The sequence below is a fragment of the Carassius carassius genome, chromosome 27 (assembly GCF_963082965.1).
Source record: "Carassius carassius chromosome 27, fCarCar2.1, whole genome shotgun sequence".
NCBI classification, from domain to species: Eukaryota; Metazoa; Chordata; class Actinopteri; order Cypriniformes; family Cyprinidae; genus Carassius; species Carassius carassius.
The window spans coordinates 19,561,752-19,677,757 of record NC_081781.1 but is presented as its reverse complement, the minus strand read 5'-3'; the positions used below and the strand labels follow the sequence as shown (position 1 = coordinate 19,677,757).

Genomic DNA, 116,006 nt, shown 5'->3' with positions numbered 1-116,006 from the left:
ATTTTCAATAAAAAATAACAATTTTAATATTTATACCCCTTATCTGGTCCTATGCAAATCATGCAGAGAAGTACAAATTTACAGTCCAATTTACAAAGCTAACAAGATTATTTTGTCAAGTTAACTTAATAAAAAAATATATCTATATATTTTGAATACATACATAATTTGAAATCGCGACTTAAAGTTTAAAGCATTCAATTCACACGGACTGACTATCACGCAGAGAACACGTGATCATGCTGGATAAAAATGCACATTTAACAAGATCTCAGGGCTGGATTTGACTAGGTATGGGCTGGTATGAGATTTTGATGGTATGACGACCTTAAGCAAAAATGTCACGGTTTCACGGTATTGTTGTTACAGCTCTGAAATGTGTTATTTTTAAATGACTGGGTAAAAAATATATATACATATATTATAAATAGAATTCAATCCTTTTTTTTCTCCGCTGGACACAATATAATTAGTTTTTTAGCAACATGCAGAATATTATAAACAGTAGAATTTTTTTTTCTTTGATTTGTTTCCTAAAAAAAATTAAAGACTGACATCTTTATTTAATCTAAATCTGTAATAATCTGTAATAAGTTAATTAATTAATTTTAGTTATATAATTCATATCATTTATCATACATATCAATAATCATACAAATAATTTGATTTAATAATAACCCTTTTTTGTAGCTAAAACACAATGTTCTGACAAGCTTTGTAAAATTATACCACGTAAACTTTTCAGAAGACAGTCAGCTCCCCTCAGAAACACATTCATATAAACCCCCAAATCAATATTGAGGATTTTCTTCCAATAGTTCGTGCATCATGAACAGTGAGTGATCTGCCTGCTACAGTATTTTTCTGTGTGTCCGTCTTCAGTGTCTCTGGCCTGTGTTAACAGCCGTTAACATACTTCATATTATCACATAAATGACAGTGTGCACATCCAGAACAGAGAGTTTGAAATAAGGCAAAGGCCAAAGTATTCTTTGTCCGTCCGCGCACCGTCGGGATTACGTTAAGAATCGTAATCCCGACGGTGAAGGCTCGCGCATAGCCGCGCACCCCGTGGTACTGCACATATGAGCTAATCTGTCTGTGCTCATCTGCGGTTGAGTATACTTTTGAAAGCTGTGGGGACGTAGCTGTGTGCGAGACTGAAAGGAACACTGAATGTGAAGTGTACACGAGCCTTAAGTTCGGTCATCCTACACACACATGACTGACCGCTCGCTCGCAATAACAGGAGGAGGAGGGGTCAGTGTTACTCTCGACTCTCGAGTGGTTTTGAAACCGTAACATTTTCAAACCGCGGTATACCTTGAAACCAATCTGCCCATGCCTAGATTTGACTAAATTCGCAAGGTTTGTGAAATTAAATGTTCATTAGTCATTCAAAGATTTGTTTAAATTATATTAATGTGTATTTGCTTAATGTTGACGGCAAACGAGAAAGTATTTGTGACGGAGGGGTGAAGGAAAGGCTGGAAACAAATGCGAGTTAACAGTTTTAATGAAAAGGAATAAACAAACAAACACGAGGGAACAATGAGACTGAGAAGACGATAATCCAAGGTGGTGGTGAGGAGGTGAGGAATCCGGATGATGGCGGTAAGAAGGCAGCAGGAGAAGATGGCACAGGAACTGTGGGGAATAGAGCCGAAGGTAAGTGTTTTTAGCTGAGTGGAAGTGCGTAGAGTGGATGAGGTTCTGGGAAAACACAGACATCCAACGCAGACAACACTGAAGCTGACAAACAGGGTAAACGACATGACACAACGATCTCACAAACACAAGACGTGAGACAAGCCAATATATAGGGGATGAGTAATGAGTGACAGCTGTTGCTGATGACAATTAGCGGAGACGCCCACAAACTAATCAGCGCAGACGCGAAACACACAAACTTCACCACAAAGTGCAAACACCCCGAGGTCACGGTTTACCAACCGGGACAGTATTATAATGTTTGCCTTTCTATTACTAATAGGCCTATATAAAATCAATTGTTATAATACTTTCTGTATACATTAATTCCTTTGTTTAACCATTCTATCTGATTATTAGACAGACTTCTATCTGTATTAAACAGAACTGTTAACAACGACGACAAACAAGAGAGAGAGTGTGAGCACTGTGTGCACTCAGGTGCTGCCGCTCTCAGCACCATCAAAATAAAAGTCCTGCCATATAATCACATAGGCCAAAGAGAAAAACTTATATATATATAAACTGAAATTTCAAATGCTTAAAAATCATATAATTAATAGATAAATAAAAACTCTGTTTTTTTATGAATGTAGCAGTAAGAAATTACTCGTCATCCAGTTTTTTATATCGACTATGCATTCCGTTAGTTTTTCCAATTTGTTATGTTTTGCCAGGGCACAAGGAAATATAGGGCTTCAAGTTTCATCAGCATAACAGTGAAAGCTAACACTGTTTTTTGATGATATCTCCCAAGGGTAACATGTAAAAAAGTAACGGCCCTAGTACTGAGCCTTGAGGTACTCCATACTGCACTTGTGATAGATATGATACCTCAAACTGATGGCAGTCAGATAAATACGATTTAAACCGTGCTAATGAATTTCCACTAATGCCAACAAAGTTTTCTAGTCTATTAAAAAAATTTTGTGGTCAATGGTGTCGAACATAACGCTAAGATCCAGTAGCACTAATAGAGAGATACAACCATGATGAGATAATAAGAGCAGGTAATTTGTAACTCTAATGAGAGCAGTCTAAATTCTGACTGAAAATTCTCACAGATAATATTTTTCTCTAAGGACGAATATAATTGTGAGGATACTACCTTTCCTAGTATCTTTCACAAGATTGGACTGTATTTAACTAGATCTTTGGGGTCAAGTTGTGTTTTTTTTTTTAATGAGAGGCTTAATAACAGCCAGTTTGAAAGGTTTTGTGGACATATTCTAATGACAATGACAAATTAATAACAGTCAGAGGAGGATCTATGACTTCTGGAAGCACCTCTTTTAGGAGCTTAGATGGAATAGGCTGTAACTTACATGTTTTTGGTTTAGATGATTTAACAAGTATATAAAATTCCTCCTTTACTATAGTGGAGAATGAGTGGAATTCTTCTCCAGGGGATCGATAGCGCACTAATCTGATGCTAATGTAATGATCCTAAGTGAGTGTTTTCTCCATAAATACACCCTATAAAACATCTTGCTACCAGAGAATTGTGGTTAGGCACATTTCAGTGTTGATCAGTGGCCTCTGGTCTTGTAAAATAAATATTTGATAAGAAAAGCTTGTTACTGCAGGTTTTTGATGGCTATGTAATGCTCTGCGCTGTGACTCTGAGTATGAGGTGACTAAACTGTCTTCCCCTCTGGTTCACAGAGAGTGTATTTCTGTGGGAGCCCATAAACTTACACCACAGTTCATTACTCAACATTAATCTAATAATAATGTCATAATTCTAACAATATGTCCTAATGACATCTGTCTTATTTATTTCTCATAGATATTCTATCTAGGCCAGGTGTGCTTCATTCTGAAGAAATCTAAACAGTTGCAGATAATTGTATTTGTGACGGGAAACACTCTCAGTCTGGTCCTATGCAGGGAACTACAAAATTACAATCCAATTCCCAAAGCTAACAAGATCATTTTATCAAGTTAACTTATAAAAAAAAAAAAAAAAAACATTATTTGACATTAAATGCAGTATTAAGTTAATTTATTGGTCAACATTATTATGTCAACAGAACTCATCAAAATAATGTTGCAACTTGAGGTTTAATTAAAAGTTAAAATTCTTGAATTTTAAACTTGTTATAATGCATTTATTTAAGTTGTAGTAACAGGTCCAATGAACTATTTTTTGCTGTGTATTTTCCTCGTTCATAAATGTCATTAGCTGTATATTTTGTGATTTGTGCATGTAATATTTATGAGAGAGGTTAACGTTCAAGTCTATACAGAAACCAAACAATAAAGATGCTAATATTTTTTTTATTATTATGTGCTCACTATTGCTTTGCCTGTTATTGCAGATAATTTGATATGTACTGAGTATTTACATGTTTTGTTAAAAACAAGCATTTCAAATGCTTAAAAGCATTTAATTAATAAATAAATGAAACCTGTTTTTTTTTCAGAATTTAGCAGTAAGAAAATGTGCATTCCGTTAGTTTTTCAAAGAAATATAGAGCTAAGTGTCATCAGCATAACAGTGAAAGCTTAACACCGTGTTTCTTGAAGATATCTCCCAAAGGTAACATGTAAAGTGTGAAAAGTAATGGCCCTAGTACTGAGCCTTGTGGTACTCCATTCTGCACTTTTGATAGATATGATACCTATTCATTTACTGCTACGAACTGATGGCTGTCAGATAAGTACAATTTTAACTATGCTAATGCATTTCCACTAATGCCAACAAAGTTTTCTAGTCAATTAAAAAATATGGTTAATATGTGCTAAAATCCAGTAGCACTAATAGGTCGATACAACCATGATCAGATGATAAGAGCAGGTCATTTGTAACTAATGAGAGCAGTCTCAGTACTATGATATGGTCTAAATTCTGACTGGAAATCCCCACAAATAAATTTTTTCTCCAAGAAGGAATATAATTGTGAGGATACTACCTTTTCTAGTATCTTTGGCAGAAAAATTAGATTTGAGATCGGTCTGTCATTAACTAGATCTTTAGGATTCAAGTTGTGGGTTTTTTAATGAGAGGCTTAATAACAGCCAGTTTTTAAAGGTTTTGGGGACATATTCTAATGACAATGACAAATTAATAATAGTCAAAGGATGATCTATGACTTCTGGAAGCACCTCTTTTAGGAGCTTTGATGGAATAAGGTCTAACATACATGTTGTTGGTTTAGATCAGTGTTTTCCCAACCTTTTTTGAGTTGCGGCACCCTTTGGAAATTTTAACAAATTTATGGCACCGTACAAAATTAATTTTGTCACAATATTTGAATTTCTAACTTTGATACTATACTTTGAAAAGTAAATATTTTTGGTACAGCTGGAAAGAACTGCAGAAAATAATGTTTTATTATATTATATTATAATGTTTTTTTATATAGATGTTTTTAATATTATATTATTATTTTTATTTTTTTTTGTCATGTTGGCACAAATTTTACTCACTCAGTATATTTTTTATTTTAAAGTGGGACAATTTTGTTGCAGTAGCGCTTGATTTCAAACTTTGACGTGAATAAAAAATGACAATAACCAGTCAGTAATAAAATAAGATAGCAAAAATAAAAAATAATGACAGGCCTACAAATGAAATAAATTGCGTTTTAGTTTTTCAGGTTTAAGAGTAGTAGGGCTATTAAGAGATTTAGTTGTTGTATGTTTTTTACCAATTATCCAAATAATGTTTAGTCCTAGAAAACTATTAGAAGCAGTACACGAGAGCATAACGTGGTTAACAGATTAATAAATAAGAGTGTTAACAGAGTTGCCCATATACCACACATCATGTTACAACAAATACATCGATTTTTGAGTGGAGTTTGCTATTCCGACGAGCATGAACAGCATATAAGTGGAGCGACTGAGTATTGTGCACATGCATATAGAGGGATAATACACAGAGCATCACACCACGTGAAAGTAAAACCTGAGCGGTGAACTAATATTTGTCAGTCGGAATTTCAGTGCATCTCTAATTATAGGCGACATCAGAAATGGATATTATGTAATAGATGTGTTTTTTGAACATTTTAACAATTTAAAAATATTAAAAAGGGATTTTTTTCATGGCAACACTGGTTTAGATGATTTAACAAGTTTAAAACATTCTTCCTCTTCTATAGTGGAGAATAAGTGGTATTCTTCCTCGGGGGATCGATACATCTGATGCAAATGTAATGATCCTAAGTGAGTGTTTTCCTCATAACTCCACCCTATAAAACGTCTTGCTTCCAGAGAATTGTATTTAGACACATTTCATTGTTGGTTTGTGGCCCCTGGTCTTGTAAAATAAATATTTGATCAGTTACTGCAGGCTTTTGATGGCTATGTAATGCTCTGTGCTGTGAGTCTGGGTATGAGGTGAGTAAACTGGCTTCCCCTCTGGTTCACAGAGAGTGTATTTCTGTGGGAGCCAATAAACGTACACCACAGTTCATTACTCAACATTAATCTAATAATAATGTCTTAATTCTAAGAATATGTCTTGATGACATCTGTCTAATTTATATCTCATAGATATTCTATCTAGGCCAGGTGCGCCTCATTCTGAACTCATCTAAACAGTTGAAGAGAATTTTATTTTTGATGGGAAACACGCTAAACACAAAGCATTCATCAAATATCAAATGTCAAGGTGGCACTTCTGAAGTGGTATTTAGAGTCACGGTCTGTTTAATATTGCTTGGAGGTGGTATGAATGCATTTACATAACAAATACAATTTGTATAATGGTATACACCAGCCATAATTTAGTTTTTATATGGCATTTTGCATTTACACTTAATTTTGAGCAGGCAAAGGGCAGCCTTAACTTAGCTGTGTAAAGATGACTAAATACTTAACTCCTACAAAGTTAATTGCTTGTGCTTGTTACAACAGCACTGTATGAAAGGGAAAGTGTTTTTAGTTATTGTTGTTGTTTTAATCCCAACATGCCTCTTCTTCTTTCTCTTCAAGCCCTATGATTACAACGACAATGATGGACTGTTGTAATTCTGCACACATTGCAGTTTAATGATTGTTTGTGGAACCAATACTGTGAGTTGGAGATATACAGAATATTGTAGATATGTTACAGTTTAGGCCTTGTTCTCATTTTACCTAGAAAACTGCTTGTTAGGTCAAGAAGGTTATGACCAGAAGCCCGTTTTCTTGGAAGAATAAAGCCTAAGCACAGCACAACAGAATGCCATCATTGGGGATTTTGGGAAGAAGCACAGCAGACCTGGATAGCCTGGGAAATGGGAGGAGGGAGGCAATGGGAGGTCTTATCCAAGAACTTTCTTAACAACTCAGTTTGAATCCCTAAGGGATGTTTGTGAGAAATTATCAACAGGCACTGAATCATCTCATATTGCAAAAGACCATTGATGGGTCTCATATTTGGAAATTTTGTGACTTTCAAAGTCCTTTTCTCAAGAGTTTTTATTTTAATTTGTATTACCATCAACTGCATCTATTTGTATCTTTGTATAAATTGATAAGCAAGTGGTTGCGATTAAATCTGAAAATAGCTTTGGTTCCTTCCAAAGATGCAAATTTAACTAATGCGCAAAACTGGAATATCGCATAAAACATTTGCAAATTAAGCAACGTTTCCATACAACAAGTAAGAGAGAACAAAATTGTCACTTCCTGATAAACTGGCACTAAATATCACTAGGAAAGGTATAGGAGAATGTAATAATTTTCATATACGTGTATGTCATACGTGTATGTCAGCCATACAATTGCTATTCTTTTCATTTTCCATTCATCAAAGAAAAAAAAGTGTAGCTGCCACAAAAAAAAAATATCAAGCAGCACACGATTTAAACTGATCATAATTTAAAAAAAAAAATGTTTCTTAAGAACTATATCAGCATGTTAGTATGATTTCTGTGCTTTTCCACCACTCAAATTTATTTTAAAATATATAATTTTAATATAATATAATTTCAAAATATATTCAGATACAAAGTGGTTTTATTTGTAGAAAAAGTTTACAGTATTACCATTTTTACGGTATTTTTGATTAAATAAATGCTGGAAAAATAACTATATCAATAAAGTTGCCAGTATGCAAAATCATGCTTAAAGATTCATTCAAATATCTGAGTTGCAAAGAAATCAAATGAGAGGGTAAGAGTAAAAAAAAACTAATTAATTTTTTTAGATAAACTGTTCCACCACTAAGGGAAGTTTTGCCATGGTAAGTCAAATCATGTTTGTTTGATTTAGTTTGAAGGTCATTTATATTTGTGTTTATGTCAGTATGTGTTTATGTGTATGTGCAGGAATTTTTTTGCGTTTGCTGTATTTTCAACATACCCCTCATAACTCACTGAGAAAATGACTTACTTTGTTCTTAAAGTACATGATACAGATTTGCCCTCCTGTTTGCCTTCCTTCACTATAATATAACCACATTACTGGAATATTCTTTCAAATATCGGTATGTATTTGACACAGATATTCTTAAGTCTTTGATTTTTCTCCCATTACATTACATACACACATGCTTCTGTGAACACACACGGCACCAGGGTGTGGATTGGCTGTCATGAGTCACATATTATTGTCTTTGATCTCAGGACTTTGGTCTCATCCCTTAATCAAGCCAAGAGCGAGAGAGAAGGAGAGATGGAGGAGGAGATGTGAACGGAGAGACGGCCTGCTTTTACATCTGGCTGAACACCAGGTAAGATCACCCCCATTTGTACACCCTTCCCTGCCTAAAACAAGCTGATCTTTCTGAACATCTTTCAATGATTTAAATTACAATTTCTAAAACTGTGTGTACCTATATTTTTTTTTACTTTATAATGTTGAGACATCCTTGTTTAGCATATATGATGTGGTGAGGTCTGGGACACAGGCTTCTGGTGCCGCATGTAGTTCATAAAACTTTTTTGCATAATTTTATCATAGAAGTCTCTGCAATCATGCAAACTGCACGTTATATTGGGCACTGCATGATTTATACTCTAGGGCAAATTGTTTGTATGTGTGTGTGTGTGTTTATGTGTGCCACTTTGCTCCTCACTGTTTCACATTACCTAAATCAGCAAATAAACCTGAACTTGTCAGAGGCACACAAATCAACAACATGTATGATAAAGTCATCCAACCCATAGCTGGTGAGCGGCCCTTTCTAACACAGTTTTCCTGGTAGACTTTCATTCAGCCAGACACAGTGAAACTGAACTGCGCTGGCACTGAGGCCGAAACCAGATACTCCTCAAGCCTCTCAATCCTGGCTACATGCCTGTAGTTATATATAGTATATACTATTTTTTTAACACATGAACACATTTAAGAAAGAATGTATCTTGGCCCTTATCAAAGGGGGATTAAAAGGGGATTAATCAATATTATTATAATAATTATATATAAATATATAATTATTCCAATATTTTCTTTTGAATAAGTTTTAGTTTGAAATTAAAAACGTATTTTATTTATTTACTTATTTAAATTATAACTATTTTTTTTATGAATAAGAGCACATTAGAGACAGAATTTACATCTAGACCCTTGTCATACAAAATGAAAAAAAAACGGTCTGAACATTGTCAAAATATCTACTTAATTATGAATTTATGCCGTTGTTGGCACAAAAAGGAAATGAACAGTTTAAATATTGTCATATTAGTAAATATTGTCAAATTATGTATTCATCTATATAAACGTTATCATAATTTGAAAAATAAATACATCCAATTTTAAATATTCAAATATGTTTTTAAATCTTTACATTTTTATATAAAATATAAAAAGGTCTTGGGGGTCTGAATATTGTGTCTTATTGTCTATATTTATGTATTTTTCTGTAGAAATTCTTTCATAAATTGAAAAATGCATTACATTTAATCTTAAATGTTAATTTAAACCATATATATACACACATGTATATATATATATATACATGTGTGTGTGTGTGTGTGTCTGTGTGTGTGGGTGGGTGTGTATATTAATAAAAAAAAATAGCCTGCTGCACCAGATTGTATTTTTATTATTTTCTGCCTCTTTACTGCCCGTGACAACATCAACTCTGTGATTTGACATAATCAGTATCATCAAGATCAGTGTTGGCTGTGGTAAATCAGTATTCAAGATTAAATCTAAATATTTGGATGCTCAATTGTGATTCTGGGAAATTTCAGTGTGCAGTATCCCACCAACTGTGACCTAAAGTTTATTGTAGAGGATCATGTTGTCGTATATTATTACGTATATCATATATGATTACACCGAATGCCCTGTGTTATATCAACGTTACAGTTTGCTTGACTTGCCAAGGTTTGCAGCAACAGGTTCTGTGTAAACCATCCATTGCCTGGTTAGAGAAATGACTTCCAGATGTCTTCACTGCAAAGATAAAGTACCTGCATGATGGTCAAATTAGACAGATGCTCAGGGCATTTCTAAGTATTCTCCTCTCATATGGGCTCATATGCATAAGTAAACAACGTGGGCAGTTTGTTAATGTGGGAACAGAGCAGAGTCTTAATGGGTCATTGAACAGCCATGGCTTCGTCTCTGAAGACTTGATTTACACCTCATGTAGAGAGCTGTAATGAATGAAATGTGCCCTGAGAGGGCAGCTTGTGTCTTCCCTGTGAGACGTTTGCAGTGGTGTCTATTGTGTCAGGAGATTTACAGGCAGCTCTGTGTGTGTAAGCACCACAAAACCACATAAAACACAATGAGCTCTAAATCTCTGAAGACCAGTGGAATTAACAACAGAAGCAGGCCGACCAGCTGCTCAGCTGAGGCATCTGTAGTGTAGCCATTATCAGCAATGCATTGATTACCCAATTTGCTTTTGCTAACATAATTTTGTATCATTGTACTTGACTCTGTTGACTCTCTCTTTCTCTCTCTCTAGTTTTGATGGTTGAGGATTGCATTCAAGGTAAAGGTGATTGTGGTGATGTACAGGAGTCTGATTCAGGATAATGTTTTGATTTGTCGTGTGCATGTTGCTGTATTTGGACAATGTGCATAAATGTATCCGTTATGAACTTCTTATATCATTTGGTTCTTTGGCGTCCTTTTAGAGTCTACCTAATTTACTTTTTTTAGAGAAATCTAAATTTATCTTGAAAGAAGCATGTAGAAAATACAGTTTTGTGAGAACTTTGGTAGATATAGTAAACAGTGACAAAATTAATGTATTGAACAGTATAAATGGTATATGCATAATTTTATGATAAGTGTGTGATTAATCACAGAAAAAAGGTGTGATTAATTGCAATAAATCGTTTGAAAGCACTTCACACCTTTTCATGAAATTAAGCATAGACAATTTATCTTGTTTCAAATATTTATTTTGTCATTTGCTTTATGCAGCAAACTAAACCAAATTTTAAAGTAAAATTTAAGGTAAACCAGATTGAAGAGTGATTCTGAAAAATCTTTATTTTCTGCAAGCTTTTTTCTGTCACGTTGGGTGTTACAGATAACACAGGAGAGGGAACCAATAGCAGTTAAGTTATTTATTCAAAGGGTAATCCAAAGGGGTAAACAGTCCAGGCAGGGTCAAAACCGGTATATCCAAACATAACATAAACAAGACACGAAGACAAGGTAAGGCAAGGCAAGGCAAGGCAAGGCAAGAAGCGACGGACATGAATAACTATAGGACATTAAACAAGGACTCCGTAACACAGACTCAGACAGACCGGGTATAAATACACAGAAGGATAATGAGGGAACAGGAGACAGGTGGGGAACAATCAATTACTAAACAGGAGGAAGGTGACCAAATAAGGGAACAGGAAGTGATAAGGAGACAGACACCGTGAGAAAGGAAGACACCTAGTGGAAACCCAGGGAACACAACCCAGACACTGTGACAGGACCCCCCCTCTACGGAGCGGCTCCCAGACGCTCCACGACAAGACACGACACAGACCAGGAAGGAGGCGGACAGGTGGAGACTCAGGGGGAGGGACGGAGGGCCAGACTCACTGAGGGGAACAGACAGAAACATAACAGAAACCAAGAAACACAAAACAGAAATCCATAAGGACATCATGTGGCGCCCCCCAGGGCGGAGCAGAAGACCACCACAGCCGTGTTGCCAAGGCGGAAGCCCCCCAGGGCGGAGCAGAAGACCACCACAACTGTGTGGCCACGACGGAAGCCCCCCAGGGCGGAGCAGAAGACCACCACAACCATGTGGTCAGGACGGAAGCTCCCCAGGGCGGAGCAGAGGAGCACCACGTCCTTGTGGACGAAGCCAGAGTCCTCCAGGGCGGAGCGGAAGACCCCCACAGCCGTGTGGTCAGGGCGGAAGGCCCCCAGGGCGGAGCAGAAGACCACCACAGCCATGTGGTCAGGACCAGAGCCCCCCGAGGCGGAGCAGACCTCCGTGCGGCTGGACCAACGGGACGACGAAACTCTGGTAATTCCCTGGTGTCCTTACTGGACTCCAGAAGATTCGTGCTGGCCTGACACTGCTCATGAAGATCATTGGTGACTTGCATTTGCTCATGAAGTTCAATGGTGACTTGCCTTTGTTCATGAAGATCAGAGGTGACTTGCCTTTGTTCAAGGAAGATCAGAGGTGACTTGAATCAGTCCTTGAAGATCACCGGTGATTTGACTCAGTCCTTGAAGATCACCGGTGACTTGACTCAGTCCTTGAAGATCACCGGTGACTTGACTCAGTCCTTGAAGGTCACCGGTGACTTGACTCAGTCCTTGAAGGTCACCGGTGACTTGACTCAGTCCTTGAAGGTCACCGGTGACTTGACTCAGTCCTTGAAGGTCAACGGTGACTAACCCTGACTCTGGAGGATCAGCGGTGACTAGCCCTGACTCTGGAGGATCAGCGGTGACTAGCCCAGACTCTGGAGGATCAGCGGTGACTAGCCCAGACTCTGGAGGATCAGCGGTGACTAGCCCAGACTCTGGAGGATCAGCGGTGACTAGCCCTGACTCTGGAGGATCAGCGGTGACTAGCCCTGACTCTGGAGGATCAGCGGTGACTAGCCCTGACTCTGGAGGATCAGCGGTGACTAGCCCTGACTCTGGAGGATCAGCGGTGACTAGCCCTGACTCTGGAGGATCAGCGGTGACTAGCCCTGACTCTGGAGAGTTCACTGGCACCTGACTCGACTCTGGAGAGTTCACTGGCACCTGACTCGACTCTGGAGGGTCAACTGGCACCTGACTCGAGCACCTGAATCGACTCTGGAGGGTCAACTGGCACCTGACTCAAGCACCTGAATCGACTCTGGAGGGTCAACTGGCACCTGAATCGACTCAGGAGGGTCAACTGGAACCTGACTCGACTCCGGAGGGTCAGCTGAGACTCTCATCCTGTGCAGCGGCGCTGGGCAAGCAGCCATCTTGGGCCATGACTCTGGACAGGCGGCCATCTTGTACTGTGGTGCTGGGCTGGCGGCCATCTGGGGTTGTGGCGCTGGACTGGCGGCCATCTTGTACTGTGGCGCTGGACTGACGGCCATCTTGTGCTGTGGCGCTGGACTGACGGCCATCTGGTGCTGTGGCGCTAGGCTGACGGCCATCTTGGCCTGTGGAGCTGAACCGGTGGCCAATTTGGGCATTGGCGCTGGGCTGGCGGCCATCTTGGGCTGTGGCACTGGAACGGTGGCCAATTTGGGCATTGGCGCTGGGTTAGCGGCCATCTTGTGCTGTGGTGCTTGGCTGGTAGCCATCCTGGGCAGTGGTGCTGGACTGGCGGCCATCTTGGGTTGTGGCGCTTGGCTGGTAGCCATCCTGGGCAGTGGTGCTGGGCTGACGAGCACCCCGCCGGAAGAGACAGAAGTGGCTGGGGCATCCCACCGAAGCCGATGCTGCAGGTAGCGCACGAATTCCCAGAATTCCAGTGTCTCTAACTGCGCCATCTCCTCCTGAGACACTGGATCATCCAGCCCGCCATTAAAATAGTCCTTGAGGGCCGCATCGTTGTAGCCCATGCCCTCGGCCAGGGACCAGAACACCTGAGCCAGGGCCCCCACTTCATTGCCCTCTTGGCGGAGGGCGATAAGCCGAAGGTACTTGGTTCGCTGCTCCGCCATCTTGGCTGGGGAACGGAAAAACGACATACCGCTGGTTCCTAGTGTGACGGAGTCCTTCTGTCACGTTGGGTGTTACAGATAACACAGGAGAGGGAACCAATAGCAGGTAAGTTATTTATTCAAAGGGTAATCCAAATGGGTAAACAGTCCAGGCAGGGTCAAAACCGGTATATCCAAACATAACTTAAACAAGACACGAAGACAAGGTAAGGCAAGGCAAGGCAAGAAGCGACGGACATGAAATAACTATAGGACATTAAACAAGGACTCCGTAACACAGACTCAGACAGACCGGGTATAAATACACAGAAGGATAATGAGGGAACAGGAGACAGGTGGGGAACAATCAATTACTAAACAGGAGGAAGGTGACCAAATAAGGGAACAGGAAGTGATAAGGAGACAGACACCGTGAGAAAGGAGGACACCTAGTGGAAACCCAGGGAACACAACCCAGACACTGTGACATTTTCAAGATAAATTTAAACGTCTTTTCAAAAAAGGACACTTAGAAACTCCAAAAGGACACCCAAGGACCAAATGATAAAAGGAGCCAATATATGCTCATAAGAAAGAAAAAAAAGAAGGAAAAAAATCTGAATTTTATAGTGTGTATAGTGCAACAGCAAAGAGCCTTTTTATAGTTTTGAAGAAGTTAAGTTGCTATAACGAATAGGACCAAATGGAAATGCCAAACAATGTGAAAAAAAAAAACTAAACCAACCTCGCATTGCATTGATATAACGGACTCACATGTGCTTACTGTACAACTCCTGTACACCCCCGCAACCGTCTTTACATTGATTGCAGGCTTCATCCATCAAAACTTTACCAGCGAGACTGGTTATCCAGTCAAGAAAAAATAGATTGTATCTCATCTGGCCATACAGTGGTGGGATGTGTTGGCAATCCGTTCAGTCTGTACTTCATACATCACGTGTGATGTGTGAGAGGTTGTGCTCTTCAGAGACAATCACAGAATATGACAGAACTCGTGTTTTAAAGTGAAACACACTAAAAACACAACAAGTCTCTGTTCTCTCTGCCACCTCCGATGTAATCAGCCAGGTTTTCCTTTATATTAACACTGTTTTGAATGGATTGTTTGAATGCATTTGCTTACTGGATAACTGGAGTGAAAACTTTCCCGGAGTTTAGCAGCTTAAAATGATCTGATCACAAGCAGAGTAGCAAAATTGTGTTAAATGGTTAGAATAGAGCAGATTCTTTCATAACGCTGATTCATTTAGGAGCAAAACAAGTCAGTGTCTTTTTGAGTAGGTCACTGAATCATTCATTCAACCAACTTTTCAAAACACTGAGTCCTTCTTGAACATATCAAATGATTGTCTTCATGAGTGAGTCATCCATTCATCCATTTTTTTCCCAAAAACACTGATTCTTTCAGGAATTAGACAAGTGACTGTCTTTATGACTGAATCTCTTTATGAATCATTTACTCACATTCATTCAAAATTTACTGAGGAATGTAACAAATGAATATGTCATGAGTGATTAACTGAATCATTTCAACTGATTCATTCAAAAGAGCTGATTTACTGAGGACTAAAACAAGTGACTGTCAATATGAGTGATTCATATCACTGGTTCATTTAACCAGTTCATTCAAAACATTAATTTATTCAGAAATGTAATAATGTAATTATTATTGATTAACTAAATCATTTACTAAACTGATTTGTTCAAAAAATACTGATTTTATGAGGAGTAAGACAAGTGACTCTCATTATGAGTGATTAATTGGATTGTTCATTCAATCAGTTCACTCAAAACATTAAGTTATTGTGTTTAGTATTGAATAACTAAATTAGTTTACTAAACCTATTTGTTCAAAAGTATGATTTATTCAGGCATAATAAGTTATCGTTATGAGTACTTCACATTGAAACACAATGATACATTTATGAATTAAAGGGGTCATATGATGTGATTTCAAGTTTTCCTTCCTGTTTGGAGTGTTGCAAGCTGATTGTGCATGGATAAGATCCCTAAAGTTGCAAAGACTAAAGTCTCAAAACCAAAGACATATTCCTTATCAAAGTTAAGACTCATGCAAGCCCTCCTAAAATGGCTCGTTCAAACACGCCCCCACATGTCTATGTCACTATATGGAAATATTTGCATAATGCCGCCCAAATGTTCACGCAAAGAAAGAAGGCGTGGTATCAGTATCCATAGTTAGTGTTGAAGCAGCCATGTCAGGGAGATGCTGTGTGTAACTAGGCAGAAGCAAAAGCACTTTATTTGGCCTTCCAGTAGAAGATGCATTAGTAATCTTTAAGATTACTTATAACAGATCAGCAACACATTTTATAGACAACTGTTTTGTGAACCTAGGAGAGGAGGTAATTATGACTTTGCTACGACAGTCTGGCATTTCTTAATCAGCAACTTTATGGCTTGAACTGGTGGTTATACTAAGGACATTATTAACTTCCTTCACATTTACTTTGAAAGATGAAGCTTGTGATTATGGAAAGGGGTGTTACATTTTCAACGAATGCTTGTGGTGTTCGGCCAATCACAATGCACTGGGTCAATTGGTCAATCAGAGCAGACTGTGCTTGTCAGAAGGAGGGACTTTGTAGAAAATGACGTGTTTGAGAAAGGCAGGGCATAGAGGACCTACAATAATGTATAGTATAATAATGTGTGTTTCTTTTAACATTAAAGCATGTCAACATATTCTGTTACAATACACAAAATAATGAAATAGCATCACATGACCCCTTTAAATAAGTGACAGTCAACATAAGGGAGTGACTGAAACATTCATGTAACCAATTTTAAAAGAAACACTGGAAAAAAAAAGTATTAAGGAAATAAGTGGCTGTAGTTAGTAAGTGAATAATCATTTTATTTAAAAACACTAGTGCAGGGGTTGGCAACCTACGGCACGCGTGCCAACAGTGGCACGCAGAGGGATAATCGCTGGCACGCAAGCAATAAGGAAAACTGTATAATGACGTACAGTTTGATGTAATAACTTCTCAAAGTCACACAGCCTGTTAGGAGCTACAAATACTATTAAAGTGTGAGAATTAACTTGCATGGATGCACGTGCAAACACTACACATACTAGGTGCTTCAGATCAAAGCCTCAGTCTAACAGCACTCGTCAATGTCAAAATGACTGAGATGGCCAATCAGATCAAAGTAGGCGGGGTTTACTGTTCACAGAAGCAGAGCGCGAAGCGTCAGTTTAACGTTAAAGAGAGTGAGGTAAGATGAAGCTGCAAATCAATTAACATTAGTCAACTTTGAATAATACGTTTTACCATAGAAATGTTAAATGACCTAAAGCTATATCCAGTGATGAAAAATTTTCTGAAATATGGCCATTTTGAGAGAAAGAAAGTGGGGGGGGGGGGTAAATTGTCTCTCTCTGCAGACAATGAAGCGATTTTGCCCCTTTGTTGTTGAGAAATATAATGTAGCAATTCAGTATCGATTAATAAAAGTAGCGTGACAACACTCATAGGTTTATGAGCTTCTGAATGCTACTTTTTGCACAGCACGATCTCAGATCTCTTTGTGCGAGTGGTGTGTGTTGTGTGTGTGTCTGTGTGCACGTTCATCTATTAAAGCAGTGCATTAACGTTGATTAAACGTTAAAAAAACGTTTTTTTTTATATCGTATAATAAAAAATTCTGTATGTACCGTTTAAATACAGAATTATATCGGGGTGTGGGGGGGGGGGGGGGGCTGTGTTGGCACAGTGGTTAACCATAAAAATAAAAAATGGCACGTCATGCCGAAAAGGTTGCTGATCCCTGCACTAGTGTGTACTCACTGTCAGGTAGCTTTTGTGTGTTTTTCCTCATCTTTTTTTTTTTTTTTTGCAAAACTAAATATTCCAATATTCAATAAACTAAATCATTTATGCCATAGACATTGTTAATGTTGAAATATCTCCAATCGGCAAACAGTTTATTTTGCATAGTATCAAGTAGGAGTAAGAGCTACACAATATCAGACATGACACTACTTTGGGCATTCTGAAGTATCAAGGCCAACCAAAAGAAATGTAACCATTGCCCTCTGTGTGTATGATTGCGTGTGCTGTAAGTGTGTGATCCATTTGTCTTCCTCAGTCACTATCATCCAGGAACGGGCCTGTCTGCATGTTCTGTTACCCTGCATGCTTATTCATTTATCAGTTATATGAGTTACAGGAAACCTTGAATAGTTGATATCACGTGCAAGAGACAGATGGACAAGGAGATTGAATCATATATATATAAAGCTAATAAGGCAAAAGCATAAATAATGGTTTTTCACTGTTAGGGGGATCCCAGTTAATCACAGCAGCTGTTTTTGATTACTCTGTCCTAGTGGGAGGGATGCATATGAGCTCTTGTTGATGGGGTTTACTGCAGCAGAGCGTGGAGACCGTAGCCCCAACACTGTATGTCAAATGGGAGGAGGGTAGTGTTGTTTGCGTGCTTGTGTGTGACAAGGGAAGAAAGGGGTAGTGACCAGAACTGCAGTCTGCTTCATATTAGTGTGAAGAGCATTTTGGTTCTGGTCTAAAGTATCCCAATATCCTCTCCTATAATCCTCTCTCCTGCCGAAGGGATCCAGCTGTGGGTCAGTGCTAGGGGAAGGATACTCTGAGGCCTTCCAAATTAAAAGTGGTATTTACTGCAAGAAGCTACAATGGCATTTCAGTGCTTTATCTTGTATTATGAATAGGCCTATATAAGTTTTAAATACAATTGTATGTTTTACAGAGTAATGCAAATAAATGACATGCATATTTATTGTCGTTAAAACAGAAAATTTGGTCCGTAACTCATTCTGAAGTACTGTATTTATTTATGCAAAGGACAAATTGATGAAATCACAATTTTGGCCTGGGAGGTGACAAAGGGGGTGGAAAAAACCCCATAGGCTTCTGATCATTTGAAAAACTTCATAAAGGCTAATAGATTGATAAGTTGCTGTTATTCTGTCTAGTTTGGAGGAGTTTGTCTAAAGAAAGTATCATAAATAGCCATGACTCTGAAGCAGATATCAGCACCTGAGAATGTTTGTGAGTGGTTCAAGCTACCAATCCAAAACATTCCAGTTTATCTATTAAATTCTCATTCATTGTGATTCAAAAAAGATATGAAAGAGATCTATCCAATCTTTCAGCTCTTACACATGAACACAGTTCATGCTTTCTCTCGCTCACTGACTCACTCGCAAACAAAAAAATTCCTCACAGGCTCCCATGGGAAGGACTTAGATTTATGTATGTTTATTTACTTCAGCACAAGCCGTCTCGTAGGGTTCAGGATTCCCAGAGGAAAATTTCTTTCACCACAAACTCAAACACCGACCACACAATTCCAAGGAGCTCTTTATCACTTTTTTACATCAAAGAAAGTCTATCTTGGATCTTAATTTCTGTACTTTGTTAAAGGCTGTGTGCTCTATAGACAATTTTTATTTACTCAGTCTTTTACTCAAAACTGCATTACTTTTGGAGAGGTTTTCTTTGAATTTGTGTCCTGTTCTCGGTATCAGTGATTGCTCAACTTGCTTTGAAAGCTTTTGTGAAAAAGAAGTACATATTAGCATACTTTTAAAAAGAGTACTGTTTATGGAAAAAACAGGCTATATTTTTGAAAGAACATACTAAATTATTTAAATTAGTAGATTTCCCTGTCATAATTACAGTAAATAGCTGTGCGTGTGGATTTGTTGCTGCTGTAAAGAAATCTGCTCTTTTCGCAGAATTTTGTAAAAGAAAAAAGAACATTCACCTTATAATAGCTAAGTACGTTTCCCAACAGAATGATTTTAGCAGCTGATATGTCAAGGCTAAATTTTTTTTTCTTGAAATGTAAACTATAAATACATGTTATTTGCAATTAAATAAAAAAAATGTTTAATTGTATAGCTTAATAAATGCAATTAGCTGAAATTGTTTGACCCACTTAAGTAGGCTTATGTAATTTCATAAATACATCTGTTGTCTTTGAAATCTGGTTAAAGTTAATGTTTGTGGTAAACTAAAATATACTTTAATTTGAATTTCTGTTGATATTTTTATGTATTTAAGTATATTTCTTGCAACTTAGTATATATTAACTTAAATGTAATATTACAAATTTTTAAGTGCACATTTTAATAGGATGTTTTAATAAGTGTTTTAAAAAAAAATTTAAGTCATGAAAGTAATTCTCTGTAATTCATGTATTATCTACAGCCGGTATATATATATACAGTATATATATATTAAGCACAGTTCTTTTTCACAAGGGAGTTAAAGGCTATGGCCCATGACTAAAGAATCGTTTGATGAAAGGAAGGCTAGCATATTGTTAGCATCACACTCATGTCTTAAATTAAACACAACTGTCGGATGGTGAGTCATACGCCGACAAAAGGGACCAAGTGTGTGCAAGTACACAACAACCAGAATATTTGGTTGCTTGTATTAGGAAGGCAGAAGCCATTGAGTAGTCACGGTTTGGTTGTTTTTCATGTAATAAACATCCCCCATTTTCACAGCCGTGGTCAGCTTTTGGAACATTAGTTTGTGAGTAAAGTTTTCAAAGAGGAAAAATAAAAATGAATGCCTAATGTGAAGAATGTTTACACTTTATTTTTCGCCACATCTTCTATAATGTGTCTCAGGAATACTGATTCTGAATGATTCGTGAACACCACACGACTTTACGAGCTCTGTGTTTCCTCTGAACCCATTGGTGAAAAATCTATTGAGGTTGAAGGAGTTCATGCATGTCACATTTGTGGTGCGCTAATGTGTTTTCTGTGGAAGAATCGGGCAATCAGCCATTTACAACACAGAGATCCTCTGCTTTTAGCCATAATGCCATTTTCTTTCACTGAAATACACTTAGATAGTTTAGAGACAGAATTTGGTCGAGTTGTGTTCCAAGACTGCTGATGTAACAGTCCAACAGCAACCAAGTCTTGTCTTTTCACAGTTTGTATCACTGCGCTTGCCAGTGTTTGTTTTAGACACATTAAGCTGTATAATAGTGGTTTATATTTTTTTTTAAATAAAAAAAAATTCCCCAAACTGTTCTTTGAATTCATGTTTTTGACTTCCCGAATCAATGAATGTGATTATATATTCATGCAATGTGATCCATATATTTCATTTTTCTTGATGTCGTAATTTTTCATTAACATGCCATAACTTGATCTTCCAAGTCTCTTTACAATTAACTACAAGTTTTTATTCTTATGATCTGCCTCCATCCAATCAGTAATTGGTTAAATTTTGTTGCAGGTTACATTGTTATGCCAGTAGTTGGCAGAAAGTGACTGTCCTTATAGCGATTAATTGAATATTTCAACTCACTGATTTCTTTCAGGAACGATCAAGTGAACGAATTGTGGCTGACTCAACTACATATTTCTGTATTTCTTGACTCTATCTTTTCCAAATTCAGCCAGTGTCTTTATAAGTGAATCACTGATTCTTGAACTCCAACTATAACAGCTTTATTTTAAGTGATTCATTCAAAACTCTGATCCATTGAAGTGACTGGCTATGTCCAAAATCAAATACTCTCGGAGTTGGTTCTTATTTTGAAGTAATTACTTTGTGACCATTAGAAATTATGTTCTCTATAGTATGAATGTGTGTAGTATGTACTTAATTCAGACATACTTCATCATGTCATCATTGTCATGTGACCTTCCAGTGTCAGTTATTGCAAGTCCTATTTGCCTATTTAGTAGCTTATTCAGATATAGACACTGTCTTTATTAGTGAATCATGGAATCATGAACTCAGCCGTTTCGTTCAACCACACTGATTTGAGGAACAATAAACAAGTGACTGAGTGTCATTGTTTCATTAACTTAACTGATTCATTCAGAAATGCAACCACGTTGTGTTGCTCATTTATCACCAGAAAAATATAGAGTGCCACAAGGATCTGTCCTAGGTCCTCTGCTATTCTCAATATACATGTTGCCCCTTGGTAATATTATTAGAAAATACAGGATTAGTTTCCACTGTTATGCTGATGATACTCAACAATATATATCTCAACGAGACCAGATGAAACTTCTGAATTATCTAAGCTAACAGAGTGTGTTAAAAATGTAAAAGATTGGATGACCAATAATGTTCTCCTATAAAATTCAGATAAGACAGAGATATAACTTATTGGACAAAAAAACAAAAATATCAGTACACAGAATCTAGTAGACTACAGTTTGCAACTAGACTGATGTACTGTTACTTCCTCTACAGTCAAAAATCTGGGTGTTATATTAGACAGCAACTTGTGTTTTGAAAACCATATTTTCCATGTTACAAAAACAGCATTCTTCCATCATAGAAACATTGCCAAGCTACAAAACATGTTACCTGTTTCTGATGCAGAAAAGCTATTTCATGCATTCATGACCTCTAGACTGGACTATTGTAATGCACTTCTAGGTGGTTGTCCTGCATCTTCAATAAACAAGCTACAGGTAGTCCAAAATGCAGTGGGTAGTCCAAAATGCAGCGGCTAGAGTCCTTACCAGGTCAAGGCAATATGATCATATTACCCCAATTTTACAGTCTCTTCACTGGCTACCTATTAAGTTCCGTATCAGTTACAAATTATTATTACTTACCTATAAGGCCCTAAATGGTTTAGCTCCTGCGTACCGCACTAGCCTTCTACCACGCTACAATCCATCACGCTCCCTAAGGTCACAAAACGCTGGACTTTTGGTAGTTGATAGCAAAATCCACCAAAGGGGTAGAGCTTTTTCGCATTTGGCTCCCAAACTTTGGGATAGCCTTCCTGATAATGTTTGGGGTTCAGAGACACTCTCTCTGTTTAAATCTAGATTAAAAACACATCTCTTTCGCCAAGCATGCAAATAATGCATCTCATAATTTGTGACTGCAGTTATATCTGATCAAATGTGCATTATTATTCTTTAGCTTGGGTTAAACTAATGAATTTTACTTTGCTGGAACAGCAGCTATGCTAATTATATCTCTATTTATTTCTCTGTTTTGCCACAGCATTTACATCCCGTGGTAACTAGGATTTACACAAGCTCCAGTCTGGATCCAGAACACCTGAGAAGAAATGATGCTGACCCCTCAGAGGACCCCAGATGATGCTAACCCTGAAACAACATACAGAACTAACAAATATTGCTACAAGTGTGATTGCATCATATAATAATTGCTGTTAATAGTGTTCATCGTCTGGTTGACTACGTCTTGTATAAATTTTTCTGAAAATTCCTGTCATATGCACATAAAGTCACCACTGATAATCTGCTACTACTTATTGCAGAAACTTATTTTTCTCTAAAGTTGCTTTGCAATGATTTGTATCGTAAAAAGCGCTATACAAATAAACTTGAATTGAATTGATTGTGCAAGTAACTATTTTCATTGACGGAGCAGTTGTTTGCCTAAAATGTAAGTTACTCAATATTAACTTGTTTAATGTACTGTTTTGTTAAAACAATATTACATTCGCAATTGTGCTGTTGGTCTAATCTGTCAGCAGTGTAATATATATCCTTAACAGTACAAATGCATAATTTTTGGAGCTACATCACTAAAAGTTCCTGCCTGTCATAATATATCAAATGCTAAACTATATGTATAAAACATACCATTAAAAAAAAAAAAAAAAGTAGGCCTATTAGTCAATGTGCTGGTCCTGAATAATGCCAGAAACCCAGTGTTGGCAGTAATTCAAAATGCATAGGTTAGAACAGGTTAGCGGATTTAAAAAGCCCCGGAGGCAACTAGAACATTAAGCGCCACTCAACACTAATTACCCACTCGAACAGGGGCTCATAATTAGTCTTGTCAAAAAATGTGATTAAGCACTATATCCACATGCATACAAATGGCTGTATCCATGACCTCTGCTGCTCTGCCCGGGATTTGCCCCGCAATGTTAAAACTATTTAGAAGGGTGTAGCACCCAGATCAGCCAGCAAACACAGCAACTCGTGATGAACAAAATATGACTGTAATCATAGATATATGCCAGATGTTTGTAAAAAAAAACACGCTCTGTGTTTGAAACTACGCTTGTTTTACATATAAGCACTGGAGAAACAATCCCAGAGGGTGGGGGGGAACTAACCAATGAGCATCTCTCATCACTGAAGCCCACTAACAGCAAAAATCCGGCTGTTCAAGCCCCATGGACTGGGGGAAGTGTTGATTAATGAGTCATTGTGCTCAGTTACTTTTCCTTTCAAGTAAGTGTTATAAGCAGCATTCCAGGATCTAATTACTGTAAACACAGCATACTCACAGCATAGCATTAGACATATGTGGGGCTTCCACACAAAGATTTCCACAGACCCCTCTGTCACATGCACATTTCCAGTTAACGGCTCTCTGAGGACTAGATGCATAACTTCAGACTCATAAGGAACTGATAGTAATCAGAACTGACAGGAGGCAAACTTCCTCATTGAATTACTATTAAATAAACAATTGTCTCACAATTCTAATATTTTCCTCAGAATTCTGAGTTGATACCTCACAATTCAGATAAAAAGGTCAAAACTGCAAACTTGCAATTCTCAGGGGGTAAAAATACTCTGGATTCTGAGAAAAGTCAAAAGTATGAGATGCGTATAAACTCCAAATTCTAATAAAAAGCCAAAATTATGAGGTATGAACTTGCAATTCTGAGAAAAATGTCAGTTGTGATAGAAACTCAAAAAAACTGTGAGATAAACTTGCAATTGATTGAGATTGAGATGTAAACTCAGAATTGTGAGAAAAAGATAATCACCTGCTTTAAAAAAAGAAAAACATTATTTATCCATCTGCTGCCTATACTGCATTCATCTGTGCATCATCTAAAGCAACCAAAACAAATAATTTACATAGTCTAGTTTTCAGTCATACAAACCAACAGTAGTTCTTTGACACATTTAACAGTTTCTTAGGGTTAAAACGGCAAAGCAGCACCTGTTTGTGGAAAAAGGACAGATGTGGCCAAGGGAACATCAGGACCAGCACAAAACAAAGTGCATAATTATATATATAAAGACAAAGAAAACTTGCTATCAGCGAGTAGAGACAGTCTTTATATTGGCTCAGTGTTGTTTATGTGTCAAGTGTGTTTAAGTTTAAAGAGCAAATATATCAAGGGAGTGAGAATAACATTGTGACATTATAAACAGCAAGTGTGTGTGAGGTCAAAATCAAAGTGAGAACGAGTCAAATTTGGTTTGTTCTTTTAGACCATTTCAAATGGCAAAAATATCAAATATGTCAAAGACCTACGGTGTACTGTTAAATGTTTCATATTAAATAAGACACTATAGAAGAGTAAAGTTATTAAATGAATGTGGGTCAATGCAGTAATGGTTATGGACCGTTACACTGTCTATAAAGTAAATGAAACAGCCCCACGCCGATTATTTTGGTATCCTGACATTGGAGCCTGAACATATGATACATTGGCCACTATCTCTGTGGATGAGCGCCTCACCATAGATGGCTCTGGATCTATCACTGTGGCTTACAGTCAAATTCAGGTTAAAGGTTGAGTCAGACTATGTGTGGGCTTCATATGCCCTCTGGTGGATATGGAGAGAGAGGTTTGAATCACAGCAGTTCATAAATATAAAAGAAAACATAAGAATTGCATTTGCTTGTATGACTATATCATCTAACAGCAGCTGCACAAATGCAGCGGTAAATAAAGTAATTTAAAGTGTGTTAAATATGAGGTATGTTTGTTAACCACACCATATTAAAATATGGAATAACATTCACTTCACACTTTTTTTTTTATTCTAAAAGTTCACAAAATGACATTAGTTAGGTTAGTTAAGATTTTGAAAATAAGAAAAAATACAAATTTTCAACCAAGCATTTGCTTTTTTTCAACCGCAAACAAATGAATGAAAAAAAATGAAGAAATCACTATTTAACAGACAATGTAAAAATCATCTTTAACAACACTGTATACTGTAACAAGTTATTTTAAATACACTGTACAGGTTTATCTGTATTCATGCCTTTTTGAGTCTTAAATGTGTATTTTGAAATCAGGGGTTGGTCAGAAAGCATGTCAACTCCTGCCCTTTGCAGTCGGGCATTCAATATTATGTACCTAAGGTTACTTGCTGCACAATCCATACTCCGAGACTACGACACTGCCATAGTGTACGTGTGTGATATCGGTCTGAAGACGGTTTAGTGCATAAAACAAACAAAAATCTCTGAGAGACTTCCAGATATATTTTGAGGATCACTACTGTGAAGGAGTTCCTAGTCATTTTCACCGCTTCTCCAGTTTCTTAAACTTGGCCTCTGTGAATAAACACACAAACAATTAGACAAGTGAACCACAAAATACTGAGAGTACTTCAGTTACACATCAGAGTATTATATTAATCTCACAAAATGAGCTCACTACTATAACAAAAGAGAAACCAGAGTATTTATTTGGTTTTATGGCACCATCTACTGTCCATTTAATCAACTCTTCAGTGATTCATTCAGGGGTCAGTTCTTTTTCAAGAGGGAAGTATAATAATGTGAGTATTGCTGTAACTGTGTCTACAGACCTACATATAAAAAAACCTAATGATTTCATTAAATTAGTAGGCTTAAAAAAATAAAACTCAAAATATAAGCTGACTTTGAATGATGGTCAATTTAACATTACAACAGATACAGTACTTTTCAATCAATACGTATGATTCATTATTTGATTTCAGATCAACTGCAAAAGTAAAATGGTAATAAAAGTAGCTGCACAGAACAGCAAAAATAGGAATTGTGCGTGTTGGTCATCTGAAGTGGGCGCCAACAGAGCAGACGGCTGTATTGATTATGATTAGAAATCAGCTTCTCTCTTCCAGACAGGACACAGGTGGCTCTTCAAAGAGTGCAGCAGGGATGAGGGTTTTTTTTCTTTTTGCAAAACCCAGAAATATTGCATTTTTCTGCATTTTAGCACTTCTGGTTCCGTCATCCTGAAGTAAGGTCTGTGGTGAACGTAAGCTCAAGATCTTTTCATGTTTTATTCTACCATTTAAATAACTTTAAATAAAATAACACAGCAGAAATAACTTTTTTTTTTTTTTACAGCTTGTCTTGAAAAAAACATTTGGTAACATTAGACATCAACTCGAGGAGTTAAACTCCTCTACATACTAGTCCACATTTTTGACTATATTTAGACTTCAGAACTGGTAAAAACTATGTTCGTTTGTGAAGATTATCATGATGAACAAAAAGTGCAAGAATCATAAACTTTTGTTGCTCACAGAGCTTATTTTCTGCAATAATCCAAATGCCAATGGAAAAATCCTACCCTTTTTTTTTTTTGGTCAACCTATGGTCACGGCAGTGAACTCCCCTTTGTTTTCAGTAAGTTTAGGTTAGGTTCAATCAAAATAATTCACAGATCAAACAAACCTGATGGTGTCCTTCATAATTTTTTTATTAAAGGGTTAGTTCACCCAAATAGCAAAATTATGTCATTTATAACTTACCCTCATGTTGTTCCAAACAGTTTATCTTTGGAACACAGTTTAAGATATTTTAGATTTAGTCTGAGAGCTCTCAGTCCCTCCATTGAAGCTGTGTGTACAGTATACTGTCCATGTCCAGAAAGGTAAGAAAAACATCATCAAAGTAGTCCATGTGACATCAGAGGGTCAGTTAGAATTTTTTGAAGCATCGAAAATACATTTTGGTCCAAAAATAGCAAAAACTACGACTTTATTCATCATTGTCTTCTCTTCCGTGTCTGTTGTGAGAGAGTTCAAAACAAAGCAGTTTGTGAAATCCGGTTCGTGAATGAATCATTCGATGTAACCGGATCTTCTTGAACCAGTTCACCAAACTCGTGAACAAGTCAATCTTTCGTTCGTTATCTGGCTCGGCTCTGTGTTCATCTTCAGTTCTCTCTTCACGTCAGTTCAGTCAGTGTACTGTTTGAGTACATGCATTACTCCGGGATATTGGTTTGTTTTAACTCAGAGGGAGTGTCAGCCACATTAAAAAAGTTAACAGCTTAAGTCATTTGTGGATTAATGCGTATTGGAGACGCGAACCGTTTAAAACAATTCAGTTTGATTTGGTGAACTGGTTCAAGAAGATCTGGTTACATCGAATGATTCGTTCGCAAACCGGATATCATACACTGTTGTGTTTCGAACTCTCTCACAACAGACACGGAAGAGAAGACAATGCAGAATAAAGTCGTAGTTTTTGTTATTTTTGGACCAAAATGTATTTTCGATGCTTCAAAAAATTCTAACTGACCCTCTGATGTCACATGGACTACTTTGATGATGTTTTTCTTACCTTTCTGGACATGGACAGTAGACCGTACACACAGCTTCAATGGAGGGACTGAGAGCTCTCAGACTAAATCTAAAATATCTTAAACTGTGTTCCAAAGATAAACGGAGGTCTTACTGGTTTGGAACAACATGAGGGTAAGTTATTAATGATATAATTTTGCTATTTGGGTGAACTAACTGTTTAAATTAATATGAACTATATAAAAGCAAATAATAAAACAGTACAAAAAAAAAAAACCTCAGAGTGTTCTCCACACAGAGCTGTTGGTTTTTGTACTCACCCAGTTTCTTTGAATATGTGTCTAGTTTATAAGCAGCCTGTTCCAGAGCCGTAACCTGCTCCTCGATCTGGTTAATCTGATCCAGATAAGGCTGCAAACTGGCATCTAAAGCCAAAAATAAGAACATCATTTAAGATGATCAATATATGGCTTGAATACTCACTTTTTAGCAAATCACAAGGTTAATAAAACCCTAAGATAAGATTGGCTGACTTTATATACTGCTGCCCTGTTTCTCACATTTCTGGTTGAGATCTTGTAGATTGCGGCTGATGTTGATGGATATGTCCTTCATCTCCATGTACTTCAGACTGCTGAGTTTGTTCATGTTCTCCAGGAGTTTGTAGTCCTCACAGGTTGCTGAGTAAACAGAACAAAGATTACACACAAACTTCTATAAGTTGAAAGAGAGAGAAATATATGAATTATTGCTCTTCTATTATCATTACCAGTGAGCTCTCCCTGTAAGAAAACTGCCATTTTGTCAAACATGTCTCTGCAGAGCTCATTGATCTGAGGTTGAGCGGGTTCAGTGGCCTCCTCTGCTGTCTCCACTCCTCCGTCATCTGGTACAAGACAGCAAACACCTTTAGAGTCCTGAAAACTAGTGAGCGGTCTACCTAGGCTTCATTTTTAAGCACTGACGTTAAATGTATTTGATGCCCACTAGATAGAAAGCTTACTGGATTTTGAGACACAGACAGTCTAGTTACAAATGCACACAAAAAAAAAGTAAAATACCCCGAAACAGGTTGCATTAACTCAAAAATAAGACCCAAACACAACAACACTGGAGAGCTGAGAGAATCGTAATAGATGAAGTTGCAGTTACTAGCACACAAGCTGATCTGTTTACAAAACGGCTTACTGTTATTACTGGATCTTTTGGCTTTTTGGTTGTCTGTCGCATCGTTCGCGGCCGACTCTCTCTCGTGCTCGGGTTCGGCGGTGAGGGTGAGGTCTGTCGGGGGAACCGGGGCTTTACTGATGCTCTCCATCGCCGCGGCCTCGTCACCCGTGGCTGCCATGTTCACATCCCATGATCACATGATCAACCAGTTTCACGTGACTCCTCGTTTCTGTTTTTTCTCTCTCTCTCTCTCTCTCTTATGCAAGGAAATAAAACCGAATTATTTTTAAATCTGGTGAAACGAAACTGATACAATACTTTTTTTTTTCTTTTCTTTTTTTATAAAAATGATAAAGTAGTCGGATTTGATACTCTTGCTTCTTTTGTATGTAATATACCTTTTGGCATGCATGTCAGATACAGTTCCTAAATACGAGATGTTAAATATAAAGGTGTATCACTAAGGGTTATAATTAATAAAGTATAGGTCAAAACCGGTCAAAACCCACATGTTTCATATACAGATATGGGTGGGGCTGCGTGACAACTCTGCCTATTTAAAAAGAGTGGAGCAAAGAACAATGAGCTTCTATCAAGTGTATTTCCGGTCGAGTGCATTTCAAAATAATGATTATTTCATGTATTTTCGTGTGGATTCTAAATGCTATATAAATACATACATATATATAGAGAGAAACACAGAGAGAGTCGATATAATTAATTCTAATTAAATTAAATTCAAACCCATTCACGTGATGCACAATAAGCTGATAAAATAAACGAATAAATAACTGATCAATTGATAATCTCCTTTATATCATATTTTACTAATTTTCACACAAATGTGAATTATCAGGGATATAATATACAAATAAAATGTGTGTGAAAATTATTACACATATAAATAAATATAAACACACACACACACACACATATATATATGTGTGTGCATATATATATATATATATATATATATATAATGTTTACTGTGTACAGGCATTTTACTTCCAGTGTCATTTATGTGTAGCAGTAGTTGTAGTAGTATGAATGCGTTTTTTTTATTTGACCTTTATTTTGAAAAGTGTTCCCGTCTACATCCACCTAGAGATCGATTGGCGTCGCCCGCTTCACAGGCTTGGCGTGGCCCGCTCTCAGCCCGCTGCCCTCTGCCTGTGACGGGAATCCATCGTGACAGGATACCAGCAGCACCACCGACTGTAAACATGGCGGCGTGCACAGCCGGATGCCTGTGCTATGTGCTCCCTTACTGAAGCCCGGATCATCGACACACTTCCATGATGGAGACAGAGGAGGAGCAGCATATGACCACGCTGTTATGCATGGGCTTCCCAGACCCGGTGGCCATCCGGAAAGCCCTGCGCCTGGCCAAAAACGACATCAACGAGGCTGTCGCGCTGCTCACCAACGAAAGCCCGGGACTCGGATACGGCTACGAGCCGATGGAAAGCGGCCCTTCCCCGGGCTCCGGCCTCAGCGGAGACGGCGACAGCAGCGGGCGCACGGGCACCGGAGGGTTTGATCCTCCGCCTGCGTATCACGATGTCGTGGAAAGTGAGGTATGATTATGAAACGCGTGCATTTGGTATCAACTGCCGGGGCTGTCAAAAACCGGAGGGAAAGGCGGGCGCACGCCTTTATCGCCTCTGCTTAAACATGCATTACCTGTTGTGCATGCGCTTGCAACACCTGATGAAGATGGCAAGATATTTTCTCTTAACGTTGCGTTCTTTATGCATGCATTAGAAGAATTCAGCAGAGGCATTCATTCACATGCCAGCAGAAGTTAAAGGATCTTGGGGGATGGGTGTCGTAGATTGCATTTAAACGCATGACTTGTTAGTTTACTTTGCTTTTATTTGCGTGTTGATAGGGAAGCGTTCAGCCAATGGAGTGTGTTTCCTCCTGATCAATTATTAAACTAATGTCTGTTAAGCAATAGCAGGAAACGTGTGGCTGATGATTTTCATGTCAGTGTGTTAAACCATCGAGTGTCATTAGACTGCAGCCTGTCGTCTGTTGTATTATCTCTGCAGCGAAGCTGATATTGAACAGTATTATTGGGTTAAATTGATCAGGCTTTGAGGAGCTGCTGTTTATTAACATGTGAATATGAATTCCGTTTTGTCTGCTACTGTGCTTGGGGTCTGCATTCCCACAGGTCTCAAATTATTATTTGTCTGGATTATGATGCAAGCTTTCTGCGGGTTTTAACAAGATCTTAATTCCCTTTTCCACAAATTGAGGACTTGAAAGGTCTTGAATTGAAATATTAAATCATGAAAGGATGGCATTAAATGTTGCATGTGCTTAAAAAATAATATTTTTATAATATAAAATGTAAATGTTTTTAAGTCCTGTTTTCTGAAAAAAGTAATTGCGTGTATGCTTAAAACAAGCAAATATTGCCAACGGGGTATGAAAACTTGTTTTTCTAATAAATTAAAATGATTTTTTTCTGAGTCCATTGGCAAATATTTGTTTTAATCATTAACTCTTGTCCGCCTCTATTTCTCATAAAACAATACTTTTTTTTTCATTTGTGCAATTTTGCTTCCCAAGTAAATGTGTTTTGATTTAAGAATCCGTAAAATGAGACAAAATGCTGAGAAAAAGCATTGCTTTTTTTGCAGTGTGATCAGAAGATACGTTACAGTAAAAGTCATTTCATAGGCTAGTGGATGACAAAAAGTCATTCGTTTATATATATATTTTCTTCTAATAAAATAATTAAAAAGTAATAGAGACATGTTGGAAGTTGTATTTTTAAACTTTAAAGCATTGTTATACAGCGTTTCTTAAATCTTAAAAACTCGTATATTTATTTACCTTTGTATAACCTGTAGAAACCCTGGGTTAAACAGCATTAGTTATGTGTAAAGCTTGTCTTATATGAGGCCACTGAGTCTGATATAGGCTATTGCCCAACTGTTGCAGTGTTTCTTTTGCTGTTTCCCTCGTGGATTCTTTGATCTGTTGGTCAACCGCAGTCCGAGCTGAAAACTAAGTGCTGTGATTTTAAGTGACCATGTGGGTCAGTTCAGCTAGTCTTGACTTCAGCCTGTGTGAAAAAGTCCTTTAAATATGTATCAGTGTTACTTCAACCATTGGTTTTAACAGTGCTGAAAAGCAGTTTGTTGTAGCTATTTGGGGAAATGACATTTTTAAATATACTACTAATCTGATGATATGCCTGCATGTTTGGTTCTGGTGTTTTGTCTAACCAAGAGGTTTTCAATCAAGTTGCTGAATATATTTTACAATGAATAAACTACCCAACTTTCAAGTAGGCCTGGATAATGTGGACCAAAAATCATGTCTCTTGTATTTTTAGGTTGAAAGGTGATACACATCATAATAGCACAGTATTTTAATTTTCTTTTCGTATGGCACACCATGGGTAAATGAAGCTGCAACTGCTTTTGTTTTATAGAAAAAGTCTTCTTTAGGGGTGTGAACCTACACTGGTCTCACAGTTTGGTTCGATTATAATTATCATGTCATCGATTCAGTTCAATTCGATATCACGATGCACTGCAACCTCAGTTTTTACATTTTACATCACATGTATACAATTTTATCAATAAACGCAAGCAGTCAGATATATAAACTGAACCTGACCTGGTTTCTCAGGTTTGTGGCATTACCCCTGTGTACTTTATTTGTGTGCAACATGATTTACACACAGCGTGTCTTCTCCAGGTCATGCTTACCAAGTTGTTTTAAAAGCCAAAATGTGCCCAGATGTCGGCTTTTAGGCTACGTCCACACGAAGCCTGAGCTTACCTCAATCCGATCTTTTTTCCCCTCATTCTAAAAAAAAATCCCATCCACACGGCTTCGTATCAAGAAATATCTGCGTCCACACAAACCCAGTGAAACCAACTGAAAACGATCAGTATGTGGCGCTGTCATTTTGCCAAAGAGATACACTTAAAATGAAGACGAAGACTTGGAGCATGCACATAAACCTTGCGCGCTGTATACAAACCACTGTTGCTGTTGCTCTTACGTGACGTAGCGGTGTCTGACTAGGGTCGACACGTGGGGTGATGACATCATCGATTCAGAAAATAAACAAATGGCCCCGTCCACACCAAAACGCTGGTATGGTATGCTACCATGACAAATGACGTTAGAAAAGTGTCAGTACGTGATAATCGTTTATGGTCAATTACTGAACCGATAATGAATCGTCCTCGTCTGTATCGCGATACATCGTAGAAACTATTCATTTCGACACCCCTAGCATCCCTGCACAATTAATCGAATTTCTAATCGCGATTACAATTATGGATGCCACAATTACGTAATCATTGAAAGCAGCAAATAATGGTTCAAAGCCCACTTATGTTATTCTGCACGCTTAAGATATGCTTTTTTCTTTCTACATGTTATCTTAAGGGTTTTTCCAATATTTTAGTTTTAGTGCAACATTATAATACCATTCATATTTTTAGGGAAAAACAAGTTAAATGTTAACTGTTAAAGGGAGGAGGAACACAGTTTCACTCATCTGAACATGGTTATTATATTTTAGTTCATATAAAGCATGTTTCATGTTCAGGAGAACCTAGATTGTGATGTTTTCCTGCAGCAGCAGATGCATTCAATTTCAAAGTATATCTATATAAATGGTTTTGCCTCATCTTGTATCTCATCTGAATATATTAACTTTTCTTCTTTATTGTGAGGTAGGCCTATATCTGCAGGGCTCCAGACTAACATTTGAGAGCACTGGCACCAGTGCCACTAACTTCTATAGATGGTGGCGCCAGGAGTAGATTTGGTAGCGCTGGGGGTGGTGTGTGGGGTATTCAAAATAAAGATCATTTAATCATAAAATTACTATTGTTTTGCATTAATAAGTGCAGTCACTAATAATATTTCATGTTTATTTCTTGTTTATTTTTCTTTTGTTTTTTGTTTATACAGATTTAAAATTAAGTCACTAAGCTTGATTTAAAATGCATACAAAACTTACTTTTTATATACAGAAAAGGTATATATTCCACTCTTAAATGTACCATTATCTTTCTAGCATATGGAACTGACCAACTTCAGCGATTATGTGTTTTAGCAGCAAATTGAAGAAAAGTTTGTGTCTTCTTACTTTATACACACAACAATTGTAAAATTTGACAATCTGATTTCTTGATGATTTGATATTTTATAATAGTGATTTTATAATTTCAAAATATAGAGAAAAAGTAGAAATGCCTGACTAACAAGCCAATAAGTGCTCCTCTGCTGCTGTCTACTGGTTATAATTGTGATTTGACGAATTTTTTACATTTTACATAAGTTTTTGCTTACAATGACTGAATAAAAGAAAGCATAACTCTTTCAGACATAATATAAATGAAATACGTCTATGATGATTGGGTGGAAATGTTATACAGGGCTTAGCCATTCAGTTCAAGCCATGTTTGTAATTTCTTAATGTAGAAATACCATTGTAAAGGTCCTTGCACACTGTGTCCATAATTTTAAAGAATAAATATTTTTATGGATGCAATATGCAGACCTAATCCAAATTTATTAATGTGGAAATTTCAGACGAGAATTTCGGACTCTGTATACAATGACCTTAAGAAAGGAAATCCATATGACATTTAACTAGATTCTCTCCATTCATCATTGCATGACGTGCAGGTTTGACAAAGCTGAATGGTCATAGTGTAATGCTTTTGGCAGATGTATCTTGGAAGGATGGTGACACTATTAGGAATCCGTAAACTGACGATTAGGCCTGTGTGAAATTAGTGCAGACGAGTCCTGATGGCCTTGTCAATGATTTATATTGAGTGGTCAATACAAAGAAAAAGTGGGGGAAAAAATAGTATAATGTAGAATTTCAGAATATTTGGCAAATTTTGGTTGAATAAAAATCAAAAGTAGGGCAGCACTTATGTCATGATGTGGACTGTCTGCCTGTTCTGTGTGTTTGTGTGTAAAAGAGCGGCCCAGTTTTGTCTGAGTTTCATACTCAAGCATGTTTTTAGTGCCTGCTGTCTCACTAGAGCCCCTTTCGCAGAATCCAGTCATAAAAATGGAATTTACAGTTTAACGCGGAATGTCACAGAATTTGTCAAATTTTGAATTAATTAATCAAAAGTAGGTCATTGCACTCACATCAAATCGCGATATGGACTTATATCTGTAAATATTCAGCCGGAAAAGTCTATTTAAATATGAATCCTGCATGTTCTGCGTGTCTGTGTTAATGAATGGCGCAGAAGCGCGTCTTCATTCATACACACACGGAAGCGCGCGTGATGCTCGCGGTGATTTCAGCGTCTTTCCTCTCACTAAATAAAGACGTGAACACGAGTAACATCTCCAGAACTGCACCGAGAGTCACTTCATGAGCATTTCATAGGGCCCAAAATGTAATATTTTGCTTTTTTTTTGTAGTAGTAGTAGTTGTTTTTGGGGGGGTTATTTTTCCTGTAAAGATATCCAGATATATATCGTATATCGAGATATATTTTTTGCTCCATATCGCCCAGCCCTAATTAGACATCATTTTTGATTATTTATATATATATATATATATTTAAAAAAAAACATTTCAACCACTGAAACAGAATTTCCAAAACAAAAGTTGGGAAAAATAAAACTGCTTTCATAGAGCCCTATGTTTGTGATGCAATCGTGAAGTACTTTTTTTTTTTGGAAAGATTCTGACATGCCTGGCTGCTTTGTTTACTCCTGGTCTTGTATGTCACATGTTGCAAGTGCAATGTATCAGGACTATAAATAGAGCTGGCAGGCCTGGTCTGGAGTGTACTGGTACACACACACGGGGTCTCTAGTTACCCAGCCGCTCCGCCCAGTACTGCGCAATGCAGTGGGGAACAACAAACAACTCACTCACATCACAACTTGCAGGATCACTTGCAGAGGTGCATTAGGAATAGAGAACATCATTCTAGGTATTAGGCAACAAACACCAATAACACAGATGCCATAGGCATAGGACCAATTAGTTCACACATAGGGGAGGATTGAACCCTCTGAGGCTGTGTGTTTATCAGGCAGTGGGCCCTACACACACACCTCACCCCGATCGCACCACGGCAACAGGTTTGGAATGTTCCATTTGACCTTACATTGCCCCAAAGACCAGAGGCCTCCTGACAACACAAACTCTCTCTCGTCTCTTTAAATCATTGCGCATGAACAACACGCCAACCTTTCACTGTAGATTCACTGTGTTTGTTTCGAAACATTCATATTACAAATTGGAAGAATGACCTAGAAGCCTTCTAAATGGGCACAGAATGTTTTCACAGAATGTTTGCACAGCAAAATTATTATTATCTCCATCGATGCCAGTAAAACTGAAATTCGGACTGGGACAATACAAGTGTCCAATTACATACTCACATGTTTATTTCCATAATCAAAGGCACCCTTATGCTAGACAGAATGTGGTTCTTGACCTTTATGAACAGTACACAGTATGCAGGCTTAATAATATAGCATTAAAACTAGGGCTGTCACGATTTTTAAGACATAAGTGTTCATTGAATCGATTGTAAAATTGATTTTCCATGTCTAAAAAAAAAAAGTTTCCTTTTTCAACGTCAAATAACGGACGAACATAAAGAGAGCGCTGGAAACGCACAAGTCAGCAATATTTCTTATTTATTGGCATGAAGTTTCGTGCAGAATAACAAACAGGAGTGCAACATTCTCGAAAAAATATATATGCAGAGGGGACGGCTGCCATAACAAAAGAAAAACATCACTGCAGGCTTCAACCCGGCTGCATTTATGATTTAGGCAATTCAAAAATCTCCAAGATTATTTTAAATAATGATTCAATCCATTTCAAACAACTGTTCAAAAAATTAAACTTTTTGTTTAAATGGACTTGAGAAACAGGCCATGTTTGTTTTTTTATTGAACGTAACTGACACTTAGGCTAGGCGGCACTAGGCAGGCATAACGAAATGCGCAAAAAGGCTAGGGCCATTACAAATTTATTGGACAGGAAAACAAGTCGATCAAAATTTCCGGGGTCCAGAGCAGAGCATTTTTTATTCACTATATGTCCAGCTGTTGAGAAGACGCGCTCCGACCGCACTGATGTCCTAGGGACACTCAGGTACAGCTGCGCAAGGTGGCGGTATTACTGCCAATTTTCTACCACAAAAGCCGGTCGCTGTCAGCTTGCAATGGTCCTTTTCATAACTCAGAATCTCCTGTAACTAGATGCATGAATGAGGCGAATTCGCGTCTACCGCACCGTGTGACCTCCAGATGTGCGTAAACGCGTCTTTACATTGATTCATTGAAATCATTCGCGCCAGACGCTCTATGGCATACTGCACTTTCGGAATTTTTTTGGTTGGTCCGATCGATTGTGCAATCGATTTTCGAACTAAAAGTGACAGCCCTAATTAAAGGGTTAGTTCACCCAAATAGCAAATTTATGTAATTCAAGGGCAATCATCACAAATGACGCCATTACGTCGAGCGCAAAAGAACCGGTGAACCGCTTTCTTCAACCGGTTTATTGAATCGAACTGTCCGAAAGAACTACTGGTGATCCGAAAACAGATTCAACCGGTTCTTCACTCGTGAACGAGTCAGTCTATTGTTCGCTATCTGGCTCGGTTCGGTGTTCATCTTCAGTTCTCTCTTCACAGCAGTTCAGTCAGTGTACTGTTTGAGTGCATGCATTACTCCGGGATATTGGTTTGTTTAAACTCGGAGGGAGTGTCAGCCACATTAAAAAAGTTAACAGCTTAAGTCATTTGTGGATTAATGCGTATTAGAGATGCGAACCGTTTAAAACGATTCAGTTCGATTTGGTGAACTGAACGATTCATTCGCGAACCGGATATCCATCTGCTTTGTTTTGAACTCTCTCTCACAACAGACACGGAAGAGAAGACAATGCTGAATAAAGTCGTCGTTTTTGCTATTTTTGGACCAAAATGTATTTCCGATGCTTCAAAAAATTCTAACTGACCCTCTGATGTCACATGGACTACTTTGATGATGTTTTTCTTACCTTTCTGGACATGGACAGTATACCGTACACACAGCTTCAATGGAGGGACTGAGAGCTCTCGGACTAAATCTAAAATATCTTTGTGTTCCGAAGATAAACGGAGGTCTTACTGGTTTGAAACAACATGAGGGTAAGTTATTAATTACATAAATTTGCTATCTGGGTGAACTAACCCTTTAAAACTGTTCCATGTATTATGTATTTCAGCAGAATTAACTGTTTGTTATTTATTTAATGAAATATGAGTGAGCCCTGTTTGTGTTATGGTGCGTCTTTCATCTTTAATTTTGAGACCGCGCTCTTCACCCCATCCTTGATGTGTGTGCTCGTCTGTGTGGAAGCTCACAGTTTCTGAAGTGAGGAGGGAATATTTGCTGTATTTATTAGTTTTCTGTTTCAGCTATGGTTCTGTATGTCCATGTGTCCATCAGTTTATACTGTAATGATGCTTGCAGAATCGCGCTCTGCAGCGAATCGGTCTGTTTTAAAACTAAAATGTGGAAAACAGACGTTTGCTCATGCTGAGATAAACAGATGTATGTGTGTGAGGAAATATCATATATGGTGTTAAGAAAATAAATGACACAGCAGATAAGAAGAATTCCTATTCTCTGTTTTTATTTGAGCTCTATAAGATAAGGCATGTTACACTGGAACAATCTCTTGCCGTTTACTGTTCCTGTCAGGAACTATTTTTTAGCGTAAGGACAATATTTAATGAAACTTGCATAAATTTTTACATACATTTTTGGCTTTGTGTCATGCATAACAACGTCCTTCAGCTGTGACTTATTCACAATACAGCACGGCCTCTTGTACCTTATTGCTTACATATTACTTGGGATTTATTATATTTCTTATCACTTTTTTTTCATTGCCGTAATCTTACAAATCCTAATATTTTAACAAAACTATTAAATATAGTCTTTCACAAACCTCTATTAATATTTGTTGCTTAAATTTATTTGTAGAATTTAAAATGATTGCTTTTAGTTATTGTTTTATTTATAATGAATACATTTACATTACATTTACTTAATGTATTGTGATTTGTTTAGAATAAAAAGAATAGAAGTATAGAATTGTAATATTGGGGTATTATTCTATATTATAATATAATATTAGATGTTTAAAATAATTATACCTGCAGTATTACCTGCATATCTTAAGTCTTCAGTGTCACATGATCCTTCAGAAATGATCCTTTAAATATACATGATCCTTCATATGATTTTGTGCTCAAGAAACATTTATTATTATTTATTTATTATTATTATTATTAAAGTTAAAATCACTTGTGATGCCTAATATTTTTTGAAAACCATGATAATTTTATTTGTAATTTTTTGTAATTCCTCAGTTCAAGAACAGTAACAGCATCTATAGGAAATATAAATATTTTGTTATCTTTTGTGATCTTCTCTTTTAATCTATTTTTCTTGATGAACACACGTTCATTTCTTAAAAAAACAAAAACAAAGATGACCCCAAAATGAACACTTCAAAAATGGAAATCTTTTAAATGACACCGTGGTATAATCGTAATATGAGGTTGTCTTAGTTGGTTAAATTTCAACCAACACCACTTCCCTTGTCATTTACATGGGTTCTATTTTCACACAGTTCCCTGAGGAGGCTTTTCATTTAGTTTAGCAGGCAAAAGTGTGCATATCAACATGTATGAATCAACTGTCAGTAGCGACCTTTTCCTGTCATCATTTTAATTAACACTGACAAATATAGATCAAAAGAGAGTTACGTCATAACATGTACTGTAACTATGTGCAAATGGAACTTATGTGGGTTGTAATTTGCATATTTTCCTACTTAGAACAGACTTGAAATGTTCAGATAAGAGATTTTCCAGATACAGTGGTATTTATATCTTTAGTATACATTTATGTGATCAGAATATTAAAATAAGCCCCAGCTCGACTTCCGTGGTCTCTATTTCTGTCGCTCTCTTTTCGGAGGTCCTCACAGTGCAGATGGTGGTTTCCTCCACCAGAAAACAGAATAAGTCATTTGTTCCTATTGCCTCTCTTTTGCTTTCCCAGCGCTTGCCTCTCCTCTCACCCTGCTCAGTGCGTCTTGTTTCTCCTGAACACAAAAGCTGTCAGACTCCAACAGAAACGCACAGATCTTTCACGAATCAATCGCTCCTCTAGAGCAGTTTAAAGTTTCCGTTGCAGATATTGTAATGAGATCATGTAGATAACTCTAATAACAACTCCGCTGTAAACTCAAACCATAAAAATCTTTGACATCTGCCATTGTAACTTATTTCTACCTCATTTCCACTGCACACAAACGTCTTTCTTTGTCATTTCTCAAACGATATGATGTGAAATAGGATATTTTACTGTAGAATTTTTTTTTTTACTGCTCTTTTAAATATATGTATGTATATACATGTTTGTGTGTTGTGTGTATGTGTAGCCTTGCATCATACATCGCTATGCTATAGGCGTTGGTCCTTTTTTTTTGCCTGAAAGTTTATAGGGGTCATGACATGGATTTTTTTTTATGTCTCTTGAAGTTTACGTATAATAATTTCCTAACTTTATTCTGAACCTCTCTCTAAAATGACCTGTTTTTAAGGGGTGTGTCCTTTAAGGCTTTTCAGTAATTGGCCACTGTTATGATTGGCTAACGTCATTACGTAGGAAACCGTAACACTCCTCACTGTTGCGTTTTGTCAACATGTGATGCAGCTGCAGTCAGTTCTAATACCACTTCATCTTTTAACAATTGTTTTTGTGAGCTCTCCCTGACACTGTGCCTCATTTACAAAACAAAATCCTCCGAACAATCCTCAGACACGATCTTGAGTTGCCGTTAAAAATAAACTATCCACTTGTTCCTTATGCTGGAATCCTTCTGTCATCTGTACGTGAACAAACTGTTTAAACCAAACGCATTAAAGTGAATGTTCTTTTGCTCCATTTGTCAGATTGACGACACACTCAAGCGGACTGTTTCAGAAAGCAAACGCGCATCTGTATAATGTATCCAGTGTAGACAAGATAGCGTCAGTGATTGACACATTCAGCATGATCAAGTGTCAAGTTGTTAGCAGCTGAACGCCAGTGGGTGGGGCCTATAGTAGTGTATGCAGTGTTTATGCAAATGGCTGCGCCCAGGTAACATCACCTTGACCCTTGGATCCAAAACGAGACGTTTTTGAAGCTTGATCAAATAAATGTTTTGTTTATAATGAGGAGGATGTTTTAAGCTATGTAACTTGCAGGATGTTTTAATGGTACAAAGACCTCTTATATGCCAAAAGATTTAGGCAAATTTGATTTCTTATGTCATGACCCCATTTTTGCTAATGTCTTTATCTTTGATGAAGACATTCAGTTTGTTAAATGTGGAACATTTATACTACATGTAGTACCTTTTTACAGCCATCTCTACCTTGTTGTATGATATTACATAACCATGTAGTCACCATAGTCTAACTTAGAGATACATCTGTGTAAATGGAAACCATTTTAGATTAGAATAGTATTTTTTTGACACATGACTGTGCCTGTGGTTGGTGTAGTTTTGCTACAGATGAGAGTATGATTACTGTACTGAAATGTACAAAAAAAAAAGCAAGAGTGGCATTAAAAGTTCACTTTATGACCCAGATATGCCATGGTGCTTGGTCAGATGATTAAAGTTCCTGCGTGACTGTCCTTTTTCATCATTCACAGCACACAATGAAGTCAAGTAAAAGCGTAAAACTCCTCAGAATCAATGAAACCTCTCTGTCGCAGTTGCTCCTCTCAGTTTGAGCTCAGCTTAGTGTTAAACCTGCTTCATAATGGCTCTTTAAGAAGTAAATAGTAACAGCTGAAGTTCAGTCAGTTCAAAAGAAGCTTAATTTAACCCTTAAACTCAGACCCTGTCCACAAGGAGGAATTCACTACAAATCCCTGATTTAAAACGGATCCCAATTTTTCCTTTCTGACATTGAAAAACACAGATTTCCGGACTTTGGGAATGGCATAGACTTCTGACATTCCCCTATGGAACAGAAAGAGTGAAGGTGACTTTCACTCTGTGTTGTGCTGTCTTTCCAGACCTGATTGCACATTCACTTATTCCTCTCACTCAAGGGCAAACATATGCCTTGTATACTAATATTCCCCTGGAAGAAGTGTTTCCTGTTTGCAGTGTCCTCAGTTGCGCAGTAATCTGCTGCAGTGTGTACGCTGATAATCCCAACCATTCACAACCATTGAAATATCTGGCCTTTAAAGTTGCTATATGATTGCAGCAAAGCTAAACATAAATAGCCTCAGATATCAGCTGCCAAGCTTATTTCATTTTGCACTCTTCCCAACAACAACAAATTTGTGCTGCTAGGCTCTGCGCTAGTTGACTGGGTAACCACACTCCAGATTGCAGCATTAATTATGAATGTGAAAAAGATGACGTAGGTAATACATTAAAATGAGATATGTGGAAGTCACATAAGAGGTTTAAGGACATCTGTTAGTTTTGAGATGAAGAATAAAAAGTCAAACATACATTAGTCAGGCTAATTATTCAGATATTTGTCTTAAAGCGCTCCTTTAATATTTTTGAATGAATTTTAAGTAGGTGTTGTATTAAAGAAATTAGATTTCTAGTAGGTATTATATAAAATAAATTAAATTTCAACAATGTTGTGTTTATTAGCAATTTTTTTCTATAATTGTTGTGGTGGGTTTAAGTAAGTTGCGTTATGTAGGCCTTTTTTGGAGTTATTGACTAATATTTATCCTGTTTCTTAGATGTTTGTCCTCTTCAAACATTCGTTCAGTATCTCATTATGGGAATAGGCTTGGGCATGATAAATTCTGGAAGCGCCAATTGCACCACGTCTGTCAGTTGACAGACCAATCACGACAGTAATGCAGGAGTCCCACCTCCATCATATATTTCACTTCTAGTGGTCTCTACTTCATTCTCATTTTCTTCTAGTGAAGATCCTTATTGGAAGCTATCCTCAGCAGATCCTCATAAGAGTAGCCACTTAATCGTTACGTTAGGTACGTCGCTGAACGTGGCTGCTTTTGTTTCGCTTCCTGCGGAAATTAATGAGGTTGCACCGTAGGTCAGCTGGGGAGAGATAATGGGCAAGATTTCTCCTGAACATTCTCCCCTCTTTGAATCAGACCCCTTGGCGGGGGAGATAGAGGAGGAGGAGGAGGAGGATGATAGAGGAGGATTTGGAGGAAGACGATGCTATCCTCCCTCCTAATCTGTCTTCTAAGCCTGGTGGTTCTTCCCCCATGCCAGGGAAACTGGACCTATTTGAAATGTGTAGGAGGGCAGCAGGTAAACTCTTATCAACCGGCCATCTCAACAAGAGTGCCAGGGCACAGAGAGGAAGTTATATGATGGGAAGAGGCTGCCATTGTGCATTACCCCAGTCGAACAGCTGATACCAGCCGTCCCAGCGTGTGACAGACAGTGTTAATTTCTTTAACGAAGACGGCGACGAAAAATATTCGCTAACGAACATTTTTTCTGTGACTAAGACGAGATGATGACGAGCTAAAAATAATGTCTGATGACGAAATTATGAAGAAATGTATGCCGTTTCTTCGTTAACTAGACAAGACTGGACTTTAATGTTATTTGAGGACTACCGGACATTCAAAATGCATCCTATAGGCTATTGTCTTTCAAAATGTGCGTCCCTGTCATTGGATTGTGATTGGATCTGGGCCGTTTGCATATCTAGTCTCAGTATAGCAGCCGCAATAGATGGATAGACTAATAAAATGTGAACTAGCGATCTGAAACAATGGCCTTAGCACCCTAAGGGGTAGGGATGAGGTAACCAGATGTCCGTTTTTCCCGGGAGTCACAATTCGTTGTCGATAAACTTAAAGTTAGATAGGAGAAATCACACTGATAGAAGTGCTCTCTCTCTCTCTCTCTCTCTCTCTCTCTCACGCGCGCGCACGCTCCACTTCCTCAGTTCTCATTTACAGCACGCGATCGTTCTCAGCGCTCAAATACACACACGCCAGTACAAATGTTTATAGTGTAGAGCAGTGGTTTTCAACTTGTGGGCCGCAGCGGTATTATCACGGTGGTATTGCAGGTGGGCCGCCAATTACTATTAAAATAAATAATATTGTTAATATATGTAAAAATGTCTAAGTCATAACATAATAACATAATTTAATATATATAATTAAACAACAAAAAATAAATATTAAACTGTAACTATGCTTCGATAATTCGAGCTCGCTGATTGATTTAAGAATAAACCACCAATTTATATTTTTGCTGCATATGCTACAGAACAACAAATTCAAACATGCATAAATGACTGTCAACAGGTTCAACATAAATGGATGTCAACAGGTTCAACATAAATGGATGTCAACATGTTCCCTCCTGACTGCTTGCTCCGCTGACTGTCTACCCGCTGCCGAACTCTGCCTGGCTGGATCTGGTTTTCCCGTTTTGCTGAGCGGTGCCAGTCCGAGTTATTTTCTGTTCATTGCCAGTTCATTCTAGGGCTGTGCAAATAATAGAAATTGTCATAAAATCACGATTTGAGCGTGTGCAATTTCTAAATCGCTTTATAGCACGATTTTCCGTGGCCCTGTCCTCCTGCAGTATACTATCCAATACAATCAGAATGCGACGTGCCTAGCGCGAGAACAGAACAGACTGGCCATATGCCTAACTCCAGGTTCACACACTGTCTGTGATGCACCTTTTTTCCGAGCCCATGTTAACGGATCAGAGCATTCACAGTTCACGCGGTAAAAGGCTAGATATAAAAACGTGCGAAAATAATATCTAGCACATGAGCATCGAGATAGTTGTGAGTGCACAGGACGCAGTTTAAGTGAGAGGAGACATGTTTTAAGTGCACACACTCTCTCTGGGCGAGAGCAGTGTTTATCTGAGCAAGCACGTCTGGTTTTGTGACAGAGCAAAGGAAATCTGCTTGCGAACAGTTAGATTCACGCTCGTGCATTATTTTTATGTGCTTTCGCGTTACAATAACTCGCTGCTGCTTCTGCACCGCATACACATACTTAGTGTTGTCACGGTACCAAAATTTCAGTATTCGGTACCGATACCAGTGAAAATCCACGGTTCTCGGTACCAATTTCGGTACCAAAGCAAAACACAAAAATATGCTAATTAAAAAAAAATAACTTTTTAGCACTAAAAATAAAACCAATGCCATTCTTTATACTTATTTACAATTGTGTTTAAAGTTTTTCTACAAGTTATATAATTATGAACAACAGTAAACAAGTTTCACCCAAATTTAATTTGTCTTTTAATTTATGAAATTTAAACACATTTTATTTTTGGTAAATAAAGGGGATTTGCTATTAAAATTAAAACATGGAAGAAATATTGTGATTTATTTCTTTAAAAAATAAAGTTTTATAAATTTTTTCAACACTAGTAGCAGTATCACATACATTTTACTAAATAATAGTAATATGGGGGGAGTGGTTATGACTTCGAGCTGAGTGCACATCTTTTTGTGAGCTCCTGGCGTTATTCGCTAAAAATCCTTTACATTATCCGTCTTTTTGTTTATACAAGTTTAATTCATCTCACTAACTCTCTAAGGTGAGCTTAGAATCGAAATGCCGAAAATAAAGCACAAATCGGACTCTTCGCCACTGAGGGAACAAGATGACGAGTGGGATGCTAGTAGTGTGGCTAGCTCAACAGGTAACGCTTGCAGCGCTCCCCTAACTGAAGAAATCTGTACCAACACTGGCCAGAATCTAGATGTGATTCAAAAGTTGGATATGATGAGAAGTGACTTTGCTACAAAAATTGATGGCGTTCTTAACGCTATTCATGATGTTAAAAAGGATGTAAGGGACTTCTCGGGGCACATGGATATGGCCGAAGAACGTATTAGCAACGTGGAAGATACAGTTAATACGGAGAAAGGCAAGATGGAGGAGGTAGTTAAGCGTCTGGCGTTTCTTTCTCACAAGCTAGATGACCTTGAAAACCGCTCTCGGAGATCAAACCTAAGACTGGTTAATCTTCCCGAAAAAGTGGAAAATCCTGATGTGGTGGCCTTCTTGGAGAGATGGCTACCTGAGGTGTTGGGCCCAGCGTCCTTCTCCACTCCGCCCGTCATCGAGAGAGCGCACAGATTACCGGGTCGTTCACAACCCGGTCGATCATCTCTTCCAAGAGTGCTGATAGTGAAGTTCTTGAATTTTCAAGATAAAGTCAGAGTGATGCGAGCCGCCAGGATTAAAGGCAAGATCATGTTTGGAGATAACGAGGTCAGATTCTTCCCTGATTTGTCCGCGGAACTTCATCGTCAAAGACGGCGTTTTGACGGGGTTAAACAACGGCTGAGATCCCTGAACGTCAATTATGGAATTGTCTACCCAGCCAAGCTGCGCCTGACAATTGATGGGCAGACCCGTGAATTCGAGGACCCGGTTGATGCTAAAAAGTTTGTACAAGGAATACAAAGTTCAGGTGAAGCGGAGAAAACCTAAAGTGTCTCTTGACAGATTTTGAGTCCTAGCAAGAAGTGACTGAGATTTATATACTTAAATTTTAGTGCAACATTTTTTTTTATTCTCTTCAGCTGGGTAGGCGGATCTCACTTGTATTACTAGTGCATTTCTAGTATGTGGTTGAGGCATCACTGATGTTTTGATTTTATTTTTTTTATTTATTTGATTCCCCATTTAATTGTTTTGGTGTGTTCCTAACGACGCCATATTATGGGGGACGCTTATGTATCTGAAGAGATCGCTAACCTATTTACTAATTTATTATTTATATATTTATATTTTTTGAGTAAAAAGACGCACAAAAAGCCAGGGGATTCACACATTTTTTGATTGTTTTATGGTTTCTTTTATTATTATTTTTTATATAAGCACTTGGTTTGGTTTAACCGTTCCCTTGTTTACATTGGAACGGTGCGGGTACATAACTATATCCCAAGGTGATAAAAGAGGGAGGGGGGGTTGTCAGGCTGTTCAGTTCGGGATAACAGCTAAGGGGGGGTGTTCAGGGCAGTCTGTTGCGCTATTAATTTGTGTTAATGTTTTGTATACTACCTCCTTATTCTGGATTATCTTTTTGTTAATTTACACATCGAGTGACTATTTCCTATATAGACTACTGTTATGCGGAATAATTTTCTTAAGGTGAAATAAATATTCCAGATAAAGAAGCTTAAATTTACTTCTTGGAATGTAAGGGGTATGATTAAAACCGTTAAACTTAAGCAAGTAATGATGAGGATTAAACAGCTTGAATCCTCTATAGTATTCCTTCAGGAGACTCATCTGCTTAAAGATGAGCTCCTAAAGATACAAAGAAGATGGCCAGGCCAGGTTTGGGCTTCTTGTTTTTCTTCTCACTCTAGGGGAGTTATGGTGTTGGTCCATAAATCCGTACCCTTTCAAGTAAATAAGGAAATTAAAGACAGGGCTGGTAGATATTTGATAATACAAGGAACTTATATGAACAAAATTTTTAATTTGGTTAATATTTATGCCCCAAATGAGGATAATCCTGCATTTTTTGAAAATATTTTCTTATTGATTGCCTCACTATCTGGAACAGTTATAGTAGCAGGTGATTTTAATTGCACACTTGACCCTGAACTTGACCGCTCTTCAGGATTAGATAGCTCTCACTCTCAAGGTAGAAAAAAAATCAGACAAGCTATAAAAGATTTGAATTTGTGTGACCCTTGGAGAATATTGAATCCTTTAAAAAGGGAATACTCATGTTTCTCTTCTTTATCTAAAACCTCCTCTCGTATAGATTATTTCTTAATTTCAGTTTCTTTACTACCTGATATTGAAAGTTGTACATATGATAGCGCGGTTTTGTCTGATCATTCTCCCATTTCATTAATTTATATAGAATCTCAAACAAATAAAGGTCCCCCTAGATGGCGCTTACAGCCTAGATGGCTACAGAACTCTGAATTCATCAAATTTGTTGGTGAAAAGATAGACCTGTATTTTACCATAAACACAGATCAAACTTCAGCTGCCATTAGGTGGGAAGCCTTTAAGCCATTTATTAGGGGCCAAATGATTAGTTATACTAGTTCCAAATGTAATAAAGATAAACAAAAGTTGCTTGAATTAGATATTGAAATAAGAGATTTGGAGAAAATAATAAACATAGATAAATCCATACAAAGTAAGCAAAAATTATTAGCCTTAAAAGCTGAATACGAGGAACTTTCCACACGAAAAGCTGAAAATAGTATATTAAGACTAAAACAAACCTTTTATGATCAGGGTGAGAAACCCAGTAAACTACTTGCTTGGCAACTTAAGAAATTAACTTCAGAAAGAGCTATTAATCAAATTAGGAATGGGAGGGGAGAGATCACCACAGATCCGGCTGAGATTAATGCTACATTTGTATCATTTTATAAATCTCTATACCAAGCTGAATTTCCTATAAGCACCTCCACTCAAAATGAATTTTTGGATGGGTTGGATATCCCCTCTATTTCTGTAGAGGACAAGCTTGAACTAGTTTGGGCGCTGGAGTTAGAAGAGGTTTCTATGGCTATTCTTAAAATGAAGGGCGGTAAAGCGGCGGGTCCAGATGGGCTCCCAATTGATATTTATAAACAATTTAAAGATAAACTAATAGGTCCCTTACTAGATATGTATATAGAAGCTTTTAGGCAAGGATGTCTCCCTCCCTCGCTGAGGAGTGCTCTAATCACTCTCATCTTGAAACCCGGAAAGTCGCCAGAAGAATCTGGCTCATATAAGCCAATATCAATTTTAAATACAGATACAAAAATTATTTCTAAAGCTTTGGCAATGAGACTTGAAAAGGTCCTTCTGTTGTTGGTACATTCGGACCAGAATGGCTTTGTTAAGAACCGTCAAGGGTTCCACAATGTTAGAAGGGTGCTCAATCTGGTACATGCTGGGGATGACACCCCTGATACGGCCATCTTGTCGCTCGATGCTCGCTTGAATGGCCATATTTGATGGAGGTGCTTGCGCGATTTGGAAATTATATTAGCTGATTCTACTGCAGAGGTACTTACTAACAACCGTGTCTCGCAACCATTTAATTTAAGTCGCGGATCCCGACAAGGTTCACCACTCTCACCTCTACTCTTTGTTTTATCCATGGAACCACTAGCAATAGCAATTAGAGCACATCCAATAATTTGTGATATTCATTCAGGTGCTTTAGAACATCGTATTGCCTTATATGCTGATGATACTATTGTATTTCTATCAGAGCTTGAAAAATCTATACCTTCCCTTTTAAAGCTTATGGGCCTGTTTGGTGAGTTTTCTGGTTTTAAGGTAAATAAGGATAAGTCATCAATTATGTTCCTAAATGAACAAGAGAGAATAAACCCTAAAGTAGTACACCCCTTTGTTAACGCTGTTAATGGTTTTGAGTATTTAGGAATTAAAATAACCCCCAAAATAAGTTCCCTTAGTTCAGCTAACTATGAACCTTTATTGCTGAAGGTGTCTGAGGAAACTACTAGATGGATGACACTGCCCTTGTCTTTAATCGGAAGAATAAATGTGATTAAGATGAACATATTACCAAGATTTTTATATATCTTTCAGTTGTTACCACTTGCCCCTCCTCCTGCTTTTTTTCAAAAAGTGAATAAGCTTCTTTCTAATTTTATCTGGAGTAATAGGAAGTCTAGGCTTCGACTTTCTCTTTTGTACCTGCCTTTTGACAGGGGAGGGTTACAATTACCAAACTTATTATGGTATTATTGGGCTGCTCAAACGAGGGCTGCAATGTTCTGGTTCTCAAAAGATCCGAATATACCCTGGACACAGGATGAAGAGTTGACCACAAAAGGCATGACACTTGACAGCTTTATATATTCAGCACTCCTTAAGGAACTAAAAAAGAAAACCGACAATCCATTTGTAAAAAATACCATTATGATATGGTATGAAGTTCATAAATTTCTCGGAGAGACCCCAGTGTTGTCTTGTTTTTCTCCAATTTGAGGTAATGAATATTTCAGCCCAGCTAAAAAATGACTTTGGTTTTAAATTATGGTTAAATAAGGGTATTGTTAGATTGATGGATTTATATGAAGATAATATATTAATGTCATTTGACAATCTGGTGTCGAAGTTCGATATACCCCGCAAACATTTTTTTAAATACTTGCAGCTTAGAAGTTTTATTTTTTCGAAATTAAAAAATTCTGTACGACTCCCTTCATTATCCAAATTGGAAACTCTTTCTACACATGACTGTTTCAGTAAAGGGCGAATTACCCAGTTATACAATATACTGGTACAGAATTATAAAGAAAGTACTGAAAACAAAAGGCAAGCATGGATGCAAGATTTAAATAAAGACATTTCATTGGATGAGTGGGGTACAATATGTTTGAAAGCGCAAACCCAAACTATAAACACTAGATTGAGACTCTTGCAATATAATTGGATAATGAGAACTTATATCACTCCTGTGAGACTAAATAAATTTAACCCTAGTATTCCTGACTTATGTTTTAAATGTAAGAAGTTTCAGGGTACATTTTTTCATTGTGTGTGGGAATGTGAGGAGATGCAAATGTTTTGGAGTAAGGTAATTCAGTATATATCTCAATTTACCTCCTCTCCTATTCCTTTAAGCCCTTTAATATGTGTATTGGGTATGTATGAGGATAGTTGCTCTCTGCCCACCAAAGAAAGAAAACTGGTGGATCTGTGTTTGCTACAGGCAAGACGTTCGATTGCCCTTTGTTGGAAAAGTGTTGGCCATCCATCCCTTGGGCTTTGGCTAAAAAACTTAATAGCCAGTTTGGCCCTTGAAAAGCTTACATATGTAATAAAGGGGAAGTCTTTTGAGTTTTATGATATTTGGGAGATATTATTGGAATTTGTTAAAAGAGGTGATCTTGAAGAGGCTATAGATGTGTGAAGTATATATTTAGGAGTGGATACAATATATATATATATATTCTTTGTTGTGTATGTATGTATGTGCGAATGTATATATGTACATATTTATGTATGTGTATGTATATGTATGTATATGTATGTGTATATATGTATATATATATAGATATATATATATGTTTATTAAAAGACTGCCAGGGTTATAGTGGAGTGGGAGGGGTTTGAATAAGGTATGTTTGAATTGAAATGTATGTTTTGTTATATTTGTTTGTTAAATATGCTGTAAAATGCAATAAAAAATATGTATTAAAAAAAAATAATAGTAATATTTCTAGCACAATGCCTTTATGTAAAAATTAACTTTTAGGCCTAATGAATTAGGGGTGAGCGATATGTAAAAAATATATCACGATTTTTTCTGGGGATATCACGATTCACGATTTTTATCCCGATTCTTTTTCAAGTTGGTTTTTTAAGACTATTTTGCAAATTACAAAGGTACAATACAACCAAACTAATGTCCCCATATGAAAAATATACTCTTACCATGTATGTTTAAGAATATTTTAATCAAGTGAAGATTTAATGCAAGTGCTATTCTGCAAAGAAAGAACATTCAACAAGACTTGCATTACAATTACTGTACCATCAAAATGAACATTTAACAAATCTAACAAATCTTAGTTTAACAAGTCTTACAAATCAGATAGCTTATTAGACATAGATCCTCAGCAACACCTTCAAAAATGTAAATGGCTTATTTTTTTTTTTTTACCAAGTTAAATAAAGTTTAAATAAAAATATTAACTGTCAATGCAAGTGCACAGACTTTAGCATAACTCCCAAAATAAACATTGGCTTAGAAAAAAAAATAAACATACAAACTGTAAACAACCTTTTTTACTCTATTAAGTACCATAGATTTTTGTGCAACATGTTTCAAAAACAAAAAAAATTAAATAAAGATACAAAAATATTTCCTGACCTCATTCCTGAGTCTTGTAAACTTAGCAGCTTTGGAACATATACATTTCTGAAGATTACAAAGTATGACAAATCACAATCACAAATTCTTAGAAAGGAAGACCAGCTGATTCACTTTCTCAGGCTTAAGAGATGCCCTTTGGCAGGTGACGATATTGCCACCAGTGCTGAAAAAGCCCTTTCCGAGGGAGCACTTGTGGCTGGAATGCAGAGATACTTTCTAGCAAGCTGGCTAATTCTTGGAAAGTTTGCCTCATGGACTTTCCACCATTCCAGCGGATCCACCTCACTTTCTGCATTTGGCGTGGACAAGTATCCCTTCAATTCTCCTTCTATTGCCTCTTTCACAGATGAGGAAACTGATGTGGTTGCAGATGCACTTGCAACACCTTTTAAAAAGCTGGAAAGTGATTTCTTTGCTTTCTTGGGTGGTGTCTGATCCTCATCAAGGATTTGTGATGTGGAGGCTGAGGTACTAGATGTGGGCTGCTGATCTGATTTTGGATCCTGTATGTGTATGGTCATCAAAGACTCCAGCTCAGCCACAGCTCTGGTTTGTATTCCCTCTACCTTGTCTTTGGCAATGAATTGTGTTTTGAATCTGGGATCGAAAACCGAAGCCATATCCAGCAGGTCATCAGTGGTGGGGTCCTGATATTTGTCAGTGAGGTAATTGAGAATGGTTGTCTTCATTGTTTTTGTTAGTTCAGTGTCTTCATCATTCAGGCTCATAATGTTGACTTTCAACATGTGAAGCACTGGCTTGACATAAGATACACTCACATAGTCCTCACCTGAGAGTGCATCAGTAAAGTCTCTCAGTGGACTCAGTGCCTTTTTCACAGACTCCATCACGTCAACATCTTGCCATGATGGGACCAAATGCCTTACCTTCTTGTCTGCCTTCAGGACCTGAGAAACCGCCTTTTCCTGGTCAAGCACTCGCTCAATCATGCTGAGCCTCGAACCCCATCGCGTTGGGGACTCAGTGATGAGCTTCTGTTGAGGTAGCTTTAGCTCAGCTTGAGCATTACTTAGTTCCCTCTTTTTCTTCCAGCTGTAAAAATGTATATAAAATGTTTAAATGTATATATAACATTTCATTTACAAAACATTTACTCATACCAGTGCAATTATTTTAGCAAACTAATCTCATGATTTTACTATGTTCAAAGTTCCTAATGTAATTTGCAATGATTTATTATAATAGCTGAATATAATCACTTGAATATCAGAGACCATTATTATTTTTAGTTGCACTTACCGATGGCTAGGTGGAGTCTGTGCCCAAAACATTGCAGACGAGTCCAGCTGTTGAACTCCAAAGCCTTCACCATATTGGCCCCACTATCTGTCGTAATACAGGTCATGTTTGCTTCTTTCAGTCCCCAACATTCAAGCGCGTCCCTAAGACCTTGCGCTATGAGCTCGCCTGTGTGGTCTTGTGGAAAATATGTTGTTTCTAGACACGCACTGCACATCTTCCACTCATGAATAAAGTGAATCGTTAGACTTAAATACGGCTCTGACGTACGGCTAGACCATATATCAGCCATTGTAGCAAAAAACTTTACGATTTGAATTTTATTTTGAATCTTGCTGCGGCACTCTGAATAAAGCTGTGGAATGGCAGTGGAGGAAAAATATTTGCGACTGGGTATTTCGTAACGTGGATCTATGACTTTGAACAGTTTTTTAAAGCCCTCATTTTCCACAGTCTTTATAGGAATCATGTCTTTGGTCAGGTAAAATGTCACGGCATCAGTTACGTCTTTCCAGCGCTTGCTCGTCCTCTCATACGGAGTTCCTTTCTGATATGTTTCTTTCGTTAGAGTTGTTTGTTTAAGCCTTGTTGTTTCTGGCTGCTTGGTTGTACCTGGTGATGTACTCGCGTGGGGTCCTTTTAAAATTAGACTCTCTGCATATTCTTTCGGGGTGCTTTCTCTTGAGGTGGTTAAAAAGGTTAGTTGTGTTGCTATCCGTCGTGCGAATCTTATCATTGCAACATTTGCAAATAACTGTTGTTTGCGCTGTGTCTGTTAGCAAAAATCCGAACCATTTCCATATTACAGAAGTTGCATTTTTTTAGGAACCAACTCCTCCGTGTTTCCCTCCATTGCCACGGACTCCGTCACTTTGAATAATGAAATCTCACTGAATTTACGAGCAACATATACGAGATTGTTAACCTGGCGCCGTCTATCGAACTGCTAAGAATATAATGTGTTGTGCACTATATATGGCGATACAACGATTTTTCTGAAAAAGTGGATCGTGCAGTAATTTTGATCGTCCACGATCAAATATTGTGTTATCGCACAGCCCTATAATGAATTCATATTTGTCATTGTAACTGAACTTAAGACTGGTGGTGATGCTTAAGATATTTTTGGTCATTGAGGGTTTCTGTAAAAAAAATAGTAATAGATCATATTAATTATCATTAAAAGATAATACTACTACTAATTCTACTATCATACTAATGTATATACAATGCACTATGAATTGATGAGCTGCTGGGTTCATGAATATTAATCACGTTGTCTGCGTTCGGTCAAACTGATTTGCTGAAATCAAAACAGGGACGGTACTAGATCAGTGGCAGCCAATGAAATTGCCATTTGCGCATTAGCTCCGCCCACTTCCGGAGAAACCGGTATGTCTTTTGCTTGTTCGAAAATGAATATGAATAATTCTAAATGAACTCCATTATTTTGACAGGAGAAGAAAACAAAGAATAGGTTACATATATCGTGTCGATTCAGCGTGGTAAGACTCTCGCTCTCTCTCTCTTTGCATGTGTGAGAAACAGCGATATCAGTAAAGCGACGGTGAGTCGTGCACCTTCACAAAGAGTTTACAGAGCATCAAACACAGGTGCGCTGTGCGTCCATTGAGATTTACTGAAAAGTTCAGATCGCTTGATGGAGAGAGAACTCTGAAGCTCAGATGCTGAAATTAATGCAAGCGTCATGCGCTTCGGTCTATGTAGTGAACAAACCCGCACGTCTCTGCCATTCATTAATTCACACAGAGACGCGCAGAACACGGATTCATATTTCAAACAACTTTTGCGGCTTAACATTTACAGATACTGGTCCATATGGAGATTTGATTTGATTAATTTATGCTAACTTTGACAAATTCCATGACTGTCCATATTAAAATGTAAGTTTCATTTTCATGACTGGATTTTGAGATTCCTTCCTCGTTTTCTGCTTCGCGGAAATCATAGCGCTGAACCGGGTTTGAACGGGACCTCGGTACTACTGCTACTTAAAGAAACCTGGTACCATCACATTTAAATTTTTTTAGTACCGACTTGGTACCGAAGTACCGGGTCTTTTGACAACACTACACATACTGTATACACACTGCAGACAGAGTACGTGTGAACCTGTATAATGTATAACAAATCTATTTCAACACCTGAGGCACCACTACAATCAATGAGCTCGATGAACAATGCATGGCAAAAAAGAAAAATAAAGTCCCTGGACACAGGATTTATTTATATATTTTTTTGCCATAAATCTAGAAATTTTGTTACACCTTTACTATAGTGATTATTTTGACTTATGTCTTTTCTAGAGATGTTACAACTTTTTGATAAAGCTCTAATTGGTTTTCTTTTGGAAATATGTTTCAAATTCATCCTGAATGCATTTATGACTGTAAAGCATATCTGTGTGTGTCAAAATTGTGATTAAAATCGAAATCGCAAAATTTATCAAAGAAATCGCGATAGTTTTTAGGTTTTTTTGTCCATATCGCACAGCCCCAGTTCATTCAATAAATACAGTTAACAATCTAGCTTCTGAGTACTAAGTTATTAACCCAACAATAGCGGGGTCAGTTCATTTTTTGCAGTCGGCCACGCAAACATATGTGTTTGGTTGTGTGGGCTGCGAGTTGAAAAAGGTTGGGAACCACTGGTGTGGAGTATTTCGTGTAAATACAGTAGGTTATGGATTTAGTGAACTTGAACAGATGGGTGAAAACTGAACGGGTGTCAGTATTTCATGCATGTGTTCCAGCATTCCAAATTAAATGCCTATCTGTCATTAATGTCACCCAACAAAAGATGTTAAATAAATGTATACATGTTAAGTAAAACTTACAGTATCTGAAAAATGAGTTTAATTTGTATCTTTATTGTATTTGTCTTATTGTGCTTCTTTATATATATATATATATATATATATATATATTTATATATATATATAAATATATATATATATAAATATATATATATATATATATATATATTAGGGGTGTAACGTTGTGTATTCGTACCGGACCGTTTCGGTACAGGGCTTTCGGTACGGTGCACGTGTGTACCGAATGACCGAATGCAATATTTTGTTTGCGGAACATAGGTACATTTTCGTGTTTCCAAACGAACATATTAAGTGGCGGAAGTCTTCGCGTTCAGCGCAAATCCTGACCTGCAGCTGATTCTAAGGCCGGTGACACACTGGCTGCATGGCGTGGCGTTTCTGCTGTTTGTCAGTTGCGTGACACCTGCTTCGCGTTTTCTGTGTCTTTACACACCAGAATCATGCCTGACGCGGCGCTGGCGTGCTGCTGCTAATGTAGGTGACATAGAGGGAGACCGCAGAGGCTCCGACAGACCAGGATCTTGTCTTTACTACAACAATATCTATACTTCATGTTGAGCATAAATATAAAGCCTACTGATAAAGGACACCATCAACAGTATTGACGGCAAAATAGACTATGTTTGACAGGTGCAATATGCCAGTGTGTCACCGGCCTAAGGTTTTCAAAAGGCATCACGAGAGTGTGAACATCACCACAACTAGGAAAAAAACGATTGTAATTCAAACGCAGTTCACATCGGCATTTAAACAGACCTTTGCTCTTAATTCCGATCGGGCCAACGCAATAACGAAATCTGAGCAGGTCTAAAAACTGAAACTGTTGATGCAGCAACTTTACACTTTGGAAAAGATATATATATTTTTAAATATGAGCAGGCCTACAAGCTGGGATTGGTAATGCTGCACTGTAATCATAGTTATTTATTTATATTTTTCATTATATTTTATTATTTGATATTGGTTTGAGACTGAGCGTATTTTATTTAGTGGAGAACTTTGCAGCAATATTTTATTTCTTATTCTTTTTTTATTTTATATATATTTTATTAAAAAGTATAAAAAAAAAATACAAATTGTAAACAAATTGTTAAAAAAAGTTTATAGTAATAAACAACCTGCAGTTTAATGTTTGCATTTCTTTCCCTTACTGTACCGAAAATGAACCGAACCGTGACTTTAAAACTGAGGTACGTACCGAACCGTGATTTTTGCGTACCGTTACACCCCTTATATATATATATATATATATATATATATATATATATATATATATATATATATATATATATATATATATATATATATACACACACACACACACACACACACACACACACACACACACACACACACACACACACACACACACACACACACACACACAGTATATATACAGTACAGACCAAAGTTTGGACACACCTTCTCATTCAAAGAGTTTTCTTTATTTTCATGACTATGAAAATTGTAGATTCACACTGAAGGCATCAAAACTATGAATTAACACATGTGGAATTATATATGGAATTATATAAATAACAAAAAAGTGTGAAACAACTGAAAATATGTCATATTCTAGGTTCTTCAAAGTAGCCACCTTTTGCTTTGATTACTGCTTTGCACACTCTTGGCATTCTCTTGATGAGCTTCAAGAGGTAGTCCCCTGAAATGGTCTTCCAACAGTCTTGAAGGAGTTCCCCGAGAGATGCTTAGCACTTGTTGGCCCTTTTGCCTTCTGTCTGCGGTCCAGCTCACCCCTAAACCATCTCGATTGGGTTCAGGTCCGGTGACTGTGGAGGCCAGGTCATCTGGCGCAGCACCCCATCACTCTCCTTCTTGGTCAAATAGCCCTTGATGCCTTCAGTGTGACTCTACAATTTTCATAGTCATGAAAATAAAGAAAACTCTTTGAATGAGAAGGTGTGTCCAAACTTTTGGTCTGTACTGTATATATATATATATATATATATATATACGACTTTTCGTCATCTAAAACTAGACTTAATCTATGAAAAACTCACATGACTAAAATGTGACTAAGACTATTAAGCATTTTCGTCTCAAGACTAAGACTAAATAAAAATTGCCTGCCAAAATTAACACTGGTGACAGAGTTGCAGCGCTTCTGGAACCAACCCTTCTCACATAGGGTTCCTGTTAAAGGTTTCTCCAGGCTAGATTGGGGATGTCCAACCCAAACCCAAATCCAAAATTGAATTGTTGGTGGCACCTTAGTCTCGCATAGCCAGACCTTCAGACTGATGGCTAAAGGTCTGGAATTCATTTAAGCTTTCATTGATTCAAGGCATGTTCACTTGACTGACATGTAAACAACCAATCACAGTTTGTTTCGTTCAGCGTTATGTTTCGGGGTGAGAAAATGTTGCCACAATAACATACTGGTGTGTAAAACTCCCAGACGTATTTTATAGATTCTATGCCACAGACTTTCAATATTTCACATTCTTTTAAAAATCCAGCGTTTAGATGATTCTTATAAGCGCTTGTAGTCACAGTTGTAAACATGATGGCTTTCTTCTTTTGTCAGGGGGTTTGGCGGGGGTTCCAGGCGGAAAGTTAAAGAACATGACACGCATGTCTCCCGGAAATCCTGTAGAATTCGACCAATCTGATGCCAAATTTTGACCCTCCTGAAGTGTTTCACATATGCGTGTTTTTTACACTATATTTTTGCTCATAAATAATGAATGCAGCCTTGCTGAACTTAGAGACCCTGGTCCTGATGGAACTGCTTTGAAAGCCTGTACTGTATGAAAAACTAAGAGTAATTGCAAATGTTCATGTTGTGATGCGTCTATCTTTTTCTGTTTTTTTATAGAGGACTAATGATGAGAACGGGAACTGTTCTGGGAACAGTATAGAGTTTCCCACCACTAATCTGTATGAGCTGGAGAGCAGAGTGTTCACTGATCACTGGTCCATCCCATACAAGAGAGAGGAATCACTCGGCAAGTGCCTCATCGCCTCCGCCTGCCTGGCCAGACTGGGTGAGTTCTGGTTTTTTATGTACATCATTTAATTTGTGTAGTCTAGAAGGAAACGTCACATCTGAAATGTATTTTCTTCCCTGTAGGCCTGGCTGATGCAGATGAGAACTGTAAGAGGTTCATTGACCGCTGCATGCCTGAAGCCTTCAAAAAGGTTTGTGTGTGTGTGTGTGTTTGGATAAGCAGGCATGTAAACGCATGCACGCTATAAGGTGTTTGTAATAAATTGTTAGAAACGGCGAGGTGTGGTATTTTTAATAACTTGGGTGTTAAATGGTGTTGTAGTTGCTGATGTCCAGTGCGGTGCACAAGTGGGGAACAGAGATTCATGAGGGCATCTACAACATGCTGATGCTGCTGGTGGATCTGGTCGCAGAGAGAGTCAAACAGGATCCGATACCCATTGGCCTTATGGGAGTTCTCACTATGGTACACATACCCTTTTGCTATTACATTAGTACCTGTGGTTGGCTACTACAAAACGCCAGACTAAAAATGGATGATAAAACAACAACAAAATTATATATTTTTATTAATAATATTGCCCTTCTATCTAGGCCTACATAATATTAACATTTACATTTTTACCAGAAATTAACATTTTTAGCAAATTAACATTTTAACAGTTATTGTGGCCACGTAAAGTTATAAACGTTAATATGAGAAGTAAAATACACCAAGACAACCTGAAGTTAAAAAAATTATAGATGTTGTAAAATAAAAAATAAAAAAGTATCTAAGATGGTTCTAGATAAATTAATTTAGTACAAATAAATGTCACTAAATTTTCACCTTTTCAGTTAAATGTTTCATTCAGTTTATATAAAACAAGTAAATTTTTTCATAAAATAATATATGTATAAATTACATTTATTTTTAATACAATACATACATAATACATAAATGTTGTATAATATTTACCTCTGTGTGTGTGTGTATATATATTAGTGGTGGGCCGTTATTGGCGAGACTCTTATCGGGTAAAAAAATATCGCCGTTAATCTATTCTCAAAGTTGGGTTGGGAGCTGGGTCTATACTAAGCAAGCTATGATGACTTTCACCTTGATATTTCATATAACGACTGGCTGAGGCCAGCCTAAAAAGATTGGACAGTTGACGGGCCACTGCTGCGCATCGTCACAAAAGCTTATCCCTTTCACGTGTTTTTAAGCCTTACCGCTTGTAGATTTAAACATTAAAGCATCCAAACACAAGATGCGGAAAAGCTGAACAGAGTAGCTGGTTACTCGCACGCTGTGTTCGGTGCGCACGAGAGAGAGAGCTGCGTATCATGGACAGCGACACTGAACCGAGCTCTCTTCTGCGAAGTTCTCCTCGAAGTCCCTCCTGCACCTGAACGAACAAATACAAGTCGCAGATTGAACAAACAAAAAGATGTGAAAGAGCCCAATTCAGTACTCGCGGTGTTCTGGTGTTCAGGGCTCACGCAGAGAAAGGCGTCTCAAAACACTTGAACATCGAATTTGTTTATTTTTGCTCTTGTGCCGACAAATACATACAAAATGTGTCAAAATATCCACCTTGGAAATTATGCTTGAAAAAACTGTCAGTTATTTCTTAAGTGAAAGTAAAAAGTCGAGGAAAAAAAATGGGATGTGTATTATATTGGATGCGTTCGTTGTCTCTTAAAGTGACCGCACCTTATTTAGCTACTGTCTGCTGTAATGTTAATCCAAGAAAATGAAAATCACTCACTGCTCTTGACTGAATTACTTTGTAGTTTTAACAGTCCAACCAAAAATTATTCAGACACCAGATATAATTTTTGATATATATAGCAAAACTGTAATAATGTGAGAAATGTTGAAGGTGTCTGAATAAATGTAGGTTTGATTGTATATTTCATTTTTACATTGAAGACTATCCAGTGCTATTTTACATTTAATTATTTGGTTTCTGTACCTTCACACCTACAAACTTGAAAAAAACTTAAACATTGTGTAAATAGCACAAATAAATAAAAATAAACGAACATTCAAATTAAACAATTTCAAACAGGGCCTACTGGTACAACCTTCACCGGGTCCCCGCTGACCCCAGCTACGGCCCTGCTCACGCCTGTTTCACACATACTCCGTCTGCAGTGCGTATGCAGTCCGTGTGCGTTACGTATGTGGTGCGATCACTGCACTGCTGCAGACGCAACGCTCCTGGAACACAACAGGAATCCGTTAACATGGATGCGTAAAAAAGTATGTGTGAAACAGGCGTAAGGTTGTTTGCACTTTGTGCAATGTGGAATTAGTTTAGCGCTTTTTCAAGCACTTTGTGATGCATTTTGGAAACAGGAGATGATCCCCTTTTCTAATGCACCACCTAGCTTGATAAACCTCTTCTCAAAGACTTACTGTTTGTCAATTTTATTTGGGTAACACACATATTCTGAATGCCTTCGGCAGAATTCGAATGAGCCATTTTAATCTAGATTAATCTAGATTAATTTCAAGATCACAGTGAGATTAATCTAGATTAAAAAAAATTATCTATGCCCACCTCTATGCCCACCACCACTAATATATATATATATATATATATATATATATAAAAGATATTTTGAAAAGTGTTGGGGAACAAACAGTTGCCGGTAGCCATTGAATTCCATAGTATGTAGGGGAAAACATACTATAAAAGTCAACAGGGACCAACAACTATTAGGCTGCCAAACATTCTATGAAATATGTTCTTTTGTGTTTAACAGAAGAAAGAAACTATACAGGAACTATTTGGAACAGCGTGGCTGAACTATCAACCTTTCGAGAGTTGTGCAATTTTACATCACCAACAAATTCATTGCAAATATATTGTGAATATGGACCTATATCAGGCCATCTTGGGCTAAGCCTGATTCCCTGTACTTTTTGATTGACAGGCTTTTAACCCTGATAACGAGTATCACTTTAAGAATCGTATGAAGGCCTGTCAGAGGAACTGGGCAGAAGTGTTTGGAGAGGACAACATGTTCGCTGTTTCTCCCAGCTCCAACTACCAGAAGGTACTGCAAATACACATGTGTGGGTGCGACAGTTGACTTGACAGTCCTCGCTCTCAGAAAAAACGGTTTTGTAGATTCCAGCACTCTTGTTTTCAGCAAAATAGTAGTACAGCGTTACCACCCGATTTGTATGTAATGCTGAAAATAATGTGTTTTTTAAACCTTAAACCATGTTAACATATTGCATTACACCAAATAATGTAATAATTTAAAATAATTTTTAGAATCGTCATATGTCCCCTTTAACTGCACAGAAATAAGGACTCATTCATGTTTTTTCACCACAAAGTATAGTATATTCTCTTCAAAGAAACAAGTTGCATAAAAGAAAAAAATTCGACATTGCATGAAATTTATGTTCTGTGTTCTGATTGGACCAGGAACCACACGGCTGGTTGGTGGACCTAGTGAATCGGGTAAGAACTTAAGTAACACACACTGATAGAAGAAATTGTATTTTATTGTATTTGTTTTATTAGATAAATGTATGTGGTGTTCGATGAATATGTCTCTGGATTATATCTGCAGTTTGGAGAGATGGGCGGCTTCACAGCAATTCAGTGCAAGCTCCACCAGGAAGAGATAGAGATTGGGGTAAGAATGTGCACTCCGGACGTCTTTTAATGTTACTGATATTTTATACTGTTATTTCTATTTATGGCATATGCTCAAGGCCAATAAAAATGGGAGAGTTACTGTTGGTATTATTATAATAATTCTAATTATTGGCTTATCTGTGTCAGGCCAAATTTTGGTGCATCCCTTGTGGAGTGACTTGATTTTACAATTTACAATGAATACGACAGAATTATATTCAGTTTAGAATCAAGCGGCATAAATTACTGAGCTAAAACGTTGTTTCCCGTAATTGTGATTTCTGTGTCAACACAGATGCGGCTAGTTTATTGCAGATGTAAATCTAAACTCTGCCAATGTTCTGTTATTTTCTCAAATGATTTCTTAACAAACTAATGGATTGGACTAAAACATAATTGTAAAGAAAAAGGAAAAACTTTGAGGGGTAGAAAAGGTTTTCAAATGTAAAAAAATAAAAATAAAAATGCAAAATAATAACCTTTTACCACACCTTAAGTGCAAAAGAGATGTTGGTTGGTTGCACACTCGTTACAGGCTACAAGATACGAGCAGGACAGGCTATCTTTGGGTTGAGAGACATGTAAGCACAGTAATGGAATTGCAGAGAAATTAATGGATAATTCATGGATAATCCATCAGAGCAAGAGAGTAAAGTAGTGGTGTCTGGATGAAGAGAGGCAGTGTGTGTGAGATGCTGAGAGAGAGAGAGAGAGAGGGAGAGAGAGAGCGAGTTGAACGAGGGCAGATTCTATTATAGCATGTGTGCTAAAGAGCATCCTACTCACAGCAGACAGTGAGAAAGAAACGAGAGCAGGGGGATGAGAGAGAACATGAGATTCATATGGCTGGAAAAACAAACGAGCATTCAGGCCAGTTATTCAGATATGCACTAACAGAATTGCTTTTGAACGCTATTTATCATCAAGCCCTTTGATGTAATGTGGTTGTCTGAAAAACATTAAAAATTTAATTAGTGGGATAAAAGCAAAAAAATCCACCATAGCTCTCAAACACCAACTACTGTTTTATAGCGTCAGACGGATGGATAGATAAACACAGAAGGTAGAGAAATAATGGGATGATCAATAAGTTGTCAAACAACCAAGTTGATTGTGAGTCAGTCAATTAATTAGATAAACAAATTTATCTAGATTTATCCAGGTGTTTTTGTCATCTAGATAATCTAGTAAAAATCCTTTAATTTATTTTATTTTTATTTTTTTAAACAGAAATTAGTTAATGCTAATTAAAAACAAATTATTATTATTATTATTTATTTATTTTTTATTTTTTGTCAAACATTTGTCTGTTGTCATGTTTTTGTTTGGTTTTGTGGTTGGTTTTTGTTTTGGTGAGTTTTTTGTTTGATTTGCTTAGATTTTTTTTTTTGGTTTTGTTTTGGGTGTTTTTTTTTTTAGTTTGTTGTTGTTTGTTTGTTTATTTTGCCTAGACTTTTTTTGTTTGTTTGTTTAAAGTTGTTTACCATCAGTGTTGTTTATGTTTGTTTAAGAAAACCAAAAAAAAGTCTAATCTCTAACTCAGAAGTGTCAAAAAAAAAAACACGAAAACAAAAAGACAGACAGATTCTCAGAATGTTTGACGGCTTCATTATTTTTAGCAGATGAGGTGTCCGCTCCTTCTTTACGAGTGTGTAAATGCTCCCCCTTGTTTTGGAGCTGTGAAGCTGCCTTGTTTTTGGTTCTGCCCGCTTGTCTTTTGAAGGTGGGCATTAGTATGATCTGGGTGCCAGGGCTGAGAGACTGAGCTGGCGACAGGGAAAAGATGCTTTGATTTAGGATTTGCATATTAATGGCCTTAACACAGGAACAGGAAGTTGGAGGCGAGCGTAGGGGGAGGAATTCTTTTCAGGGACACATACAACCTGCTGTGGCCACGTAAAGGAAACTCTCCTGGTTTATTGCCAGCTATGTTTCAATCTCAAACATAAAGGGATTCCCTGCTACAGTAACAATTTAATTTGTAGTGAGTCAATTAAAGCGAGAAAACAAGAGATGGATGCTGTCTCCTCTCCTCCACTGACTGGACTAATTCATTCACTCTCTCCAGTGGATGAGAAGTCATTTGATGCTGAACAGAGGAGTGATTCATCAGTGCTGGCGTATATCTCTAAAGAGATTTATGCCAGTGGAGAGATGTTCTGTAAATGTTGTCTAAAAATCCCTGATTTTGTTTTTCACTCTTTAATCGGGTGTCTCTGTGGCGCCATTAAAGGAACCGTTTACCTTAAAATGAAAAATCTGTCATCATTTGCTCATGCTCTGATCCTTATGTCTCTCCAAACCTGTATGCTGAATATTTAAAGAATTTTCTCATGGCTCTCTTCCATACAATGGCAGTTGACCCACTCCCGAAAGTTAGTCATACAGGTTTGAAGCCACATGATGGTGAGTAATGATGACAGAATGTAAATTTTTTGTCAAACTGTTCCTTTAAAATAGGCTCATTTTCCAAGTCCCCTAGAGTAAAACGGTTGAGCTTTACCGGTTTCAAATCCATTCAGCTGATCTCGAGGTTTGGCGGTAACACTTTTAACTTAGCTTAGCAAAGATCATTGAATCTGAATCAGACCGTGAGCATCTCGCTCAAAAGTGACCAAAGAGTTTATATATTTTTCCTATTTAAAACTTGACTTTTCTGTAGTTACATCGCGTACTAAGACCGACAAAAAATGAAAAGTTGCGATTTTCTAGGCTGATATGGCTAGGAACTAGGGATGTCCCGATCAGGTTTTTTTGTCCTAGAGTCCGAGTCCGAGTCATTTGATTTTGAGTATCTGCCGATTCCGAGTCCCGATCCGATACTTCTATAATACATAAAAAAAGAATAAAGAAGAGCGAAAAAACAGATCCAGGATGTTCAATAAATTACATTTTGAAATATATTCAAATATAAAACAGCTATTTTAAATAGGCTAGTAAAAATATTTAAAAATCTTACTGTTTTGCTGTACTTTGGATCAAATAAATGCAGGCTTGGTGAATAGAAGGGACTTCTTAAAAAAAATAAAATAAAACCTTAACAAGCTTACCGTTCAAAAACTTCTGACTGGTAGTATAGGCAACTTTATTTTTTCTCTAATTTCTAGCTTTTAATTGGCTTAGAAATCTATAAATGCTAGACAATAACAAATAATAATGATTTGTTTATATACTACAAACACTGTTTATCACATAATAATGCAGAATAGTTTCTATACTGTAATAAATACTATGTCAATCAGCACTGCATTGTTCATACTTTATTTATCACCTGCTGGAGATGACTTGAAGAACAATTTATTGTCGTGATCGTATATTAACGTCTTCGTGTTTGCATAAGTTTCTGTTTTCCTGTGCGCACCACAGCATAGCTGGACGCTTTTGTCCATATTAGGAATATCCTGATATCAGCGCAAGAGCGTGCTCCGGCTTCGAGTAGGAATGAAACACACACTGCATGAGAGTTTAGCGCTATGTGATGTTCATCTCGCTGTATCCTGAGTCCAAAATGAAATATCAGGTCATGCGCAAACTATCATGTCTCTTTGAGTTTGAATCTATATTTATTCACACCAGCTCTTGAAAACAAAGTGATGTCATGCCGCACGCATCGCTGTTTCTGTGTGGAGTCAAAAGGGTCTAACTCTGTGCCACCGCATAACAAAAGATGTGTTACAAATTAATGAGAATATATATATATCCGAGTCCTGATCGGGAGGTAACGTCCGATTCCGATCGAGTCTAAAACCACGCGATCGGGCCCGATTTCCGATCACGTGATCGGATCTGGACATCCCGGAACTATACTCTCATTCTGGCGTAATAATCAAGGAACTTTCCTGCCGTACCATGGCTGCAGCAGGCGCAATAATATAACGCAGTGCCTGAAAATAGGCTACTGTTGGAAGTTAGCTGGGAACTATTTTCAGGAGATCGGCTGAATGGATTTGAAAATGGTAAAACTCAACTGTTTAACTGTAGGGGAGTTGGAAAATTAGCCATTTTCAAAAATAGTGGAGTGTTCCTTTAAGAGTTTGCTTACTCTTTGTTGATGTTTCATGTATCCAGCTTAGAGAAACATTTTGTTTTTAGCTGGGAAAAATGTTATATTTTTTTTATAACAATTTGTTTTTGTGTGCATATGTGTGTTTCCTCAGTGTATATCAGCTCTGGTTCAGCCGCTCGGTGTATGTGCAGAATACCTCAACTCAAGCCTGGTGCAGGTGAGTGTTTCCGCGGTCCATCTGTTCACCTTTTGTTAACCTGGATGAAATACTTGATTCTGATTGGTTGGAAGTTATGTAGTCAAGTCGCTAATTATGTTGACAAGTTTATCATTTTGTATTAATTTTTGTCTAGATGAACTAGTCAAATTTAGATAAGCTTAAAAAAAAAAAAATTACATTTATTTATATATATATATATTAGTGCTGTCAATCGATTAAAAACTTTAACTAGATTAATCACACATTTTTTATGTGATTAATCGCAATTAATCGCAATAAAAAAAGAAATGTTTTTGTACGTTTTTAATATATTTTTTAATGTAATAATTTCACAGTTAAATTTAAATACTTGTTTAAATGGCATCTTTTTATGAATGAAGGCCAGTATTACTGATATTAATACAGCTACTGATTTTTTTTTTTTTACATTTATTATCAGGCTTCAAAAATATAACAGTTTTTAATTTAAGTAAACTTAAAACAATGCTAACATAAACCCATAATAAATGTCATGTTTACTCCTGCCCTTCCTGTCTTAACAGTTAGGAAATATACAGAAATTTAATAAAGTTATCAAAGTTATATGCAGTCTGCACTGCATAAACTATAAATTAAATAGTTAATCCTTATTAAAGCTACAAAAGTTATTTAGTCAAGAGCAGCGAGTCATTTTCTCTGTTCCCTTTGTTCTTTAACTTTACTGACAGGAAGCTTTATTGGCTGCTGTCCCTTTAAGAGCAGACAGACACGCGGATCTCACCGTTTATATACTGTCTATGGATCTCCCCTCATTCTCTCACAACTCTTTTTGTTCATTTTAGACTTTATATAAATCATTTAAGATTGCTCTTATGAGGATAATCGACAAAACTGGCACTTTGGGATGTTTATTGTTAGTTCAAGCGCTTAAGAGAACTGGATTCTGGCGCCCTGTCTATGCATTGTGTGTGTGTGTGTGTGTGTGTGTGTGTGTGTGTGTGTGTACGTGTGTATGTGTCACATAAGGGCATTCACAGACAGCGCATTCTCTTTTGTCTTGCCGCGCTTGAAATGTTTAAAAGCATTTAAATGAATAAGAGCGTGATCATATAATGTAAAGCTAGCCAACGGATGGCAGAAAATACGGATGCTGCGTTAATTGCGTTAAATATTTTGACACGTTAAACCAGACAAAAATTAATTGCATGCGTTAACGCGTTAACGTTGACAGCACTAATATATATATATTTAACTACCCTCTCAGAAATATGTCTAGTCTGGTATGAGAGATAGACAGATATATTATTTTCACTTTATAAATCATCAAATCAACAAATAGATATTTTGCGTCTATTTTTCTACTTATTTGGAAAGTAACGTGTTAACATCAGCTTAACTATGGGCTCTTGATCACCCTGTCTGGGTTTACTTTGGACTAACGACCAGCTGACATTATTCAATGCTTTCCTGTTACATGTAGTTGAACCTTAGATATTTGGTTTATATAATCAGATTTACCTGGTAAAAGACATTGATATGTGATATTGACTCATAAAGAATACATTTTAATCAACGTGTTTTTGAACAATAGTAACCAGAGAAATTTCAAGGGCATTCTGCAATGTGAGCTTCAGCTTGAACTGGTTGGTTTTGTTGTATTTTGTAGCCCATGCTGGACCCAGTCATCCATAAGATGATAACATATGTGCAGAACCTGGAGGAGAAAGACCTGAAAGACAAGGTAAGGCACCTGCATGCATTCCGTCTTTCATTTTGGTGAGGTAGTGTTAGTTTCATAACTTTAGAGCTGAACTTTGTATTTAGTGTAAATGTTGACATATATTTAATGGAAATATTTAAATATAAGGTTTTAAAATAAAATAGCAAACCTGTTTTATAAAATATATTTTCACACACAAACCATTTTGTACCCTCATAAATAAAAAAAGTGTTGTTTTTCAGAGAGAAACAAAAAATTACATAATCCTCAGGGTGACAATTAATTACAAAATGTAGTGTTGTTAATGTGCATTGATTATGCATTTTTCATCTGGATTGAGTACCATGTTTTAAATGATTAAAATGTCATTCTGTTTTAAATTTTGGTAACGTTTGAGAGACTTTAACTCACCCTTGTTGTTTTTATGTATGTCTCTTTCTCTCTAAAGCGTTTGGTGAGTATTCCAGAGCTCTTGTCGGCCATTAAGCTTCTGTGCATGCGTTTCCAGCGGGAGCTGGTGAACGTGGTGGATGACCTTCGGCTGGACATCCTTCTTCGAATGCTCAAGACGCCCCACTTCAGTGCCAAGATGAACTCCCTCAAAGAGGTTCAAATTCGTTTCCACATGTTAGTGCTCTGGAGCTTAAAGTTCACGCCTAAGTTCTTCCCTTATGTTGATGGCTTTGTGCTCTGATAGGTCACGAAACTCATTGAGGAAAGCACAGTTTCCAAGACTGTGAAGAACGCCATTGACACAGACCGACTCCTGGACTGGCTTGTAGAAAACTCAGTACTGTCAATAGCTTTGGAAGGTAAGACAGGCTCTGATTCAGTTTAACATATAAACATTCAATTTCATATCAAACACATATTGGACCTGTAAGAACATCTGCTTTCATATAGGTTTACCAACAGGCCATACATGGGAAATAATACAAAAAACTGAATTTTTTGCTGTTTTTGATCATGAAAATAAATGTACTTCTGCACCCTAACTCAAGTTACTAATATATGCCGTTATTTCCTTGTGAAATGTCGAGAGCGCATTATTATAGCGAAAGTACATTAATATAATGCGCGAGTGCGAATCTCTCTGCTCGTGCGCGGAATATAATGTGCGGAGTGCGAATCTCTCTGCTTGTGCGCGGAATATAATGTGCGGAGTGCGAATCTCTCTGCTCGCGCATGGAATATAATGTGCGGAGTGCGAATCTCTCTGCTCGCGCATGGAATATAATGTGCGGAGTGCGAATCTCTGTGCTCGTGCGTGGAATATAATGTGCGGAGTGCGAATCTCTCTGCTCGTGCGCGGAATATAATGTGCGGAGTGCGAATCTCTCTGCTCGTGCGCGGAATATAATGTGCGGAGTGCGAATCTCTGTGCTCGTGCGTGGAATATAATGTGCGGAGTGCGAATCTCTCTGCTCGTGCGCGGAATATAATGTGCGGAGTGCGAATCTCTGTGCTCGTGCGTGGAATATAATGTGCGGAGTGCGAATCTCTCTGCTCGTGCGCGGAATATAATGTGCGGAGTGCGAATCTCTCTGCTCGTGCGCGGAATATAATGTGCGGAGTGCGAATCTCTCTGCTCGTGCGCGGAATATAATGTGCGGAGTGCGAATCTCTCTGCTCGTGCGCGGAATATAATGTGCGGAGTGCGAATCTCTGTGCCCGCACTCTCAGATAAGACTTGCTCTTGTAAGAATTTTCAAGAGTGTTCAATTTTTTAAGAGTGTTCAGTGCAATCGCGAATCTCTCCTCTTCGCTTAAAGTAAGCGTGTATGTGCTTAGACTGTGTCCCGCGCATTCTCGCATGGCCAAGTACTCTTCTCTTCGATTTCTTTCTCTTTGCTCTTGACATAAACGCTGAAAACGCGACATCGTACATGGAATCTTATTGATATTGAACCGCACATGGAACACATGGAATAAGTTCACTGAAGTTCAATCAAGACTATACATTTTACATATTTAAAATCAAAACAAATAAAACTGGTAGAACATGCAGAAGCTTAGAAATCTGCTTTTCTATTAAAATATTTATTGTGTTTAAAAATATGTCTGGAAAAGTGCAAAGAATTCAAAAGAACTCTTACTGTAAAGAGTAGTTTAAAAGCTCAATTAACAGTCTGGTTTCTTCAAATTTCACTTAGGATTAATATCTGCCTTTAAACTTGAAAGAAATAATTTATTATTATCAATATAGACTGATATGATATTTTATCATGATAATAATAATTTATCACTCAGCCCTAGACATAATTTAGCATTCAAAACAGTGCACTTGAGCGTTTATAGCAGCAGTCAACAAAACAACAACAATGCATGCTTAGAATCAATGTTAATTATATGAACAAATATTGTTTGTCGCAATTTTCATCCACAAAAGTTTTTCACAGGCGAAAAACAGATGATGACTAAATAAAAGCCATTTTAAATGACAAAATCTATAACAAATCTAATGATATTTTTGGATTGGAAACCAAAGGTAGTACATAAATGTGTCTTGTGTGTGGACTTTCACACTGAGCAGTCATCTGTGTGTTATTAAAGTGTTCAGATGGCAGAACTTCAAACTGTTGCTTTGAGCTTGAAGCCTTTTCACCTCACCCACTCATTTGTGTCATCTCTTTATTCAGTTGTCTTTATTCACCGCTTCATTCTCTTCTCTCTTTGTTCTGTTTGCATTTCTCTTGACACTTTCTCTTTTCCCTCCTTTACTTTCTCTTTAGCTCCTCTCTTTTACTTTGAAGCCTTAGTTTGGTTTACTTTCTCTTTGCCCTCTTCCTTTCGCTTTCTTTGTGGTTTACTTTTATTTTTCATTTTGTCTTTTTTTGACATTTTTCTCAGTGGACTTTGTTCTGTTTTGTGTAATGAAAGAAACCATATTTGATGTATTTAATGTTCATAAGGATATTTTTGGAGGGTGCCTTAGTATTGGGTTGCTGTGATTTTACAGATTAAAAAAAAATAAATGAGGCAAAACTTTTGGTTTATAAAAGTATCAATTCTAAAGTTGAGGGTAATAAAGGACAAATATATATATATATATTTTTTAGATGTCTGTGATTTAAAATGTTAGTAAATTAGATGACAATATATGGAAAACTGACGTCTTTATATCAGTGAGTTTATAATGGAGCTAGTCTCTTATTTTAGGATTATTTTTTTATTGCAATCCAGTGCTGTATGAGAATAATGGTTTTAGGTAACACTTTGTTTTAATGTGTCCTTGTTACACATTACATGTTCTTAATGTTAAATTATGCATAATTACATGCAAGTAACTCAGTAATATTACTAAGTAAATTAAATGTAGAATTTAAATGTAGAATTACACTGTAACAAGGACACCTTAAATTAAAATCTAACCGTTTTTATTAAAAATTAAATAAAAAATTAATAAAATATTTTTTCTCTCTCTCTCTGTGATGTAGGAAACATTGACCAGGCCCAGTACTGTGACAGAATAAAGGGAATCATTGAGCTGCTGGGCAGTAAGCTATCATTGGATGAACTCTCCAAAATATGGAAAATACAGGTGAGCTGTGTCTTTAAAGACATTCTTCAAATCAGTGCTTCAGAACTGCATGAATTTCTGACATTGTTTCTAGAAATATACTGCACAGTATATTTATTAGGGCTGGCAGTGGATTAACATTTGTAATCTAATTGATTATATGATGTTTCGATTAATTAATCAAATAAAATTTGACTGTGAAAATAGTCCCAAAAGATTATTTAAAGTAGTAAATGATGACAGTATTTTGGGTGAACTATCGCTTTAATGTTTTTATTTATTTTAATTAAATTATGCTCTAAATAAGTAACTAAATCTACCAGCAGGTGCCTTTATGATTTGTTCAAAGGGCTGATTGATTCAGGAACTGAGTAAACTGCTCATTTTATGAATGGGTCTTTGAATCATTGATCCACATGATTTGTTCAAAATGCGGATTAATTCAGAAATGAAATTGCTGTATTGCTTGTTGAAGCGCAACAATTCTGCTATGGCTTTAAAGGTAATATGTTCTCTGCAAGAAAACATAATATTGTGTTTAAAATATAACACAATAACAACTTCTTATTTACTGAACTGTAGTATAAAATCACATTTAAACTTGTGATATTTGGGACAAAATCAACACTCGTCTGATATTTCTCTCACTGCCCGTGTGATTTGGCTCATATGATATACAGTCATGGGCATGGCCAAAAATATCAGCACCCTTGGTAAATATGATCGGAGAAGGCTGTGAAGATCTGCATTAAATTATCCACTGATTTATCCAAAAATCTCACTGGATTATTACAATTAATGGCAAAAATAATATTTAGAAATGTAAACTGATATTTACTACTGACGCACTACAGCAAAAGATAGTGGCCTAAGACTTTTGCACAGTGCTGTGTATGTAATGTGTATATATAATATACAGTATGTGTGTGGGTGTATGTAATACAATTCCATTTAAATCAGTTTATATAGTTTGGTTATACATGTGCAACATGTTGACATTGATCATATTTTATGTGCAGGCTGGTCAGTCCTCCACTGTGATAGAGAACATCCACGCCATCATCGCCGCTGCTGCCGTCAAGTTCAACTTTGACCAGCTCAGTCACCTCTTCGTCCTCATACAGAAGGTCTTGACTCTTGCCTGTCTTCCTTTGGACTCCTTCAGCTTTATGAGTGATATCTGACTGTGCCTTGTGTGTGTTCAGAGCTGGGAGGTGGAGAGTGATCGTGTGAGACAGAAGCTTCTGAGTCTGATTGGACGGATCGGCAGGGAGGCTCGCTCTGAGGCTACCACAGGAAAGGTATGTGCCAATCATATGTATATATGAAACTGTATGTGTATTTCTGTCTCTCAACTAAAACTGAACTGAAAGTTGGGTTTTGAATTGGTCTAGCTGCTAATAAGCTACAGTGCTGAAATGTGACAGCCAGTTATTAATGTAGAACGTTTTTAAAGTTCAAAGGACTTTTTTTATTTTGTTTCTGAAATAATTGGATGATTGTCAAACATTGGTCATTGAATAATGGAGGGAAAATTATTCCAATTAAACCTCAAGAGATCATTTATTTGCATTTAATCATAAAATGTATAAATAAATGCATGAGGAATATAAACATAAAATGTATATGAATCTTGAAACAAACATTGCTCGGGTATAAATATATCAACATAATATTTAGAATATTTAAATACTTAATATAATATTTAAATATTTAATATTTAAATATTAAATATTTATTCATTAATATTAGAACAGTGATTAATTATATAATAATATTGTAATATATTACAATATTAAATAAATACATTTTTATATTTATATTGCATAATTATACAATCTTAATATACTCCTTTACATTTATGTGCAAATTAAATGTGGTGTGGTTAAACTTTATTCAAGTTATTTTCTATATTTGACAGCAGATTTTATGTGCTACCACCTACAATACTTTTAAAAAGATTAGATTTTTTTTTAAAGAAATGAATACTTTTACTAACCATGCATTCAATTGTTCAAAAGTGACAATGAAGTCTTTTAAACTTGTTAGAATAAATTATATTTGAAATGCTATTTTTGCACTTTCGGTCCTGAACAAAGGCATATCACGCTTTCTCCAAAAATATTAACCAGCACAATTATTTTCAACATTAATAGTCTATGACATATTAACAGTCTATGACATAATAGAAATGTCTCTTGAGCAGCAAATCAGCATATAAGAATGATTTCTGAAGGATCACGTGACACTGAAGTAGTGTTGTCACGATACCAAAATTATTGTTGCGATACCGATACCTAGTCAAGATTTCGATACTTTTTTTGATACTTTCCCTGAAAAGGGAAAATACACTCTCAAATATCATTGATGTGCTTTATTTTAAAACCGGACAACATTCTAATCATATAACACACTAATAAATTAACATATGAACAGCAGATATATTAAACATTTTAACAAAATATGAAATATCAAAATATAAAAAATTAATTAGAGCAATGACATTTAAGGTAAAGAAAGAATAAATTTAGCAGCATTATCTCAGTTATCATGAGAAACATAAGAGTAATAAATTTATCTTGATTCTGAACTTTGAATAAAAATATGAACAGCGATTATATTAAACGATGTTTCTGAACTGATTAAATGTCAAAAGATAAATAATATCAATTTAAGCAAAGGCCTTCAAGTAAAAAAAAAAAGCAATAAAATTTAGCAGCAATATCTCAGATATTGTAACTTATTCTGTCAGTTGTGCAACCTTTTCTTTCAGAGGAGAAAACTCGGCCAGTGAGCTTTGAGCGTAATCTTTTTCTACCAGTCGTGGACCAGCGGCCACAGTATCACTTGTGCTCGCACATACAGCCTAGTGATGCGCGGGTCGGGTTTTTTTCCAACCCACGGGTCCCGCTTTTATTAAATTATTTGGCCCGCCCCAACCCGCAAATAAAGTACAATTTCTTTACCCACCCCGACCCGCGCATCGGGGACATCACGGAAGATATGTTGCTACTAGACTCATATTTCTTGTTCACTGAAGTTCCTCCCTCCACAGCACCGCACGAGCACGGCGCTATTAGCAGCGCATGCGCAGCTCGTGAACAGCTCTGTGAACTGTTTCATCCTTTCAAAGAGTTACTCAAGATGTGACGGAGCATATGTGATTTGTTGAATGTAGTGAACCCATACGACCTTCACTGAACGAGATAGAGGGATCTTCTCATTCTTGAACGAGTTGAATGAACTGATACATCTCGTTCGTGAATGAAATGAAGAGTATACAGGGTCAGTGAGCCAAGCATGTAAATCTCGATCAGCAAAAAGCAGATACAAAGCGCAGTTATAGGTGCTGTGCAGATATGTTCGTTTTCATATTTAGCATACAGAGCATAACTCCACGTTTAATCCCCGATTAATGTGAATATTATATATGAACTGTCTGACCAAACAATTAAAATGTTAATTATGCAAGAAAACCTTGTGCTTTGTTCATCTGAACAACTTATTTAAACTATTTAATGCGATTATGCACACATTTTAGTAAAGCCAAATCAGTTTAGTAAAGCCACTAATGCAGCCATCTCGTTGTAGTGCTTTTTTGCTGCTTGCGTGAGGAGAAAAAAAAAAAGACGTCCATAGGGTGGCACTGGAAGCGTGCGTTGCACACACCAACATGAAATACTTCTCTTACAAATCTGGAACGCAGTCATTCTTTAAAGTATCGCTACTAATAAATTTAGGAATTGTGACGTTTTTAATTTCCGAGAATCGCGATACTTTTGAAGTATCGGTGCACCGTGCAACACTACACTGAAGACTAGGGATGGGCGTTTTCCACAAATATCACATTCGAATATTTGAGCTCACAAAAAACGAATATTAGAATATTCGTTTATTTAAATTAAGTTTAATGAGACAGACGTTATTTTTCAGCAACATTTATTGTTTCTGTCATTTTTGAACAAGCTTACAATAAGCTTGAACATTACACATCGTGTTTTGTAGCTGAAAACCTTTAACAATGCGTGCAAACAAACAAAAGTACAGATTAAAAGCAAAGATAAAAAATGAACAAAGAAAAAACGTAAAGCAGTCTGCAGCAATTAGGCCATTGTACAGAATGTAGCTTACACTTAACTTTGAAACTGTCAGCAAATCTTTTTTGCTTTTTTTTATATTGTTGTACATGTTCTTGTTAAGAAACACGGGCATGTAAACATGATCGGGGGAGAGTCGGCTCCTAGTCTGTTAACAATAAGGCCGGCCGCGGAGAAAACGCGATCTGACTGCACAGACGTTGGCGGGACTCACAAATAACGGTGTGCTAAGCGAATACGTTTTGTGAAGCACTTCGTGTTTTCGTTTCACCACTGAATGGGATCCTCATCTGGTGGAATACGTGGCTCCAATAAGAACTGTTCCCACTCGTCTCGGCTGTACTCTCTGTAATCATCGCTGAAGAACTGGCTCAGCCTTTTCCGACGAGTGGGCATTGCATCCTCTTCATCGTTGGTGGCGGCGGCTGCATCCGCACCACTCGCATCAAGGACAATGTTCTGATAATGTTCAAAAAAGTTTTTTTCTTACTTCTCTCATGTTTTCATTGAGAAACCTGAGATGTTTGGGCCGAGGGTCTAGGGCAGACGCGAGAAGAGTTTTCACTGCATTCTCCAAATTAGCTGTGTTTATTCGTTGCTTGAGAGATGCCGCAACAATGTTCTTGAATGCGGTCACTTTCTGTGATTATCCACGGCATATTTGAAGTACTGTAGAAGACCGCATTTCTTATTCATTCATTAATTATTTTTTGCTTGCATACATCTTCAAATATGCCGTGGAGAATCACAGAAAGTGACCGAATTAGGTTTTATTGTGGACTTTTTTTCTTTTTTTTTATGGCAAGCAAAAATATGTCGAAATTCGAATATCATTTTTATTTATCAAATAATTAGAGCAGAACGAATATTCGAATGTTAGACTATCTGTGCACACCCCTACTGAAGACTGGAGTAATGATGATGAAAATTCAACTAAACTCAAGCTCAGGAATAAATACCATAATTTTAAATTGAATAATATGCACAATATGATTGTATTTTTAAACAAAAAAATGCAGCCTTTGTGAGCTATAAATCTCAAATAGGAGAGTGAGATGTATAAGAAAAATTGACACTGGACTTGTGAATTATTTTGATGTAAAATCATAGCATCTTGTGTTTTTTGTGGCTTTGGTTTCAGGTGTTGGAGGTGTTGTGGGAGTTGGCACATCTCCCCACCCTTCCTACCACTCTAGTGCAGCAGGCCCTGGAAGAACACCTCGCCATCCTCAGCGACGCATACGCCGTCAAAGAAACCATCAAGAGGAACTACATCATCAAATGCATCGAGGACATCAAGAAGGTGAGCTGATATCAGAATTCCCATAAACCACATTCTTCTATCACAATTCATCGGTAATGTATAAATGGATATAGATAAATAACCAACTTGAATGTGATCCATTTTGTATGATGCCACTATTATTTGATGTTCTGTCATTATGGAAAGTCACTGTCTGGCTTGCTTCTGGTGGTCTGAATTGGAGTGAGGGTCCCTCACTCTCACACACATCTCCTTTACTACTCCATCTGCTTTGTGCTCCTTCCCGAAGATCCACATTCAGAAGATTATGGACCATAAACACAAAATATGCACACATACACACTCAGCAACACAATGACACACATTTTTGAGCTTCCTGGCCTCTTTTTCAGGCTAGAATCTGTGCAGCAGTCTATATTAAGAGCTGTTCTGGGAGTATAAAGGTGTTGTTCTGTCTCTGGTGCTAGATGTATATTTTTGGCAGTCTAGTTTCAGCTTGCCTCATCTCTTTCTCACACACACACACACACACATACATGCACACAGCCATTCACTTTGCTCATTCTTTGCGCTTCTGCCTCTGATGTGATTTGGGTGCAGCGTCTGCCGCATAAACTCTTAGTGGCGCTCACTGAATACTGAAAGTTTATGTCTTTAGATGCAAATACAGGAGGATTCAAAGTCTTCCAGCGAGACACAGGTCTCTTTTCTTACTGGCACCTGGGGCAAGAAGAAACCGAGCTCATTGGCTAAAGTAAGAGAAGACCCACCCCTTTAGTTCATAACACTCACCAATCATAACTCAGCCTGAATCTCTCATAAACAGAATTTGATTTGCAAAATGATGATTGCCGCTTGATTCACTGGGACGGACTGTAAAGATATGTGTGATTTACAACGGGCACTTCTGAGGGTTTGATCTTCATAACCAAATACCTATTGGAAAAACTAATGACTTTTTGACTGTTGGCTTCATTCTTTTGTTGGATTATTTGAAACTTTCAGAGATCAGAGACTCTAACCAATGTCTGGGTTGTTGATGGGTCAATGACGTGATGCTAATTTCTTCTCCCTGTTCTTTCATTAAAAAGAAATAAGTAAATAATGCGGTTTGCACGTATAATAACTTAAAAATGCCTCTTTCTGAATTCAAATTCATTATGATATTTTTGAGAGGCAGATACAACGGTCCTGATATCAAAATTAAGAAAAAAGGCTTTTTTAAAAGTAGACCGTCATACGGTGCAACCAACATACAGAAAAGAAAAAAAAACAATGTCTCAAAAAATGATATCGTAGAGTGTACCTCAGACCCTCATGACTCAAGGTCAAGAAGTCTTTCAAAAAATATGATAATTTGGCAATTTTATGACAAGGCAAGGTTAGTCCAGGTTGTAAAATGTCATGTGGTGCGACCCCTCAAAAACGTAAATTTATAATTTAGTAAATGTTTTAATTTTGAAATTTTTTTGTTTTGTTTTTAACTTTAAGTTTATTATTTTGTTACTTTGGTTGTACCACATGACATTTTTAGAGTCATTAAATATAAATTTTTTCTTGAAAATGGTATAAATGTTAATAAACCAAATGAAGGTTGTGGACATATTTATACGTCATTGACCCAGATGGAGATTACCGTATTCCATGAATGAACCGTGTGTGTTATTCTTGATGTTTCTGTGTTTATATCTGTGTTTTTGTCCTTGTATTGTAGTCGTCTCAGCAGACTAACCCTCAGACGGTGTGGGTGGTTCCAGCTTTGCGGCAGCTTCACGAGATTACACGGTCTTTTATCAAACAGACCTACCAGAAACAGGACAAGGTACGTGTAGACAGTGTTCAGACGAACCATCTGGCCTGTTTATTTATTTTTGTCATGCAAGTGGTGCTACATAAACTATAAACCAAATTTTTCATGCTTTAAATGGTTTTGGATTATACTTTGTTGTGTCCTCTATCAGAGTATAATCCAGGACCTGAAGAAGAACTTCGAGATAGTGAAGCTGATCACTGGCTCTCTGGTGTCATGTCATCGCTTGGCCGTGTCCGTAGCTGGATCCAGTGGTCTTTCTGGGTCCACACTGGTCGATGGGCGGTACTCCTATCAGGAGGTGTGCTGCCACAAATCCATTATCTCTTTGTGATACAAAGAATTTAATCATTGTTTATATTACAGCTCAGTCAAAAATAGAGTTTGCCGATGACAGTTATTAAGGTGTAAAAGAAGCCTAGTTTCAAATAATGTAAAGCAGTGCAAATCTGAGTTTTATAAACATTTGATTATTATTAAAAAAAAAACAATACTATCAACCTTGCCATTTTTGGTACATATTTGGAGAATAATATTAATAATAATAACAGTTACAATAAAATATGGTATTACATTTTTTTTCTCCAGTGGATAACAGACATGTAGCAAATCAAATATGCATTCTTGTAGTAATCTACAACACCCAAAAAAGGCGGTTGACTTCTAGTTTCTAGTTAAGTAAGTAGTGAAAACAAAGTCATTTCCTCTGGTATATAGATGAATCATGTTTCTATTTGACCCAAAAATTTGCACAGTACAAAAATATAATTGTAGACTACCAAATTGACTCATTTTTGGCTTCACATTTGATAAGAATGGAAAAAGAGAGGTAGTTTTTATTATTTTTTTTATTTTTCTGATGTTTTTTTTTTTCCAGTATTTGGAGGGTCATTTGAAATTCCTTGCATTCTTCCTGCAAGAGGCCAGTCTGTACCTGGTGTGGAATAGAGCCAAAGAGATCTGGGAATGCTTGGTGTCCGGCATGGATGTGTGCGAGCTGGATCGAGAGGTGTGGTTTTGTTTTGTTATGTTTTTTTTTATAATTTTTTTTTGCTTCTATTCTTTTTGTTTTTTTTCTTTATTGGTTTATCATTTTTGTTTGTTATTTGTTTTTTATTTTGTTTGTTTTGCATGTAATTATGCTGTTTAATCATGGTCCTTAAAAAGACAAGTGGCAAAAGCCACACATGCCTCGGATTGAAGTTTAAATGCCATTGTGTTTTTTTGTTATTTTTACCAAGTCGTTGGTGTTGCAAATACTCAGATTTTTAGTTTGTTATTCTGGCAAAATATGTAGTTTTGATGCTGTTCAACTTTGCTGTAGATGTGTTTCGAGTGGTTCACTAAGGGACAGCATGATCTAGAGAGTGACATTCAACAGCAGCTCTTTAAAGAGAAGATCCTCAAGCTGGAGCCTTATGAGATCACTATGCACGGTAAAAGCTTAACCACAGAGTTCACTCACTGCTTCCTCTTAAAAACCACAGTATTTCCACATTATAGCACCTTAAGGCATTGCACGTCTCCTGTACATCTGCAGGAAACCCTTGCACTTACTGTGCTAAATTTACCACAGAAAGAAAATGGCCTTGCATAAAGGGGTACTATGAGTGTGTGAGTTTTCTGTGGTCTTTCATCAATGTTTTACAGGGTTTAACCTCTTCAAGACCTTTTTTGAGAATGTGAACCTCAGTGACCACCGTCTCAAACGACAGGGAACACTACTGGTATGGGATTCCTGCTTTTTCTCAGTGAAATTGGTCAGAAAATCCCATCTTGACAGGTGAAATCATTTGTTTGTCTCTCTCAGTGCGTGGAGCGATTGGATCTGGCTGGGATGGACTTCATCTGGAGGATCGCGATGGAATCTCCAGACGAGGACATTGCTAATGAAGCCATACAGCTTATCATTACTTACAGCTACATTAACCTCAACCCCAAAATGAAGAAGGTAAACATTCAAACTTCATTTTTTTGAGTCTTGTCATTCCATAATTTTGCTGTTAATTAACATTTTCTCTGCTTCTTTGTATAATTTTTGCAGGACTCAGTATCTCTTCATAAGAAATTCATTGCTGACTGCTATAAGAGATTGGAGGTGTGTGTTACACCTTCACACTCCCCCACAACCCCCTCCCCCTACCCACATGTGATGAAATTGTGATCAAATTCATTCTTACATCACACACAGGCTGCTAGCTCTGCGCTGGGCGGCCCGACCCTCACACATGCTGTTACACGGGCAACCAAGATGCTGACAGCCACTGCTATGCCAACGGTCGCCACATCAGTGCAGTCTCCATCCAGGTGTGAGGACTAGTTTTGAGGCCAGTTGGGCAGCTTTCAGATCAATTGATGAGATCCAGCTGATGTTGTTGGCTGCATTTAAATAATAATGTACTCATTCTAATAAGTTTATATTGTAATGTACTCATTCTAATATATCAAATTCATATTTACATTGCTGGTAGGGTTACCATTGCACAAAATTAACACTATCTACATTTAAAAAATAAAAATAAGAAATGTTCTACACTAATGCACTGTATTCATTATATCTAACACACACACGCTCAGTCACTCACACGTTGTGGCCAGAACAAACTTTTTAGCGTTGCCCCACAATAAGGAAGAATAGAATATTCAAGTGGAAATCGCTAAACTGCAAGCTTATGGGTGTTTTCAGAAAGCAAACGTGTTTATCCAGAGTAGTGAGAGAGCGTGTTCACAGGGTTGCCAGGTTGACATAGATAAGTAGCACGCTTAGCAGATATTTCCGTATTGCGTAATTGGGAAGCCCTGTTTTGGGAATATGTCTTTTCATATCAGGCAACCCAATTGTGTTCCTCTGTCCAGATTAATCCTTGTAGCCTATATATTATGCTCTATTCATTATTTTTTAGAAACCTCACAGTTTTCTACTAAATTTTAAACTTGTTTTTGTAAACTTTAAATCTTCAACAACTCACATTTATCCCATATTTAATACTTTGTCCTTTAGTTGCAATGGTGTTAAGCAACATTAAAGGCTTAACTGATCTGAAGGTTGTTCAGAAAGTATTTGATGTCATTAATATCAAGACTGAAATGTATTACATGAAAATGTATTGAAGTTCATAACCATCTCTGTCCTCAGGTCCAGTAAACTCGTGATCATTGAGAGACTTCTGTTATTGGCAGAGCGTTATGTCATCACAATAGAGGTGAGAGCCATTATACACACACACACACACACACACAAACACACAGAGACTGGGTTACACACTGCTTTGCATATCTGAGCACAAAACTTTATTTGCTCAAGTTCATCTTGTATTCAACCTCTTATGACTAATGCATTAATACTTATCTTAAATAACTTACAGTTGATCTCCGTGTGAAAGCATCAGTCAGTCTCGGCGAAGGAACCAGCAAGCTGTAAAAGTCAAATGTAGCAACAGACTTTTCTAATTAATTCTGTAAATGTGTTAGATGGTCGTCAGACTTGCAGCTGTGTGGAATGATGAAGTCTGATCATCATTCACCATCTCCCCGTTTCTCCAGCTCTTCAGTTCCATGCTGAAATCTGGCATAGAGTCTGTCGCGCCATTTAGTGCATTCAGGAATAATCATACCAGAACACGGCAAAAGAGATCTGATACGCTGTTGATTCCTGTGCGTATTCAGAGAGAGATGCAGACATTTTGACACCCGTTCAGTCTAACAGATGCTAATTGGTCGGTTATTAACAGACTTTTAGTGCAGGAAGTGCTTTTGGACCGTAGCACTTTTGTCTAATCTATGAATTTGAGTAAATCATGTAATATGAAGCTCAGTAGCATATTGCTGGAATTCATTTGTCAAGTCATTGAAATGCTTATTCATGATAAAATTTGAAATGGCAGATTTATTGCTATAAAATATGCAGGAGCTCATCTAATGTTAGATTTACCTTAGGAAAGTGATTCAGTAGCTTGTTATGGCGCTTTTCCACTGCATGGTACGACTCGGCTCGGTACAGCTCAGTACGGTACTGTACCGTACCGTACCATACCGTACCAAGCAGTAGAAAAACGCCATAATATACACTACTTTTTCCCTACAATTTAAAATACCGTATTGCAAATTGTGCAATTGACCCGAATATAAGACAACCCTGATTATAAGACGACACCCATTTTTCCAGATGTACCTTTTGGAAAAAGCCTTTTTGGAAATCAAATCTTGTGTTTTACTTATTGAAAAAAAAAAATCTTTTTTTTTTAATTATTTTCATATTGCATATTTTCCTATTTTAATTTTTGTTTTGAAAGTATGGTAAATACTGGTAAAATGTAACAACAATCACATTTAAAAGTGTACACTTGTATATATACCATAAAGATAACAGGCAGCCCATCTGAATTATAGGCCTATAACTAAGTCTATTCATCTCATAGTAGCTTACCAAAATAATGTAACAGTAGAAGTGAAATCTTATTATAGTTCTCAAATCTGGGTACTGTCTTAGGTTTTAAAATCACTTACAGAGAAAATTTGGTCCCATCAGGCTAATGACAGTCTATGTGGAAATATTGTCAAAATATATCCTGTATGTGTGTGTATTTATATATACATAATAAATATACAGAGTACACACACACACACATATTATGGAAACAAAAACTTTTTTTTTGATGCAATTAATCATTTGACAGCACTTTTGCTTATAAAATGTAATAATTTTTGTGATGTAATGTTGCATTTTTTTGCATCATTCCTCCAGTCTACAGTGTCACATGATTCTTCAGAAATCATTTGAATATGTTGATTTCCTGCTCAAGAAGCCTTTAGTATTATAATCAATGTTTAAAACAGTTGTGCTGATTCATATTTTTGTGTAAACTGGGATACATTTTGTTCAGTGTTCTTTGATGAATAGAAAGTAAAGATCAATTAAAAAATGTATTCCTCAGTAAAGGAAATTCCTGCTCTAGCTGTAGTGTATATTAGAATGCATTTTATAATATCTAAAAAGCTTTGAATCTGTAGATCGGATTTAATAAAAAAAATGTTTTGACAGCCAGCATTTAAATGATTATATGTTCACACTGGTTTGAAATGGAAAATGAGTTTCAAGGTCACATGGTATTGACTGTTGTCCCGCTGGATCTGTTTCAGGACCTGTATTCTGTTCCTCGAACTATTTTACCTCATGGAGCGTCTTTCCATGGCCATCCTGTTACACTTCACATCACTTATGAATCTACCAAAGACACATTCACCTTGGAGGTAACCACACACACACACACACACACACACACTTCTTGCACTTCTAATGACAGACTGTAAACAGGGATGATATAAATGGAAGATTGGATCTACATTCTCCCTGTTTGGAGAATAGAGGAGCATTGATAAATGGCAGGTGGATGTTCAGCATGAGAAACCAGATATGATATTAATAAACATCATTCTATTGGGTGATCGTGACTCAGCTGACTGGAATTTGCTGTGTCTGATTTGAATGGATGGATTGAAACGGCTCTTATGTGTTTGTGTTGACGTGAATGTGTGCAGGCCCACAGCAATGAGACCGTAGGCAGCATCAGATGGAAGATAGCCGAGCAGCTCAGCTGTCCGGTGGACAATGTGCAGATATTTGCCAATGACAGCATGGTGAGTCACTACAACACTAACAGTGATGGGTTGCAGTCGTATCTGAGCGGGGCACAGGTGCCAAACACTCCTACAGCACTGTGAGAGAATGTGCCAGCTATTATGACCGCATGTGGAAGATTTCTAATTATAATTAACAAATGCATTCTTTATTTGGATTGCTTATTGTTACCAGTGTTATTTTGGTGTTATATTCTAGTTGAGTTTTAATTAATATTTTGAATTAATTTTTTTTTTTTTTTTTTTTTTTTAGTTACATTTTTAGTAATTCTGTCATATGCTTTTGTATTTTTATTAGGTTTTATTTATATATATATATATATATATATATATAATTTTCAAATAGTTTTAATTTGTTTTTTAAAATTTAGTTTTATTAGTTAAACTAGTTAAACTTGTTTCCTTTAGTCGATAACGTAAAAAATTTCATTTAATTATCATCTAATATTTATATTTCATTTTATTTCAGGGTTTTTTATCAAACAAAATTTTTTTTAATAGTTAAAGCTTTGAGAGTGAAAACTGAAACTAGGACTAGTTTTCCTTGTTGTAGAGAGAGAACAGTAAACATAGTTTGTGTGGATTATTTTTACCAGTGTTATTTTAGTATTTTTATATACTGTTTTAGTTTTTATTGATCTGAATTATCTTTGTAAATTTTATTAGGTTTTTTTTTAAATATATATTAGGGGTGTAACAGTACACGTATTCGTACCGATAATCTTTGGTGAGACAGATCGCTACATGAGCGCCTCGGTTCTGATGGCAGCACGGAACACAATCATTCCTTTTATTTATTTCTTTTTAAGATGAAATAAACATGAATTATCATCTCATGCCTCATGTTATTGAGCAATCAGTGTTTCACTCACGGCTTGTAAACAAAATGTCATGTAGCATTTAATTTCCCTCAGTCAAGTCATCAGTGTCCAGAGCAATGAAGTCTAGAGAAGAGCATTTCACGAAATATTAGACTAGTCTATATACCTACTACTATATTTTACTTTACCTGTAAGTGTAATCTTAATATTTTAATGTATATTTAAAGAAATCTTCCATGAAACAAGTTATGACGGCCACTGTGTAAATGATTATATTTCAACAACAAATAGAAATTGTAGCCTATAATTTAGAAGTTAATTTAAAAACTGCATTGACGGCATTGAATTTACATGTTTGCGCATATATATATATATATATATATATATATATATATATATATATATATATATATATATATATATATATATATATATATATATATATATATATAATTTTTTTTTATATATATAATTCATAGTTATCATAATTTTATTTATTTATTTTTAATTTGAGTGTTGATAGTTGAAGCTGAGGTAGATGTTTATTTAGACCAATAGATTTAGTTTTTGTTATTATTTTTATTTTATGAGGTAGATTTAAAGACAAATTTTAATTATGCTTAATTTAAAGAAAGATCAACTTGTTCTGTAATAATAAAAAAAAGTTATATTTTCTGTTTTATATTATTATTATTATTATTTATGTTTTATATATAAATAACAGAAATCCCAACTTCAAAACTTTCAAATGTTTAATAAAAATAAATAAACAAATAAATAGTATTTTAAGCATTTTTTTTTTTTAAGTTCATATTAAACAAGCTCTTCATATTAACCTTTATTTGTTTGTGTTCTGGATTGTTTATGAATTGTAGCTGACGATGAATCGTGACCAGAAGCTGTTGAATCAGCTGGGTTTCTCTGATGAGCAGAGTCTGACGGTGAAGAGCTCAGGAACAGGCACTCCATCAGGCAGTTCAGCGGACAGCTCGGCCTCGGCCAGCTCCAGCAGCAGCGGCGTCTTTAACACCGCGTATGCCTTGGAGCAGGTACATTCACTCACTGGACTGACCACTAATTGAGCAATTACACACTTTTATACAGAATACACACACTACCCTTCAAAAGTTTAGTGTCTGTAAGATTTTTTGTTTTTGTCTCTTATCCTCACCAAAGCTGCATTTTTTTCATTTTAAATGCTAGAAAAACAGTAATATTAAAATCATTCTAATATGCTATAGTAGTGTGCTACTTTACACTTTTTGGATACTTTGATGAATAGAAAGTATGAAGAACAGCATTTGTTTGAAATAGTACAGCAGTTTTTATGTTATAAAAGAAAAAAAAACTTTCAGACCTGATCTGAACAGTAGTTTATCTCAGTTATAAACCTAATCAGCCTACTTTCTTATCCTCCTGTGTGTGATTGCAGGAGAAATCTCTTCCTGGTGTGGTCATGGCGTTGGTGTGTAATGTCTTTGAGATGCTTTATCAGCTCGCCAATTTGGAGGAACCCAGGTAAACAACCCATGCAAATTATGCAATTACTTAAAGGGATAGTTAACCCCAAAACTGTATTCATTATTAGTTATCCTGTTTTTTCTTTATTTATTTAATGGTTGATTTTTCCTTTCAATATGCGGGCATATGTTGTGTGTATTTTGTGATTTCATTTGACTTGTAATAACTGTGTGTCCACCTTGTTCCTGTCCAGAATAACTTTGCGTGTCAGGAAGTTGCTGCTGCTTATCCCGACTGACCCAGAGGTGCAGGACGCCCTTGATAACTTTGTGCCAAAAGAGTCCAGCGTCTGGAGTCACCAGGTACCTGAAAGCCACTCTTTTTTCTAGCTAGTTCAATTTAATAATAGTAAAGAATAAGTAGGTGTGACTGGTAGTTTAAGTGAAACGGAGTCAAAGTTGAACACGACCTGAATGACTCCGCATTTTGAGCACTTTAACATTGTCCTCTAATCTAGCAGACCATAAATAATTCTCTCTCTCTCTCTCTCTCTCTCTCTCTCTCTCTCTCTCTCTCTCTCTCTCTCTCTCTCTCTCTCTCTCTCTCTCTCTCTCTCTCTCTCTCTCTCTCTCTCTCTCTCTCTCTCTCTCTCTCTCTCTCTCTTTCTTTCTTTCTTTCTTTCTTTCTTTCTTCCATCAGAAAACTCTGTTTACACTGGGGTCTGGTTCTCAGGCCTCAAAGTCTCCATCTCTGTCCAGTAAACAGCAGCACCAGCAGAGTGCAGCGTCCATCCTGGAGTCTCTGTTTCGTTCCTCTGCCCCTGGCATGTCTACATTCAGAGTGCTCTATAACCTGGAGGTATAGAAATCATTTTTCTTGACCCATAGCTGTAATTAGAAACCAACATTCGGTCCCAAACTATCTAGATGATTGAAAGATTTATTTTCAGCCTTGTTTCTTATTTCGACTTGTACATCCCAGTTTCCTCATAAAAAAATATTAAGCAGCACAACTCTTTTGAACATTAATAATAAGTGTCTTTTTTTCTTGAGCAGCAAATAAGTATATTAGAATGATTTGTAAAATATCATGTCACACTAAATGGACAGTTATGGCTGCTGGAAATTCAAATTCATTTTAAAATATATTAAAATATAAATACATAGTAAAATACAAAGTTGCTTTTCCCAAATATCTATTTATATTTAGTGCTAGGAAATTAATACCGATGTAGATAAATTCCCACATTTTTGAAACAGAGTTGCAGAAGTTATAAAAATGAATTTTCAAATAAAACCATTTGTTGAGAGAACAATCATTTTTAGGCTTTTTCTATATTCCCACACCTGACCCCTGTCCTCCTTACAGGTGTTGAGCTCCAAGCTGATGCCCACATCTGATGATGAAATGGCCAAGACCAGTGTCAAATCTTTCTGTGAGAACTTCCTCAAAGCGGGAGGTCTCAGGTAGCCGTCTGTTTTCTGTCTGCTTTTACACTGCTCCTCATGTTGGTAATTCTGCAGTCGTAATGTGGCTGTGTATTTTACTCATTAATTATCTCTGTGGTGCATTCTCTGTCTCTCTCTCTCTGTCTCAGTCTGGTGGTTAACGTCATGCAGAGAGACTCCATCCCCTCTGAGGTGGACTACGAGACCAGACAAGGAGTCTACTCCATCTGCCTGCAGCTTGCCAGGTGCAGTCTCATTTATCAGTCTGGCTGTCTTCTCTTTCCCTGTTTCTCTTTTTTGTCTACTGGATTCAGCACTTCAAGTGATGAGCAGCATAATGATATTGCTTTAAAGACCATTGTATTCTGTTTGGGTCATTTATTGATGCAGATGTAAATTAAAAACTGTCTTTGATAACTTCCCATAGACCTTTAGCTATATTTCCATTGTTCATAAGAATTCATTGCACAGAATATGCACTGTGAGACACGTGCACATTGCTTGACAGTGCTTCCACTCCCTGTTATTTTAGTAACAGCAAAAAATTAATTCTGTTTTTGCTTCAAATTTCGAATTTAGATTAAAAACTATTCATGCTGCATGCAAGCTGCATCTTTGTTTGGATCATGATTAAAATGCAGTGGTTGCTTTTAATTTTAAATGGAAAGAGCACAGACAAAGCATTAGTTTTGTAGACATGAAAAGAGTTATTTTATTTGAGTAACTTATTTTATTTGGGGTTTGTTTTAAATTTAAATTTAGTTTTGTTATATTTCAGTTTCACAATGAAGCATCCTGCGATAGCCTAAAAGGACACATTTTCTTTCACCCTATAATGTCTTCTGATCTCATTTTGTAAAAAAAAAAAAAAATTGAGAAAATCGAATCGTGAAATCAAATTTGTGAATTACATCCCTAATTGTTTAATAATCGCAATCTAAATGAATTGTTCAATTAAACAAGGTTTAATTTTAGGTCATATCAGCCAGCCTTACTTTTGACTTTAGCCTTTGTTATAGGACTCGCTCTTTGTCTCCCCCTGCAGGTTCCTGCTGGTAGGGCAGGCTATGCCTAGTGTGCTTGATGAGGAGTGGAGCAAGGAAGGTCTGGACACTCTGTCCTCTCGGCCGTTTCGTAACGCCGGGCGGCAGAGCGGCCGCCAGCTCTCCGTCTGTGGAACTCCAGAGAAGTCCTCCTACAGGCAGGTGTCCATGTCTGACAGATCCTCCATCAGAGTGGAAGAAATCATGCCAGCCGCCCGTGTCGCTATACAGGTGCGAGAGCGCATCCCATGCTTTAATAAATGATTCATCTCCGACCCTATCTGACTTCACTGGTTTGTCATTTCAGACAATGGAGGTGGGGGACTTCACATCCACAGTGACGTGTTTCATGAGGCTCACCTGGGCGGCAGCTGCAGGCCGATTGGACCTTGTTGGCAGCAGCCAGCCAATCAGAGAGACGACAAACTCGCTTCTCCCTTTTGGTGTCCGCAGCAGGGTCAGCAGCACAGGTGATACTCTAAACGATACTATAGTCTGTCTTCTAGTCGGACTTATGCGTCTCTCTAAATGTTTTTGCTCGTGTGTGTTGCAGGAAGTAACTGCAGCTCGGGCAGTGAGGGAGAGGCCACCACGTTGCAGGCTGGGATATGTGTCAAACAGCTGTGTGTGTCTATCAAAGACACTATTATTTCTCGAGAAGCACTCTCTTTACTCGTCACTTGCCTTCAGCTACGCTGCCAACAGCTATGTAAGAAAATAAATACTAGGATGTGAAATAAAGTCAAAACATATAAAGTCAAAAATCCAAACACTTACACAATCTCTTTGTTTCCTGTTCTTTTTCAAGCTTCATTTTACACTCTGCCTTCTGTGAATGATTTCATCATTGATATTCTGCTGGGGTCGTCCAGTGGAGAGGTCAGTGAATGTGTTGTAGTCCTAACAAATTTAAACTGGTCTCTTAACTATGACTTCTGAGTCTAAAGATCTGAGCTCCTCTGTTCACAGATTCGACGCGTGGCGTGTGATCAGCTGTACACTCTCAGTCAGTCAGACACCTCTGCGTACCCTGACCTCCAGAAGCCCAACCTCTTCCTGCTGAAGGTGGTTCTGACAGCCCAACTTCCTCTCTGGTCCCCTACCAGCATCATGAGGGGTGTTAACCAAAGGTCCGACACACTAAACACATGATTATTTTTGTCTCTTAGAAGACCATTTAGAAATCTTATTTCTCTTAAGTGTATAATGGCAAATGAGACCTAAATGAAATTCTTACTGCAACAGGCCCAAAAAGTAATTAAAACACTGTGTAGACTTGCTGTGAAATTCTAAATATCTACTAAGCTAAACTGATGATCATGTTTTTAGGTTGCTTTCACAATGCACAGAGTATTTTGACCTGCGTTGCCAACTACTGGATGACCTGACCAGTGAGTGTTCTGCCTTATTTTCAAATTTAGTTTATCATATACAGGTGCTGGTCATAAAATTAGAATATCATCAAAAAGTTTATTTCACTAATTCCATTCAAAAAGTGAAACTTGTATATTATATTCATTCATAACACACAGACTGATATCTTTCAAATGTTTATTTCTTTTGATTTTGATGATAATAATTGACAACTAAGGAAAATCCCTTAGATTTTCTATGGGGTTAAGGTCAGGAGAGTTTACTGGCCAATTAAGAACACTGTGTGCAGGTGCCAAGTCCTGTTGAAAAAATTAAATCTGCATCTCCATAAAGTTGGTCAGCAGCAGGAACCATGAAGTGCTCTAAAACTTCCTGGTATACAGCTGTTTGACCTTTGACCTCAGAAAACACAGTGCACCAACAACAGCAGATGATATGGGACCGCAAACCATCACTGACTGCGGAAACTTTACACTGGACCTCAAGCAACGTGGATTGTGTGCCTCTCCTCTCTTCCTCCAGACTCTGGGACCCTGATATCCAAAGGAAATGATCAATTTACTTTCATCAGAGCACATAACTTTGGCCTACTCAGCAGCAGTCCAGTCCTTTTTGAAGGGAGATGCTTCTGACGCTGTCTGTTGTTCAAGAGTGGCTTGACACAAGGAATGCGAGAGCTGAAACCCATGTCTTCGATATGTTTGTGCGTAGTGTTTCTTGAAGCACTGACTCCAGCTGCAGTCCACTCTTTGTGAATCTCCCCCACATTTTTGAATTGGTTTTGTTTCACAATCCTCTCCAGGGTGCGGTTATCCCTATTGCTTGTATACTTTTTTTCTACCAGATCTTTTCCTTCCCTTCGCCGCTCTATTAATGTGCTTGGACACAGAGCTCTGTTAACAGCCAGCCTTTTTTGCAATGACATTTTGTGTCTTGCCCTCCTTGTGCAAGGTGTCAATGGTCGTCTTTTGGACAACTGTCAAGTCAGCAGTCTTCCCCATGATTGTGTAGCCTACAGAACTACAATGAGAGACCATTTAAAGGCCTTTGCAGGTGTTTTGAGTTAATTATCTGATTAGAGTGTGGCACCAGGTGTCTTCAATATTGAACCTTTTCACAATATTCAAATTTTCTGGGGATACTGAATTTGGGATTTTCCTTAGTTTTCAGTTATAATCAGGGCTTGAAAACGAAAAGAAAATTCAATCGGTTCACTCCGAGCAGAATCGATATTTTAACGTTTCTGTTCCTGCGTTCCTCTGAATTATTACCGTTCCAAAACCGGTTCGGGTGGAAAAAATACCGGTTAATAACGTTATTTTTTTAAAACAAAATTGTGTCTATAATAATAATAATGTAACGCGCGTCGTTTCTATATGCAGGCTTTACAGTTCTTACCGTGCGTTAGGTCGTTGGCTTTGTTGGAAGGAGGACACCGACAGGGAGCTCGGCGGATCATAACACTTGATTTATTAAACAAGAAGAGGTGAACATTATGAATTAGCCACATCTGATTACACAGTGTGCGTCATCTCTCTCTCTCTCTCTCTACCTCTCATAACTGCGCGCAGACTATTCTCTCCCACGATTCTACTCGCAGGCCTCTGTTCTCACGATATTACCTTTATATATCTTATTTAAAGTTATAGAACATTAATTTTAACCTTAATTTTCACTCCTACAATAATAGAAATGTAATAATAATGAAGTACAGCGTTTTATTTACTAAAAAATAAAAAATAGAGATCTAACGTCAATCAATAACCCGCTGTTGTTAGTCATCTTTTCTAGATTTTGGCCAAATGTAGGCTACTAAAAAAAAATCTATCAACACTTTAAAGACATCAAAGTTTTTTTTAAGATATTTAAAAAATATTTGCTGCATTGTAAAAAAAAAAAAAAAAAAAAAAAACAAGGATGAAAGATTGCGTTTTGAAAGTGAAAAAACAACCTAAAGTTGCGGCATTGCATTTTATTAGCCCTATTACTTTATGAAATAATGAAGGCTAAAATGCCTGTAGTCTAAAGCAAACTGTTTACAAACATTATAAAAACAGCTATTAGTTTCTCTCGAGAACAAAACAAGTTTAGGCTATAAAAATGTCAATCCAAAAACAAATTAATTTAAGCTGAATCTGATGCCTGCATCTCTCATTCGGCACGAAACCAAATGTTTCCATGTTCCCGACGTATCTGGATTCTAAAATATGATTTATTATATAGTGTTTGTACTTTTATCTACATAAAACATCATCCTTCAAATCGGCTTTATCAGCACAAGTGAGGCGCGGTCACTCTGAACGCAATATGTTGTACAACGGAGCAGTCTAACTTTTTATTTGTTTCTTTAACTCTATTTTATTTTGACAATTAACAGGCTTTAATAAAGCAAAATGATGTTGTGTCAGCGCGATGGTCATACCAAAGCTGGTTGATTATATAGAAGCACGACATTATTCAAAGCTGTCAGCTTTTGCAAAATAATTAAAACTACAAAGCTTTTGCAAAATAAAGAAAACTCCTCTCTGCAGTTTCGTTTTCCTTTCTGAAAACTTTGGGACGTGTCACAATGAACCGTAATTTAGCACACTTTTTCTTTCGTTTCGTTAATCTGTCAATATGATTTAAGTGAAATATATTTAGTGTATATGCCTATATTCCTTTTTATGTAAGCCTATAGGGGTTCGTTTTTCAGTTTTCTCCATTCACAGAAGTGCTGCAGATGTGTGATCTGTTGAATTCATCCTACACTATCCTCGGATAAACTCTAAGGGTGGTTCATTGCCATTGCGACTTGCCTATGATGAGTTCACAGTTGAGCGGACATTTCACTCCCTCGTTTCTGCGTCACATTTGCATATACTGTACTACCGGAATTCGTGATTCATTGACAGCAGATTTCAAATATTAAATGTAACGATAAAATAACGTTATTAACCGGTTAATAGCCATTTCGAATTTTCTATTTTGTTCGGAACTATAAAATTTGATTCTGTTTCTGGTTCTGTTCCTGTCAAAATTTCGTTCGTTTCCGGTTTTCGTTTTCGTTCCTTGAACCGGTTCAGAGCCCTGGTTATAATCAAAATTAAAAGAAATAAACATTTGAAATATATCAGTATGTGTGTAATGAATGAATATAATATACAAGTTTCACTTTTTTTAATGGAATTAGTTAAATAAATGAACTTTTTATGATATTCTAATTATATGACCAGCACCTGTAAATGTCAGTTTTCATGAATAAGATGCTTTGGTCTCCGAATATTTATTTTCTGATTATTAAAAGTTATAATAATTTTGATTATTGTAATTTAGATAATAGTAAATTGTAGTTCATTGTAGTAAAATTTAATTGTAGTTATTAACTAACTCAATTGCGAAAACATTTTGTCCGATATTTTTGTTTACTTGCAGCCCTGTTGTTTCCCTTAAAATATATATATATATACTTAAATATATAAAAAATAACTTTCTTTAAAACATTCTTTCTACAGCATGGCAGAATAAACAATGACCAAAATTAAGTTGGGACGTTTGTGAAATACAATAAAATCAAGAATCTATGATTTGTAAACTATCTTTAACTTGTATTTAATTTACAAAAGTACAAAGAAAAGATTTCAAAAGTTTTCACTGACCAGCATAATTATTGAACAAAACAAATTTTGTTTTTTGACGGCTGCAACACATTCCAAAAAAAGTTGGGAAAAGGGCAAATTGGTAAAATTGTGTTATATATACAATTATTTACATTTTCAGTAAAAAACAAAACAAAAAACTTTTGTTTATTACTAGGAGAGACCAGTGACATATGAATGACTTATGAATATTTTATTAGCGCAGCTGAACAATTCACTCAGCCATTTGTTCAATCCTGTTTTGTTCCTTCTATGTAAGTTTAAAATGAGTGTCACTTGCTTTAGTCCTGTGCAGTCCCTTAGAAAAGCTCAGCATCATACGTTTCATGTTCTCAGCGTCAGAAATGGAGCAGCTTCAGATTGGTCCTGCGGCTATGCTGGAGGACGAGATGAGCTGGCTTGATAATTTCGAGCCCACTTGGACCAACGAGCTGGAGACCAGCGAGGCTGACAACATCCTGCTGGCCGGACACCTGCGCCTCATTAAAACCCTGCTGTCCCTCTGCGGCAGTGAGAAAGAGCAGTTCGGTCAGCCACTTTCCAGATAAATATGACCGCGTGACATGCATATGGAGAGCCGGCTGTGAATTAAACGGATCTTCTTGTTAATGTGCTGCAGGTCCTTCTCTGATCCAGCAGCTGTTGGACGACTTCCTGTTCAGAGCGTCTCGTATCATCCTGAACAGTGACAGCTCATCTAGCACTACAGCATCTATCCACGACTTTCACCCAAAGTAAGAGGAAATGCGTACATTTAAAAACATTGATAAGGGAGCTGCTTCAGCTAGCTTTAGTAATTGTGTCTGTGTCTCAGGTGCAGTACGGTCAGCAGTCGTCTGGCGGCGTACGAGGTGCTGGTCATGTTGGCCGACAGCTCTCTTACTAACCTGCAGCTCATCACTAAAGAACTGCTGTCCATGCATCACCAGTCTGACCCGTCTCTCACCAAAGAGTTTGACGTGAGTCCCTTCACCATTCCTTAAATCTCAGCTAGAAGAACTTCTAACAGATGTACTTGTGTTCATTCCTGTGTCACTGTGTGTGTGTGTGTTGTCAGTATCTTCCTCCTGTAGACAGTCGCTCTGTGTCTGGGTTTGTTGGACTGAAGAACGGAGGTGCGACCTGTTATATGAATGCAGTGTTCCAGCAGCTCTACATGCAGCCTGGTTTGCCTGAGGTAAACGTTGCTCTTTTATCTCTAAAGTAAGTTTAGCAGACCACTAGGTGATGCCCTAACCTTGAAGTAATAGGAGTGAAGTAGATCAAGTATTAATTGTTGTATTGCTTTGTGTGTTTGTAAGACCTAGTTTGTTTTAAAATGTCTTTATATATATATATGTGTGTGTGTGTGTGTGTGTGTGTGTGTGTGTGTGTGTGTGTGTGTGTGTGTGTGTGTGTGTGTGTGTGTGTGTGAAAATTTATTTTTGGTTTTTGACTAGTTTTAGTATATTTTCTTAAAAGCATTTGCACAATTATTTCCTTCTACCTATGAAAGAGAAAAAGTGAAAGTCGTGACATTTGCCATGTATGGTAACCCATAACTGATGTAATAAGTGGCAATTGGCACTTTTATTCAGCAAGGACACGTTAAATTGATCAAAAGCACAGAAAAGACATTTATGTGTCAAAGTATTGTTGGTTTTAAATCAATTATGTTCATCGCCTTCATCAAAAAATAATTAATAGTAAAAACAAGTAATAGTTTCCAAAAAAATATTAAGCAGGAAACCGTTTTCAGCATTGATAATAATAAAAACAAATTATGTGGTAGTATATTACTGACATTAGACTATTATACTAATATTTTAACCTACTTATTCGATTATTTTTTTTTTTAAATTTAAATCATGCTTTAAGATGTTTGTCTTTTATAATAGGTTTCGGTGACAATTTTAACCTTGTGTGTGTTGTAGGCTGTCTTGTCAATTGAAGATGACATTGAAAACCCAGAGGAGAGTGTGTTCTGTCAGGTACAGTCTCTGTTTGGTCACCTGATGGAGAGCAAACTACAGTACTACATACCTGAAAACTTCTGGAAGGTGAGATCCACTGTTATGATATCTCTGGAACTATTGAAATGCACACAGTGAACTAAATTTGGAATAAATGCTGCCAAATGTATAAAATACTAAAGAAAGATTTCTGATGCCAGATGAGAAACCTGTTTAAAAACAGCATTTATTTTATCTGTAGTTTATCAGATACCCCAGAGAATTTAAGTAAAAAGATATTAAATGTAGATGCTTATATGAAAGTCATGAAGATTTAAAATGCACTCTATTGTGGTATTTTTTAATATATATGTGTCTAAAGTTTTTATTAAGTTTTAGTTACTTTAGTACTATTTTAGTACAGTTTAAACAAATGGGAAATATTGGCTTTTTATGTTATATTTTTGTTTTGTATATTATTTTATATCAATATTTGATGTAAGTTAATATTTATTTATTATTAATGAAAATGAAGTACTTCATTGTTCTTATCTCTTGGTTGGTCTTGATGCAGATATTTAAGATGTGGAATAAAGAGTTATATGTGCGAGAACAGCAGGACGCTTATGAGTTCTTCACCAGTCTGGTGGATCAGCTTGATGAACATCTAAAGGTACAGCTCACCTGAAGTCCCTTGCATACTCAAGTGCTCAAGTGAAGTGTGTCTTCAATTCTCCTCATTTTCACCCTTATAGAAAATCGGTCGAGAGCAGATCTTCAAGAACACATTCCAGGGCATTTTCTCTGATCAGAAGATATGCAAAGATTGCCCACACAGGTAAGCCTTAAAGGATCAGCTCATTGTTTACTCTCTCAAATATCATTCCAAACCCATGACTTCTTGAGTTTGTTTTCGGGTTTGCTCTGTAGGTATGAGCGTGAGGAGACGTTCATGGCTCTTAACTTGGGGGTGACATCCTGTCAAAGTCTGGAGATCTCCCTCGATCAGTTTGTCAGAGGAGAGGTCCTGGATGGCAGCAATGCTTATTACTGCGAGAAATGTAAAGAGAAGGTACAGTCTGATGTGTTTTCATTCTTAAAGAACTGAAGGGACATACAGCTGTACTTTGTACTCACACATTCTGTGTTGCAGCGGACCACTGTGAAGCGGACCTGTATAAAGTCTCTGCCCAGCGTGCTGGTCATCCACCTCATGCGATTTGGCTTTGACTGGGAAAGTGGCCGGTCCATCAAATACGATGAGCAGATCAGAGTAAGATTATATGCAGCGTCACCTCTGCTTAGGTTCACTTGTTATATAGTGTTGGCCTGCACCTAAAAACTTACCAAAAATCTTACTTTTGATCAATTTAATGTATCCTTGCTCATTTAAAAATAAAATCTTACCAACCTCAAACTTTTGAATAGTAATATATAATTGATTTGCATATACTTCAATAAGTTGTGTTCACTTTTAGTTCCCCTGGGTGCTGAACATGGAGCCGTACACGGTGTCAGGAATGGCCCGTCAGGATTCAAGTGCAGATCATGGAGAGAACGTGAGAGGGGGCGAGGCTGGATCTGGGGGATCACCTCGGAAGAAGGTCACCATCTCTGAGAACTACGAACTGGTGGGAGTGGTGGTCCACAGCGGACAGGCCCATGCAGGACACTATTACTCATTCATCAAAGACCGCCGGTGAGATGGCAAGAGATAGTGTCTGTTAACGTGTTTGTGGGGTTTTCTGGGAGGTTGCTAGGTGTTTACCTGCTGTCCCTAGTTAATGGAGACAGTTTGATGACTTGGAAGATGGTAGCACACCTCTTCTTATCAGACCTTACAAGTTACACCAAAGTTACACCAAACTGGGATTTGTGAGTAGTATCTAGGGACCTGCATCTAGTTTAGTTATGAAACTCTAGGCTGATAGATCCTTTAAATGCAGTCTGCTGCTAATAACATTATTTACTGCATGACACAAGCTGATTGGCCGCTGCTGCTTCAAAACCTGCTGAAAGCCTTCACATCCCCAGCTCCACCTGTCTAGACCTGCTATGGGATTTATTTCTCTTTATGCTTGCAGCATCAGATCTTACATGTTCACAACGCATGTTTGTATATCCACTGGCATTAGCAAGTCCATATTTGCTCGGCAGCAGCAGGAGCATGTGGCAGATATAATCCACCAAGACCATACACCCTAACCTCGTCATATCCATTAAAGGGATACTCCACCCCAAAATGAAAATCACTTGTCACCATGTTATTCCAAACCTGTAAAAGCTCTGTTCATCTTCGGAACACAATTTAAGATATTTAGGATGGACTATTTCTGGACTTTGACAGAGTTACTTACTTGCTTACTTCATTTTTGGGTGGAGTATCCCTTTAACATGCTAAAACGATTCCATACCTATACCTGTGGGTGTCCCTGTTGGAAAGTGTTATGTTATAACAACGATTGAGTTTTATACTTTTTATGTTGTATTTACTAGTAATGTTTGATTTTGGAATATCAATTATTTCTCACCCACACACTTCAGCAAACGTACAATATCTGAAACATGTTTCTGGGAGGTCTTTTGCCCCTCTGTGTGTGTGTATGTATGAGTATTTATGGGTCTCTGGGGGACATGCTTCTGTTTTAGGCAAGAGTGTTTTTATGAGAGCTTTAAACTGTCCCAGATGCTTGCCAGCATGATGGTGCTTTAAAATGGTGCGTTTTTTGAGGGAATGAAGGAACGTTTAGGTGACCAAGCAGAGCTAAGCAATGTCTGCAATATCAATGCTTTATTTTCTTTTAGGGGTAGTTCACGAGGACGCTGGTATAAGTTTAATGACAATGTTGTGGAAGAGTTTGACATGAACGATGAGACTCTGGAGTACGAGTGTTTTGGAGGAGAGTACAGACCCAGAGTTTATGACCAATGTAAGTTATTAATATTTCTTTAAATGAATATCAATTATATGTCAAGTACACCAGTGTTTTCATCTTAACTTAGTCTTACATGGATTAAATTTCACATTGTAATTTTCATTATCACTCATGTTTATATGATATTAACATTTTGCCACTGTATTCACATGCTATAGCGAACCCTTACCCGGATGTGCGGCGGAGATACTGGAACGCCTATATGCTGTTCTATCAGCGCATAAGTGACCAGAACTCCCCCGTTCTGCCCAAAAAGAGTCGAGTCAGCATCATGAGACAGGAGGCAGAGGATCTCTCATTGTAAGTTAGCGTTTTACTTCCTGCATAAACGAGTAAATGTGGATACACTTATTAATGTTCACAATCCCTCACCTCAGGTCAGCCCCGTCATCTCCAGAGATCTCACCCCAATCCTCCCCACGGCCACCCAGGGCCAACAATGACCGCCTCACCCTGCTCACACGCTTGGTCAAGAAAGGAGAGAAGAAGGGTCTGTTTGTGGAAAAGATGCCTGCTAGGATCTATCAGGTAGCGATTTTAAGGCCTTTTCATGCATTGCAATTCTAATGTGACTAAAAAAAATGTTCCAGGTCTGACAACATCATACTATACAGTAACTCTAATTATATTATTCATAGTATTTAAGACATTTTGTTGCTTTCGCAAAGTTCTAACAAATTGAGATTTGTTTTACTTTTTTGGATATGTAGATGGTGAGAGATGAAAATCTGAAGTTCATGAAGAACAGAGACGTTTACAACAGTGATTACTTCACCTTCACACTGTCTCTGGCTTCTGTCAACGCGGTAAGCTCTGAGCATTCAGCCTCTTGCGCTATAGTGCGCTATATCCCCTGTACTCAAATTTCAGCTTTATACTTATTTTCAGACAAAGTTAAAGCATCCATCATATCAGGCCATGGCCAAAACCAGCCTGCAGCTGGCCGTCCAGTTCCTCTTCCACACGTACCTGCGTACCAAAAAGAAACTCAGGTGGGATGATACTTTTGTTTACAATCCTTAAAACTTGAGGCATGTTCACACAATGTTATTATAGTTAAACCATTACAAAGACAAGAACTAGTGGTGGAAAACAAATACTATATTTAATTAAAATGAAGTATTTTTTCAATAATGAAAAATATTTTTTTAAACATTTATTTATTAATTAGAATTGATCCTTTAAAATAAACTTCATTTGTAATGCACTGTGAAAGTGCTTAAAATATGAGCAAAATCTTGATAATGAAAAAAAAAAGTTTAAACCATTTTAAACCATAAAAATGATCTTTTTTTCAGTCAGTATCTCATTAATCAAGTCTCCCATTTGTGGTTTTTATCTGTTTTTTTAATCAGTGTTGGAACTCTGACGTCTTTTCTTCTCAGGGTGGACACAGAGGAGTGGATCGCTACCGTGGAGGTTTTGTTGTCCAAGAGTAGCGAGGCGTGTCAATGGATGGTCCATTACCTGGTAGCACCTGAAGGACGGGAGATCATCAAGTGAGCATCAAATCCAACCCTCTATGCACATTATTGCCAATACAATTGCCACTGGTATAGTAAATGTTAAAACTAACTAGAATATTGGCACACAGACATGAAACACATATCTTCACACAGCTTTATATCTGTTAAGGGCAGGCAATATACCTGTAGACACAATTAACTGGGTAGCTCTTAAAGTGACAGCAGTCTAATATTCCTGCTGTCTGTCTTTCATATTAATCAAACAACAGAAGAGAGAAAATCTCTCACTGCTCTTGACTAAATCACTTTTGTAACTTTAATAGGCAAGGCATGTTTATTCACAACAATCACAACAATAAAACAAGGAATTTAAAAACTTTGAGAATGGTTTAAAGATTGATTTAAAAGGTTTCAAATGAATTTGAAACGGTTAACAATAGAAAATTATTATATATAAAATATAGTTCAATCAGTTCGCACAGTGCTCATCCAATAAATGTACAGCTAAACAGATGAGTTTTGAGTCTGCATTTAAATGTGACTAATGTTTTAGCACATCTCATCTGATGCCGGCAGCATAATAACTAAAAGCGGACTCCCCTTGTTTTGTGTGAACCCTTGGTATTTCTAACTGACTCGATCCTAATGATCTGAGTGCTCTGTTAGGTTTATATTCAGTGAACATATCTGCTATATATTTCAGTCTTTGTTCATTGAGTGATTTATAAACTAGTAAAAGTACTTTAAAATCACTCCTAAATGTAACTGGAAGCCAGTGTAAGGACCTGAGGACTACGCTCAGACTTTTTGCTTCTAGTCAGAATCCTGGCAGCAGCGTTCTGGATGAGCTGCAGCTGTCTAATGGTTGTCTTGGGAAGGCTGGTGAGGAGTCCATTACAATAGTCCACCCTGCTGGTTATAAAGGCATCATCTTCATACAAATTTCTCCAATTCTTGACTGAAAACAAAACATCTAATTCTTGCAATGTTTTTTAGATGATAGTATGCTGATTTAGTTACTGATTTGAAATAACTACTGAAACTAAGGTCTGTCTCCAGAATCACACCAAGATTCCTGACTTGATTTTTAGTTGTTAGACCCCTAGAGTCAAGGTATACATTCACCCTGAAAACTTTATCTTTGTTTCCAAATGCAATAACTCCTTGTTTAACTGAAGAATGTTCTGGCACATCCAACTGTTAATTTCATCCGTGCTTTGCCAGAGTGAGTCAATGGGTCTGTGGTGATTTGGTGATAAAGGCTAGGTAAATCTGGGTATCATCAGCTTAGCTTTGACAGGCAATTTTTTTCTCTCATTATTTGACTTAGTGGGAGCAAATTCAGGCTAAACAAGAGCGGTGCAAGAATTGTGCCTTGTGGGATTCCGCATGTCATGGACGTCATCATAATTCAAAAGAAAATTTCATCATTATGACAGGGGTAAAAAAAAAACTAGTAAAAAAAACTTGCATTGTAAAGAGGGAGAAGAAAAGTGCAACCGTGGTTGCAGTTGCTGCATTCTTAACTTATTTAAAATTAGATTAGCTCTTTTTGCACACCGCTCTAAATGCATTGACACCTGAAAGTATCAGACACGTATTTTGCAAAATATCAAACCAAGTAGCATTTAAGTCTATATTAATCCAAATATGTTTTGAGGCCACTACATTTAACTTGTCAAATATTTCTTTGTACAACTAGTTTCTACCATAAGAACTAAACAAAAAGGCATGGAAATCCCAGATGACACTTTTGTTTTAGCTAGTGCTCTGGTCTCCCAAAGCCAACTGTTGTGAACACCTGTGTTTGCGTGAGTGTAAGTGTGTGGTCATAACTGTATCGCAGAAAATCAATAGGATATGTGGGGTACAGCAACAGCTGCTTTGTGTCAACCTAAAGTATGGGCCAGTACAGAGATGTTAATGTGTAGAGCATGTAAGCGTGATCTAGCATGACTAGAGGTACTCCAGATTGGGGGTAAAGTGAGGGCATTGTGCCCTGCTATACAATTGTCTGGTTCGTATTGAATGTTAGCACTACCCCGATTATCATGAAACACCTCAGCAGAAGCCAGGGAATGTTCCCGATGGTTTTATGATCCAACTCTGACACACTTCCAACAAAAAATAGTTTCCCTTATCAGGAGAGACCTGGAGCCATAATTTTATAAAAACTTTTCGCCCTGGATAGAACTGGCTCTGCAGGGAACGTGTCCACAGACCTCCCAACCAGCTCAGATACACCAACATCCAGCATCTCCTACCACATGTTCATGCAAAAACTGGTCAACTGAATTAACATTGTTAATGGGTGAACCCGATGAAGAACATGATTTTCTCTCTCTGTAGGATCTGTCTGTTGGAATGCAGCGTGCGGGAGGTCCGTGTCGTGGTGGCCACCATCCTGGAGAAGACACTGGAGAGTGCATTGTACTTCCAGGATGCTGGGTTGGACAGTCTTTTGGACATGTTGCTCTCTTTATTGGATAAGGACATCCCAGATAACTGCAAGAACTGCTCTCAGTACTTCAGCCTCTTCAGTAACTTTGCTCAGAGGGTGAGAACAGAGATGTCATTAAGAAAATAGATAGTAAGCTCCAAAAAAAACAAACAAAAAAGTGGCCCGTACAACTGATATTCTGTCTTCTGAAGCCACACATAGGAACCTATGGAACAGTTATTCACTGATGATTTGTTTTAGGGCTGTGGGCCGTGTCAGTTGCTGCTAAAACATTCTGCTTGTCGTCGGATGCTTGTCTTCCTTCTGGGACCCAACCGGCAAAACAACCAGGTACTGCAGTGTTCTATGGCTTTTGGATATTGGGGTTTGGGGTTTGGGGTTACTGCTTGCTTAAAGAGATAGTCTCCATTTACTCACTATATTTTGCAGGATGTTGGTAACCAAATAGTTTTCATTCCTTGGACTTCCATTGTATGGACAGTCAATGGGAACCAAGACTGCTACCAACATTCTTCAAAATATCTTCCTAAGTCAGTCATGCAGGTTTGGAATTACATGAGTGTGTAAATGATAACAGAACTTAAATTTGTGTGTGAACTGTCCCTTTAGGTGCACATGTTGACTTATACCGTTTAATGTTCTGCTGGTTTTGTGTTTCAGCACCGGCGCTGGAGTTCGGCACAGGCTCGAGAGTTCCTGCATCTTCACAACACTCTGGCCCTGATCGTGCTGCAAACAGACCTCACGTCTCAGAGGATAGAGGGTAAGATCACACGATTTCTGAACACACGCCAAAGTTAGTATCATTAATGAAAACTATTATGAGGGCATAGAAACAATGACAGAAAAAATTAAATTGCAGTTTGCAGAGAACAAACAGAACAGTGACAACAATGAGAAGAAAAGTTCATACTTTGTAATACATTTTATAATTGATATAGGGTTTTTTTTTGTTTTTTTTTGTGAAAGAAATTTATATTTTTATTCAGAAAGGATTTATAAATTTTTTCAAAAGTGAAACATTTAGAATGTTACAAAAGATTTATCTTTCAAACGAATGCTGCTCTTTTGAACTTTATTTTCATAAAAGAATCCTGAAACTGAGCAAAAATATTAAGCAGCACATTTTTTTTCAGTATTGGTAATAAGCAGGAATGTTTCTTGAGCATCAAATCGATTAGAATAACTTCTGAAGGATCATGTAACACACATAATGAAAGTTGTTTTAAATTCTAATAATATTTCACGTTATTGTTTCTACTGTATTCTTTGGTCAAATCTTACTGACCCCAATTATTTGAATGGTAGTTTATACGTATATATATATATATATATATATATATATATATATATATATATACACAACTTTAAATATAATTAACAAAGTTGAATAAAGCATTCATTTATTAGTGCAGACTTCGGTATGTTTAGATATGAATGGGTGAAGTAAGGGTGATTTGTGAATACTGTTGTGGTGTGTTCAGCTCAAGGAGTGTTCAAGCACGCTTCCTCAGGACTGGTGGCTCCATCTTCACCCCTCCTGTCTCTACATCCAGACATCAACACGCTGCTCTTCAAAGCGGAAGGGCAGGCGTATCTCATGGAGGTAATGCTACCTCTCATTCTCTCTCTGCTGTCTCTGTCTGTCTGTATTGCACACTACTGACTGAGTCCCGTGTCTTTCAGGTGATGTTTGCCATGCGTGAGTTGTCGGGCCCATTGTCGTTTCTCATAGAGATGATCACATATTGCTCATTCTGTAATGAACCTTTCTCACTGGGAGTCCTACACTTACTCAAGGTTGGTACCCTGACATTTTAAATTCTAATAAGAATAAATAAAATGTATTAATAATTTGTTTTTAATAATGAATTATTTTATTGTACGTATATTAATAGGAAAATATTTAGTTGTATAACATTTGTAGGTATATTGTGTAAAGTGAAAATATGTCCACAATGCCAATATGCAACCCAAATTATCTCAGCAGAAAAATAGTTGTTGAGCTGATCCCTGCCTGCATTTTTGTAAAAATAAACTTACAACAATGTTTCTTATGACATGTTCATGTGACTTGTAGAACCATCTGGAAACGGCTCCTCCTCACGAACTGAAGAACGTTTTTCAGATGCTCTTAGAGATCCTGGTGAGTGATGGCCATGTGCTGTCTTGAAAACAGTTTATTGTTATAGTTTATATGGTTTATAATCATGTAACACCACTGTTCCTTTGACCTGTCAGATGATAGAGGACCCTCTGCAGTCTCAGAGGCTCAAATATGCATTTGAATCTGAAAAGGGCCTTTTGGGTAAGAACTATACCATTCGGTTCCATCAGTGTGAGTGTTTGTAAGATTCAATTAATTTGTGATTATATGTGATTCTCGTTCTTTCACAGCTCTGATGCATCAGAGCAACAATGTGGACAGCAGTCGTTGCTATCAGTGTGTGAAGTTCCTGGTCACGCTGGCACAGAAGTGAGTGTAGAGCAATGGGATCAAATTAGGAATATTCAATCAGTATGGGTGTTAACATAGATGGATGTAATTGTATATAATACTATTGTTTTTCAGACATATACGATATAATAGGGCCATCCATGTTGGTTATCAGACAATATTTTTAATATATTAAAGGTACAGGTTGTAGGACCTGCCACTAGAGGGCACAATACCAAAACAATAACAATGATGACGCTAAGAAGGAGCGTGGAATGATGGGATTTGTTGTCTTCTACCCAACAATAAAGCATTTGCGCGAGTAAATTACATACAAAGTCAATGCAAAGACGTGATCAGACTATAGATCAGACGCGTCCTCGTGCGGGTCTAGAGACATGATGCCCCGCGTTTGGCGTGTATGCCCTATAAATCTAATCTTGTTGATCGTTATAATAGCATACATTTTCTTTAAATATACGAATCAAAACAACTCACCTGTCGAGTAAAACACAAGCGAGATCGGCATCTCTTTCTAGTTGAAGTTTGTCGTGAAGCTCTCTCCATCTAGAAAATGCAACACTGATATTGATCCTCGCTCTTTCTCTCCTCTTGTCCCAAACTCTTCTTGGGTAATTTGGTTGGCCCATACGCTTACGTTTACGGGAGCTGTCCTTGTCGACAGAACCAGCGGCAGACGGTAAACAGTAATTATGTTCCATAAATAAGTAACAATCCACCATAAAACGTGCAAGAAGAAGTAAATAAGGAATCGCTTGAAGCAAGCTAGTGGTTTGCTGGATGCTAGACACTACTTCCGCATTTGTCCACGACATTGTTGTCACGTGGTTTCTTAGTCAGTAAAGGCTGTAACTAAGGGTAACTAACGTCATTGACAGGCGACTGCACTGCCGCGTGTCACTGTTTAGAATGGGAATTTTCTCATGATTTACAAGTAGTTGAAAACATTAGAGATATTGTTAGTAATCAGCTGGAAAAAATATATAACACTAGCCTAGTGGTTTTTGGATATTTTACTGCAAATATCTTACAAATTACCTTTAACTCGTATCTGTCGATATTGGATTTTTAAAATGTTCATGCTAATTTCCTCAAATTTGACATTTACCTTTGCTGTCATCAAACACTCACTTTTTAATTTAACATTTTAAAAGTTTTAAATTAATAACACTGTTAAATGTAATGATTTTTCATGCTTTAGTAATTGTCAAATTCCCTTAATTCTACTTAAAGAAAAACATTTTCATGTACAGTAGAAAATATTGGTAACTTTAGTACTGTTTAGTAGTATATTGCTATTTGAAATCTGAATAAATCATGTCTAATATTTTCTTCTTCCAATATCCGTGTTTCTGGCAGAAGTGATGTTAAATGTAAACATTGTGTTTCTGTTATAGATGTTCTCCAGCTAAGGACTATTTTAAAGAGCTCTCAGGACACTGGAGTTGGGCAGTGCAGTGGCTTCAGAAGAAGGCAAAGAGACAACAGATACACACACACACACACACACACATATACACACACAATAACATCCATTGTTCAATTCCCCTGCTCTCCTCTTTCAGATGTCTGAGCACTACTGGACGCCTCAGAGTAATGTATCTAACGAGACGTCTACAGCTAAAACCTTCCAGCGCACCATCTCAGCACAGGTACTGCACTCAAAATTCTTCACATTGTATTATTCTTTAAATTATGTATTTGTCAAACTGGAAATTTCAACGTTACAATTTAAAGTTGAACACTTTTGCGAATCATTAGTTTTTAGTTAACAACACTTTAAGGGAAAAGGCCATTTTGAATCCCCAAACAAATGCTAATTTAAACGAATTTCAAAGTTTAAGCTAAGTACAAAGTTACATTTCTGCTAATTACAATGATTTTAAGTTTGTATTTTGTCTTAAAACTGTACAAGATGTATATCTTTAAATAAACGGTTTACCTAGAGCTAGCTACCCGTTTTATGAGGCATTAGGAGGGCATGTGAACTGCGGAGTGAAGTTTAGTGAATGCTGGTTTTTGTGTTTAGGACACTTTAGCTTATGCGACAGCTTTACTGAACGAGAAGGAGCAGTCCGGCAGCAGTAATGGATCAGATGGCAGCCCAGCCAATGAGAACTCAGACAGAAGCCTCAGACAGGTACAGCTCTGTCTGTCATTAATTCAGCAGTCCATTATCAGTTACATTCCATGATAAAATACACTAGTGTTTAATAAAGAATTACATTTACTCTTTTACCATTTCTACCTCTCTTTCTCTCAGGGATCTGAATCTCCCATGATGTTGGGCGATTCTAGAAGTGATCTAGAAGATGTGGATCCATAACGCAAAAACTCAATTGTTTTTGCGCAACAAAACAACAAAAAAAGTTTCCCTCCGACAGAGAGATGTTGTGGCTCTAAAAAGACAATCAGAAAACTGCATTTGATCTTCTAAGGACTGGAAATGAAGTAGCAATCAAAGGGCCGGTCGGAGCGTTCGCTCTTCGGGCCGCCTCGTCCGAAACGTGAACAGTGGCGAATATGGGGTTGGGAATTTTTTTTGGGGGGGGGGGGGTTAAAACCTGGCTAGATTAAATTAGAGTTCAAGTCTTGCAAGTTATTTCTACATTTCGTCTGGTTTGATGAGTTCTGTCAGACCAGTGGGACTTAATAAAAACGAAGGCGTTTGTTTCCTTGACGTTTTTATGCCGAACTACTACTACGATGCCAGACGGGGTGTGTTTTAAAAGCAGTCAGCGCATATTTGCCAATGTAATTAAGTAGATACTATTCATGAGAAATGTAAAGATGTGTTCCATAAGGGTAATTTCAAATGTAAAATAATATTTTTAAGAATCCTTTACTGATTTTCTTTATTTTTTTGTGGATCTGTTTGAGAGGTGCCTCAGATTTATTCGAAAAAAACTTGCCAAGTCTCGGAGAGTTAAATAATCACACCGTTTTGTTTTTTTTTTTCCTTTTTCTTGCTGGTATTTTTTAAAGCACTTTATATTTGTATTCAGTTTGTGAGAAATTCATCACGTGGAGACAATAACGGACATCCCTCGCTGCTCTCTGTCCATTGAGTTACTTGGATAGGAACAGCATGCAGCAAATGACACAAGCTTTTTACGCAAGTGCTAGACAAAAATATGATGGTGGACATTGAGGACAGACCTTATGGCGGAAGACACATTGCATCAGCAGATGCGTCCGGAGACACATATGCAACACACAGAGACGCTACTGTCCAACTAGCTTTTCTTCTTCCTGAAAGACAATGAGTGCTACAATCAGCAGAATTTGTCATTGAAAAACTGTCATTTCTTTCTGTTCATCTGTTTTGATGTTGTCTCGTGCTGCTTTTGTATGAAGATCTAGGGACGTGAAGACACTTTTCAGGGTTTATTTTGCCAAATTTTCCTTTTTTTGTTTGTTTATCTGCATCTTTTCCGTTCAGTCTGCCTTACGCAATGCAAATATGATGACAAGGCGAGGATGGGGCGGGAAGGGGGTGATGTGGGAGGGGAGAGAGAAAGACAGAGGTTGTTGGAGGGACAGGAAAGTTCTCACAGAGTAGTACAGTGCCTTTACTCAACTCCTCCCCTACGCCGCTCACATCCTCCTCGCCTTCAGACAAACCAGTGGATACGTCGGGCTACACAAATGCCTGAACCCACTCGAGATCACGATAACAACGCGCACACAAATACTCGGATGGCTCGGCCGCGCTCAACTCAAGAGTGCCATTTGAGGACTGAGGCGGCGTCTCATGCGTCACGGTCCCTTGTTTGAGCCGAGCCTGTGATGTCCTGCTTTCAAGGAGTCTGCGGGGTGATTTAGCTGCCGTTTGCTGCTCATTTTATATTTAGACTAGAACACTTAGCGACATTGCTTCAATGTTTACAGCAGAAGGACCTCAATGCCACCTCACACAAATGTTAGTGCTGCTTTTTACCTCACAGTCACCTGCTCTTCGCAACTTTCACACGCTTCTGTGCATGTTTGTACCAGTGAGAGACTTTATTGCTGGAAAAGAATTGCATAAACTGGCCGTAACCACTGAGAGGAGCTGGTTTATAGAATAAATCTTAAACCTAGTCTAAGTGGATTTGCTGGACTTCGCTGGTTTATGCTGGTGTCTCTGCCCAGCTGTTTGTTGTGTTTAGGTGGTTTAGCGTCCAAAAACATTTAATACCAGCCAACAGACCAGCCTGATCAGGCTGGAAGAGCAACTAAGAGAAGCAAACCAACTTAGACTGGTTTAAGATAACGGAGCCAGTCTGGTTGCTTAGCTGGTTTTAGGGGAGTTTTGGGAACATAAACTCAAGATTGCTTAGACAGGGAGACCAGATAAAACCAACGCACTGTTTTAAACAGGTTTAACATGTTTTTTCAAAAGGCAAGCCTGGTTTTCTGGTTTTACAGTGGTTTGGGTGGGGAACTTACACTTAAGAATGCCCTGAGTAGGAGACCGGTCAAACCAGCACACCATCTTGAGCTTGTTTAACATGTTTTTTGTTGTTGTAGTTGTTTTCCATGGCCAGTCTGGTTTGCTGGTTGTAGAGTGGTTTTGGGTACATAAATTCAAAATTGGTCAGGCTGGAAGACCTGATGAAACTAGCAGACCATCTTAAATTGGTTCAACATGTTTTTTTATTTTATATTTTTCCAACATGGTCAGCCCGAAGGCCTGGTAAAACCAGCAAACCTGTTAAGGCTGGTTTAAGCAGTCTTTTTCAGTATGCTTTTTGACTTTTTGTCTCTTTCTCTTGGTTTTGGCCTCTAATAGTCAACAAAACGCTGCAGTGCTCACAACTGCCTTCATGCTTTGAATCAGTAAATGGTTCACTGCTAATTCACTGTAGCCGATGTGTTAAGTGTTTGGGACGATTAGTTAGATAGGTTTTAGGATGACTGGAGGATTATTTTGAAACGTTTCAGCACTAAAGGCACATGGTTCAGTTACAATAGAGGGGAAAATTCATCAATTCAGTGCCTAAACATAAGGCATCTTTCTTATTTTGCTGAAATATGCACATTTGCAAAGTTATCACACTAATTTCATCTTAAAAGAGCCTGTAAGATATGGTGGGGTTACAGTTTATAACCATTGCTGTAGTCTTCTTTGAAATATGGTTTACTTGAGTGAACAGGGTGTGTCAAAACTATCTACAAATCTGATCCTCCCCCCTTCAATCCATCTTTTTTTCATCTTTCTTACACCGGTAGATGCTGTACCAACTGCTCGGTAGATCTGTGATTTTTATGCTGTGTGTCAGGACAGGGTTGAAGATGCTTGAAGAGTTTTTAATAACTGGTGATTCTTTGATTCATTTCTGCTGCGTGTATGATGTGTAAAGGAATCTGTTAATGCATGTTAAAACCACATTTTAATTTGTACTTCAGAGTTTGACGAAACCATTTGATATAAAAAGAAAACTGGAATGCACAACTTTTCAGACTGTGTGATTTTGTATGTGCCAAGTCTGAAGTAGACCATTACATGAAGTCTGAATAATAAAAATATACATTTATAAAAAGAATAACACTCTTATACACCGTGCACATGCATAACAGGGGTTAATGCTCTTGCCAGAAATAGTGAAAATAAACCTCCGTTTCAATTCAGAATATGTGTAAACATAAAAATGATTTTAACCCTTTGTTTGTTTGTTTTGTTTTTTTGAGAAATCTAAACAAAGATTGTTTGCTAATCACCTGCACTCTTTCACCAGCTCTTGCTCCGTTTTTCGAGAAACTGTGACGACAGCGGGCTGTAGCTGTGGCCAAACCTTTAGCAGCTGACCGCTCACACCTAACAGATCTTCAGAGGAAATCCTCTCCTGTGAGAAAACACACATGTAGTGGAATTAAAAGGATCTTAATGGTTGCCAATATGTTTTGGACACTAAATGTTTAAAATCTACCTGCAAAAATAACTAAACCAGCTTGAGCCAGTAACAGACTACCTAAAACCAATTGAGACCAATTTGGTCTGTTCCAGGGAAGAATAAAATACAATTCATTAATCAATTGTTTGTACAGTATTTTACATAATATAAATCACTAATAAATACTTAATTAGAATTTAAATAGTAAATTAAAACAATAGGCTACTTATTATATTATAAACTGAGGTCTTCTAAATATTGATAGTTATATTAGCTACAAATTTAGTACAGGTCTACTAATTACAGTATTAAATAAATTAAAGGTTAATATTAGGCCATTATTACGTCACCTGCGCGCGTCCGCGATGGCCAAATAGTATACAGTATAACTTTGACCAAAACCCATGCACAGACTGTATAAAAACAGGCAAAAACAGATTCACGACGTCCTCTATTGGCAGAATAGTTGTATTGTTGTGCAGCTAAAAGAGACGCAGTTGAATTAAATATGCAAAACATTACAATATATATATATATATATATATATATATATATATATATATATATATATATATATATATACATATATGGTCAAAGCAGTAGGCTGTTTTTTGTATCTGGCAGAGTCAAGTGAAGGAAAAAAAAACGTATTTTTTAGGGAAAAAAATTTATTTGCCCATGATATATAATGATAATATTACAATAATTATTACATACTTTTTTTATTAGTTATGTAACCTGCTTTATTGGTGTGAAAAATGCAAGAATCAATGGCTGTCAAAAGTACAGGTAAACCTTTACTGAGGCAGCGATGACGTTGTCATTCGGTGTCATATGACGTGTTACACCTGTTTGTAAACGATCTGATTATGCAAATCATATGCCAGAGGCTTGGGCATAATGCTTGATTAATGTATCTGCTTTTTAACAGAGACTGAATGTTTACACCTGTGTGTGTGTGTGTGTGTGTGTGTTAGGTTTTGCATACTGTAGGAATCAAATTGCAGAAAAGAAAAGTTTTATTCTTTTATTCAGCCTACAGTATGTTGTTTTAAAACTTTAGGCCTACTTTTTTTTCTGTGGATTATATAAATGAGGTAGGTAGGTAGGTATTTTAAATGTATTTATTTGATAGTGACCTGCCTCATTCATAAAAATTTTATTTATTTATATATTTAATATGCCTGTATGAGCGTGTAAAAATGCAAAAGGTTTGGTGAGGTTCATATTTAGGGTAAGAGGATAGAAAATACCAGTATCTCAGTACATTCAGCAAGCAGAATTCAATTGATATGGCATTTAATTTGATTTAAAAACTACATTCAGTCAAAGGTATTTAACTTTTTAAAATCGGAAGAACACAAATAACCTTTTGTGAAACAGAAAGGTTCTTCAGATGTTAAAGATTCCTTATGAAACCAGTTAGACAAAAAGGTTCTTTTATCTGTGGCATCATGAAGCACAGTTATTTTTCATAATCTAAATAAACAGAACATGTAAATTTGTTCAATAAGTTTTCTAAAATTCTAGATGCATTTATATTTTAGTTCTATAAACTTGAGCGAATGTACAATATAGTCCTTTTCCCTTCATAATTTGTCAGAGTGTTAGAAAGATTGTAAAAGCTCAATAGTGGAAAAAGTATCAAAACATTCTATTTGTTAAATTGGATAACTCTAAAATGCACTACAGATTGTTCGCTGACAGCAGTAACTTACTGTATAAAGCATAAAACAGCTGAGTGCATGACAGGGAGGACGACACAAGTAGATAACACAAATGAAACAACAGCAAAGACATAAACTAATGTATTGTACAAAGCAGTTGACACCTTTTTGGCACAAATGGACAGCATAATCTTTGAAAACAGCCTTCCATAATTGACAGAACTAGCTTGGGAAGGAGGATGACATAAACCAACATAAATTAGATGTTGATGACTGTGTTCTTTGTTCATCTTAACACATAGGCAATGTAGACATGGACAAATAGCTCAAAGCAGTTGACTCCTTTTTGGCACAAATGGAACACATTTAAAACCTCACACCAGGCAGTTTCTCTTTCAGTGTCCTCTGGTCTGCGTGGTGACACGAGGCAAGGTCACGAGTATTTAATCACCTAATGCTTAAACTTTCCCAGCTTCATTTCCCTGAAGGTTGAACAATTCTATTATCATGCTGTTGACAAAGTCATGGCCAGACATTGTGACATTCACACACTTATCAGCCTAATGTAAAACGTGATGGCACAGGAATTACATGCATAGATGTTTTGTTATTTTGCAAGTTATTTAAAATGTGTACGACTACATAGGTGTCAAATCTTTTATGTCAGATGTAGAGGGTGATTAGGCCATTCGGATCAGCAGTAGTTATTCACTCTCCAGCTCAGATGTGTAGAAACAGGAGTCCTCCACTTTCCCATAGTACATGTCTCTGCTGGGGTCTGGTCGTAGAGATCTTCTGTCCGTCGGTGGAGAGCTGGAGCAGGCCAGAACACTGGGAGAGCTTCGACATGTGTGGAGGCCGATGACACACTCACCGGGTTTGTTCTCTGTGTGGCGTTTTGGATCTGCCGATATTTCTACTTCATCATCACTGAACCCAGCCAGGGGAGCTCTTATTAATTTCGTTGGACTGTGACAGGAAATAAATGTGAGATTTATACAGTAGGCCTATTTCAATGTGGGTGGCAAAAAGCTGTGCATGCCACCCCAGAATTATCACAGAATAAAATATAAATGTAAGCAGTGTTTCTTGTGCTACTTTTCAACCGCAGCGATGACAATGTAGCGCAAAATAATAGCAAAAAACAGGTCTTTTGGTTGCATGCGCACGCAGCGTTCCAGTGTAGTCAGCCTCATTAACAAATGACTCTTATGAACCAGTTCTTTGTGAGTCAGAAACGCAAAGCACGGCCCAGTTCACAAACAAATTGTTTTTACATTTGTTCTTGAATCCGATAAATACTGCTTTTCAGCTAACTCAGAAGTCCTCAAAGAAATCTAATCCCATCCCTGAGATTTATCCACTTAACATTAACATGAAATGAATAAGAAGATGAACCAGAATCTCTGCATCCTAACAATGGAGAGAGGAGAGAGTTGAGCCAATCATCTACAGGGTTTTAATACTTACACATACAGTAAATTACAGTAAATTACAGTACAGTACCAGTACAGTAGATAATGGAAAATTCACTATTCTGTATGTACAGTAAACTATAGTATATTTTAATTGTAACAATGTTTTTATATGTAGGTAATGTGTAGATAAATGACCGCCTAGAGATATGGCTAGCCTTGTGTCGGGAGATCAAGAAACTGCTAACTGCTACTGCTACTACTGTAATGAAATTTGGCCAAATGTGCAGAGGATGCTAAATTTAGTTATATATATATATATATATATATATATATATATATTTTTTTTTTTTTTATGTACTGAATTGTGGTGCATACCAAGTTCATACATTTATTTGGCATTTAAACTGTTCTAGTGGTTTTCATCTACTGCAAGATTACAGTACAAGTAGTAAAATGAAAATTCTTTTTTCCCAAAAGTTAATTCATTGAATTAATTCATTGCTGAATTATAAATCTATATCTGTCATTTAATGTATGGATATATACTGTAATAGATAACATAATTCCTGAATCCTATTAAGAGTTTTTTGTCACAGTGTTATTGATCTCAGTGTTCACTGGGCAGGAAAGTCATATTTGAATTGTGAGCATTTACAGTTTTTTTTTTTCAGCTTCTTACACGCAAAATCTTTACTTGTCACACAATTTCTGAAACCTGACAGTCAAAAACCAGAACCACACACCAAATCTGCAAAACGAATGGTTTTTAGATCTAATTTTCAATTTCATAAAACACTTTTTGCAAAAAAAAACATGCACAATTCTCTATATAACACACAAAAATCTAACAGAAGTTAATATTATGGAAAAGGTGTTTGCAAATGTTTGCTTCTGAGATGTGTTTGTGATATTTTG

The 116,006-nt window shown here is 37.1% G+C and overlaps 2 protein-coding genes across 3 annotated transcripts; one reads left to right on the top strand and one right to left on the bottom strand.

The window, feature by feature from the left end:
• Positions 1 to 25,852: 25,852 nt before the first annotated feature.
• Positions 25,853 to 29,392, bottom strand: LOC132106969 (biogenesis of lysosome-related organelles complex 1 subunit 2-like). Its single transcript, XM_059513089.1, has 5 exons — positions 29,191 to 29,392; positions 28,772 to 28,888; positions 28,563 to 28,682; positions 28,323 to 28,427; positions 25,853 to 26,035 (listed from the first exon to the last, which is right to left on the bottom strand). Exons 1-5 carry the CDS (start codon positions 29,348 to 29,350, stop codon positions 26,004 to 26,006), a joined length of 534 nt encoding a protein of 177 aa, XP_059369072.1. The 5' UTR covers positions 29,351 to 29,392; the 3' UTR covers positions 25,853 to 26,003.
• Positions 29,393 to 30,276: 884 nt separating this feature from the next.
• LOC132106968 (ubiquitin carboxyl-terminal hydrolase 24-like) lies at positions 30,277 to 108,972 on the top strand. 2 transcript variants are annotated; one of them, XM_059513086.1, is made up of 67 exons: positions 30,277 to 30,749; positions 59,062 to 59,230; positions 59,317 to 59,384; positions 59,516 to 59,659; positions 62,122 to 62,244; positions 62,625 to 62,660; positions 62,773 to 62,838; positions 66,998 to 67,063; positions 68,712 to 68,786; positions 69,214 to 69,372; positions 69,463 to 69,577; positions 72,203 to 72,306; positions 73,305 to 73,412; positions 73,491 to 73,586; positions 77,524 to 77,685; positions 78,305 to 78,400; positions 79,361 to 79,468; positions 79,608 to 79,757; positions 80,334 to 80,465; positions 80,781 to 80,892; positions 81,107 to 81,183; positions 81,267 to 81,407; positions 81,501 to 81,554; positions 81,648 to 81,763; positions 82,593 to 82,659; positions 84,596 to 84,706; positions 84,995 to 85,093; positions 86,790 to 86,963; positions 87,347 to 87,432; positions 87,629 to 87,737; positions 88,075 to 88,233; positions 88,744 to 88,841; positions 88,973 to 89,068; positions 89,869 to 90,097; positions 90,174 to 90,336; positions 90,420 to 90,575; positions 90,675 to 90,745; positions 90,836 to 90,996; positions 91,196 to 91,257; positions 95,215 to 95,406; positions 95,498 to 95,612; positions 95,693 to 95,837; positions 95,936 to 96,055; positions 96,792 to 96,917; positions 97,384 to 97,482; positions 97,565 to 97,647; positions 97,740 to 97,881; positions 97,963 to 98,082; positions 98,288 to 98,508; positions 99,615 to 99,739; positions 99,904 to 100,045; positions 100,123 to 100,273; positions 100,456 to 100,551; positions 100,634 to 100,737; positions 101,131 to 101,244; positions 103,561 to 103,768; positions 103,913 to 104,002; positions 104,333 to 104,435; positions 105,157 to 105,278; positions 105,359 to 105,472; positions 105,753 to 105,818; positions 105,914 to 105,980; positions 106,070 to 106,148; positions 107,528 to 107,603; positions 107,696 to 107,782; positions 108,160 to 108,270; positions 108,394 to 108,972. In XM_059513086.1, exons 1-67 carry the CDS (start codon positions 30,468 to 30,470, stop codon positions 108,454 to 108,456), a joined length of 7,881 nt encoding a protein of 2,626 aa, XP_059369069.1. In that variant the 5' UTR covers positions 30,277 to 30,467; the 3' UTR covers positions 108,457 to 108,972. The 2 variants fall into 2 exon arrangements, with proteins under 2 accessions (XP_059369069.1, XP_059369071.1); XM_059513088.1 differs by lacking the exon at positions 78,305 to 78,400.
• The last annotated feature ends 7,034 nt before the right edge of the window (positions 108,973 to 116,006 follow it).

Bases quoted from the DNA above. Each gene is read 5' to 3' on its own strand.
- LOC132106969 (XM_059513089.1), bottom strand. From the start codon at position 29,350: ATGGCAGCCACGGGTGACGAGGCCGCGGCGATGGAGAGCATCAGTAAA. The intron at 28,889-29,190 runs GTAAGCCGTTTT...GTCTTGTACCAG, and splicing joins CAAAAGATCCAGTAATAACA to ATGACGGAGGAGTGGAGACA. The intron at 28,683-28,771 runs GTAATGATAATA...CTGTTTACTCAG, and splicing joins CTTACAGGGAGAGCTCACTG to CAACCTGTGAGGACTACAAA.
- LOC132106968 (XM_059513086.1), top strand. From the start codon at position 30,468: ATGATGGAGACAGAGGAGGAGCAGCATATGACCACGCTGTTATGCATG. The intron at 84,707-84,994 runs GTAACCACACAC...GAATGTGTGCAG, and splicing joins AAGACACATTCACCTTGGAG to GCCCACAGCAATGAGACCGT. The intron at 97,648-97,739 runs GTAAGCCTTAAA...TTTGCTCTGTAG, and splicing joins TGCAAAGATTGCCCACACAG to GTATGAGCGTGAGGAGACGT.